The 144,179-nt window shown below is 37.5% G+C and overlaps 5 protein-coding genes across 5 annotated transcripts; all 5 read left to right on the forward strand.

The window, feature by feature from the left end:
* The first annotated feature begins 7,645 nt into the window (after positions 1 to 7,645).
* On the forward strand, positions 7,646 to 13,020 carry LOC139738560 (toll-like receptor 5). Its single transcript, XM_071649181.1, has 2 exons — positions 7,646 to 7,927; positions 12,157 to 13,020. The coding sequence occupies exons 1-2, from the start codon at positions 7,646 to 7,648 to the stop codon at positions 13,018 to 13,020; spliced, it is 1,146 nt and encodes a 381-aa protein (XP_071505282.1).
* A 4,362-nt stretch (positions 13,021 to 17,382) lies between these two features.
* LOC139738538 (toll-like receptor 12) lies at positions 17,383 to 33,316 on the forward strand. The gene is made up of 2 exons (XM_071649159.1): positions 17,383 to 17,540; positions 32,554 to 33,316. The coding sequence occupies exons 1-2, from the start codon at positions 17,383 to 17,385 to the stop codon at positions 33,314 to 33,316; spliced, it is 921 nt and encodes a 306-aa protein (XP_071505260.1).
* A 19,221-nt stretch (positions 33,317 to 52,537) lies between these two features.
* On the forward strand, positions 52,538 to 95,212 carry LOC139738539 (toll-like receptor 13). Its single transcript, XM_071649161.1, has 2 exons — positions 52,538 to 52,701; positions 94,636 to 95,212. Exons 1-2 carry the CDS (start codon positions 52,538 to 52,540, stop codon positions 95,210 to 95,212), a joined length of 741 nt encoding a protein of 246 aa, XP_071505262.1.
* Positions 95,213 to 124,751: 29,539 nt separating this feature from the next.
* Positions 124,752 to 126,419, forward strand: LOC139738540 (toll-like receptor 13). Its single transcript, XM_071649162.1, has 2 exons — positions 124,752 to 124,811; positions 125,721 to 126,419. The coding sequence occupies exons 1-2, from the start codon at positions 124,752 to 124,754 to the stop codon at positions 126,417 to 126,419; spliced, it is 759 nt and encodes a 252-aa protein (XP_071505263.1).
* Positions 126,420 to 140,968: 14,549 nt separating this feature from the next.
* LOC139738541 (uncharacterized) lies at positions 140,969 to 143,201 on the forward strand. The gene is made up of 2 exons (XM_071649163.1): positions 140,969 to 141,783; positions 142,624 to 143,201. Exons 1-2 carry the CDS (start codon positions 141,000 to 141,002, stop codon positions 143,199 to 143,201), a joined length of 1,362 nt encoding a protein of 453 aa, XP_071505264.1. The 5' UTR covers positions 140,969 to 140,999.
* Positions 143,202 to 144,179: the final 978 nt, after the last annotated feature.

Genomic DNA, 144,179 nt, shown 5'->3' on the forward strand with positions numbered 1-144,179 from the left:
TAACAACCCGTTTAGTAGTTTGAGGACAGATAAAACGATGAGATAATAGGTTAATTCAACTGAAACAGTCTTTCAAGTTTGTTTACTTCTTATAACTCGTCAATGTAATGCGATTACTGTCTTTGAATGTTTTGTGTAGCGTACATATATATGAATATAATTATTCCTTATACATGTAAATGTAATACTACGTTGTATGTTACTGATGTGTGTTTGCGTTTTGAATATTGAGTGTGCGCATGGACTGTTCCATAAATGGAAGCCGCGTTGTGCATATAAGGCATTGATTTCATCTTTTAACTTGTGTTTGATAATGGAACCGACGCAATAAAAATTGTAAGTACTGAATTTGATTTTCCTTTTTTCACGTGAGTTTTAAAGTTTATCGTTGAAATCTTGTACTATAGGTGCCTATAAACGAAATAAGCGGAGCACGACACAATGTGATACTGTACTGAATGTTGAACCCGATGTGCTATTCATATAAAATTCTGTATGAAAGCAAAAATAAAAGTCTAGTTAACTTTCATTGATCGCAGGCCATTATGTTCTTATAAGTGTAGTTAATGGTATACAACTGATTTTTTTTTTGTTCCCATTAAACTTGAAACGTGGCAGCAAACTGACACTGCTCGCCACCTAGTGTTAACCATTGCTTTCATTATAGTATATTGTAGTGGGTTTAGAACGCTTGAACATTAAAAAAAGAATGTCAGAACACATGTTCCTTTGTGAATTCAGGTTAAGACTTTCCTGTACTTTTTCTAAGTTAAATGCATTAGAATACAACACATTCTGATTGAGGGACGTTTCACAGTTTTTATAGGAAACCAGTATGTATACCGTCATTATGTATATATATTATATTTCATTTGTGGTGCACAATGTTCTTCTCGTATGTGATGCTAAGTCTTTGTGCGTTCATATTTTGTCATCTTGTCAAATTATTATATCAAATAGTGTTGTCGATATGAACATGTATAAAGTCTACATAAAGTTATTTGCTATAACCACTTGGTTCTTATACACCACGTTATTTATTACCCATCCGTGTCTGTCGTTGGGTAAAGTGTGTGTTTGTTTGCTTCGAGTGAGCGCGCGCGCATGTGTGTATGTTTTCTTCTTTGTGTTTTGTTTTCGACGTGCAGTTGTACTCAAAAGTCTGAGGCTGACGCACTAAGGGTTAATAATTGGTCTGTATTTTGTTGTGTGTTTGTTTTCAATTGTGAAATACAATTATTGTATGCAGCCTATCATCACCATATACTGTACTAAATGCATGAAGATTGTGAGCATAAAATGAGGTTACTCCATTCTCCGTTCTACGTTAAGTTGAGATATTTGCGATTTAATCTGCCTCAAAAAAGGTTAAAAAACTGTGGTTTTCTCAATCATAGATTCAAGAATATTCATCGCAATGTCATAGCGTTTATACCATTTTCAATCAAACTATAAGAGCTTGCTTCCGAAAGGCGCTAAATCCATTGAAAATGGATTAAGCGCCTTATGAAAGCAAGCTCTTCATATATATATATATATATATATATATATATATATATATAATTTGTATGAATACTCCTTACATGTGTGACACATTAACACTTTTCGTCACCTCGTGTCTAGCAATGAACTCGTGCTAGATGTTGGGATAGCCGTGAAATACTAGTAGATTATACACACACAACACATTATGTGTCTGCATTTATGTATGTATATATTGTAACATAAATACAAATATGTATATGTTTATTATATATATATATATATATATATATATATATGTATATGTATATGTTTATTATATATATATATATACATATATGTATATATATATATATGTATATATATACATATATATATATACATATATATATATATATATATATATATATATATATATATACAGTGTATATATATATATATGAAGACTACAGTTTGTTCGCAAAAACCGATAAGTCCATTTTTGATGATTTTGAAGTACGGTCTCTGTCATAAAGTACAAAATAATACCTTTTAAATGATATATTGGTCACTACAAATAAAGGCACATTTTTGAAGTTATGTTCAAAAGAAGCAAAAATTGTTTTATTATTCTCTTTACTTTTCTTGACCTTTCAATCGCAAATATCTCCATTTGGCAAATATGGACTTATCGGTTTTTGCGAACAAACTCTTCATATATATATATATATATATATATATATATATATATACACTGAGACTTTTCATCGCCTACTGCTTATCGTTCCCACCATCCATCTCATGATTTAGGGACAGTCAATCTTTGAAAAAACAAAAGAACGAATATTCAAACTCTCTTCTGTTGTGATTTCTGATCTTGAGCTACCTGTATTTTGTGTATGTGTAAGCGTGCAGCACGAGAAATAAATGCTTCAGTGAAATTGGGTATCTCATTGGCTGGAGACTAGATGGTGACCTGGTGGCGACTCGTGTCTCCGTGGTTGTACAAAAAGCCTCCTCAACGTCTCCGTGTCTCGTGACGTAATAGCTGGGTTTCCGGGGAGTAACTAAAAACTTAAATGTGTTCAAGTTTTTGGAGACCAACTTCCAGTTTATTGCAGGTCTCGAAGAGTTCTGGCGACGCACGTCATGGAGACTTATAAAATCTTCAACTGGGGAGACGCCTCCACAATGTCTCCATGACTACACAGCACTGTATTGCGGCGACGTCTCCACGACGCTGCTTGGCTAGAAACCACGTGACTGACCGCGAGCTACCAATGAGTTGCCTTCACTCCTGTACGGGGCGCCAAGTGTTGCATAGTCTATTTCGTTAGGAAATCAGTCATTTCGTCGACAAAATTTTCATTTTATTTCAAAATAAAGTCATTTGTTACGGAAGAAAGAAAGGGCTTCTTTATCAAATATAGTCATTTCGTCAAAAAATTGGTCATTTCATAATGAAATGAACATTTCGTCTACGAAACGACTATATTTCGTAACGAAATAGACCATGCGACACTTTGCGCCCCATGCTCCTGGTCCAAGTCAAGCTAGCATCTCGGTCAATATCTTCATCACTGACCCTGCTACTGCTGCTTCTCCGTGTAATGCCTTGTAAAAGACCTCATCATCTTGTCTTGCCAGTGACACACCTCATTATTCAGAGTGGTCCTGTCCCTTCACCAGGTTGCTCAAGGTCTGTGGACTCAAGGGCAAGAAGCGGGAAGGTGAAATAGTTGCAGCAGCTTCAGCACAGTTTGTGGATGCTAAGGCAGCAATTGAAGCTTGAGAAAATGGGGAAAAAAGGGCTCCATCGGCGAGATGACGAAATAACAATACCTGCACTGGCTGTCACCGTGTCTACCGACGACCCCCTTTTTTTTTTCTTTCTTTTTTTTTAGTCGATCGAGCCACCCGAATCGTCGCGATTGGGTTGCGGCAGTCGCAGCGAGGTTTCCGCCCATGAGATAGGGCTCTTTCCCCTTCTCGTTCTTTTACGAGATATTCTTCCTTTTTGTAGCTTGGTTGTTTGTTTACATGACTTTTTTTTTCTTTTTGTATTTCTTTTAAAGGACTATGTCGCACTCAAATACAGTGACGCAGGTGGTGATAATGCCTGTTTCCATTATTTGTGATTCTGGCTTTATTGCAAGTATGCGCGTCTATATCTGAGATCATTTTCATGAGAAGTAAATGAGCATCTGATTATCTGTTTCATGTATTTCCCCAATAGATGCTCCTTATTACAGAAAAAAAAATCAAATAGTTACATAACCAAATTCGCTGAGGTTATATTAAAGTCTGACTGGCATTCACCATCACTTAGAATTTGGGAATAACAATAAATTATTATGTATATATATATATATATATATATATATACATATATATATATGTGTGTATATATATACATATATACATACATATATACATATATATATATATATTTATATGTATATATATATATATATATATATATATATAGTGGTATTATTATCCGCGTGTTGGAATAAGAGCATGAAGACGATGAAGACAAACAAGTTGACATAATGCATTAGATTCCAACTTCATTTATTTGTAAACCAAATTTTCGACCCTTGCACGGATCTTCCTCACGGTAACAGTCACAAAGAATGTCTACGAAGAATATCTCGTTGTTATATATATATATATATATATATATATATATATATATATATATATATATATTTATTTATTTATTTATTTATTTATTTATTTATCTTTATATGGGACATGGAAAATAGGAAGTAGCGACAAATGGAGGAGAAGGAAGTGACTGAAAAGAAAAAGAGTCCACGCAGAATTACACAGTCAACACATAAGCGACACACAGTATATGAGTATTATGGTCAGTGCCTTTGTAGAGGTACTTTGCACAAGAATTTCTCGAATTGATATCTTGATATCAATAACTATCTTCACCTTGATATCTTATGACTTTGATACCTCACAGGGCATTGTGTTTGGTTTCTGTCCTCATGATATCACAGCTATTGAAAAGTGATCAATGTCGTTGCTTTCAATGCGACCCTGATTGTGAAAAACAATGCGAACCAATCGCAAGAAAGGAGGTGCCTTCTGGTAATGGAGAGGAGTCAAATTGCCGCGAGAGTGTAGAGAGCTTAAGTTCCCATCATCACCCTGAAAGGATGAAATGTCAATTGCAAGTTGACAGAGCCGGTTGTGGAAGAGTTAATACACTGGTGATGTTTGTACCGATCCAGGGCTACAGAAGTGAAATATAAAAGTGCGAAGAATGTCAAAAGGTTCATTTCGTGCAGCCTTTGTCTTTCAGAATCCATCGGCAAAGAGAATTCTTCATTTTTTTTTTTTATATTCAGCGGGACAGAAGGTAGGCATTCTTTGTGACTTGTACAGGTGTCGTAGTTAAACCCCAACCACTCGCTCACAGGTAAACTATGGGAAAAGATGCCTCGCTCTAAGAATTTTGTATAACTTACGTTCATAGTGGAAACAGATAGGTTCTATAAGTCCTCCTGGAATTCAGTATGGAAATACATTTTCCTATTATACGAGCTAATACAGGGCTTAACATTATTGATGACTCAGTGGCCCGACGGCACTTACATTTGGTACCGGGATACCAAATTTATCTTTTGAGGGCTCGATTGGAAAACTGAGAGTCAAAATGAATTGTTGTTTTAGGTTTTGTGTCGTGTGCACTCCAAAAAATTGTTTTCAATTCTTGTTTTCTTTTTTTTTTGGGGGGGGGTGGTATGATTTGTCAGTTTACATATCATTTTCACAAACTGTGTGAAGTTGTTAATATCAACTTATGAAATGTGGAGGTTGGTTTTCTTTTTTCATTCTCCTAAAAGTTGGAACACTTTCGACATGTATTTTTCAAAACAAAAGACCACTCTGCACAGGTTTGATCTAATAATACCGTGATTTTCTATTAACTTCATAATTGTCGAGATATTCTTTTTGCTGATGAACTTTCCTGAGGATCGGTGATCGATTTAAATTTGCAAGGCACTACCATGTCATCATATGGTTGGCACAAAATACTGAATTTTTGAACATTTTCAAATCTACAATTTGCTAGATCCTCTTACAGTCCTTTTTGGCTTTATATTACTCTATTCATCACAATGATATTGCATACTCCATTATGTGTTATCGTTCTATGAGGCCACTATTGTTTTACAAGTAAATAAGCCTGGTCCAAACTAGCTATAAACAAAGTAAAGGCATCAAATTCAAGTAAAATATCGGGTTGGCTGCATCACACATTTTTCTCTCTTTGATAATGATTAACAATCTTAACTCGGCTACCTGGCTGGTGTCTCAAATGCACTAGCACTACAATCTGTATTTCTATGAGAAGAGTCGTGCTGGAAGTGTGTGAAGATACAGGTGTTTTATTGGTCCATTAAGCAACAAAATTAGACAGCTATTGTATGTAAAAGTGTTTGTTCTAAAATAAGGTTGCCTTTTACATCAAATCATCGCCCTTATTACATTACAAAATGCAGCAGCAGTGTTGTAAGGGTTCCCTTACTGTCACTAATTGTTTCAACATGTGTTATCATGTAAGTGTATTACATGTGTATAAAAGGAATGACACGAATGTATAGTCCTATGCATAATATGTTTAAAATATCATTCTTTTCCTATAGTAGATAAATTTCTAAATACTTTTTAAAAACAATTTGGAAAGATGGAAATAACTGTAACATTACTGTGTGAAAGACAGTAACAATGAATAACAAAAAAATATCATCCTGCATTTTTTTAACATTGATGTTCACAGGTAAAATTTGAAGAAAAAAAAATCCTATGTCGTCGCATCTGATTCCATTGAAAGTTTTATTTATCTAGATGTTAGTCCTAGAAGACAATTTGAACAGTGAGAGCCATTAATCTGTTGTTTGTAAAGGGATATGACATACATTGTAGAGAGAACTTCATCAAAGGTAACGTTATTTTTATAACATCTGTAAACATTCACAAAAACAAACCATGCGCACATATACAGTCCCAACTTTAGGTTAAAGTTTACTTTGAGTGATTGGGTAGGAATCAAGTAGGCAGGATGATAAAAATATATATATTTTTTTTAAATGTAATTAACCCTGCACAGAAATGATTATTTTTGTCCTCAGATTTATAGGCTCAAATGATTTGACGAAACAGTAGGTATAATTGTCAACCCACTGTGTAGGTTGTGTCGGGGAGAGGGTTGACGGTTATCTTTTGCATCACTTATTATTCAAGTTGTTGAGGTACTAGGTAAGGCTCACTTCTTACGGTATATTGACCACAACATTATTACATGATTAAGCACCGTTTTCAGTTTTCCATGTCTTACATGTAATGTCACCTCATAACTAAAATTACAGCAGTACTGCACACATTTTACACGCTGTAAAAGTTTAATCGATTGATGTGGTTCTTCTCCTTCCCATATCATTTTTCTACACATTGTTTCAGGCAGAGTTGCGAAGGGGAGGTTGCATAGAGGCGTGAACAATATTCCTTTCCAACGTTACATCATCAGCAACAATGTCACCACCAACCAAAGGATTCACAATGAATTCTATATTTCTAGCAGGATTCCTTCCAGTTCTCCTTTTCTGCCCATGTAACCCTGCGTTTACGAATCAAGAATCGCGGTCATTGACCAGAGAGTTTTCCAGACGTTCATCCAATTATTCCTGCACGTTCTGGCACGAAGGTGAATGTGTTTGAAGCTCCTTGGTTTGAGGCAAGGTGTAGCAAACGCGGCCTTCGGGAAGTTCCGTCTTATCTACCGCCAGATTTAACGAGTCTCGACCTGAGCCTGAACAAATTCGAAGTACTCTCCAATAAGTCTTTCGTTGAAGTGCCTGCAGTAATGAGACTGAAGCTGTTGAAAAACCAGATAAAGCATATCACGAAGGGAGCTTTTTATCCACTTCGAAGCCTCGAACAGCTAACCCTGGGTTTCAACCATCTCATCAACCTTGATGCAGGGACATTTTCAATGAATTCAAATCTCTTTTTTCTTGATTTTGCTCATAATAAGTTCAAGACGATTCCCCTTACAGCACTAAACCGACTCCAATCATCGTTAAAGGTAAACTTCAATGGCAATGCTGGAAGCCAATTTCGCTTCATAGGATGTCTAACTAGGATAAACATATTCTACCTCGGGATGAATAACATCACAAGCATTAGCATAAATGACTTTACACCGTTATCTACTGCAAACATCTCCCGACTAGCGCTACATGAAAACAATATTACAGACATTCCATTTGGTGCATTTCAGTGTTTGAAGGGAGTAAGAAGGTTGGATCTTGACAGAAATAATCTAGAAAATTTGACGTTCAATTCATTTCTTGGCATGGATTCATTGGAATATCTGAATGTACAAGGCAGCAAGATTGTCCGAATAAGCGGCTTCCAACTCAACACCACTCTCCAAGTTCCTCCCGTATCAATCTTATTTCTGGCAGGGAACAGATTGTCATCTTTACAGGGGCGTCACCAGCTTTTTTTCAAGGGGGGGGGGTGCGTTTTGACCCTAATGTAACGAGATCTTTTTTTTTTTTTTTGGACAGACATTTGGAATATAGGAAGCTCTCAATCCCTAGACTTTTACTGTTTTTGAGGGGAAACCAAGCGGGGAAAGGGCACCGTCGTAGCTAGAATTTCATCTTGGGGGGGGGGGGGAAGGCGTTAGTATGCGAGGGAGCGAGCAAGGGGGGAAAGGGTGTTGAAGTGCCTGTTGTCCCCCCCCCCCCCCCCCCCCCGTGAGAACTTTTTGCATTTTGATGTTGTAAATGGTGCAATTTGATGCACGCTTTTTGCGTGTATTTATCGACTTGAAACAGTCCCACTTGTTTAAGGTAGCAGTACATTTTGATGGAATTTGTTGTTGAACAATGTGGCTATAAACTTTGTAATTTCAATAAACTTCTTGTATTGATTCTTACACTAATGTCATGAACGCGACCGAGCCCGAGCAAGCGGAGAGCGCGAGGGGGGATTTGATGCATGTTTTGTTTGTTTTATCGACTTGAAACAGTCCCACTTGTTTAAAGTAAAGCCGTATATTTTGATGTAGATTATTATCGAATAATTTGCCTGTAAAATAGTATCATCCAAATAAATTTCCTGTTTTAATATTTACACTGAATATCATGAACGCGGCCAAGCAAGAGCGAGAGGAGTGAGCGAGGGGGTAGGATGTGGGAAGGAGTGTCCCCCTCCCACGGTGAGCACTTTTTGCATTTTGATGTTGTAAATGGTGCAATTTGATGCAGGTATTTTGCGTGTTTTATCGACTTGAAACAGTCCCACTTGTTTATTGGTATCAGTACATTTTGAAGTAAATTGTTATTGAACAATTTGCCTATAAATGGTATAATTCAAATAAACTTCTAGTAATAATTCTTACACTGATGTCATGAACGCGACCATGAAGCCCGATCAAGCGGAACGAGCAAGTGGGGAGGCTGTGGGAGGGGGTTGTCCCCCTATAAATGGATTATGGAATGACGGTATGAAACGACAAATTACTAGCAGCAATATCGGGAGAATGGCTTAACGATTACATGTGAGCGAGCGGAGCGAGCGAGCTTTAAAATTCTGACATTTTACAGTCCCAAAACTGCCGTTTGTTACCATATTTTTTTTGCTTTGGAAATTAAGGGGGGAGCACCGGGCGCAACTGCTGGCAATTACTGGCAGCAACATCAGGTGAATGGCATAACGATTAAATGCGAGTATAAGCGAAGAGAGCGAGCTTGACAATTTTGACATTTTACAGTCAAAAAACTACCATTTGGAGCTATATTTTTTCGCTTTGGAAATAAAGGGGGAGGGCGCACCCGGCGCAACTGCCGGCAATTACTGGCAGCAACATCAGGAGAAAGGCATAACAATTAAATGCGAGCGAGCGGAGCGAGCGAGCTTGAATATTTTGACATTTTACAGTAAAAAAAAACCCCTGCCGTTTGTTGCTATATTTTTTCGCTTTGGAATTTAAGGGGGGCGCATCAGGCGTAACACCTTTCAATTACTGGCAGCAATATCAGGAGAGCATAACGATTACATGCGAGCGAGCGGAGCGAGCGAGCTTGAAAATTTTACATTTTACAGTCCAAAAGCTGCCGTTCTTAGCCATATTTTTTTCGCTTTGGAAATCAAGGGAGGGGGGCGCACCGGGCGGAACTGCTGGCAATTACTGGCAGCAACATCAGGTGAATTGCATAACGATTAAATGCGAGCGAGAGAAGAGAGCGAGCGTGAAAATGTTACATTTTTCAGTCCAAAAGCTGCCGTTCTTAGCCATATTTTTTTGCTTTGGAAATCAAAGGGGGGCGCAAGGGGCGGAACTGCTGGCAATTACTGGCAGCAACATCAGGTGAATTGCATAACGATTAAATGCGACCGAGCTTGAAAATTTTACATTTTACCAAGGAGCTTCAATGAAGCTCCTTGATTTTACAGTCCGAAAACTGCCGTTCTTAGCCATATTTTTTCGCTTTGGAAATTAAGGGGGGGGGGTGGAGCGCATGCCACCGGGCGCAACTGCTGGCAATTACTGGCAGCAACATCAGTTGAATTGCATAACGATTCAATGCGAGCGAGCGAAGAGAGCGAGCTTGAAAATTTTGACATTTTACAGTAGAAAAACTGACGTTTGTAGCTATATTTTTTCGCTTTGGAAATTAAGGGGGGGGGGGGCTCACCGGGCGCAACTGTAGACAATTACTGGCAGTAACATCAGGGGAATTGCATAAAGATTAAATGCGAGCGAACTTGAAAATTTTGACCGTTTACAGTCCCAAAACTGCGTTTGAAGCTATATCTTTTTTTGCTTTCGAAATGAAGGGGGGAGGGGGCGCACCGGACGCAACTGCTGGCAATTACTGGCAGCAATATCAGGGGGATTTAAATGCGAGCGAGCGGAGCGAGCGAGCTTGAAAATTGTGACATTTTACAGTCCAAAAACTGCCATTTGTAGCTATATTTTTTTTTGCAGTAAGGTGGGGGGCGCACCGGGTGGAACTGCCGGCAATTACTGGCAGCAACTTCAGGAGAATGGCATTACGCCTAAATGCCAGCGAGCGGAGCGAGCGAGCTTGAAAATTTTGACATTTTACAGTCCAAAAACTGCCGTTTGTAGCTATACTTTTTCGCTTTGGAAATTAAGAGGGGGCGGGGGGGGGGGGGACGCCCGGTGCGCCCCTCCCCCTCTGATCCGCCACTGGTAGTCAAGGGTGTCGGTTTATGTTCATGACTGCGGGAGGTATGACCAGCGAGGTGGCGTCGAAGTGACCAAGCATGGGAAGGATGTCCAAAATCTATCTAAATAGTAAACACTGTATAGATTACTCTTGTACTAGTACACATGTATAAAATCAGTGCTGCCAGAACCAGGGGTGCGAATTGTTTTTGCCTACGATTTTTTTTTTTTTTTTTTTTTTGGTGTTGTTTTTGTCCCCATGCAAAATATTTTTAAAAAATAGATAAAAAATAATAATCATTTAGGGTCCGGCGTTGAGGTCGCCCGCAGACTGAAGTTGTTTTTTTTTTTTTTTTGGTTTTTTTTTTTTTTTTTTTTTTTTTTTTTTTGGTCTGAAGGGAGGTGCGTTCGCACCCAACGCACCCCCCCCCCCCCCCCCTGGTGACGCCCATGTCTTTATCAGGAGTGTTCAAAGGTTTCAATGTTTTAGAGTCATTATATCTCAAATCATGCAAAATAAGACAATTACAAAATCGCACATTTCAGGGTTTATGGTCCCTAAAAATACTGGACCTCGGCAAGAATTTCCTGACAACAATCGCGGAACCGGTGCTGCGACATGTTCCAAATCTGCAGAAGCTGGCATTACACAACAACAAGATTTCTCTCTTGGACTTTCAGCTTTCAGCGAAGCTCCAACATTTAACTTTCCTACATAGATTTGTCTTCGAATCAAATCGAGCATATTCCTCCGGAATTTTTTCGTGTTGGCCACCTAAGGACCTTAAACATGTCAAAAAATCACATTTTTTCTTTGGCAGGCAGTCCTTTTTCTTTTCTGTCCAACATGACATATCTAAGACTCACCTCAAACCCAATTCGCAAAATGCCCTCCACGGCTTTTTACGGTCTGGACAACCTAGACCACTTACATTGTATATCTGAATGATCTTGGATTCTTAGAACAATTGACATCCCCCTTCAAACATCTTCAACGATTATCATCCCTTGATCTATCGAATAACAAATTTGGAATAGGAATCACATCATTTGATGGACTGAACTTTCTTCGCACACTAGATTTGAGGTCTGCCGCCCTCACCCCAGACAAACTGGTTATAAGTGTTGGTCCAGTACTAGCTACTCTTTCACATCTTGAAGTACTTCGCTTAGATCAAAACCCGCTTGGCATTTTGTTACCCGATACATTCGATGGCCTCTTCCAGTTGAGAGAATTACACCTTAGAAATTGTCGAATTCCAGTTGTTCCCATGCAATTACTTGCCAATTTATCTTCTCTGGTGAAGTTATACCTAGATAAGAACAATATCATTTCAATCAGTTGTGATCACTTCCGGTATTTAACTTCTCTGCGCTACTTGAATTTGGGTACAAATAAACTGAGTGGAAACCTAAATAAGGATATCTTCAGGCAAAACAACCAATTGTACATGGTCTCCTTAACTAAGAATGCTCTCACAGGCATAGAAGAAAACACTTTTCTGCCAATGAAATATTTAGATATATCCAAGAATCAGCTTGCGTGCACTTGCAACCTTTCTTGGTTTAGAAGTTTCCTTAGCCAAGGCGATGTGACGCTGTCAAACCCCGAGACCACTGTTTGCTCACCGCAATCTATCTCACAATTCGTCGGGAAATCCATTTTAGAATTTGACTCTGAAATTGTCTGTGGGCCGAACCTGACAGTTTACATCTCTGCAAGTGCTGTGATTATAATGTGCATAGTAGGTTCACTTCTAGTCTGGCGAAACCGATGGTGGCTGAATTACAAGTGCTTTCATCTGAGGCTTCTTATCATTGGATACTACGAGTTGGAGGACGCACGCGAGCGTCAGGATTACCGTTACGACCTCAACATTATTTTCCCCGATGAAGACGAAGGTTGGGTACATGAACAGTTTCTGGCAGCTGTCCAGGAGCATCTTCCAGACTTCCTTCGCAACAGGATCGTGTGCGGCGACGACGATTTGCCCCTGGGAGGTATGCGCTTTGATGCCATTGATCGGGTCATTGAGAACAGCTTTAAGAATCTGGTGATCGTCAGCAACGCCTCTGTCAACGATGCCAACTACCTGATGACGCTCCAAATGGCTGTGGCGCACATGAATGCCGTCCAACTAGAAAATGTCGTCATGGTTTTTCGAGAGGGCATTCCAGACAATCAACTACCCTATCTGATAAGACTGTTTCTCAGCAAGAATAAACCCTACTTCCAATGGAACGAAGAAAGATACCAGCAAATGCTTTTCTGGGAAGAACTGACAAAAACGTTGACGAGAAACAAGAAAATGAATGGCATTTTGCCTCTCTGACAGGCCAAAATCTAGCCAGAGAGAAATTTGGTCACAGAACACTATGACATAGATTAATCATTGCTTCGCAGCTGATGTTTTACAATGTTTCCCATGCCCTTGGATCTGATCTTGCAGTCTAAAAAAATTATATGAATAATGTCCGCTGTTACTGACAGTTGTTTACAGTTTTGAAGGAGAAATTATACCTTACCAAATAATACGTTACCTCAATGTCAAAAGAGAATACATTGTATTACGCTTTATACTACTTTATAAGAGTGTACGTAGATCATCATTATCTCATGGTATCTTCATTCTATCTCTTTCTCTGCGCTGATTTCCACGAGGATATCATTTCTTTAATACTTTCATCAGCGGATGCTAAACTTCTTTTAGATGAAATGGTTGAACAGGAGTGTTTACCCAAAGTAAGTGAACATTTTTTTTTTCACTTGGCAGATTAGAAGACATTTGATATCAAAACTCTTTTAAAGAGGTCTGAGAAAGTTTGCACTGTACGGACACACGAAAATACTGCAGAACATCTACAAACATCAAATCTCTTCTCAGAAATACCGTGTACGTTCCTTTGTTAAAAAGAAAAAAATGCGTTTGCTCTACTAAATTCAAGAACCTGATGACCTTAGAGAGTAATAAGGTGTATCTGCTTAGATCTAACATCTTGGGAAGAGAAAAGAAAATTATTCAGATAATGGCTATCCGGCAATATTTGACGCATATCTTAATGGGTGTTCTTCTGTTCTTGGTCAGATATTTGACCTCGTCTGAAACTGATGGTGAAAAACGATATCTTTGTGGGGTTTTTTGTCATTGATGAGCTGCGTTATATTAACGCAATAAAACTTCATTAATTAACTGTCATCTATCTCATTATATGCGCTGATTATATAAGCAAATTAAATGATTTTAAGCAAATGATTATCATGCCGTCACTATTGTGATCTCTGGTATCAGAATTATCATCACCGTAATAATGACTGTATTTTGGGCAGACAACTGGAATTGTCAAACTTTGACGCAAGAAAATAGTGGATGCCTCCGTCTCTTCCGATAAACGAGAAATGGTGAAGGATCCACCGTAATGCATTTATGTGCTATCTTTTATATATAAAACACAGATTAAAACATGGATAACACACAGTAATGATTTACTGCAAAACAAATAAACCAATTCACAATATGTAAATACCATAAACATAGAAAATACAATGTTAGCGAATTATTCATGTAAACTAAAGGATGCAATCTGACGGTACATAATATGATGTTCAATTTGACAAGATAATGCTGTTTGCGTTTGTTACATACTCAAAAAGCTGCATCACTTCGGTGATCCCTCGCATTTATCCCCAAGTTGAATTATCCTTCGGGTTTATGCCAGGTTCAAGTGTGTACGTGTGTGTCACACACAAACACACTGCTATACCTTCTGACCATTCGAGCAGTGAGAATTTAGGGTTTCTGGGACGAACACTGAACTAGGGCTTTCTATAGCTCAGTCGGTAGAGCACCGGGCTAGCATCCGGAGGTCTCGGGTTCGAATCCCGATGGAATCCCATTTTCTTGCTCAATTTTCCACTGATAAATAATAATCATTTCTGGTCAGTTTTTCTGTTTGCGTTTGTTACATACTCAAAAAGCTGCATCACTTCGGTGATCCCTCGTATTTATCCCCAAGTTGAATTATCCTTCGGGTTTATGCCAGGTTCAAATGTGTACGTGTGTGTCATACACAAACACACTGCTATAGCTTCTGACCTTTCGAGCATTGAGAATTTAGGGTTTCTGGGACGAACACTGAACTAGGGCTTTCTATAGCTCAGTCGGTAGAGCACCGGGCTAGCATCCGGAGGTCTCGGGTTCGAATCCCGATGGAATCCCATTTACTTTGCTCAATTTTCCACTAATAAAAAGTAGATATCGGTAGAAATTGATAAAATTGATACCCTTAAAACTAATAGTTTGTGCAGAGGAAGCCAAACAGGATAAAGAAAACTTTTGACATAGCCAGCAGAGAGAAACGTGGAAGGATATATCATAGAGGTCAATACAAAAAAAAAAACGTTCATGCCTGGAGATGAGAAAAGTGGTGTCAAAGAAAAAAAAGAAGCTGACTACACCGACACTAAAAGGCTGCAGCCATGGAATCATGTGTCTCAAAGTAACATGGATATTATACCTGCAGCTGTGTGGATAGATGTGTATATTGTCATAAACCTGCATTTGTGGATATTATACCTGCGGCTGTTTGGATAGATGTGTATATTGTCGTAAACATACATTTGTGGATATGGCCTGTTCGGACCACGTTGAAAAGAAAACAGGGATCTAGACTGGGACAATGCTGTTTGAGGTGAGGCAAGAATAAAGTTTTTGTTGCTTTAGGTTTGATATTATTATTGGTGGTGATTTATTTCGTTGTCAGATTGTGTGACATATGTTTGTTTGTTTTGTTGTTGTTGTTGTTTTTTGTGTGTGTCATATGTTGTTGTGCCACCAGTATTTCCCTAGTTTCCGTAATAATTGGGGGCTTGTCCGGGAACTGGACATTCAAGACATGTTGTGTTTGGATGTTGAATTTCGTCGACGGATTCGTCGTTGCGGAGAAGTTGGCTAATAGTCCAAGCTACGCATTTTGATGCGGTGAGTAGATTGTAGTCCCGTTTGTGGTCACTGGTATGCTTGATAATCGTTTGGTGGGGCGTTTGGTGTAATAGTAATTTGCCTCCGTTTTAAGGGTAAGGTGAAAACTTTATGACCTGGAGTTGGTTGTATGCATCTTTTCTGCAAAATTGTTGCAGGTGACGTTTTGTGACTAAGTCTATTTGTTTGGTCTCCCGGATCGACCCAATCGTGTTCGTTGTAATTGCTTTTCGTTTGTTTTGACGTTCGATTTGGTGGTGTGCATTTTGTACGGTCGTATTTACTTACGTAGTCATAGCATTACACAGTAGTTCACCGATTTTGATGTTGAAGAATTCCTTTAGTCAGGATTTGACAGTGACCGGATTGAAAAGGCTGATCAAGGCCAATTTGAGGACTGCAGCTAGTAGGCTAGGAGTAGATTTGACTGGCAAGACAAAAATATTTGATGCTGTAGTAAAGCATGAAAAGTTACGAACTGTGCCTACTGTTGTACTTTCAAGAGAAATCAGAACCAAGTGGTTTTGTAAAAGTGTCACGTTGAGTGTATGGAAGGAGTCAGAGTGTAGCAACCCAAACCCAGTGCATGAAGATGATGATGAGATTGATGAGAGGTACAAGAATCTTGTGTGTTGTGGTGTTTCTTGTACCTTATTGAGTTGAAGATTCAGCTTGTGTCTGGATCGGCGACAGTTGGTGTTAATGACAATTTGCCGATGACAGGTATCTCTCTTTTGTTGGGAAATTATTTGCCTGGTGGTAAGGTAGTGCCATCACTAGCTGTGTGTTCTAAACCTGGCAGGGATTTAGTCCCAGAAACCTCGGAGGAGGAAATCCCAGGTATTGTTCCATCGTGCACAGTGACAAGGGCACAGGGGATGACAGAGAAAGCGACCATGAAAGGAGACGATGCAGCTGAAGTCACTTTGAGCGATGCATTTTCGCCGAGATGAGTGAGAGTATGGATGAACCTGTTCATTCGGGTGCTGTTCGTTATTCCGAAGGTTCGCTATTCCGAAGGTTCGTTATTCCGAAGGTTCGTTTATAATCCGAAACACACACATTCCCTATACCTAGAGGTTCGTTAATCCGAAAATGAAAAAGGGTTCGCTAATCCGAACATTTGTGGCGTTATTCCGAAGGTTCGTTATTCCAAAGATTTGTTAATCCGAAAATGAAATTCGGAATAACGAACCTTCGGAATAACGAATCTTAGGACTGAAGAGCCTTTGGAATAACGAACCTTCGGAATAACGAGCTGTAACCGTTCATGCAGGGCCAATTTTCAGTCAGTCTGCTCTGATTGAAGCACATGGAGAACATGCAGGTGGTAAAAGCATGAATGACTCATCTTGTGTTGCTGCAGTCCATGTACAGGATGTACCAAGTGATGCAAAAGAGTATATACCTCAAGTTGATTTGAAGTCAGGAATGATTCCCAGGGTAGACAATTCCAAAGGGATGTGTAATTCAGAGATATTGCTTGATCCATTGCCAGAGTCATAGATAGGTCGAGGTCGTGTGTTTCCATGTAGTGCCAGAGTTCAGGCAATTATCCAAATCGTGTATTTCCCCTCCCCCCCCCCCCCCCCACTCCTGCAAGAAAAAGTTTCTCCGATTTCTTCGAATGTGCGGTTTTTACCTCTCAAGAAGGTGATCAAATTTGATTGGTCAGGAGCCTGTGAGACATCATTCAACAAATTGAAAGCAGTGCTGATGTCGGATCCAGTGCCGGAGGCGCCAAACTTTGAGACACCTTTTCAGCTCGCCGTGGATGCCAGCGATATAGGGGTTGGAGCTGTACTCTTACAAACGGACAAATCTGGTCTCCTGAAACCTGTCAGCTACTTCTCCAAGAAGTTGAACAGACATCGGTAAAGATATTCTACCATGAAGAAGGAGTGCTTTGGTCTGGTGTTAGCAGTTCAGCATTTCGAAGTGTACCTGAACAACTCGTGTGAAGTAACTGTATATACAGACCAAAACTCGTCCACATTTCTCGAGCGATTTCGCAGTAAGAACCAGAGACTCTTTCGATGAAGTCTATTTCTGCAGCCATATGGACTGAAAGTGATTCACATCAAAGGAAAGGACAACCTACAAGTTGTGATTGCTACTTTCTGCTTGTTCTTAAATGATATGTAAATTCAAATGCACAGGGCACTGAGAATATCTCAATTCTAATGTTTGCTTGATGATGTGACAATCAAATCCTTAAAGATTATCTTGAATCAGAGACTTACCTGATCGCTGCATTTTTCGCGTGCACGTTACGAGTTCGACACCCACGAATCATACAGCCCACGAGTCATACAGCCCATGAGTCATACAACGCACGAGTTTACAGCCCATGAGTTCGACACTAGCAAACAAGGCACACGTGTTGAAATGTCGATCTCGTGGGCTGTCTGTACCTAGTGTTGAACTCATGGACTGTATGACTCATGGACCTTTATTCATTGTCAAGCTCGTGGGCTGTAGGACTCGTGGGTATCGGTCTCGTCGGATGACCCCACGAGTTAAAGTCGTTTTTTAATTGAAAACTCCTTGCTCAGCTTTATAATTTCGGGAAATTACATTCGACTGACGTGGTTCTTGCACAATTAGGCCTATATGATCAAGTATCAAATGTCTTAGCTGACCGAAAGCATGTTATTGATATTTTCATGGACTTAAGATAGGCATTTGATACTTTTGACAATTCAATTTTATTATCAAAGCTACATTTTATGGTATAAGAGGAACTGCTCTGAAACTGATCGCAAGTTCTCTTAGTGATCGAAAGCAATTTACATGTTTTGATTTCTGTAATTCGGAAACATTGTTCAAATGTGGCGTACCATAAGGGTCAATTCTTTGGCCAATATGTGACCCGCTACAACAAAAAGGTCCTAAAGTCGCGCACGGTCGAAGCCGTAAAAATCGAGTTTAAAGTCAGAGCATTAAAATTGGTCAAAACTTACGATTTTCTGATTTTGACATATTATTGGAGTCTAACATGTCTTCTATCATCTGTCAAAATTTTGAAGCAAAATGATCAAAGGAAAGACCAAAAAATAGCGTTTTTCTGAGCCATGTTTCTTTGGCGTTCCAATGAAGCAGAAACTGGTTTGAAAATTTGGATTGAGCGCCACCGATAGGTTCCGCCCCTAACAACGACCAGAGTGATCTCATTGGTCAGTTTGCTGCTTGCTGTTAACCGAAGCGTGAAGCTCGCACACTGCCCAGTCGACTGGTGCGTGCGGGTGGGGTGCGCTATGCTCTGCCACTTCTCACATCCTGGTCACTGATTGGTTGGTGAGGAGACCGTCGACGCTGATGTGCTTGAATGAACTCTTCGGGGGTTGCTAGGGCTTACCTTCTATTGTCCAGAGGTGAAAACTAACTTGCGTGTCCCTTGATCGCGATTGCCTCGAAAGGAAGACTTTTAGGGCGCTTTTCTCGAAACAGTGATTTCCAGACGTCTAGACATGCTCTCTTTTAAACATCGATATCTCCGCAGCCGATTATTTTTATAAACTGTGTAATATATCAATTTAAAGCAGAAAGATTAGGGAATTATATCATGCAATTTTCAAATAATCGACCTCGCCCGACTTTAGGATCATTTTGTTGTAGCGGGTCACATATTGTCTTTGCTTTATGTTAATGATTTACCTATTAAAATGCATCAAGCTTATTACAATGTACAATACGTAATTTTTGCTGATAACACCAATATATTTCTCTCAAACTCAAATTTTCAATGTCTCATTAGATCTTTATAAATGAATTACCAAAATTGTCACGGTGGTTTAAAAGTAATATCTTATCTTTGAACTTTCAAAAAGTAAAGTATATATATATATATTACAGATCCAAGGAAACTGATTTGTAGTGGTAGTGAGTGTATTTTGAATATAGATGGTATTCCTCTTGAGAGGACAGCATCCACTAAATTCTTTCGCATCAAGATTAATGAAACTCTCAGTTGGAATGATCTTGTGAAATATATTTCATCTCCTCTTGCTTGTAATGCCGGAATATTATGTAAACTCAAACATTGTTTATCTTTGGGTATTTTAATTATCTTTATAATGCACTCATCCTACCACACATTTCTTATTGTCATATGATATGGCCAAACTCGGTATCTGCCAGCAATACCATATTAAAATTGCAAAAGTAAGCTATTCGTATGTGTGAAAATGCTGGTTATAATGATCACACATATCCCCTTTTCTTCGGTTTCTGTTTACCTTTGGGAGCAATGATTAAAAAAATTTTTTCAAGATGTCACATTAAAACTTGATGCATTTGTTTAGGTCTGTTGTGTCACAAAACATCCTACCATATAAAATTTTGCAATAAAGCCTAAGATATAAGGAGATATCAGTATTTTTCCTCATTAAACCATAACTATAGACGATTTAGCTTAGAAACATCTTTAGTAACTATTGTTCATATTTTGTGTATCTAACAATACTTAACATCGATTATACGGATTCAAATTTTTACAGTGGTTGTTTCTATCCCTAACTGACATTTTAGAACCATTTTAAAGCACTAATGCTGGGTTTTTGTTTCTTCTACAAATGATAAATTATGCCTTTAAAGGTAAACGATATTCACACTTTACAAAATGCACTTTAATGTTCCGCTTTGATACCGAGTTATTACCTCCTTCATTTATCGATATGTTCCAGTTTAACTCAGAAATCCATTCCAGTCCGACAAGGCATGCAACGGATGTACACTTGAATAACCCCACAACAATCTAAGCACACAAATCCGTACGACATATTTATGCTTGCCCAGAAATTGGAATAAATTTGCACTTGAGTAACGTAACATCAAGTCTATTTATTCATTTAAAACAGCAGCAAAGAAAATAATGATCTCACTGTACCAGTGATACTTCAGGTAGAAACCCTAAACGACTCATGCTTTATTCATTGTTGTATCTATCATGTTTATTTCTCTCTGGGTATTTGCACTAGCGGATTCACCTGCAGTATACTATGTTCACCTGATCCACTTGGATTTATTCCTTCTCTGTTGTTCATTATTCATGTCATGTCAGGCAAAAATCATGGTCCTCTATAACGTCATGCCGTGAAAGGGCACATGAAATGTTATGCTTCGTTAACGATTGCTTTTTTTTTCTTCCTCTCCTCTCTCTCTCTGTCATTCAATGTGACTTCAATGTGACTATTCCATGACAAAAGAAACATTTATGTGATTACATCCCTGTAACTTATAAATATAATTATAAGCATGTATGTATGTGCCCAGGTAAGAGAAGTATGTTGAGTTAATCTGGCAAGACTAGTATCGGGGTGTTTTGTCATCCCCTCCCCCTCCTTTCTTCTTCTTCTGCTTCTTCTTTTATTTTCTTTCTCTCTCTCTCTCTCTCTCTCCAACCCTTATTCCATGAGGATCATATCGGGCCCTTTTGTTTTTCTTCATTGTAATGGTATTCGTTGTAGGTTGCCCAAAGGCCAAGCTCTGTGCTTATTCTTGGCAATTATTCTGTATGCAAATTAAGACGTAATTCATGTAATCATATTGCAGATGTGTTGAATAATTGATGAAAATGATGATAATTGTTGAAATTATTTATACTACTGTTATTTTGTACTATGTTAATGAAATTGCAGAAAATTGATTTATTTGAAAGTAGTATACAGACAATAAATCAAATCAAATCAAATCAAATAATTCATTTCTCCTACAGCACATTGATTACTGTTCTTACAATGCAAATGTGCAATTAGCAATGATTTAACCAAAATTTTAGTTGTCAAGAGAATATTGCTAAAACACAATATCTCATTTTCAATTTAAGGTTTTAACTGGAAGTTCATGAAGTGATGCTATTTATATATATATATCGTTTTCATTGTTATTATGTTTTTGCTTTTGCTTTAACATTCAATTTGAATGTGCTTTTTTGATGCGTTGTGGTTGTTACGATATTTATACCCACAGGTTTGTATCACTTGAGTTCCCACTTTGTACTCTCGTGTTGTACGAATACAGGCTTCTTTCTAAAATCAAGCCCTTGGGATCTGATGATATTACCCTGTTTTTTAATAAAGCGCAATGAATAAATAAACAGATGTTTACCTTTTTTCATTATGGAATTGGTGCTCTCTTTTTAATCTTGTTTTAAACTTATTCATTTCAAATTGTATTTTGTAAACTTGTGTGCATGGCCTTCCTGAAAAGCGGCTTTTTAACTGCTCGGAGACTTTTACCGTGTTGAAATAGATGAAATCCAATTCAATCTAATCCACTCATAATCTAAGATAATATGCTAAATCCCACAACTGACACATTAAATAACATGCACATAAACTCGTATACAGATTTATATACATGCAAATTTAAGGATGTGAAAGTACAATGTAACAGCGAGAGTGAAGTATTTGATATAGAATTGTTTCAACGCATAATCACGTTCATAAACATAGTGAAGTAGTTGATATGATATTATTTCAAAGCACTACCACGTTGATAAACATTGATAAACAACGGACACACGGTACATAGGCATGTGATCGATACTGTATTTGAAACAATACTTTGCACACATGAAACTCGCTGGTTGCCATCTCAGTAGGTCTATTCAATTCAGAATGGTCATTGATGGTATTGTTTTGTCCCTTTGGATGCGTGAGAACCAATAAGGTTTATGAAACCGCAACTAATATTGTAAAGAAGTGACGTCCTTCTCATAGCGACCCAGATTTTTAAAAAAAAAATGATACAAGTGAAAGCATTGTCATCGGGGACCAACAAATACATCATATGCACTTCAGAATTCAGTAGCAAAGGGAATTGCTTCTTCAAGATTCTACATTCAGGGAGATGCAAAGGTAGGAATTTCTTATGACTTGTATAGATGTAGTAGATAAACTCAAAGTGCCTTGTGGAAATATCATGAGAAAAGATATTTAACACACAGGCTCTCTTTCAACACAGATTAACTCTGGGATATATGCCGTAATATTCTACAACGTCCCATGGAAGACCTGCGTACAAATACCTTGTGGGTTAGATAGCTTGTGTCGGTATAATTCTGGCATTATGTTTTCTTCATTCTGTTGTAAGTTGCGCCATGACCTAGGAGTCTTTAATGGTACTGGGTAAGGGCTTTGGTTTTGCCGGATAAAAGATACGCTAAAGTTTGTTTGTTTTTTCGGGAGGGGGGTGCTTCTTGGAGAAGGACTGTCTTTTTCCTGGAAGGAGGGCGAAGGCAGCGAGCGTGCCAGCCGAGAGAGATAGTTTCTGGAGTACCAGGTACTGAAATTTGGTAAATATTCAATGCACGTGACTACAAAGAAGGGAGATTGTCTTACGAATGATGTTGCTCTGATCAATTTTTGAATAGATGATATTACCCTGTTTTTTAATAAAGCGCAATGAATAAATAAACAGATGTTTACCTTTTTTCATTATGGAATTGGTGCTCTCTTTTTAATCTTGTTTTAAACTTATTCATTTCAAATTGTATTTTGTAAACTTGTGTGCATGGCCTTCCTGAAAAGCGGCTTTTTAACTGCTCGGAGACTTTTACCGTGTTGAAATAGATGAAATCCAATTCAATCTAATCCACTCATAATCTAAGATAATATGCTAAATCCCACAACTGACACATTAAATAACATGCACATAAACTCGTATACAGATTTATATACATGCAAATTTAAGGATGTGAAAGTACAATGTAACAGCGAGAGTGAAGTATTTGATATAGAATTGTTTCAACGCATAATCACGTTCATAAACATAGTGAAGTAGTTGATATGATATTATTTCAAAGCACTACCACGTTGATAAACATTGATAAACAACGGACACACGGTACATAGGCATGTGATCGATACTGTATTTGAAACAATACTTTGCACACATGAAACTCGCTGGTTGCCATCTCAGTAGGTCTATTCAATTCAGAATGGTCATTGATGGTATTGTTTTGTCCCTTTGGATGCGTGAGAACCAATAAGGTTTATGAAACCGCAACTAATATTGTAAAGAAGTGACGTCCTTCTCATAGCGACCCAGATTTTTTAAAAAAAAATGATACAAGTGAAAGCATTGTCATCGGGGACCAACAAATACATCATATGCACTTCAGAATTCAGTAGCAAAGGGAATTGCTTCTTCAAGATTCTACATTCAGGGATATGCAAAGGTAGGAATTTCTTATGACTTGTATAGATGTAGTAGATAAACTCAAAGTGCCTTGTGGAAATATCATGAGAAAAGATATTTAACACACAGGCTCTCTTTCAACACAGATTAACTCTGGGATATATGCCGTAATATTCTACAACGTCCCATGGAAGACCTGCGTACAAATACCTTGTGGGTTAGATAGCTTGTGTCGGTATAATTCTGGCATTATGTTTTCTTCATTCTGTTGTAAGTTGCGCCATGACCTAGGAGTCTTTAATGGTACTGGGTAAGGGCTTTGGTTTTGCCGGATAAAAGATACGCTAAAGTTTGTTTGTTTTTTCGGGAGGGGGGTGCTTCTTGGAGAAGGACTGTCTTTTTCCTGGAAGGAGGGCGAAGGCAGCGAGCGTGCCAGCCGAGAGAGATAGTTTCTGGAGTACCAGGTACTGAAATTTGGTAAATATTCAATGCACGTGACTACACAGAAGGGAGATTGTCTTACGAATGATGTTGCTCTGATCAATTTGATTTCCTTTAACGTTTTATATTTGAGGTTGTAGTGTCAAAATCATAAGAAAGAAAAATACATCTTTCGATTTCACGTTGGCACGCAGCAAACCTATTTGGGCAATAGCAATATTTTCTTTGCACTTCTTGTAATCTAGCGAGGTCTATAGTGGGGAATGCTAATGCGGCATTCTTGTTTCTGTCTCTTTTTTATATCATTTTTTTAATGCTTTGTTGTAGGTACATCAAAGAAGGGAAGAGTGGCAAAACACTTCAACAGTTCATCTTCAACTTGTTATCACGTATAAACATTTTGAAATGAAGTCAAGACAGGCTGAAGGGCTCGGTCGAGGAAAATATACTATGATTTCTATAAGTCTACTGGGACTCTTGGTCAGTTTTCTCCCTCGCCAATGTAGCTCGACGATTGCGCGTCGAGAAGAATTCCACATATTAACTGAAGAATCCGATCGCCTTTCATCTAGTTATCCCTGCACGTTCTTCCACGAGGGTCCAAACTTTGTAGCCAGGTGTAGCCGTCATGGCCTTCGGGAAGTCCCATCTCATCTACCGGCAGAAATAACAGTTCTTGCCCTGAATCAGAACAAAATCGAATTCCTGTCAAACAGGTCACTCGTTGATGTACCAGCCGTAAAGACACTGAAATTATGGGGAAACCAGCTGAAGTATATCATGAAAGAAGCTCTTTATCCACTTGCAAGCCTAGAAGAACTATTTCTCGGTTACAATCGTCTCAGAGGGCTAAGTGCAGACACGTTTTCTATGAATCCGAATCTCCGGTTTCTTGATCTTTCACGCAATAATTTCTTGGTGATTCCCCTCAAAGCATTGAACCAGCTCAGCTCTATGCCGAACGTGAACTTTGATGCAAATTGTAAGAGCCACTTTCACTTCGCAGGACGTCTTCTTACAAGCATCAACAAGTTATACCTTACAGGGAAAAACATCACACGAATCTTTGAAAACGAATTTACCCCATTAGCAGTGGCAAACATCTCCTTGCTAAAACTATCGAAAAGTAACATCTCGTATATTCCGTATTGCGCATTTCACCGCTTAAAGCATATAAGAGGACTGGAACTTGATCGAAATAGTTTGGTAAACTTGTCGTTCAATTCGTTTCTTGGAATGGATAGTCTGGAACATTTGAACCTAGTTTTCAATAAGATAGTCCGTATCCAGGGCTTCCAAATAAACGTGACAAATTCCACTTTACATTTTCCTCCCCTAATTAGTTTGAATCTCTCAACAAACAAAATATCGTCCTTGTCAGAACGCCTATTTCAAGGTTTGGACCTATTAACGTCATTGCGCCTCAGGTCATGTAGGCTAAGAAGTTTACAAAATCACACATTTGAGGGCCTATGGTCCCTGGAAATACTAGACCTGGCTAGAAATTCATTGATTTCTATCGCTGAACCGGTGCTGCAGCATGTACCAAGACTGCAGAAGCTCATACTGTCTGACAACAAAATTTCTCTCTTGGATTTTCAGCTTTCTACGAAGCTCCAACATCTTATCTCGCTTAATTTGTCTGCGAATCGAATTGCTGAGATTCCTAAGAATTTCTTTCGGATTGCATCGCTAAAAACATTAGATCTGTCAAAAAATCGTATATTTTCTGTAGCATCTGGTCCATTTTCTTCCCTGTCCAATTTGACATATTTAATACTCAAGTCAAACCCGATTTCAAAGATGTTCTACGGCGGTTTTACCGGCTTGGATAATTTAGAAAGCTTGGACCTACAACATGTAGGATTCTTAGAACAATTGACAGTCCCCTTCAAGTATCTTCATAGGTTGTCATTCCTTGATTTATCTCATAATAGCTTTGGAATAGCAACAGCGTCATTCAGCGGGCTGACTTCACTTCGTAAACTAAATTTAAACTATGCCGACCTCACCCGAAACAAATTGGTAATAAATACAGGTCCAGTGCTTGCTGCATTGTCTCATCTTGAAGTACTTTTGTTGGGAAGAAACCCTCTCGGAACTCTATTTCCTAATACATTCGAAGGTCTATTCCATCTAAGGCAGTTACATCTTACACAATGTGGAATTACTAGCCTTTCCGGGAAATTATTTGCCAATTTATCATCGCTAGAGCAGTTACACCTCGACAAGAACAATATCCTTTCTGTTACTTTCGATCATTTCCGGTATTTAACTTCTCTGCGCTACTTGTATTTGGGAACAAACCGACTGAGCGGAAACCTACCAAAGGACATATTCAGGAAAAACACAAACTTGTACTTGGTTTCCTCATATCAAAACGGTTTCACTGGCATAGAAGAAAATACGTTCCTCCCAATGAAATTATTATGTTATGTTATTATGTTATGCTACCAATGTCTATCTGTGATAGAAGTGAAGTCCTTCTCACCTGTCCTCATGTTTTAGTGCTTGGCAATCCATACTTTTTGTCCCCATACGTCTTTGAATTTCTCTCATGTGATACAACCAGTCCATAGATAAAAGGTCTTTAACCTACATGTATGCGGTGATTTTGTCTTATATCTTTTGTGTTTATACATTCTACCAACTATACCACCAAGCTATGATATCAGCTGCTCTCAATTCTTGCGATTACTTCTATCACTTGTCAAGCACGCATTTCATTTACAATTGAGATTATGTCCCGCAAAACCTGACTGAACTAGCTGAAAAATGTATCTGGAATTATCATTGTATTTCACATATCCACACTGCTTGGTCTTAGGCTATGACTATCAGAATGAGTTTGGTTCCCGAGTTCACGCAACTCAAGGGTATGTCGTTTTACTCGATGTTAAACGATTTGATGTGATTTCCGTCAATCCTTTTGGCGAGTCACTTGATACTATAGATCGGAAATTATTTTTGCTACTCATTGATCCACGGAAAATATGCATGTTTATACGAATGTGGTTTATCATATTGTGCATGTTTAATAAGATTACTCAATCTTTTAACCGCATAAGATTAGTTGTTATTGTTTTCTTTTGTGGTTACCCACGCGTATTCTGGCCATGTAAAACTAAGTGATCCTGAGTAATTTAATCCCTAATATGCCTTTTGGCCGTTATTTTCAGCCCCTTAATCTGTCCCATATTGTTTTTTTTTCTTACACCTTATTCCGTCTTCTACATTTTCTTTCTTACAATTTATGTACAATACGTATGAAATTCAAGGGCTCCTTAACCCAGTGGAGAGAGGAGCTCCCTCTTCCCTGATTCTCTGTTATACATACCATTCTAGTTGCCAATACGTAAAATGTAAATAATCAGTGAATTTTTAAATTGGCAACACTTGTGTCGGGTAGAGACATCCTCTGCTATTCATAAGAATCACTTATTTTTCGTTAAATTCTGTTTCTTTACCGAAATATCCATATGTACATGCATAAACTCTGATTTCGAAAATCGCTTACATCAAAGCTCATTTCGACAGTTTCGTGGATCTAATGAGATAGCCATGGCCGATTCCTCCTCCTTCTTTACATGGTATTTTTGGGGGTTTTCCTTTTATTGAATGTTAAATATTCAGTGTATTTCACTTTACACTGAAATACAAGATAGTGTACTAATGTGTTATATTCTTCCCTTTACATTTTGTAACCGTATGATAATTGGAGGCGACCCTATAGGGTACAATGGGAATCATCCTGTACCAACGTCTCCTATATGTATATTATTGAGTCGGCAATGGCATATTCACTCTTGTAAACATAAGTTATGTATGTTTGTTAATTGTTCCAGCCGAAGGGACGTTCTCCGACCCACCACATGCCTCACAAACAGGGTCCCCATTCAGCCCATAACATATACATGTACGTTTTCATTTATGACCAAAAATATCAAGTTTTGTTGTTGTTGTTCTTGTTTTTTTTTTTTTAACTATTGAAACTAGATCAAAGTATTCTATGCATGCCTCTGTCACGCCTCACCGAGGTTTCCATGATTACCGGTGGCCTGCATGAGGTTGCCCCGAATGCAGAATTCTGTTTATTGTTATAATGTGTTGTTGTACGTCGGGTTGACTGGGTGACTTGTTGCGGAGGGTGGAGGGGGGGGGGGTGATCCATGGGTTCATTGACTTGACGTCGATGCTAGACCATAGTGTACTTACATTGATTTCTCATTGCAATTTTGATTTAAGTTTCAAACTTTATTCTTAAAATCTCTAAAGATTCTCTCTCTTCCTCTCTCTCTCTCTCTCTCTCTCTCTCCCTCTCTCTTTACCAACCGCGGGTTTTGCCGGTATTCAGTGGTAAAATTTACGAGAAACTTTGCTGTTCATGTCACTCTCATTACCGAAATCGTGATATTGTTCTCAGTTCAGTTATAAAGTTTACGTTTATTTTCTAAAGTTAATGTTAGAACCGATAAATTCAGAGCTGGTTTATTGCCGTTTTGATTCTATGTTGCTCTGCGTAAGGCAGATAGTTACGGTCGATTATTACTCTTCAATACTTTTTTTTTTCTTTCTTGTGTTTTTGTGTGTCTATGCTCTGCAGTCCTGCAGATCATGTCAGTAATTTTGTTTCAGTCACTCCTCCTAATGGTCAGTTACAGCACGTCACGCACCGATGCACCTCATCGTATACATCCCGTGTATACGGTGTGCACTGCACTTCCCGTTGCACCATACTTCATGATAGGCCATTACTGCGTAATGTCACTCATTGTAAATGGATTTTGATTTTGGAATAGATGACCAACAGCTAGTCAACCACACAAGCCAGTATTTCACTATCAATGAATTCAACAGTCAGTTTTTTTTCAATAAGGCAAATCAGATTTGTGCTAATTTCAGTTTAATTCACCTTAATTCAAGAAGTTTAACTAAAAATTTCGATACGTTTGAATTATTTTTAAGTTCCCTCAATGATTTTCCATTCTCCGTTATAGGAGTCACCGAAACATGGTTGCACACCAATTCCCCGGACCTATTTGGCATTGAAAATTATAATTTTATTCGTAATGACAGAAAACATGGCATAGGAGGTGGGGTTGCCATGTACGTTAATAATCATATTAGATTTAAAATTCGAACTGATTTGGGTATTCAGGGAGCAGAAAGTTTATTTATTGAAATCTTAAATGATAATGAGAAAAATATTATAGTTGGTACTATTTACCGTCCTCCACAAAATGACGTTCAATCTTTTATTGACAACTTCGACCAATGTGCTAACGAAATTTTTGGAGAAAGAAAATCCATTTTTTTGATGGGAGATTACAATATAGATTTATTACAACCTACCCATTTCCATGACATATTACTTTCCAACTCACTGCATCCCCACATCAATAAACCTACCAGAATAAATAACACCACCAACAGTAAAACATTAATAGATAATATACTGTCTAATGTTATAACTGAAACCTGTATCAACGGTATCCTTTATTCAGATATATCTGATCATTTACCGATTTTTATGATTAATGATAAATCTGTAATAACTCCAATACGTCGCCAACCCAAACAATATTTGAAAATGTATCGAAATGAAACGCCACAAAATATTGAGTCATTGAATCAAGATTTATTCGAAGAACAATGGAATGACGTCTTTGAACTCCAAGATGTTAATTCTTCCTACGAAATTTTTTTACAAAAACTATTAGATTATTATGATAAACATATTCCTTTAACTCCCAAAGTAAATGGAAGGAAAAGAGCCCGGCAACCGTGGATTACTCAAGGTCTTATACATTCCATTTTTACTCGAAACCGTCTTTATAAAATATCTCTGAGGAAACCTACTCCTGAAAACGTGAAAAGGTATAAAACATATAGAAATAGATTAACTTCTTTGATTCGAGTTTCACGTAAATCATATATTTCAAATAAACTCGAATCTAATAAGGATGATAAAAATGCTCTTTGGCGGATTGTTAATGAAATACTCAAAAAGAAACCTACGGAATGTCCTGATAGCATTACCCATAATGATAAAGTTATTATTAATTCTGATCAAATTGCAAATATTTTTAACAATTTTTTTGTTAATGTTGGTCCTTCTTTAGCTGCATCTATTCCCATAAATGATATCAAAAATTATAAAGATTACTTACCTGAAAGTAATCAAAACTCATTGTTTTTTACTCCAATAAATGAATCAGAAATTATTGATATTGTTCGATCTCTGAAATGTAGTAATTCCTGTGGGCCTGACAAATTAAGGGTGAATTTTTTGAAAAAAATAATCTACCCCTTAGCAGCCCCTCTCACCCATATATTTAATTTATCCTTACTTAACGGTGAGTTTCCAGACTCTTTTAAAATCGCCAAAGTTATCCCCATTTATAAAAGAGAAGATCCATCACTGGTGAAAAATTATAGACCCATCTCATTGTTACCTGCAATATCGAAAATTTTAGAAAAATTAGTTTATAAGCGTCTCTCCTCGTTTATGATTGAAAATGAAATATTAAATGTGAATCAGTTTGGTTTTAGGAAAGGATTTTCTACCGATTATGCTATAATTAAATCTGTTGATAATATTATTGATGCGCTTATTAAAAAGGAGCACATAATTGGAGTTTTTATGGATCTTAGTAAAGCATTCGACACTATTGATCATGACATTTTATTTGAAAAATTACATAATTATGGTGTGAGAGGGATTACTTTGTCATGGTTTAGAAGTTATCTAAGTCATCGAAAACAATATGTTGCATTTAAATCCAGTCATTCGTTCCATTTGAACGTGTCATGTGGTGTCCCTCAGGGATCTATCCTCGGGCCTCTACTTTTTTTGATTTATATTAATGATATCATTAATTCCTCTCCTCGTTTAAACTTCATTTTATTTGCAGACGACACCAATGTTTTTTATTCCCACAAGGATATTGTAACATTGGTGGATACATTTAACATGGAATTAAGTAATATTTCGAAATGGTTTAGAAGTAATAAGCTTTCATTGAATATTGATAAAACATGTTTTATACATTTTCATACGCTTCAATCTCAACCCACCCTTCCTCAAAGTATTTCTATTGATGATATAAACATTGCTGAGAAACATTCAACCAAGTTCCTAGGAGTGACCCTAGATAACAATCTAACTTGGAATACTCATGTCCAGAATATTATAACAGCAATATCTAAGGCAACTGGTGTGTTAAGGAGAATAAAATACTTAATTAATGATCAAACTTTAATGATGTTATACAACACTTTATTTCTACCATATGTAATGTACTGTAATATTGTATGGGGCAACTGTAGCAAAACCAAATTGAACACAATTTTTCTTCTTCAGAAAAAGGCTCTTCGTATATGCACACATTCAAATTTTTTGGCTCACACTGATCCCATATTTTATCGCCTAAAAACCCTAAAGGCCCATGATATACATTCATATTTAACTGCTATATTTATGTACAAACACATTCGAAATTTATTACCATTTTTTCATAATGCCCTAGTTACTAATGATCATATTCACTCATACCCTACCCGTTGTTCCCATGATTTTCATTTAAGTAATCCAAAGCTTTTACTTGCTCAAAAGTCGATTAGACATCACGGTCCGGATACATGGAACACTCTTCCCGAAGAGTTGAAACAGTGTGCCTCCTTGTTTTCATTCAAAGCAAACTTAAAGAAGCATATTTTATCACAGTATACTTCAAATACGAATTAAGCCCGAATAATTTATATGACTTATGTTGGTCTCCCGATAGTAGCAACATCGTAAGTCATTCCCTCTTCCAGCAAACCAATTTTATCATTCCAAATCCCAGCCTATCTGCCCCTGTGCACTCTCAAGCACTCGCACGCACATTCACCACCTTCACACATCAGAGTTTATTTTCCCCTGCTATCCTCGCAGCAGAATTTGTATTGTTTACCAATTTACCTACCTACCTTTTCCTCGGGCCGGCCATCTTTTCAAGCAATGCTTACAATGGCGGCCCTCTGCATTATCATTTCCTAAATATAATATTGTTATTGTAATCCCAGCTGCATAGACATGCATACTGTAATATCATTAATTTCCTTTTATATCATTGTTTATGCAAGTCAAACGACTCTGTTTCAAATATACTTTGTATATTTCCCATGTTCACGATTATTCAGTTTATGTACAATGTATATTGATTTGCAGAAAATAAAGTATCTATCAAACAAACAAACAAACAAATATTTTGATATATCTCAGAATCACCTTTTGTGCACTTGCAATCTTTCTTGGTTTAGAAGTTTTCTTAGCCGAGGAAATCTGACACTGAAAAACGCTCGGACCACTGTTTGCTCACCTCAATCTCTATCAGAATTTGTGGGGAAATCAATTTTAGAATTTTACCCTGATAAGGTTTGTGGACCAAACCTGTCTATTTACATTTCTTCAAGTACACTGATCCTTTTGTTTATTGCTGGATCATTTCTGGCTTGGCGAAACCGATGGTGGTTGAATTACAAGTGTTTTCATTTGAAGCTCCTTATCATTGGATACTACGAGTTGGAGGACGCACGTGAGCGTCAGGATTACCGTTACGACCTCAACATTATTTTCCCAATTGAAGACGAGGATTGGGTACTTGAAGAATTTCTGGTAGCTGTCCAGGAGCATCTTCCTGACTTCCTTCGCCACAGGATCGTGTGCGGCGACGACGATTTGCCCCTGGGAGGTATGCGCTTTGACGCCATCGATCGGGTCATTGAGAACAGCTTTAAGAATCTGGTGATCGTCAGCAACACCTCCGTCAATGATGCTAACTACCTGATGACGCTCCAAATGGCTGTGGCGCACATGAATGACGTCCAACTAGAAAACGTCGTCATGGTTTTTCGAGAGGACATTCCCGGCAATCAGCTGCCCTATCTGGTAAGACTGTTCCTCAGCAAGAATAAACCCTACTTCCAATGGAGCGAGGAAAGATACCAGCAAATGCTTTTCTGGGAAGGACTTACAAAAACGTTAACGAGAAACAAGAAAATGAATGGCCTTTTACCTCTCTGATTGGCCTATAGCTAGACAGTTTAATCAGTAACTCGGGGATGGTATGGAATGCTTGATCTTACAATTTAGGAATTTGGCAGAGTATTCGGGTGCACGTCAAGAGATCGACACTCACGCGTATTACAGTCAAAGATTCGTATATAGCCCTTGAGTCCTACAGCCAACAAGTTATACAGTTCACAAGTCATGCAGCCCATGAGTTTGACATTATACACACAAGGCCCACGACACATTAAGCACTGTGTTTGTAGTAACGAACCTGTGGGCTGTTTTTGCCTAGTGTTGAATTCGTGGGCTGTATGACTCATGGACCGTTTTTTTTTTTTTTTTTTTTGTGCGTCCAACGATGAACTTGAGGGCTGTATGACTCGTGAGTGTTGGTCTCTTTGGATAACCTCGGAAGAAATTACTTTATCAATTTATTTCAGCGAAATAACTTACACAATGACACTTACTGATTTTTTTTTTTCGTACTTGAAATTTTTGCGAATTTCGCGCACAGACAAGACGCACGCAAAACGTCTTCGTGATATAATGAATGCAAGTGGCAATTGAGAAAAAAAGGCCGCTAATATTTTGGTCTCACAGTATTCCCCATGTGATATTTTGTGTATAATCAAATTATATCTTTGGGTTGAGCATTGTAGAGAAAAAATATCCACCATGATTAAATGTTCCACTTTTTGCCAAAGTTAAAGCTTAAGAAATGTCTTCCAAATATACCGCGGATTTAAAACTTGTCAAGATATGTGAACTAAAATCATGTAGATATTACAATATAACAAAATGATTATCATTACAGTAGGTTTCCTGGCATATATCTAAGACTTCCTTCCTTTGAGGCAAGAAAAGTAAAATATTTGATGCCTTTGGAGCATGCATGCATGAGGTGGGCATCCAAGCCCCTATTATATACCTGTGATTATGTCAACTTATTCATGTACTTGGCAAGAACTAAAAAAATACAAGTTGAGAACGTAACAGATGAGGTATAAGGCATGAAACCACCTTTTCCAGCAAATACATATATATATATATATATATATATATATATATATGAAGGGTTTGTTTGCAAAAACCGATAAGTCCATTTTTGAAGATTTTGAAGTACGATCTCTGTCATAAAGTTCAAAATAATGCCTTTTAAATGATATATTGGTCACTACATATAATGGTATATTTTTAAAGTTATGGTTAAAAGAAGCAAAAATTTTCTTATTAGTCTCTTTATTTTTCTTGACCTTTAATCGCAAATATCTCCATTTGACAAATATGGACTTATCGGTTTTTGCAAACAAACTCTTCATATATATATATATATATATATATATATATATACACGTAGGCATAAACAAATGGAAATAAGTGAATATGCAAATGAATGATATTATAGAAATAAATGTTTATCATTTATGTATCTTACTATCAGATAGAATGTAAGGGTGATGCAAAATAATTGCATCCTAGGTTCTCCACACACACATAAGTATTTTGGAATTTTACTCCGGGCAATATATGCATTCGTGTATTTGTAATATGTCAGCAAGTTTAAAGGGGGCCATAGATGTATAAATCAATTTATGCTCACACGCAATGTAAAAAGAGATTTTGATTTTTGTCCCTTTAATTATTGTTCCACAGTCCACATTTTAAAACTTAAAAGCATTATAAAATTGAACAAAAATGAGGAATTTACATAGGAGCATTTCTTGTCGTGCATAAACTCAGACAAGCTGATTGGAAATGAATTTTTACCTAAAATTTACAGTTTGAAGCATGGCAAATTATGAAAATGGATAACACATACGTTAAGAATAATTTTTATGAGAGAAGAAAAATGGACGTCGCTTACTTTGAAATACGAAAGGGTGACGTGGTCACGCGAGAAAGCTAGACATAAACAGCAAAGCAGAGCTAAGTCTAGACCCTATTATGTGCATACAAAGCCCAGCAAGAATTAGAAAAATCGCCACATATCATGCATATAGAAAAATGATTTTGAGTTTATGCTTAAATGAATTAGGAGAGGTGGTTAGATTAATTCTCTGTTCACACCATTTATGTGGAAGTTATTCTTTCTGTGCAAATACAGTTCGTAGGATAGTGATTTATATATTTCACTATTCTTAATGAACAGCTATAGAATCATACCAGGGACATTATTTATTTTAGTGATACATAATTCAACCTAGATGATTCAATGGTGAGATATTGCAAATTTTGTACCTGTACTATTCTACTGGAAAAAAATAAAGCGTTGGTGTCCAAGAAATGTTGCAAAATGTATTATTTGGTTTTCTCTTTGTTGTATCAAAAACATAGATTTCAGCCTTATTTTACACCAAATTCCCCATGCCAGAAACTCGTAACCTATTGCAGGCAAAGAGAATGTGGAATAAAATGTGTGCAAATTGTGCGTGGAAAAGTGCTTTTTAACTTGTACACAACACCTACCTTTCTAGAATAGTTTACGCAGAAAGTCAACATGAACTTTGTTGACTCGTAGCCGACATAATTATACAGACCAAGAAATCATACGGATTCAACTTGGATTCAAATCCACACCGTTCTTTAGAACATCAATTGTATACGAAAAATCATTGATTTTTCTAAAGGCTAATTTCAAGGTCCTGTTTACCTTTGGGAGAAATGACTTAAACAATTTTCAAGATATGACATTTAATGCATATATGTCGGTCTGTCGTACCACAAAACATCCTATCATATAAATTTGCGCAATAACGCCTGAAATATAAGGAGATATCTGTATTTTTCTCAATAAACGGTATCTGTTTAGTCTGGGAACATTTTTATCATAACCATTGTTCACATTTTGTATTTTTAGCAACACTTGAGATCGATTTTACCCTATGCAAATTTATACGGTGGTTGTTTCTATCCGTAACTCACATTTCAGAAGTATTTAAAAGCACTAACGCTGGGTTTTTGTTTCATCTGCAAATGGTAAATTATGCCTTAAATAATGACAAGTAATTCATTTGCCATTATCCACTTTAACACAATTTTTAATTCGGCATTGATTGTATCACAAGAACTTGCAGGTTTCGATTAGAGTAGAATATGCATAATCAGAGGTATCATCAACAATGATCGAGAAGCTATAGTGTACCCATCAACCCAGGTCATGATGCCAGTTGTATATGATATCTATCTATTCTATTTTATTTCATATTCATGTCTTCGTAGGGTGAGCATAACCCAAAGAGAAGCAACATCGAAGGAATAGCTAATCAGAAAATTAACCAATACATGCCGCTGACATTCAGGAAATGCAAATATGTGTTAAGATACTACACATAGTACAATACTACACAGAAGAACACAAGCTTTTTGTATACATGAATACCTATTACCTTCTTTGGTAGTCATTCGCAGCAATGTGCTGTGTTTTCCAAATGTAATCTTATATTAAAACAGTAAATAAAGGTTTATTTTATGTGTCCAAAATAAGTAAACAAATACAGCAAATAAAAAAGGTCATCTTTAAGTCATTTTTTTAAGTTTCTGACAAATGGATAATTGCAATTTCGACCAAAAAGTTAAATTCAATACTACATTGAAGGGGAGCGTTAGCGAATGATCCTGAGCTGGACAGTTCACATGCAGAATGCAAATCTAGGCATGTAGATATAATTCACTCGTCTTGAGATTTGAATCAAGTTTGCCATGGTTAAGAAGTGCTGGATGTTCCTGAAAGTTCGACGTCTATTGAATACGAAAGGAAGAAGGCGGAACAGGAGCAGGAACAGGAGAGGAGAAGCATGGTAAATGGGTTAAGAGTGGCTTGTTGGTCCAGGACATGCCCGATAAAATACCTTTCGTCTCTAAACGATTCTTTTCAATAGAAAAGTTCCGAATTGACTCAAACGGAAGCAAATTAAGGTATATGGTACTGAAGATGTCAAGTAATACAAATACAATCATGCAACTGCAATATATCTCAAGCGGTCAACTTTCACCACGAAGATTGTAACAGCCATAATGTCAATTTACTTCATGTTTTATTTTCTTTTAAAATCCAAAGTTCATAAGTAGGATTCATTGTCAAACACAGCTTCACATAATGTGCTGGTCAAAGGATCTCTTTTGACACAGGTTCGTTGCTTGGACTTATTATGTTGGTCTATGTCAGAGATCCTTTCGCAATTCAATTAAGAAATACCTCAAATATCGATTGCATTGCCAATCAAATTATGTTATCCCATGCCCTTTTTCTAGAATGCTAAGTTACTAAAGTCAGAAGATCTTCTTGAATCAAAAATAGACGAAGATTCTAGAAGTTGTACATGCAGGGATATTAATATCCCATTTACCACATAAAAATATTATTAGATTTTATGCCTATGCAACACTGTTTTCTTAAATCAGGGTGAATTCAAGTCTCAACCAATCCTTTTTTCAACTGATCCTTTTCAGATCACACTTTCAACGTATACCCTCTAGAAAATTGTCTTTATTTCTTTTTCACTGTTACAGTGCAAAATTTCAATGTATTTTTTTTCTCTTTGCATAAAATTTAACCCATTAAACTTGTAGTTTTTTCCTAAAAGTTAATGTAGTGGGGGAGGTGAGGTCCTCTCGGGGGATTATTGCGGGGTGTGGGTGTATGTGTGTTGAACTGGATGATTTACTAGAAGTGTGATGGGGTGCTAGGTGTGTGAGTACGCCCTACTGGTTCTGTTGCGGGGTTCTTATGGCAATCCAGTGGGTAAGGGGCGAACACGAGGCACCATGAAAGATGACCGAGTGGGAGACGGATCTGCCTGTATAAAGTAATGGGAGAGGTCTTTATTAATACGATTGTACGTACGCAATGATAATATCATTACGAACAAACATCTTTGTCCAACACAAATACATGCCTTGAAATGCACTTGAAACACACTAACTCTCGGAACACTGTAGTGTACGATATCACGAAATCCGTACATGTTTAACACCAAAACCATCTTAGTCATAATAACACACAAATACCAAGTGAGTTATCATCCTTTAAGCCATGTAAATCCACAGGAGAGTATCAATAATAGTATCATAACTAGTGAAAGCATCTGCCGTCATCAGCTGTATGTGTCATAAAGTTAACTCTCTCTTTCTCTCTGTTGTTTCACTAATCATGACTTTTCAAAACCATTTATAATGCATTAAACAGACTGTAAATGGCTGAATACAAATGTTGTATTGTGGAACCATCTGATACATTGTAAATGTGTTACAACAATATCTGCTTTTTGAAACTTATACATTTTGTATGTTACAACACTGTAATGCCTATTCACATAGAAGGCTCACTCTACGAAATAAAATCATACTCTCCACACTTCATGACAAGCAGCCAGTGTCATGTCCACTCTGTTAATGTAATGTCAGACCCCATATACATGTAGTAGGATAAAGGCTTTTTACATCTGTGACTACCAGTCCTTGCATATAAAATATACAAAACATATCTCATTCATCATTATTTGTGAAAAGAATAATACCTGTTTTGTTTTAGAATCCAACAAAGATCTGACTCAAACTATGCTATTTTGGTTGAATGTCAATAATAATAAAAACACATGAGACAGCAGTTCTCTCTTCAGTAATTCCAAATTGCTGAACAGTTTTGCCCAAACGTAAATGCATCTATTATTAGCACTTTCACATAACCTTTCTTTAACCACATTTTGCTCTTTAATAAAAGTCACGCGATATCATACAGACAAATCCTCTCTTCAACCAACCATTCCTAACACATAAAAGTCACTTCGTCACAATCAAATCAACTATTGCTTAAAACAATTACAATCACACATCTGATCCATATAGGTTCTACTACATCAAATCTGGAATGTCAGCAAGGTAGGACGGCGGTATGATAATGCTGAAAAATTACATTATACCAAACTACTGCGGATCATGCAACTTTAGATCACAGGGTATACCAACTATAAAAAACACATGCAAATCTACACAATGTCTCAGCCTGACAAACCTTAAATGATGGTAACGGCAGTGCATTACACCTGTATTCTTAACTCCACCCTTGTGTGTGCCCAAACTATTATGATCGATACTCAGATAGCTACTTAACTCTCTTACTAGACAGCACATTTACAAAATACCCTGGTCCCTCCTATTAATACAGAATCTTACTCTATTAGGGGAAGCAAAAGGAATAATATTCCCTCTTACAACTTCAGTGGTATTACATTATAAACCCACAACATTGCTCTTACACTGTACTGTACATCTCTGAAAACCCACAAAATTATAGGGCCTACACGTACCTGCACTGTACATCTCTGACTCTATCTTTAGACTCTTCCACGTTACCAAAATCATATTACATAGTTGCATAATTAAACAATAGTCAATAAAAACCATCCATTTTTCCTATCACACTAAGCATTCTTTCTTTACTCATAGCACACTGACTCACTACGCTTATCCAACGTATCTTGAATTGACCGTGTACTCCAACCCCACTTAGGCCTACAGTCTTTACGTACTGCAGTATATCATACGCACAAGCCTACGACCGCAGTGACTCAATGCGCCTATACACAACACACATATCCGCAGGCTAATTCACACACATTACGACTGTGGCACTGACGTGCGTACTATACATACTAGGTGTTGCATCAAGCCAAATGTAAACCGTACTCCTAACACCAAATTATCCATCTTTAGAATAACATTATACAATCTAACAATAACACTTCCAAACCTGAAATATGTATGTATAATATGACAAAATGGATACTGCATGACATTGTGCCATAAACTGGTATTTCATGAAAAATGACGGAGTTCCACATAACGGACGCACTCACCTGTATAAAGTAATGGGAGAGGTGCCCCAACAAAATTGACAGAGGCCCTCTATAGTTCAATGACAGCATATTGTGATCCATCACATTAAAAACATTTTTGACATTTTTAGGTAACATCAGGAAACAAGAGACTTATGTGATCTGATGTGTAATACAATGATGTTAGGTTCAATAAAAATCCATTCCCCAATAATGATATATTTGTCAGGATATTTTGTTCACGAACTTTTGTAGCAGATGCGTAAATACATGAATAGGAAATCTGGAAAAAAAACATGCAAAATTTACAATATCTATCACTTCTATTTTCCTAGCTCATTCCCCTTTCTGTTATATATTTTGTGTTCTCCATTTGTTACAGCCAACTTTAACATGTTATGGAATTGCCATATAAAAATGACAATATCACATGATCCAAAACGCTACGCACAAAGTAAACTCATTCTACTGGTCTGATTAAGCAATGTGCCAGTTGGCAGTCTCTGTCATGATAGCGATTATTTATCGACAATCTCAAACTGGAAAGCTTGTTGCTTGAAGGTACAAGTGTTTGTTTTATCAAGCGAGAAAAGTGGTGTACCTTCTGCACACAACGTCATGCCTATGTGTCATGAAATATACTGAGATTTCTTTCAATCACAATCAGGGCCCTGTTTTATGAAGAGATATAATCGATTATATAGTTGATTTCTGTGGTAAGTCTATGGCAGCCTGTGTGGTAAGGAAATTTATAATCGATTATATCTCTTGATAAAACAGGACCCAGATCTTTGAAAGTGCCTCTATGCCGTACAAATAAGTCACGTATACATCAAATGATATCAATATCTAACCTCGCTTTCAAGAGTACTTTCATGAATGGGAATAGAATCAACTAGACATTATGATCCAAATTTTATCAAAATCGCACATAAATTGTATTGTTTGGGGATTAAGTAGGCTTTTATAATATGCTAAGTTATTACTCAGCTCTTCATGAATTAGAATCTAAGGCAATGTTTTCAGATGGCTGCATATAAAATTCCGTGCAGTGATGTCATAATTGATTCCGAATTTTACCAATCCAGATTTAACCCATAGAAGCAAAGTTGAACATGGAGTGCTGTTACATTTTAATTGATAGAATAATGCGAAGCTTCATGCAAGAAGCTTCATCCAAATAGAGCATTGAATAATTGTCCCGGCCTCAAACATACTAGATAGTAATTTGAAAAACAGTACATTTGTCAACCATGACGGGATATTTTTTTGATGCATGTAGACATAAAAAGAAATCAAAAGTCAATTGCAATTCCACCTCGTGTTCAAATTTACTGAGATTACGGGTGGGGGTGAAGTTGACCGAACAAACAGGACAATGAATTTCACAGAAAATGAGAAAGACTGGGAGTTTATGCATTCGCAAGTTCTTTAGGAAACTGTCATATCACACTAAAAAACGATCTGCGTTGAAATCTTGGCTATATTGTGCTTCGAAAGGGGTGGCAGTTATTTCTTTACATTGAATAACATTGGTTGCTTTAATACGTACCAATCAATGATGAGATTTTACGCAGTATAAACCAAAACATTGTTTCCACAATAGAGAATATCACATGAACAATTTCAACCAGAAAATAGTTTCAAAACAAAGTTTTGATAGTTTGATTTTTTTCTTACAGCTGATAGGCCTATGACTTCAATAATACACATATTGCTATATGTAGCAATGATAAGATCTTCAAAAGACCGAAAGCTTGAATAAACGACATACGTTGATCACTAGCTACGTCCGCGAATGCTCTTATCTTCTCGCACTATATACATATCTATAATTATATATATATATATATATATATATATATATATATATATCATATTTCTATACATATATATCTATATAGGCCTATTACATGTATACTAGCAGCACCCGTGGAAATCCACGGGTCAGATGGCTTTTATTTTCTAGTCTTTGTATTTGATTTTCCACATTTTTATGGATGAAGTAAAACACACATTTTCTCATTCCTTCATAAAATTGTGCTCCTCTCGTCTACCCACCACTTAACTACAGAATTTGAGTTTGGAGGGGTTAGCAGCATCCATTGAAGATATTTCCCTCACCTCCCCGCTCACACACACACACACACAGAGACAAGTTCGGGGAGAAACTACTGAAAACGCTTTGATATATCAACATTCCGAGAAAATTCTGCCAAAAGATTCTTCCCGTCGAAATGAGATTTTTACTTTGAAATTACTCTCACCCATCCCCGCGCATGTGCATCCATCGTATTACAGGCACCTGCGGAAATCCACGGCTCTCAGGGCCTCGTACAGTATGTTTTTTTTTTTTTTTTCCAGTCATATTTCTTACCCTACGCATTAGAATAGAAAAAAAAATCAAATATTTTTGCCTTCGTTTGCTTTCACCTTTTTGCTTGTTTTTTCCACCCAACTTTGTGTGATGGATCATAGATCCACCCATGTATATGTGCTTCAGATTGTTTATTATCATTATTATCAATCTCTCTATATTGTGATTTTTATCATTATCACTTTTATTGTTATTATATGTTGTTATCAACATTTGGGGGGGAGGGAGATCATAGTCATTAGATTCTTGGACGCATTAATATAAGGAAGAAAAACGGGGAAGGAAAAAAGTTAATTCGTCACGGATTGTGAATATCTGTTTTATTTCATTTATGTAAAAGGCACTCTTCACTTGATGAGAGGTTCAAATAGCTTTTGACACATTTGTTTTTAAACACTAAAAAAATCCATCCGTTACATATAGTGCCTCTTCCGCTCAGGAGGCTTTTTATCATGCATGGGGGGGGGGGGGCCGAGTAGAGCCATTTAGGTTTTTGGACATTGTAATATATGTATACGTATAATTGTATATATATATATATATATATATATATATATATATATGGGTGAAAACGTTGAACGATGTACAATTGGGCAAATCAGGGGTCAAAATTAAAACATGTGACTCATTGATATAGATACATCTCAGTGAAATGTCATTATTGTCAGCTTTCTTGTAAACCCAATTATACTGGGATATCTCCAAGGGTGTTGTTTTTATTCAAGGTTAAATAGAACTGTGACATAATGGCGAACGTCTCTGACTAAAATAAACATCGTTTTAGTGAAAATTCAAATGAAGGGTGAAAAAACATTCAAATGAAGATAGTTTAATCTTGTTCATACTTTCGAAGACTGTGTTAATTTGTTCCTAAAATATTGTTTGCCTCCTGTGAAGTTTACAAAAGCTAATACACATGGAAGTTAAAGACAAAGTGGAGTTTTTGTCATTTAAGCAGAGATTTTCATATTCTTATCTTCACTTTCATCTCATTTGAACAAAACATGTAGCAGGGGTCTCATTTGTTTAAATGTTAATGTTCAGTAGATACTAATAATGAATTAGTGCATTTCGTTTGATCAAATCACCATAAAAGCCCTATACAGACGCTGGAAGTAAGCCATGTTTTGATCAGAGACGTTCTGGTTTCACTCATAGACGTTCCTCAGACATAGGCAATACAAATGATGTCCTTTGATCCCTATTTAAGAGTTTTGTGAGCAAACAACATTTTCCTTTATTAAACACATGTCTTTTAATCTTTTGTCAACAATTCAGAATGGTAATTTCACCTTGAATTATTTTTCATACTAATTGATTATAACTACGAATCTCCAAATTGTAAGAGGAATTTCGATTTCTGCACCAAAAATCAACAACAAGCCTGTTCTTGATATATCATTCAGATCTTACAACACCTTTTAATGACAGACAACAAAATTACCTGAAAAATTTGCAATTTCAACTACTTTACCTAATTACTCATTTATATCAGAGACATTTGCTTTTCCATCAGGGACGTTTCGGCTGTAAGTTATCACTAAAATTAAACATCAAACTCCCTATTTTAAAAGATGCTCGCAACTGGACATTCCACATTCATTGAGAAATCATTTACCTAGGCCTAAATGTCGAGAATTGTTTTTGTTTATGATGACCACTACTTTGCATTTTACCTTCAGGTGTATATGCAGGTGTGCCCACACGCTATTAATTTTGTATATGTTTGCTTTCAATTGTAGTCCAAATCTATAACAAAGGTAAACACAAATTTATTGATACTAATTTAATTTGACCCCTTAGTCTAAAATATAATTGTATGAGTATAAGCCAGTTTGTATTTTCATTAGGGACCTTACCTGGGCCACTGTTATGATGTCGTCTCAGAAAGCTGTAATTAACCTTTGCTTATCCTAGAAGCATCAAATTTCGCTACGCTTTTTTTGATACTATGGCAGATATAAATTGTAAACAATGTAATGCACTTGCCACAACACCAAACTCAAAAGAATATCGACAGTATGGTATAGCAACTGTTTGTTGACGAAAAGTGAACTGAAAACCTCTTTCAAGAGGTTGACAATGATAACATAACGATATCACATTTTATCTGTCACATCGTTAGGGGATTATTAATCCTTCTTCCTTCAACTCAAAGGCGATGCATTATAGTGTTCATAGTGGAAACTAGGTAAGGGACATTCTTAATAGACGTTTTCTTGTTTCATCACAGACGTTAGTATTTTTCCTTTTCTCCTGTATTTGGCTTACAAACCTCAAAAATATCACTAGAATATTTCACCTTACTTCCAAAGGAAAAAGCTTCATTCAAGGGGAAATTCAGCCCAAATGTATAAATTTATTCGCTGATAAGAAAGAAAATCATACGGGCTCCACAAAAATGAGAAGGTTGTGACATTTTGAAGTTTCGCTAGTTCTTCAGTAAACAGTTTTTGAATGGTCATTATGAATCTGCAAATGGCAAAATGAGCATGTCATCCCCTCACAACTTGCCATAACATTTGAACATAATATTTTGAAATTTCCAGTTTTTCATTCAAACATAATTATGCCCCAGGCTTAAATCCGGGTATATATGTAACTGAACACTATTCCGAAGGTATATAATCGACCACGAATAGCATTATGTTTCAGATTTCAATGCCAGAAACATTAAATTTTCGTTATTTTTTGTACACGATCAATGGAAAATGGAGAGGTTATGACATGGTTAGCTCACTCATTTGCATATTCTTATCCACTGTACAAAAACCTTATTGCAGAAATTGGCAAAAATTCAAAAAGGCAGTTAAGTAAGGGTGCAATTAAACATAATTAAGGGTTCAAGTGTGTCCTGCCATTGTTTCAAATTGGGTGCAAATTATTTGAACCTTTACTTCTTAGCGTATAAGCCTCAAATTTCACAGGCTCAAAAGCAAACGTAGTGACATGCATTAAAAACGGAGTCGGCATTATAACATTGAACTGAATTTCTCCTTCATTTGGTATTCAATGTCCTCAATCAGTGCATAGTATCGACTGTGTCGCTTGCGACACCTGAAACCGGGGTTGGGAAAGTCATTATTGTGTAAACAGATGGCACCTCCAATCAGATATCCGTCCGGTCTTGCCAGTACCACGGCCGTGGTCTGGAACTTGTAGGCTCCATGAACATGACTGAGACTAAAGATCCTAAACAGGATATTCGGAGTGTTTACAATCCATCCGGTCTTCCCATCTTGCTGTAAGAAAAAAAAAATAGAGTAAAAATGATATTAAAGTTAACTTACCATGCACTGGAGCAATGTACGCACAAAATGAACGTCTCTGATCAAAATTATAAAATCAACATTGTTTCTAGATTGCGCAAATTACCTAGAACAATGTATGTATACGAGGGCCATCTAGTGTGGAATAATGAAAGATCGATTCCCAATTGTAGTAGTTGAAATTATGTAAAACGTCCCGTATAACGTCTCTGATGTAAACATCTTTGCTTATCAGTATTTAATGGGTTTGATTTTTACAAGACATTAGCATTATATTTGGATTGAGGAACCTATGTGCTATGTCATCCCCTCACTACTTGCCATAACATTTGAACATAATATTTTGAAATTTCCAGTTTTTCATTCAAACATAATTATGCCCCAGGCTTAAATCCGGGTATATATGTAACTGAACACTATTCCGAAGGTATATAATCGACCACGAATAGCATTATGTTTCAGATTTCAATGCCAGAAACATTAAATTTTCGTTATTTTTTGTACACGATCAATGGAAAATGGAGAGGTTATGACATGGTTACCTCACTCATTTGCATATTCTTATCCACTGTACAAAAACCTTATTTGCAGAAATTGGCAAAAATTCAAAAAGGCAGTTAAGTAAGGGTGCAATTAAACATAATTAAGGGTTCAAGTGTGTCCTGCCATTGTTTCAAATTGGGTGCAAATTATTTGAACCTTTACTTCTTAGCGTATAAGCCTCAAATTTCACAGGCTCAAAAGCAAACGTAGTGACGTGCATTAAAAACGGAGTCGGCATTATAACATTGAACTGAATTTCTCCTTCATTTGGTATTCAATGTCCTCAATCAGTGCATAGTATCGACTGTGTCGCTTGCGACACCTGAAACCGGGGTTGGGAAAGTCATTATTGTGTAAACAGATGGCACCTCCAATCAGATATCCGTCCGGTCTTGCCAGTACCACGGCCGTGGTCTGGAACTTGTAGGCTCCATGAACATGACTGAGACTAAAGATCCTAAACAGGATATTCGGAGTGTTTACAATCCATCCGGTCTTCCCATCTTGCTGTAAGAAAAAAAAAATAGAGTAAAAATGATATTAAAGTTAACTTACCATGCACTGGAGCAATGTACGCACAAAATGAACGTCTCTGATCAAAATTATAAAATCAACATTGTTTCTAGATTGCGCAAATTACCTAGAACAATGTATGTATACGAGGGCCATCTACTGTGGAATAATGAAAGATCGATTCCCAATTGTAGTAGTTGAAAATATGTAAAACGTCCCGTATAACGTCTCTGACGTAAACATCTTTGCTTATCAGTATTTAATGGGTTTGATTTTTACAAGACATTAGCATTAAAGTGTATATTTGGATTGAGGAACCTATGTGCTATGTCATCCCCTCACTACTTGCCATAACATTTGAACATAATATTTTGAAATTTCCAGTTTTTCATTCAAACATAATTATGCCCCAGGCTTAAATCCGGGTATATATGTAACTGAACACTATTCCGAAGGTATATAATCGACCACGAATAGCATTATGTTTCAGATTTCAATGCCAGAAACATTAAATTTTCGTTATTTTTTGTACACGATCAATGGAAAATGGAGAGGTTATGACATGGTTAGCTCACTCATTTGCATATTCTTATCCACTGTACAAAAACCTTATTTGCAGAAATTGGCAAAAATTCAAAAAGGCAGTTAAGTAAGGGTGCAATTAAACATAATTAAGGGTTCAAGTGTGTCCTGCCATTGTTTCAAATTGGGTGCAAATTATTTGAACCTTTACTTCTTAGCGTATAAGCCTCAAATTTCACAGGCTCAAAAGCAAACGTAGTGACGTGCATTAAAAACGGAGTCGGCATTATAACATTGAACTGAATTTCTCCTTCATTTGGTATTCAATGTCCTCAATCAGTGCATAGTATCGACTGTGTCGCTTGCGACACCTGAAACCGGGGTTGGGAAAGTCATTATTGTGTAAACAGATGGCACCTCCAATCAGATATCCGTCCGGTCTTGCCAGTACCACGGCCGTGGTCTGGAACTTGTAGGCTCCATGAACATGACTGAGACTAAAGATCCTAAACAGGATATTCGGAGTGTTTACAATCCATCCGGTCTTCCCATCTTGCTGTAAGAAAAAAAAAATAGAGTAAAAATGATATTAAAGTTAACTTACCATGCACTGGAGCAATGTACGCACAAAATGAACGTCTCTGATCAAAATTATAAAATCAACATTGTTTCTAGATTGCGCAAATTACCTAGAACAATGTATGTATACGAGGACCATCTACTGTGGAATAATGAAAGATCGACTCCCAATTGTAGTAGTTGAAAATATGTAAAACGTCCCGTATAACGTCTCTGACGTAAACATCTTTGCTTATCAGTACTTAATGGGTTTGATTTTTACAAGATATTAGCATTATATTTGGATTGAGGAACCTATGTGCTTCAAACGTAGGCACCAATTCGCCATGATGGGTCATTAATATTGGTTTGAGAACAGATCTTATTTGTTCAGAGAACGTCCCTGACCTAATCCTGTTTTTCTTACATTTCTGCTTCTCTCACAAAAAAATATGTAATTCAAAGTGACTATTACATTATAATTATAGACTACTGACCTATTACTAGTCATAAAACACAGTTTCTGTCTAGGCAATGTGTTTAAACTTGCTCAATCAACAGAAAACCTTAAATTTGAAACTCTTCTACATATTTTCAACATCTTTCAGGAAGCTTCATTTTTGTTAATATTATAACACGCCCGTGTAAACTTTGTTCTTCTTGTTCCTATAATACTAACCGCACCCATCCAGACCTAATTTTACTTTAATGTTCTCATAATTTGTAGAATGGATGTCTTTATTTCATGAAACAGTAATTATCAGAGACGTTTTTCATTTTGCTCAGAGACGTGCGGTCTTTGATCTTCATGTAGAATCTTACATATTTACTGTCCATCCTTCTTTAATTTATTTATAATCCAAAGGTTAAAATACATAATTTCACAGATGATACTAATTGGCAAATCTACGGAATGATAACTGTTATAAATCGACACAAACACCAGGAAAGTTTTTGTTATTACTCACATTTTCAGGATTTGTGGGCATTTCCGTTGTTGAATTATGCCGACTCGATTCCAAGATGGCGCGTCAGTGCGTACTATAAGCGCGCGAATAAAGTATCATGCAGTGTGTACGTGTCAGATGAGGGAATATCCCTTTAGAGATTTTCAATCAGAGACATTCGCTTTGATCAGAGACGTTTGCCAATTTGGATTTTCAACCAGAACTCATTTTTATGGACAGTATGTTGCTCTTGTTGCCAATCATCATAATCGCCTGGCTCACACTGACGTACTGATCACCAGTTTTTATCTCAAGCATAATCAACTTTCATTAATGACACCATTAACCAATCGAACATCTCTGATGGTTATTCAGTATAATTTGCTTTAATGAGCCACCACACGATTACTTTGTACAGCTCACTCACAAATTTTGATGGAATGGTAGTATGGATAATACGCTAAATAAATATGGCCTTACATGTTTTCATATTCATCCTGGAGTTTTTGCGTCAAGGAAAAGATAATTCATTCAGAGACGTTCTTTTTCAGACATGAGTGAATTCAAAAGTTCCTGATAAGATGAATAATAAACACGTTCATGGCAGAAGTACTTGATTAAATAGTTGGAGCATGTGGGCTTACTCACAAGAAAAAACAAAGCTGTAGAATTGGATAAGAACAAAAATTGCGACGTCTGATTCTGGGATTTTTTCATAAAATATGTATTTTTGTCAATTTGTTCAGCTTTAAGGCATTATTTTTTAAGGAAATGCGGTAACAACAATACAAAGTGTATATTTTCTGAAAGGCACAACCCTCCCCTACCAAATGATACATAAAACTATGAAAAACACCCACAGGTGACAATTTTACAAGGGTTTGAATATCGCAAAGCCCGAAAATGGCCAATTGTACATCGTTCAACGTTTTCATCCATATATATATATATATATATATATTTATATATATATATATATATATATATATATATATATATATATATATTGCTTGATTGTAGGGCTGAATCATGGAGGGATTGTAAATATCTTTCTTTTTCATCAGGTAAAGGTTGCTCTACTCTTGAATAAAAGGGTTTTCTTTAAACAATCCTGTGCAAAACTGCTTCACTGCAATCACATATACATTGTACGTGATCTTGTGCCGAGTAGGCATACGTCATTAAATTCTAGTGTTTGTTGATGTTGTTGTTGTGCTTTTCCCATGAAAAGTACACTCGCTATAATTCCACTGCTCAGTTCAACCAATACAAAGACAGAAATTGAGGGAGATAGTGAGAAAGTGATCGAGAGCTATGGATAGGCAAATTTCCGGAGAGCGTTATTTTCTTGGAATTTATTGTAACGTTTCAAGGCACATTCCTTCATCTCGTCACATTGCATTTACACAACCGATGTATACAGTAGCTCTATCCCCCACCCCTTTTTTTCCAAGTCTGTTTTTAGGAGCGTACTGTGTAGTCCAAGCAAGCGAGTCATCGAGTCAACTCTCGCGAGTGTCATAACATGTAGAACAGACAAAACACGTGAATGGCCAACACAGCAATTTACTATGCCCGTCACTTTGAGCTAATTCTGACATTACATTATCCTAAATTTAGTGAGGCAGCCTCTGGATTTGTTGAAGTTCGATATGATTCCGACATTTGGATCCGTCATGCATGCACAAATTTATAGGATTATCGCGACATTCTGGCCGGCTGCCCTAAAGCCCCGGTCACACAGCACTCCACGTCCAAATCACATACAAAAAGTTATGAAAATCTGGTGGACGTGGTCGTAAGTGGTAATTTTTTGGTCAATTTTGGTTTGGCCGTGGTTTGTACGGGGTATGGCCGTTGGCGGCTGTTCCATTGCTGAAGCACTGCCTAAGCACGGCTAACCACGTCCAGCCATGTGTGTGTACGCGGAAAAATCTATTTGCCAGCGATAAGCCGCTAAACACGCTATTTCCCGTGATACCAACGCGTAACACGTGTCAGATGACCGTGCTCCTGCCCGTGACAGATCGCTAAACTTTCGCGTCTTTACCGCGTCTCCCCAAGTTTTAAGCACTGCCGGAACACGGATTATCACGTGTGTTTCACGTGTGTTGCACGTCTTTACCACGTGTGCCGCCCGTGGTTGTCCGCGGAATAAAATTTTGGGCAGTTGAAAACTTTTTGTCGCGTCCGACGCCGTTCAGATTTTCCCCCGCGTCCTGCAACGTCTATAAATCGACCGTAGATCGTCTTATAAACTCGACATCAACGCGATCAACATCGTCTGCTTCACGGGAGACCACTTTATGACGTGTTTTGGCCGTGATTAAGCCGTAAAGCGCTGTGCCTGTGTGACCGGGGTTTAAGCTGCTCATTCTGCAGCATGAATGGACTCGTGTGTTATATGCATTGATTTGATACAGCGCAGCGGCGCATGCAATCCCTGATATAGAAGGGCAACGACTGACGCGAACATCAGGGATGTCAAGTTCAAAAACAAAATATGAGTGAGATTGTCATGACTCGGCATCTCGGCATGCGAATGTGCGCACGAGCGAGGATGTGGGAGGGGTTTTTCCCCCCTGTGGCCTCCCACGGTAGGGAGCTTTTTCAATTTTTAGCTCTTAATGGTGCGATCAGGTGCATACTTAAGTGACTATTTTTTTACTTATTTTGAAAGACAAAAGGGAAATATACCTTCATTTTCAACTATCACTTTAATCTTTTGAGCTATGCTCATTATTATAGGCCCAAGTTGCAGACTTGGCCCGATGCGTGAGAAAAATGGGTGTCATGCGTGAGATCGTGAGATTGCCCCTAAATGCTTGAGTCTCACGCAGAATGCGTGAGACTTGGTAGCTCTGGAACATGTCCAAGTAAAGTAGACATTTAGTCATCCTAAACAGTCTGAGTACAATGACACCCGATTTGAGAGCAAACTCAATGACTTACCCGAGCTGCACAGGACCTTGCACTTGTGCTAAAATACGATAAAATACAGCAACCGCAGCTTTCATTTGGGCCTTATCATGGCGAAATAGGCAAGCACCCGTGAATACAATCATCATGAACCCTACCGCGCCACGCTCTCTTTGAGCAATCAGCTGGGCGCTCGTGTGTGTATTATGTGTGCATTGTAGTGTACTGTGTGTCGATGTCCACATAAGATGATAGAGCGTTCGCGGCACCCTATTATCTGCTGTATCCCATTGTCTCTGCTGGCGAATAACTGGGTGATGTACTAAGCAGGAGTCCAGCGCAATCGCTGCATGTTGTTGTTTGTTCTTTGTTTTTTTGTGCCGCTCTCGACGTCGACACGGAGGAGGAGCGCGGCCGAAACCCGGCCGACCGAATAGAAGAGACCCCCCTACTGCCGACGGCACCGGTCTGGGGGGACCGGAGCCGACGGCTTCGGAGGAGATAGCTCTACAAAAAAAACAGCTCTCTCTATTACTTATAAAAGATATATATACATACACGTAATAGTTCATTGACATGTATTCACTTCAATTCAGCATAGATCTACAACTATCTTTTTTATCAACAGCAACATTTTCAGGCTGACCTGTTAAAGGGACGTTTTGTATAGACGCCAACAACCCATTGTCTACGGCTTGTATTACATAATCCGCAAAGACGTCACGAGGTGCCCGGGCGCGAGAACCTTCACCATGAATTCCCTATTTCTGGCAAGGATAATCGCAATCCTTCTCCCCTGCGCCTGTAGCCCTGCGTCTGTGAGTCAAGACTCCCGCTCATTGACCAGAGAATCCGCCAGTCATCCATCCAATTATCCCTGCACGTTCTGGCACGAAGGCCAGCAGTTTGTGGCAAGGTGTGGCAATCGCTGCCTTCGGGAAGTTCCGTCTTATCTACCACCAGATGTAACGATTCTTGATCTGACTCTCAACAAACTAGAAGCCCTTACCAATACGTCATTCCTTGATTTACATGCAGTAACGAAATTATAATTGTTGAGAAACCGGCTGAAGCATATTATAAAGGAAACTTTTTATCCACTTCAAAGCCTCGAACAGATAATGTTGGGTTACAACAATCTCATCAACCTAGATGCAGACATGTTTTCAATGAATCCGAACCTCTTTTTTGTCGTTTTTTCACATAATAATCTCGCCTCAACCCCCCTTACATTACTGAACCAGCTTCCCTCCACTTCAAAGGTGAGCTTCGACGCAAATTCAGGGAACCAATTTTACCTCACAGGACGTCTCCTTACGAGGATCTATAAATTTTACCTCGCGGGGAATAACATCAAAAGAATTAGCGTAGGTGACTTTACACCGTTAACAAACATCTACCGACTTAAGATGTATAAAAACATAACACATATTCCGTATGGCGTGTTTCAGCGTTTGAAGCATGTAGTTGGTCTTGAACTGGACAGAAACAACATAGAAAACTTGACGTTAGATTCATTTCTTGGCATGGATTCACTGGAGTATCTGAACCTTCAAAGCAGCAAGATATTGTCCGGATCCGCGGTTTCCGATTCAACACCTCTCTCCAAGTTCCTCCCTTAGTAAACAGAATATCGTCTCTATCATCAGGAGTGTTTTATAGATTCAGTATTTCATTGTCACTACATCTTAGATCATGTAGAATAAGAAGTTTACAAAATCGCACATTTGAAGGTTTACAGTCCCTACAAATACTGGACCTGGGCGGGACTTTCCTGAATACTATCGCGGAACCAGCGCTGCAACATGTTCCAAATCTGCAGAAGCTGGTATTGTCCAACAATAAGCTTTTTCGGTTGGACTTTCAACTTTCGGCAAAGCTCGAACATTTGACCTTGTTAGATTTATCATTGAATCAAATTGAGCAGATTCCTCGAAGTTTTTTTCGGGTTTGCCACCCAAGGACCTTAGACATGTAAAGAAATCACATATTTTCGTTATCATCCGCTCCATTTTCCTTTCTGTCGAACTTGACCTATCTCATGTTAACGTCAAACCCCATTAGCCAAATACTCTCCAACGCTTTTAAAGGCTTGGACAATCTGGAACGCTTAGATTTGAATTATCTGGGATTTCGCACTGGTTCAATGGCCCCATTTAAATATCTTAAGAGGTTGTCATTTCTTGATCTTTCCCATAACAGATTTGGAATAGGAGGTCAGTCATTTGACGGGCTAACCTTACTTCAGAAACTGAACTTAAACGACTGTGAGCTCACTGGATACAAACTGGTAATAAATACTGGTCCAGTACTGGCTATATTGTCCCATCTCGAAGTACTTCACTTGGACAGAAACCCCCTCAGCACTCTATATCCAGGTACTTTCGATGGTCTCTTCAGGTTGACAGAATTGCATCTAACAAACTGCGGACTCACTAGCTTTCCCGAGCAATTATTCGCCAATATATCGTCTCTCGAGAAGTTATTCCTTGATAAGAACAATATCATTTCTGTTACTTTTGAACACTTTCAGTATTTAACTTCTCTGCGCTATTTGCACTTGGGTACAAATAAATTGAGCGGAAACGTTAATAAGAATTTGTTCAGGCAAAACAAGAAATTCTTCATGGGCTCTTTATATCAAAATGCTTTCACAGGCCTAGAAGAAAACACCTTTCTTCCAATGAAATATTTTGATATTTCTCAGAATCATCTTTCCTGTACTTGCAAACTTTCTTGGTTTAGAAAATTCCTTGGTCAAGGCAATCAGACCTTATCAAACCCCGAGACAAGTGTTTGTTCCCTGCGATTTGTCTCTGAATTCGTTGGAAAATCAATTTTGGAATTTAACCCTGATCTGGCGTGTGGGCCAAACCTGACCGTTTACATTTCTGCAAGTGTGCTGATCTTATTTTTCATTACTAGATCAGTTCCGGCTTGGCGAAACCGATGGTGGCTGAAATACAAGTGCTTTCATTTGAAGCTTCTTATTATTGGATACTATGAGTTAGAGGACGCACACGAGCACCAGGATTTCCGTTACGACCAAAATATTATCTACCCGGATGAAGATGATAGTTGGGGGCCTAAGGGCTCAAAATGGGTTGTTTGGTTCAGATTCTTCCAAAAGCACCAAATTTGGCTCATAGGCCCCTTGTACCATACTCTTTCGATTTTTGATGGGCGCCAAGACCAAAAACCCTTGGGGCCGCCATATTGGTGAAATCCAATATGGCCGCCATCTGGGTTAAAGGTCAACTGCAGTTATACATTGAAAAGGTTGATTAATGTTATGAATCCCATGTATAAGATTTTACGGGGTTAGAAAATGTGACTCTAAATATCATTTCTGCAATTCAAGGTCACTATCATCTCTCAAGGTCACTTTCAAGGTCAAATAAGGGTCAAATCAGGCATTTTGGGCATTTTTCGAAATGGCGTCTGTGAGCATTCAACTGCAATTCACTGGTACCCCTATTTTGTCCCATTTGTCATCTCTTCCATACTCCTTCAAGGTCAATTAGGGCCAAGAGCGGTTCCATCCCCCTACATATCAATAATGATTATGACAAATAAATGAAAAATATTATATTAAAGATATATATATACACATATATATATTATATATATATATTGACATCTTTGAGCACAGAAACGGGCTTCCATCGGTTTCGTTTTCTTTTCTCATTTTCTTTGCTCAAAGTTTTTACTATTTATCAATTGTTTCTAGTCAGTTTTTCCTTTCTTTGTTTCAATATATACATATATATACATGCTTAAATACGGCCGCCATCCTATTCCAAGGTGCCGAATCAGGATGTAACGGCAAAGAGGTTAATAAACACGCCTAATCTTATTTTGTCTTCGTTTTTCCTTCTGACGAGATAGCTGGATAGCTGAAGCCCGTATGCAACTGGCTGGTCAGTTGTATGTACTTGGGGTGGACCACTTTACCGGTTTATGCCTCTTGAGTTTTCAGATAACGGAATGCCGATTCGGGATCTTTTCATGTGTATGGGTTTGTGATTCTTTCACATAAGGGACTTCCACTTTTTATATCCAAGTGATGAGGTGCAAAGTGTTGTGCCTCTACTAGAGGGGACGGTAACGAATGACAACTCACACCATTGCTCAGCTAGACTTGAGATAAGTGGGATTCGAACCCGCGCCGGAACACACGTCTTTAGACCGCAAGCCATACGCTACCGACTGAGCCACCTCGTCACCTTTCATGGTCAATTATATAACTTTCCAGCTGGCAAGCGATATGATTCTCCTCCTGCTGAAATTGGTGTATGCCTGCTCTCTCTTGACAAGACAGCGTCTGCTTATTCAGTGAAGGAAGCAATGGCCGAAGCTTCCAGGGAATCGAATTTCTCAATCCAGGTCAGACCAGTATTCTAGGGGCACTTAACTAAATTCGATCATTAAAGTCCTTTAATGACAGTATCTTATCAGAGTAGGTGAAGACAATTCAGCTGAAGGTTTTTTCTTATCTTTTTTATTCTCTTTTTATCAAACGAAACCGTTTCTTTACTGAAAGCGCAAATGACTAGGGAAACTGAACACCTATTGATGTTGTATGGGATACTGATCCTGAAGAAAATAATCTTAACGTTTTTGCGTCGCAACACTGTGCAGTCCTCTGACAAGAGATGGTGATGGCACCACTCAAATCTCAAATTATGATTGGAAGAGCGTAGCGGCTTCCTAAAATTTAAGATTGAAAAATAAAGAACTGCCCTCATTTATCAGCGCACAGATATCCAAAAATAAATGGGACGGACAACTCATCCTGAGCACCTGATTCGAGACGGAAATATCCAACAGGGAATGTGACGTCACTATGATGTCATTATATGAAATCACATTTTCATTCATATCTCATTAATGGAATGGAATTTCTCAATGAAATATACGTCTCATATAGTTCAAGTTAAAGGGACTGTACAGTACTGGTTGACATGGTTGAGGTAGGGATTCATGTTTTGAACATTCCTAAGTAAGATAATGAAAAGCCTCTTATGAAATATGAAAGAGCATGTAATTTTAAGAAGGATTCAACGTGTATTTGATGAAAATTGGTTTTCAAATGGCTGAGATATCCAAAAAAGTGCTAATAATAAAAGGCGACATGCCACAACTTTATTAGGATCTCTTTGTTTCACCTTGTTTTTGGATATCTCAGCCATTTCAAAACCGATTTTCATCGAATAAACTTTTGATGCCCCTTAGAACTGCATTTCCCCTTACATCTCATAGAGTGGTTTCTCAATATCTCGCAAAATGTTAAAAGCTAAATCTACACCTCGACCAGAACTGTACACACCCTTTAAGCTCTTTAATTCTACTCATATTCTCAAAATTCATCTCTACGCTTAAAACGTACGCGTACGCGCATGTTGAAATGTTGACATGCTCCAATCAAGCTCAAAATATTTTTGCACACATTTTAACAGATCATTTGAAGCATTTTTCAAAAAATTGAAAAAAAAATGGACGGAGGCGTACGCGCGCGCGCACATACGCACGCACAGCTCACATGCAATAGAAATTTCCCGTTTTTTAACACGGATCGAATGTCTGAAATGTCAAGAAATAATTCTACCAAGTTTCAAGTCAATCCGACTCAATAAGACGTCATACGGGCCCGTCAAATTTGAAAATCCGCGCGCGCGTCAATGGCGATAATACAGTGCAACTATGCCAAAAAAACGCCAATTTTAAAGCCGATCTTATTCGTTCCCCCATTTTTTTTTACATATTCTGAAAGCTGATGAGTTGTTTGGGTTGACGATGCCGGAAAAAATCATGAAAAGATATCAAACTTCTTAATAAAATACAAAAATTCAAATTCAAAATGACGTCATCAAATTTCAAGTTCACTCGAGCGTATCTCACGTATCCTTTGTCGATTTTCACCCAGATTTCAGTATGTTAATTGTAGCTTATTAACTGCTCTTACATAAATGTGTTATTTTACTTTGATTGGATGACGGCATCACCTCGCAAAAATGGATTGAAAGTAACCTTGTCAAATTTGACCAGTTTACGTGCTATCTCTATTGAAGTGCAGTTTTTCTGGAAATGAAAATTGATATGACTATCTTTTTCGAGCCCTAGCTCACTTATCCTCGAGTGAATTTCTCCCAGATTTTAATATGTTGTAGCTGAGACTTTGGTCTATCGTCAATATACCCTTTATTTTTTCTTACGACGTCGGGATCACGTCCAAAAACTTGGTTAAAATTGGCACTTGGCTTTGATGTAGCGTCATTTTGCTTAATACACAGAGCCTATGGGGGATGAAATAGCTCAGTGGATAGCGCATCCGACTTTTAATCTATAGGTCCCAGGTTCGAGGCTCACCCCTGCTTTTTGCTGTTAAAAAAAAAAAACACCTTTTTTTTTTCTTTTTCTTTAGTTAGTCTTATTCTCCCTCCCTAACTTTATCTTTTTCTGATTTTTTTATGCTTCTCCTTCAAATTTCTATACAATACCTTAACTTTTTCTTTATTTTTCTTTCTTTCTTCCACTTTCTGTGCAATAGATCAACAACAATGGCTATCAACCCCATATTTTGCACATGTTTAGTTCATGTCACGAACATCTTTTCATAAGATAACAATTACTTCCTCCGACACCATCTTGGGTAGGTAAATGAGGGTCAAAAGTCAAAAGTGTTTAATCCTGTATCTTGGTAAATACACGTCCTACATTTACCTTTCCCACATTTTGCACACGTAAAGAACATGTTGCAAGAATCTTTTCTTATGCTTCTCCTTCAAATTTCTATAAAATAACATAATTTTTTTCTTTATTTTTCTTTCTTTCTACTACTTTCTGTGCAAAAGATGAACAACAACAATAGCTATCAATCCCATATTTTGCACATGTTTAGTACATGTCACGTACATTATTTCATAAAATAACAACTACTTGATCGGACACCATCTTGGGTATGTAAATTAGGGTCAAAGGTCATAAATGTTTCATCCTGTATCTTGGTGAATACATGTCCTATCTTTCCCATATTTTGCACACGCAAAGACTATGTTACAAGAATCATTTCATAAAATAATCACTTTTTGCTCAGATGCCATCTTGGCTGTGTAAAGTGGGGTCAAAGGTCAAATATACTTCATTCTGTAATCTCATTAGTGTATATGGTATCACCGTCATATTTTGCACACACATGGACCTCGATAGATGGATCATTTTGTTAAATAACGACGCTTTGGTCGGACGCCATTTTGGCTGTGCAAATGAGGTATTATCTCTATGGGAGTACATTTTTTCTGGAAATGAAAAATGACATGACTGTCTTTATCGGGCACTAGCTAATTTTCCCTTCAGTAAATTTCTCCCAAATTTTAATATGTTGTAGATGGAACTTTGGGCTATCGTTCATGTGATTGATATTTTTATTGGAAGTCGGGATTACGTCCAAAGACCTGGTTGAAATTCACGCTTAGCTTCAATGTCGGGAGATATGTCTTTCTTTGCAATAGCTCAAGAAAAACACGCCCTTTCACCCCCACATTTTGCACATGTTTAGTCCATGTCAAGTTCATCTTTTCATGAAATAACAACTAATTCATCAGACACTGTCTTTTCTAGTGAAATTAGGGTCAAAGGTCATAACATTTATTTCCGAATATATAGGATCACCTAATATGTCAGTGTTGACAAAGTCCAAGTCTAGTTCGTACTTGAAATTTTCGCGAATTTCGCGAAGAGCCAAGTTCGCGAACGTCATGATATATTGAATGCAAGTGGCAATGAAGAAAAAAAAACATGCCGCTAATATTTTTGGTCTTTCAGTATTCCCTGTGCGATCTTTTGTGTATATATCTTTGGGTAGAGCATTGAAGAAAAAAAAAATATCCACCATGATAATTTGATATTCTTTGATAAATGTTCCACTTTTTGCAAATGTTAAAGCTGAAGAAGTGTCTTCCAAAAATACCGCGGATTTAAAATTGTCATAAGTGAACGAGAATAATGGAGATTAATAATATAAAGGACTTCCCTACTTTTACGCAAAAAAAGTAAACTGGTTGATGCCTTTGGAGCATGACTTTGGAGCATGCATTAGATGGGCTTCCAAGCCCCTATAATATACATGTGATTATGTCAACTTATTCATGTACTTTGCACGAATTAAAGAAATTACTAGTTGAGAACGTAACATATGAGGGATAACGCATGAAACTCACCTTTTCCGGCAAATATATATATGTATATATATATATAAACAGATGTAAAGAATATATAAATGAATGATTTTGTGGAAATAAATGTACATCATTTATGTTTCTTAATATCAGATAGAATGTAAGGGTGATGCAAATTAATTGCAGTCTAGGTTCTCCACACACACATAAGTATTTTCGAAGTATACTCCGGGCAATATATATATTAGGTTTGTGTATTTGTATTTAATGTCAGCAAGTTTAAAGGGGGGTCATGGACATATTGTTTCTCTTTATTTTGGTCCTACGTTGCATCCGTGCTCCTCATCTTTACACTCTGTTCAGAATTTGGGACCTACGCTCAACAAGCTCGCTTTTAAGTAGGTTCCGTCATATTTCTTTAGCGTTATACATAGAACCAAACGTACGATGATTGACCACTATATGTTTTATATTCTTACATTAATTTACTGTACATCCAAGCCGGATATTATGATTCACTATGTTTTTATTATATTTGCTGTACATTCCTTCATTGAGAAGTATGAAAATAAATTGAAATTGAAATTGAAATATAAATCAACTTAAGCTTACACGCAATGTAAAAAGAGATAAAACAGATTTTGATTTTTGTCTTTGCTAAGTATTGTTCCACAGTCCACATTTTAAAAAATAAAAGCAGTATAAAACTTAACAAAGATAAGGAATTTACATAGGAGCATTTCTTGTGGTGCATGAACTCAGACAAGCTGATTTGAAATGAATTTTACCTGAAATTACAGTCTTGAAGCATGACAAATTATGAAAATGGAAAACACATACGCCAAGAATATGACAGGAGAAAAAATGTTTAAATGGACGTCGCTTACGTTGAGATACAAAAGGGTGACATGGTCACGTGAGCAAGCTATGCATAAACAATAAAAGCAAAGCCAGGTCTAGGCCCTATATGTACATAGAAAACCAAGCAAGAATTAACGCCTAGGCAAATCGCCACATATCATGCATATAGAAAAATGAATTCAAGTTTATGCTTAAATGAATTAGAAGAAGTGATTGGATTATTTCTCTGTCCACGCCATTAGAAAAAAAAAAAGTTGTTGATGTGGAAATTATTCCTTCATAGCAGATACAGTCCGGACAGAAGAAAGACGAAAATTCGTAGGATAATGATAAATATATTTCACTATTCTTAATCGAACAGCCATAGAATCATACCAGGGACATTACCTTTGTTTTACTGATACATAATTAAGCGTAAATGATCCAATAGTGAAATATAGCAAATTTTGAATCTTTACTATTCTACTATTTTCCTGGAAAAACAAAATAAAGCGATGATGTCCAAGAAATGTTGAAAAATTCATTATCCGCATTACCGGGTGAGTTGGCTCAGTAGGTAGCGCGGTTGCCTCCGACCCTAGCATTCGGGTTCGAGCCCGAGTCTGGACTGACCAATGTTGTGTGTAATCATACTGTCCCCTCTAGCTATATAGAGGCACAGCACTCTGTCCCTCGGATAGGATATAAAATGGAGGTCCCGTGTATGATCGAGTCACGACTCATGCACGTAAAAGATCCCGCTTCATGCATTCATCGCAAAGAGAAGGGTGTTTAACCCGGTGAAGTGGTCCCGCCTCACAGGCAACTGGACCCCATGGAAGACCCGATTAGCATAGTTGAAAATGGGCTATCCAGCCATCTTCTCAGATGGAAATAAACAAACAAACAAACAAACAAACACTTTGTTGTATCAGAAACATAGAATTCAACGTTATTTTACACTAAATTCCCCATGCCAGAAACTCGTAACCTACAGTAGGCAAAGAGAGGGTGGGATAAGCTGCATGTAAATTGTGCGTGGAAAGTACTGCTTAACTGCATGGTACACAACACCTACATTTCAAGAATAGTTTACGCAGAAACTCACCATGAACTTTGTGAACTCATAGCCGACATAATTATAGGGACCAAAAAATTTTGCGCATTAAACCTGCATCCAAATCCACACATTTTACAAATGAGTTACCCTTTGTAGCATTAATTGCATACGAAAAAACCATTAATTTTACTAAAGACTAATTTAAGGACAAGTCATTAATTAGCCACTATCCACTTGAACACAATTTTTTTTTCATTCGGCGTTGATTGTATGCACAAGAACTTGAAGGTTTCGATTAGAGTAGAATATGCATCATCAGAGGTATCATTAACAACGATCGAGAAGCTATAGTGTACCCATCAACCCAGGTCGTGATGCCAGTTGTATATGGTATCTATCTACTCTTATCAATTTCATATTCATGTCTTCGTAGGGCAAGCATAAACCAAAGAATAGGAACATCAAAAAAATAGTTAATCAGAAAATTAACCAATACATGCCGCTGGCATTCAGGAAATGCAAATATGCGTTAAGATACTTTACATAGTAGATTATTACACAAAAGAAGAACACACACTTTTTGCATACATGAATACCTATTACATTCTTTGGTAGTTATTCACAGTAATGTGCTGTGTTTTCCAAATGTAATCTTATATTAGAACCAGTAGATAAAGGTGTATTTTATGTGTCCAATAAGAATTAGATACATGCACACAGAAAAGGTCATCTTCAAGTCATCATTTAGTTTCTGACAAATGGATAATTGCAATTTCGACCAAATTTTGACATATCCTTGCGAACATAGAATATCGTGAATTTCACATTCAAGTTAAATTACATACTACATTGAAGGGGAGAGCTAGCAAATGATCCTGAGCTGGACAGTTCACATGCATAATGCAAATGTAGGCATGTAGACATAATTCGCTCGTCTTGAGATTCGAGTCAAGCTTGCAATATATAAGAAGTGATGGATGTTCCTGGAAGTTCGACGTCTATTGAATACGAAAGGAAGAGGCGACATGTACATTGTAAGTAACAGGAGAGGAGATGCATGGTAAATGGGAATTGTTCGTTCACGACATGCCCGATAAAATAGGCCTACCTTTTGCCTCAAAAAATTCTTCCCGATAGAAAAGTTCTGAATTGACTCAAATGAGAGCAAATTAGGTATATGATACAGATGTTAGCAATACAATTACATGCAAATGAAATATATTTCCAGCGGTCGACTTTCACCACATTTCCCCAGATTATGACAGTCATAATGTCATTCATTCCAACGAGGATTCTGTATGAACCAGGCCGTAATTTTTACCTTATGATGCCAGACACCGTCACAGAACATTGCAAATCAAAATATAGTAAGCGTGCGACTTGTGATCATGCAATGTACCTTAAAGCGAAGCAGCGAGATTCAAGTGGCATTGAGTGGAGGTGCTCCGTAAAGTGACATATTATACTACATTATATCTCGGTATCTAATGCTTTACCGTATTATTACTGTCAGTGGCTCACTGGGTAATATACAGCTTGTTACAGGATAATATACAGGGCATTGTTCTTCTCGTAAGGTAACTGCAGCATACAACTAGATGTAGAATCGTGTTATATATATATATATATATATATATATAGTGCATGAGACTGAATGCACTATAACAATATAAGCACCGACAAATTCTGAATTTGCCCCGAAGGCCAGTTATATTCAATGAGGCCGCAGGCCGAATTGAATATAATTGCCTGAGGGCAAATTCAGAATTTGGAGGTGCTTGGTACTTGTTATAGTGCAATAAGATGTCATGCACTATGTGTTATATAAAATAGCATACATACCCAGGCAAGATAAATTGAAAGAATACGAAAGCCTAGATCATTTTAGACTCTACACGTGTCTAGACAAGCAATAATACCAGTTTCTTTGAACCTGTGTCGACAAAATCCTGAAGATCCAGGTCTACGTTGTTATATCTAAAGTTTTCTAGGCCCTACGATAGGTTAGGTCTAACGGTTAGGGGCCCTGGCCTAACGATACTACTTAGATCTACGTCACTTACGAGCGACAGCAGAGTTAACCTGGCCCTATCGGTCTACCATGGATCTAACAGTAACACGTTAGACGCCCTACTTAGGCCCTACTGCACTGTGGGTCCAGGACCAGGACTAGATGATGTTTTGTAGGATTAGGGATCTACTGGATTTTAACACAAGGCTCGTGCCAGGCATCATTGAAGTCACCATTGCTGCACATGTGGATTCCGAGAGTGTGTTGTAAATGTCATAGTAAAAGTTCATAGCGTAGCGTGATCAAAGAGCGCTTAGCGTATACTGTACACACGCTGCCCATTTCCACGGCGCACGTCCGCGTAGAATGTACGGAGAAAGCGGCACACTTGAAATCTTGGGTTGACTTGCTCAATATCCGTCGGATTGATTCCTTTCTCAGAACAGTAGTCCAAAATTCGTAGGGCGTATTTGATGGGATCCTTTGTGTCCTTATTGTCTAAGATACTGTTTATATAGATCAGTCTCTCTAAAAGTAGCGAACCTGTTCATTTCAGCTTCCATGTTTAAATCTACCGCTAAAAGTACAGTCTAGTTCCACACAGATAAGTTGCTGGCATAGCCAGCGAGAATTGAGAATAACGATAATATCGAGCAAAGCGTAGAGGTTGTGGCGCAATCGCGTCGATAAGGTGCAGGATTCAGTACTCGATGATTGAAATGAGGGAGCAAAAACCGATATCAAATCGATAGTGGATTATCGTTGGCAATCGTTATATTTTGCGTGCACTATAACTTTTGTCATGCACTGCCGGCCTGTATCATAAGTATGTATGCTATTTTATATATATATGTATATTATATATATAGTGCATGAGGCTGAATGCACTATAACAATATAAGCACCGACAAATTATGATTAGGATAATTTATGAAGCTATTATTTTGCAAAATCTAAATATTTCTTTTTTCTTTAAATGTTTTGATAGATTGGAAATTTTGAAATAATATGTTATATTGATTTCATAAAGTAATTTTTTGTTGAATAACATTTCTACGCTGTTTTATATGGTTCAGTTTATTCTGAGTATCTGCTAATTTTGAAACCAATCATTGTCTCTTTGATTAAAAGTTATCTAATAGAACAGGAAAAAAAAATCCACTGTAGAAGAGTGAATTGATTTCACATCACGAGTTGTAATATTGACCCATGAACAGTGACTCTGGGTCCAGTTTACAGTTACAGTGCGGTTTCAATAGGTGATAACTTGTTTTGCTGGTTTTAAGCAGCAGTCACAAAGGCACATATAATCAAGATCCATTTCCTTTCTATGTATCCAACTACTTGAAAGATATATAAAGAATTTGTTATTTTTGTCGGTATTGCCCTTTTGCGCACCAAAAATTGGAAGATTCTCAGAATATACGACTGACTGCTCCAATCCCTGGTATCTGTATAAATATTGATTCGTAATGAATGAACGTCTGACAGTTTTTCAGTACTCTGTTTCAACTTTAACATCTGCATACATAACACATTCAACCTAATCTGATATAGAGTAATGAATAAAATTGAAAATGTGTTTTTGAATATTCTATGTATTTTGATCTTAATCTTGGCCAAAGGTTAATGACGTTGGGTCCACCAAGTTTTGGCAGGATCATCTAATCTACAAGGTTGTTGATTTATATTCTACTTTATTCTGGCCCACGGTCAATGACTAGCTCAACCAGATTTTGCAGGTACATTCAACTCAAGAAGTTATCTGCTGTTATTATTTAATTTCATCAGACGCAAATTTGTTTGTCTTTCCGCATAATACACGAAACCGCTTGCCATTGCATACGGCAAAGTTTCATTTTTCTTACGTAACCCCCTCTAAATGACAGAGTATTGAGACAACTCGGATTTTCACAGTATGCACTGCCCATTGTGTCTGTCCCTATTTCGTATCAATCAGTATACTTCCATTACAATTAAGTTCATCCAGGCTCAGATTGTCAAGACGTTTGGACGAGAGTGTTTTAGTGTTCTATTCCATCCTGGTATTTACAAACATCCTATTAGCCAAATATTGAATGACAAAGTAATGTGAACACGTCAGGTGTTATATTATATTTTGTCCTAGCCTACGGTTAATGACTCTTGGTCTTCCAGATTTTTACTGGAGAATTCAGCTCAGTGATGTTGTTTAATGCCACATAGCAACATTCCGACCCTAAGGCGACAACTTGATCGTCATTCCACATTATATACGAAGTTATGTGTATAGCCAGGTTCTGTTCCACTTCTTTTATGTGTCCCTCTATTAAGAGAGTGCAATGAAACAACTAATGCCTTTACAACGTATGAAGACAAGATGTTTGAAACTTAGATACAGTATGCATCACCTAGAATGTTCAGTGTTCCGTTTCATCTTTGGTATTTGGTAAACATCTATTTAGACAAATTGCATTTAATCTGACAGAATTTTTTTTCACTGAACGACAAGATGCTGTGTGTTCTTCTATTATTAGCCCACGATTAATGGACTGGCTCGACCAGGCTTTGCAGGTACATTCAACTCAGAAAGTCATCTACTTCTATTATTTCGATTCATCAGATAAAAACTCGATTATCATTCCCCATTATACACGAAACCGCCTGCCAATACATGCGGCAAGGTTTCATTCTTCTCATGAGCCCTTCTAAATGACAAAGTATTGAGACAATTCGGGTTTTCACAGTATGCACCTCCCATTGTGGCTGTCCCTATTTCGTATCAATCATTATAATTCCATTACAATTAAGTTTATCCATGCAGGCTCAGATTGTCAAAAGAGTGTCTTAGTGTTCTATACACGAAACCGCCTGCCGATACATGCGGCAAGGTTTTATTCTTCTCATGAGCCCTTCTAAATGACAAAGTATTGAGACAATTCGAGTTTTCACAGTATGCACCTCCCATTGTGGCTGTCCCTATTTCGTATCAATCATTATAATTCCATTACAATTAAGTTCATCCATGCAAGCTCAGATTGTCAAGAGAGTGTCTTAGTGTTCTATTCCATCTTGGTATTTACAAACATCCATTTAGCTAAATGTTGAACCACAAAGTAATGTGAACATGTCAGGTGTTATATTATCTTTTTTCTGGCCCGCGGTTAATGACTCTCGGTCCTCCACGTTTTCCAGGAGAATTCAACTCAGTACGTTGTTTAATGCCAACTAGCAACATTCCGATCCTAAGGCGACAACTCGATCGTCATTCCACATTATATACGATGTTATGTGTAGCCAGGTTCCATTCCACTTCTTTTATGTGTCCCTCTAAAGAGAGTGTAATGAAACAACTAGTGCCTTTACAACGTGTGAAGACAAGATGTTTAAGACTTGGATACAGTATGCATCAGTTAGAATGTTCAGTGTTCTGTTCCATCTATGGTATTAGGTAAACATCTATTTAGATAAACTGAATTTAATCTGAGAGATTTTTTTTTTCACTGACCGACAAGATACTGTGTGTACTTCTATTATTGGCCCACGGTCAATGACTGGCTCGACCAGGTTTTGCATTCAACTAACTAAGTCATCTATACTGCTATTATTTCAATTCATCAGACAAGAACTCGTTTGTCATTCCCATTTTGCACAAAACCGCCCGCCAGTGCATGCGGCATGGTTTCATTGTTCTCGTGAGCCCCTCTAAATGACAAAGTATTGAGACAACTCGGATTTTCACAGTATGCACTGCCCATTGTGGCTGTCCCTATTTCGTATCAATCATTATAATTCCATTACAATTAAGTTTATCCAGGCTCAGATTGTCAAGACATTTGAACGAGAGTGTCTTACTATTCTATTCCATCCTGGTAGACCTATTCACAAACATCCATTTAGCCAAATGTTGAACCACAAAGTAATGCGAACATGTCAGGTGTTATATTATTTTCCAGCCTACGGTTAATGACTCTTGGTCTTCCGGGTTTTCCTGGAGAATTCAACTCAGTACGTTGTTCAATGCCACATAGCAATATTCCAATCCTGAGGCGACAACTCGATCGTCATTCCACATTATATACGAATATACATCTGTATGTGCAGCCAGGTTCTGTTCCATTTCTTTTTTTGTGTGTGTGACCCTCTATTAAAAGAGGGTAATGAAACAACTAGCACTTTCACAGTGTTTAAAGACAGCATGTTTCTGCATGAATATGTCAGTGCGTTTATTTTATCCCTGGTGCTGCAAACACCGATTTGGTTTAACTGCCATAAATTTGATTTTTTTTTGAAAGATAATAAAAAATATGCACGGGAATTTTAGTCCAGTACGACGACCCTTGTCCAATGACTTTAAGCCCACCAAGTTTCTCTAAGTTCATTAACCGTATTAAGTTGTATACTGTTAGCTCCTTTGGTTTCGTAATAGCTCACAATAATTTCAGTACTTCACACAAGGCTATTTACTGCTAAATTCCATTTTTTTTGTACCTCTCCAGAGCTGAGATTGTTATACCAGCTGGATTTTTTTTTTTTAAATTTTGGTCAATACACCAATGTCACTGCTCCTGTCATCTTCTTGCTCAATCACTCTGGGTTCAATGAGACTCGTATGTATCGGGATTCTCTTCGCAATCACTTTGGTTTTTTTTTTCTCGTAAATATATAAAAAGTGATTATTTAGATAATATTTGCTGTATATAATTACCCATTTTGGTACCCCTGGCAGACTGCCAAATACTGTTGTAGGTTTTTCTTTTACCCATTAATTCTTCCCGCATATTCCAGACATTGTATATTTTTCTAGTTCTGTATACGGTGACTCTAGTTTCAAGTAAATAATTTAGACGCTTCACTCTTTATCACATACACTCAAGATGAATGCACACGCACGCACGCTCAGCGCACATGCACACACAGACACCTGCACTTGCACTCAAACCTCTTCCCACAACCCTTCAATTTCTACTCATACCCCCACACCGACAATGATCCCTCATGGTATGATCTTTGATGATCAAAGTTTGAATGACTCCGAAAGTACTTATTACACAACTGCCGAGTTTAATGCACTCATAAAACAAAATAAATTTCAATCATTTTTGGATTTGTTTAGTCTTCTTCACATCAATGCCAAAAGTTTAAATAAGAATTTTGATTCCATAGAATCATTTCTTTCCTCTTTACAAAATTTTCAATTTAGTATAATTGGCATATCAGAAACTTGGCTTAATACAAATTCACCACCAATGTTTAATTTAGAGCATTATCGAATGTATCGTTCTGATCGTTACTTAGGCAAGGGAGGTGGGGTTGCTTTCTACATTAGAAATAACATTGATATAAAAGTCAGGCATGACTTACATATCGAGGGTACGGAAGATATTTTTGTTGAAATTGTGAACAGTAAAGCAAAAAATATAATAATAGGTAATATATACAGGTCCCCAAGAAATAACATTGATTGTTTTCTAGAAAGTTTTGATCAAATTCTGAGTATTATTTCTCAGGAAAAGAAAGACACTTTTATAATGGGAGATTTTAATATTGATCTTTTAAATAATTCTGATAATCATACAATGCAGTTGCTAAGTTTATTAGCAACTTTCTCATTTCAACCACATATCAACAACCCAACAAGAATTTCTAGTACATCAAAAACTCTTATTGATAATATATTTTCAAATGTAATAAACACAGAATTTACAAATGGTATATTTTATTATGATATATCCGATCATTTACCTGTTTTTACCATCAACAATAGTTCTTTGAAAATAAAACAATATTTTGAAAATAAAAAATCTCAAATGTATTATAAGGAAACAGAAAGTAATATAAATTCTTTGATATTTGATTTAGCGCAGGAAGAATGGGACGATGTATTTGATGAAAGCAATGCTGATACTGCTTATGAAAAATTTATCAGCAGATTATTGTATTATTATCAGAGAAATATTCCTTTGGTTAAACGGAAACCTTTAAAGAAAAATAGACAACCCTGGATTACCAAAGGTATTATGCGGTCTATATCAACCCGTAATAAGTTATATAAGCAAGCAATAAAGAATCAAAGAAATAACTCATTTATGAAATACCGGAAATATAGAAATCAATTAACATCAGTAATAAGATTGTCCCGAAAATTGTATTATTCAACTAATATAGAAAAAAATAAGGATAATCTTTTTTCATTGTGGAAAACTGTCAATGCTCTTATGGGAAAGACGGTAAAAGAAACTACCAACTCTATCATCATTGACAATGAGGAAATTACTGATTTTACCACAATTGCCAATTCATTTAATGATTATTTTATAAATATTGGTCCTAGTTTAGCATCTAATATGAATTCATGTAATACACATTTTACTGATTATTTACCCAATCCTTGTGAAAATTCATTATTTCTCACGCCTACCAATGACCATGAAATAATCAATATTGTTCAGAATCTGAAAACAACTAAATCGAGTGGGCATGATGGTCTTAGTGTTCATTTATTGAAACAAATAATCTTTTACATTGCAAGCCCTCTAACTCACGTATTTAATATGTCTCTTTCAACAGGCATTTTTCCGAACTCATTCAAACTTGCAAAAGTTATTCCCATTCATAAAAAAGATGACTTTAAATTAATGAGTAATTATAGACCAATTTCATTATTACCAAGTATATCCAAAGTTCTTGAAAAAATTGTGTATAAAAGGTTATATCAGTTTTTACAAACCAATAATTTATTGATACCCAATCAATTTGGATTTAGAAGTGGATATTCTACTGACTATGCAATCGCTCACATGTATGATAAAATGATTGAAGCTTTTGCTGATAAAAAGCATGTTATAGGTATATACATGGATTTGTCGAAAGCATTCGACACCATCGACCATGAAGTATTGATACATAAACTTAATACGTATGGTATACGAGGTCACGCTCTGCTCTGGTTTATAAATTATTTGCAAAACCGTCAACAGTATGTTAGTTTTCAGTCTTATGAATCACACAAACTTGATATTAAATGTGGGGTACCTCAAGGCTCCATTTTAGGGCCTCTGTTGTTTAACATTTATATAAATGATATTATAGGTTCTTCTCCATCTTTGAATTTTATACTTTTTGCTGATGATACATCCATTATTACATCAGATTATGATATAGGGACACTTGTTAATCGTTTGAACACTGAATTATTGAATATATTGAATTGGTTTAAATCAAACAAGTTATCTTTGAATGTTAATAAGACAAATTTCGTTTATTTTAGAAAACCCTACTCACAGGATCTTAATGTCAACATATCAATTGATGGGTTTTCTCTTTGCGAGAAACAGGTTATTAGATTTTTAGGCATTACAATCGATTCTCATTTAACATGGAACGAACATATATCCTGTTTACAAAGGACCCTATCAAGAAATATTGGTGTACTCTGGAAGTTGAAAGATCTTTTATCAGAACGATCCCTGATTATTTTATATAATTCTTTAATTTTGCCTCATATATTGTATTCAAATATTGTATGGGGAAATTGTAGTATTACTAAACTGAATTCATTGTATTTACTCCAAAAGCGTGCTATTCGTATTATTACTAATTCCACATATTTATCTCATACAGATCCTTTATTTCATCGTTTGCATACTTTGAAGCTTCAGGACATCCACATTTTACAAACAGGTATATTTATGTACAAGTATGCAACAAATCAACTTCCCTCTTTATTTCATAATATTTTTCACTTAAATTCGAATATACACACATATCCAACTCGCCGTTCGACAGATTTTCACCTTGTAAACCCCAAAACTGTTTTAGCTCAGAAATCAATTAGACATTACGGTCCCGATGTCTGGAATAACCTACCTGATCAATTAAAGCAGTGTACTTCACTGTTTTCCTTTAAAGCTCATTTAAAAAAGTATTTATTATTGAAATATGTCTCCAGTTAGTAGTTTTTGATCAATGTACTTTTTCTTCTTTTTTTCTGAATTCTCAGTAAGCCCTGATCCATGCAAAGTGTTTTTTTTTTCATTCCCTCCCGTTCCTTTCCTTTCTTTGATAATGATATTGCATACATTCATTAAAGCGTATACCTTACCCCCAAAATAGGCATGCTACAGCCTTTATTCTCTCTTGCACTGTCACCTGCACACACGACGCACTGTCACTCGCACACACCTACACTTTTATTGTCTACTATACCATGCAGCAGTCAATGGTGCTGCGTGCTGTTTTTTTTTTCTTGTTCTAAAGCGCCAAGTCACTATTTTTCTTTTCTGTTTTTTTTTCTGTAGCAAAATGTGTTTTGTGTATTAAGATTAAGAGTTTTATGAGTACATATATAATTGGTGTTGTATTACATTGGTATCACATATTCAGATAGGGCCTCATCCACGTCAAGCTCTGCTTATGATGACGGTCCCCTGTATTGATTTCTCCTTTGTTATTAGATACAGTAAGCCTTAATATGTTATTTTGATTCATAATTATGCCACTTCAGACTGAATGTTGTTACGCAAATGATTTTTTTTTTGTATTGATTTGTATGTATCTGTATCATTTTGTTTTCATTTGCAATTGTATTTGGAGAAAGAAAATGCAGAAATAAACCAAACAAACAAATTCTGAATTTGCCCTGAAGGCCAGTTATATTCAATGAGGCCGCAGGCCGAATTGAATATAATTGCCTGAGGGCAAATTCAGAATTTGGAGGTGCTTGGTACTTGTTATAGTGCAATAAGATGTCATGCACTATGTGATATATAAAATAGCATACATACCCAGGCAAGATAAGCCTAGATCATTTCTAACAGTTGCACGTGTCTACACAAGCAATAATACCAGTTTCTTTGAACCTGTGTAGACAAAATCCTGAAGATCCAAATTCAACTATAGAGTCTAGGGTCTACGTGGTTATATCTAACGTTTTCTAGGCCCTACGATAGGTTAGGTCTAGGGCCCTAGGGGTCCTGGCCTAACGTTTTTATACTAGATCTACGTACACTGTACTGTACGTCACTTACGAGCGACAGAGCTAGTTAACACAGGCCTACAATAGGTCAACTAACAGTAACACGTTAGACGCCCTACTTACTGCACTGTGGGTCCAGGACCAGGACTAGATGATGTTTTGTAGGATTAGGGATCTACTGGATTTAAACACAAGGCTCGTGCCAGGCCCCATTGCTGCACATGCGGATTCCGAGAGTGTGTTGTGAATGTCGTAGTAAAGTTCATAGCGTAGCGTGATCAAAGAGCGCTTAGCGTATACTGTAGGCACCTACACACCACACGCTGCCCATTTTCACGGCGCACTTCGACGTAGAATGTACGGAGAAAGCGGCACAAATCTTGGGTTGACTTGCTCAGTAATATCCGTCGGATTGATTCCTTTTTCAGAACAGTAGGAGTCCAAAATTCGTAGGGCGTATTTGATGGCATCCTTTGTGTCCTTATTGTCTAAGATACTGGTTATATAGATCAGTCTCTCTAAAAGTAGCGAACCTGTTCATTTCAGCTTCCATGTTTAAATCTACCGCTGAAAGTCTAGTCCCATCACACAGATAAGTTGCTGGCATAGCCAGCCTGCGAGAATTGAGAATAACGATAATATCGAGCAAAATATATCGCGGTTGTGGCGCAATCGCGTTGATAAGGTGCGGGATTCAAGTACTCGATGATTAAAATGAGGGAGCAAAAACCGACATCAAATCGATAGTGGGTTATCGTTTGCAATCGTTATATTTTGCGTGCACTATAACTTTTGTCGTGCACTGCCGGCCTGTATCATAAGTATGTATGCTATTATATATATATCATACAGATATTGACTGGTACGGGGTGGAATATAACATTCTTTGGACCGCCAGGGAGTTATATTTTCCCAAGGGATTATATTTTCCCGAAGCGCGCAGCGCTGAGGGAAAATATGATTAGATGGCCTTGCCCTTGATTGTGCTTTACAGAAGAGCCTAACCTATAGCCTAACCATGCATACGCTCGTTAGCCCGACCAGACGCTGTGTGCGCGCTGTCGCGATTTTGTAGTTGTTGTACAGCGGCAACTGGACTGTGTAGTGTAGTTGCTAGGCTCATGAATGTCCTCTAAAGACAGTAGGCCCTACTAACGTTAACGTTAGGCTCAAGTCAAGTAACGACGCTTTAGGGCCCTATAGTTAATTAGGCTCAGGTCCAAAAGATCAGCAGAAGTTTTAGGGTCTACTCACAAAACAAATCTAACTTTAGGCCTTAAACGTTTATGGCCTACTGGGCAACTTTTGTCATTTGACATTTGTTTCTACAGGTAGGCCCTAACATTAGAACCTATGTCTACATTCTAATTATGTTTGTTAAATGTTATAGGGCCTACTAGATAGACTCTATTCTAACGTTCGTCGTTAGTCCTAACGGGTTTCTAACGGTTTACGTTAGAGAGTTCTGTAGTAGTAGCGCCCCCTAGCGGTTTCACCCTAACCCCCCTGTCTACAGGGCCGGGGAGGTATAAAAGGGATTGCCTGTGTACGCGCATCCCTCAGTTGTGACCTGGAACCTGATTGAAAGACATACTGACTGAGCTACAAGACAAGTTACAGTTGCAACTCACCAGTAGTGCCGGTAAGTACTACCGTTACTACAACAGTTCTAACGTAAGAATATACACGGTCTAACTTTATTTGTCGTTTAAATGTTAGCGTCTAAAACTCTAGACACTAAGTCTAACGTTAGAGTTAGTGTCTAAACTCAAACTGTTGTGTTAGAAGGGCCTACATCACATGCGTCCAAATTGGCTCCCCAGTCCAGTGCATCATCTTTTTCTTGGCCTAACGTTATAGGCCCTACCCTGTGATTTTCAATCAATTTGTCTTATGCCAGGACCGGTATAATATAGACGTAGGCCTACCTTCTGTCATCAGGAATCTGCAGCAATTTCAAAATCAGTCTTTTTTCCCCTCTGTTGTAGAGATAAACATTGTAGAAACACAGTGATTTGCAAAAACCAGTCTGCTCGGTGTCGTAATTTTAACAGTTAGTCCTCCACTTGTGGTTTGTTCGATGTAACGTTAGGCCTGGATCTAACGTTAGTCTAACTCTCCTGGCATTTACGTCAATACAAAGATGCATGAATTGCCCTCGTTCTAAGAGCTGAACTGAACAAAATGTCTCTAGACTACAACTCGCTTGTTTTAGGTCATGTTTAGTGGAGTTAGAATCCTTATCCTCCAAAATCTTAGCTTCCCGAATTCCATCCAGGCAGGCCTAGTAGCGCATGACGCTACGCTGCGCCGCGCCGATGCCGTCTACTTGAGTACTATACTCTCTCACGTATCGTGTGTGTATGTGTGTGTGTGTGTGTGGTGGGGGGGGGGGGCTGAGTGGGAACAGATTATATCGATCCAGACTGCAGTTATCGATAGTTAATCGTTTGCTCCTCCCAGTTGCCGACGTGGTCCCACACCCTTATATTGGTGTAATTGTTTGTTTTTCAACCGTAAGAGGGTGACACACATGGAAAAATATATTCAGTTGACCAGTTGGTCAATATAACGAGCTGGGAAAATATAACATTTGCGATCCTCGCAAACAGCATCACGTGATGAGCTCTCGACCAGTCACATACCAGAAACTGTCTAAGCCATCTATATAGGGCCTATATATGAAGAGTTTGTTCGCAAAAACCGATAAGTCCATTTTTGAAGATTTTGAAGTACGGTGTTTGTCATAAAGTACAAAATAATACCTTTTAAATGATATATTTGTCACTACATACAAAGGTACCTTTTTGAACTTATGGTCAAAAGAAGTAAAATTTTCTTATTATTCTCTTTATTTGTCTTGACTTTTCATCGCAAATATCTCCATTTGGCAAATATGGACTTATCGTTTTTTGCGAACAAACTCTTCATGTATATATATATATATATATATAATGGATGCCACTGTCAAGAAAGATTTAAACAAACCTCTGCATGATCTGGAGAGGGGCAGTGGGAGCCATAGGAATGCGAATTGTTCAGTTCTTCCGCAGTGTTTTTCCTTTAAATGACCGTGCAGTTTAGCTTTTCTCAAGGCTAGTGCCTGGGTGATACCGTATGGTTGACTACAACGCACCCCCGTTATAACGAACAATGTTATAGCGAAATTTCGGATACAGTAAAGTATAACTTAGGGCCCAAAATTATCAAAACGATAACTTTATACACTCTGTCTGTTTGGGTATAACGAAATTTCGATCTAACGAAAGAAACCTGCTGGTTCCGAGGACTTCGTTATAACGGGAGGGGCCTTTATTCAAACTTGGGTTGAGCCACATGGGATCGACATTACTAAGTAATCGCCCATTTTCTGGTGTAAGTACATCCTTTGAGAAGACCACTTCTCCGGGTACAGCAAACTGTTCTTTGCGGTGAATGGGTGAAACAGGATCTTTTACGTGCATGGCTTTGATCCTCTCAGGCACATGACCTCCATTTTACGTCCTATCCGAGGGACAGAGTATTTTTGTCTCTTTCTAGAAGGGACGGCATGAATACAGGCAATATTGTTCATCTTCACTCAGTGTGACAGAACCCGAGATATTTGATTGCAAGACAGACCCCAACCGACCGAAGTATACATCTCAATGCTTTCCCATTCATTGACTTACAAGTCAGCGATGACGATTCCAATCAGCGACATTGACGGAGCAAAACGATCTCGTGAAACTCTTTTCACGGTGCTGTGTCTTTCGCCGAGATACCCATCATTTAACCATGATGAAATTTTATGAGAAAACTCTTTTCGCTTCCATTACAAAATAACCAGCCAATACAATAGATTCGATATAATTCCTGTATTTGTCATTCCTTTCAATTGTAAATACCAAGTAAGAATTTATCTCATATCCGCATATGGGAATCTACACCCTACAAGCAATGTAGATTCCTCATATTTCACATGTTTGATTGCTTATATGCTGTATTTCATAATTCACCCATGCATTTTTTGTTTGGTTATGTTTATGGTTTATTTGTTGAAACGTGGACCATGGAATGATAAAAACAAACAAAACGAAACAAAGGATTAATACACTAATAAAAGACGAATACGATTCGTATGCTCTACCACATGAACTTTTAGAGCCTTCAGAGAAATTTCCAACTAAGCCTAAACAAAGCATATTATGAGCATTATAATGTATGGAAACACAAAGTTAGGGAAATTCAGACCATTCATTGTGGAGTTCTCGACTGCCTACCTCTGCGGAACACATCAAGTTATAGTGAACACACGCTGTCACGCCCAAGTGCGAAATGCGCCCTTGTTAGGTGATCCGAGTATCCTCTCGGATCACCTTTTGATCTGTACTGATTCTTTGTTTAGGTGATCCGAGTATCCTCTCGGATCACCTTCTGTATCTGTACGGATTCTTTGTTGGTGGTTCTTCTTTATTTCTGGACAAAATTTGTGTATCGATTAGCTCAGAAAGTGTTCTTCCTATCAATTTCAAACTTATACCATATATGTATCATGTCCCAAAGACGACGGGTCTAATAAAATCATAGTGATCAGTCGACCGTGACGTCACTATGACGTCATTATATGAAAACACATTCTCAATCATATCTCATCAGTGGAATGGAATTTTTCAATAAAATTTACGTCACATACATTTCAAGTTATGCGCATTTTATTCATATTCTCAAAATTCATATTTTCTCTAAAAACGTGCGCGTACGCGCGCGTTGAAATATTTGTATGCTCAAATCGAGCTCAAATTTTTTTTGCACACGTTTCAGACCATTTGGAACATTTTTTGAAAAATTGAAAAAATTTGACGGACGCGTACGCGCGCGCACATATACGCACGCACAGCTCATATGCAATAATAATTTCCCGTTTTTTCACACTTATCGGCTGCCTAAAATGTCAAGGAATATTTCTACCAAGTTTCAAGTCAATCCGACTCAATATGACGTCATACGGGCCCGTCAAAGTTGAAATTCCGCGCGCGCGTCAATGGCGATATACAATGCAACAATGCCAAAAAACTGCCAATTTTAAATCCGATTTTACTCGTCAGGATGGACGGTGACCCCCCATTTTCTTTACATATTCTGAAAGCTGATGTGTTGTAAATATCATTTCAAAGGTTGACAATGCTGGAAAAATGATTAAAAGATATAAAATTTCTTAATAAAATAAAAAAAGTAAATTTTCAAAATGACGTCAACAAATTGCAAGTTCACTCGAGCGTATCTCACTTATCCTTCGCCAATTTTCACCTAAATTTCAATATGTTGTAGCTTATGAAATGGTCTTTCATAAATATGTAACACAATTTTAATTGGATGACAGCATGATCTCGTAAAAATGGATTGAAAGTAACCTTGTCGAATTTGACCAGTTTACGTGTTATCTCTATGGGAGTGCAGTTGTTCTGGAAATGAAAATTGACATGACTATCTTTATCGAGCACTAGCTCCCTTATGCTTCAGTGAATTTCTCCTAGAATTTAATATGTTGTAGCTGAGACTTTGGGCTATCGTAATGTGCCTTTCGTTTTTTCATACCATGTCGGGATCACATCAATAAACTTGGTTGAAATTAAAGCTTATCTTCGATGTATTGAGATATTCCTTTCTTTTTGCAACTTTCTTTGCAATAACTCAAGAAAAACATACTCTATCTGCCCAATATTTCGCACATGTTTAGTTCATGTCACGTACATTATTTCATAAAATAACAACTACTTGATCAGACACCATCTTGGGTATGTAAATTAGGGTCAAAGGTCATAAATGTTTTATCTTGTATCTTGGTGAATACATGTCCTATCATTCCCATATTTTGCACACGCAAAGACCATGTTACAAGAATTATTTAACAAATTAACCATTTTTTGCTCAGATGTCATCTTGTCTGTTGTGCAAAGTGGGGTCAGAGGTCATATGAACTTCTTTCTTCATCTTCGTTATGACGTGTTATCTCTATGGGAGGGAATTTTTCTAGATGTGAAAATTGATATGATTGTCTTTATGGAGAACTAGCTCACTTACCCTTCGATGAATTTCTCCCAGATTTTAATATGTTGTAGCTGAGACTTTGCGCTATCGTAAGTGTGCCCTTTCTTTTTCATACGGTGTCGGAATCACGTCAAAAAACGTGGTTGAACTTAAAGCTTATCTTCGATGTATTGGGATATTTCCTTCTTTCTGCAACTTTCTTTGCAATAACTCAAGAAAAACATACCCTGTCACCCCCATATTTTGCACATGTTTATTTCATGTCACGTACATTATTTCATAAAATAACAACTACTTGATCGGACACCATCTTGGGTATGTAAAGTAGGGTCAAAGGTCATAAATGTTTCATCCTGTATCTTGGTGAATACATGTCCTATCTTTCCCATATTTTGCACATGTATAGACGATGTCGCCAGAATCATTTCACGAAATAACTACTTTTTACTCAGATGCCAACTTGGGAGTGTAAAGGTGGGTCAAAGGTCATACGTATTTGTTGCTGTATCTTCGTTATCTAATGTGTACAGAATTTGGTACCAGAGATGGCAGATATGACTCCCTTTTCTAAATGAGAATCCAAACATCACACGGCCAATGACTCTAAACACAGATGAAACCTGTATGGTCATGCGTATTGCGATCAGGACTCGAATCATTGATTAAAAAAAAATCGGATCACCTTAATTTTTCAGTGATGACAAATTACAATCTCTAGTTAGGTGATCCGAGTATCCTCTCGGATCACCTATTGTATCTGTATTCTTCTTTATTTCTTTCTCCTCAAATCTTGTGCAGCGGTTAACTCAAAAAGTCCCCTACCTATCACTTTCAAACTTATACCATATATGTATCATGTCTTAAGGACGACAGATCTAGTGTATCAATGTGATCAGTTAACCGTGACGTCATTATGACGTCATTATCTGAAATCACGTTTGCATCAATATCTCATTAATGGAACGGAATTTTTGAATGAAATTAATATATCATATAGTTCAAGTCAAGGTCTATTGATATATTTCATAAAATTTAGTCACATTCATAGTAAACGAGCGAGTACGCGCGAGTTGAAATTTAAACATGCTCTAATCAACCTCAAAATTGTTTTGCACACGTTTCAGGTCATTTACAGTATTTCAAAAATAATCGACGGACGCGTACGCGCGCGCACATATACGCACGCACAGCTCATATGCAATAGAAATTTCCCGTATTATCGCACGGATCGAATGTCTGAAATGCCAAGGAATATTTCTACCAAGTTTCAAGTCGATCTAACTCAATATGACGTCATACGGGCCAATCAAAGTTGAAATTCTGCGCGCGCGTCAATGGCGATATACAGTGCAACTATGCCAAAAAACCGCCAATTTTAAATCCGATTTTACTCGTCAGAATGGACGGTGACCCCCCATTTTCTTTACATATTTTGAAAGTTGATTAGTTGTACATGTCATTTCAGGGGTGGCAATGCTGGCAAAATGATTAAAAGATATCAAATTTCTTAATAAGGTAAAAAAAGCAAATTTTCAAAATAACGTCATCAAATTTCAAGTTCACTCGAGCGTATCTCATTTTTCCTTCGTCGATTGTCACCCAGATTTCACTATGTTGTAGCTTATTTAATGTTCTTTCAAACGTAAATTTACAAAAGTTTGATTGGATGTCGGCATCACCTCGTAAAAATTGATTGAACGTAATCTTGTCAAATTTGACCAGTTTCCGTGTTATCTCTATGGGAGTGCAGTTTTTCTGGAAATGAAAATTCACATGATTTTCTTTCGTCCAAAAACTTGGTTGAAATTAAAGCTCATCTTTGATGTATTTCCATATTCCTTTCTTTTTGCAACTTTCTTTGCAATAACTCAAGAAAAACAAGCTCTATCAGCCCTATATTTTGCACATGTATAGTTCATGTCACGTACATTATTTCATAAAATAACAACTACTTGATCGGACACCATCTTGGGTATGTAAATTAGGGTCAAAGGTCATAAATGTTTTATTCTGTATCTTGGTGAATACATGTCCTATCTTGACCGTATTTTGCACACGTAAAAACCATGTTACAAGGATCATTTCACAAAATAACCACTTTTTGCTGAGATGTCATCTTGTCTGTGCAGATCGGGGTCAAAGGTCATATGTACTTCTTTCTGTATCTTCGTTATGACGTGTTATCTCTATGGGAGTGAATTTTACTAGATGTGAAAGTTGACATGATTGTCTTTATCGAGCACTAGCTCACTTACCCTTCGGTGAATTTCTACCAGATTTTAATGTATTGTAGCTGAGACTTTGCGCTATCGTAACGTGCCCTTCGTTTTTTCATACGATGTCGGAATTACTTTAAAAATCTTGGTTGAAATTAAAGCTTATCTTCGATGTATTCAGATATTTCTTTCTTTCTGCAACTTTCTTTGCAATAACTCAAGAAAAACACCCCCTATCACCCCCATATTTTGCACATGTTTAGTTCATGTCACGTACATTATTTTATGAAATAACAACTAGTTGATTGGACAATATCTTGGGTATGTAAATAAGGGTCAAAGGTCATAAATGTTGCATTTTGTATCTTGATGAATACCTGTCCTATCTTTGCCATATTTTGCACACGTATATAGACGATGTCGCAAGAATCATTTCACAAAATAACCCCTTTTTCCTCAGATGCCATCTTGGGAGTGTAAAGGTGGGTCAAAGGTCATATGTATTCGTTGCTGTATCTTCGTTATTCAGTGTATACAGAATTTGGTACCAAACATGGCAGATATGACCCCCTTTTCTAAATGAGAATCCAGACATCACACGGCCAATGTCTCTAAACACAGATGAAACTTGTACGGTCATGCCTATTGCGATCAGGACTCGAACCATTGATAAAAAAAAATCGGATCACCTTAATTTGTCAGTGATGACAAATTACAATCTCTAGTTAGGTGATCCGAGTATCCTCTCGGATCACCTTCTGTATCTGTACGGATTCTTTGTTGGTGGTTCTTCTTTCTTTATTTCTGGACAAAATTTGTGTATCGATTAGCTCAGAAAGTGTTCTTCCTATCAATTTCAAACTTATACCATATATGTATCATGTCCCAAAGACGACGGGTCTAATAAAATCATAGTGATCAGTCGACCGTGACGTCACTATGACGTCATTATATGAAAACACATTCTCAATCATATCTCATCAATGGAATGGAATTTTTCATTGAAATTTACGTCACATATATTTTAAGTTATGCGCATTCTACTCATATTCTCAAAATTCATATTTTCTCTTAAAACGCGCGCGTACGCGCGCGTTGAAATATTTGTATGCTCAAATCGAGCTCAAATTTTTTTTGCACACGTTTCAGACCATTTGGAGCATTTTTTGAAAAATTGAAAAAATTTGACGGATGCGTACGCGCGCGCATATATTCGCACACACAGCTCATATGCAATAGAAGTTTCCCGTTTTTTTACTTTTATCGGATGCCTAAAATGTCAAGGAATATTTCTACCAAGTTTCAAGTCAATCCGATTCAATATGACGTCATACGGGCCCGTCAAAGTTGAAATTCCGCGCACGCGTCAACGATGCCAAAAAAACGCCAATTTTAAATCCGATTTTACTCGTCAGGATGGACGGTAACCCCCCGTTTTCTTTATATATTCTGAAAGCTGATGAGTTGTACATGTTATTTCATGGGTTGGCGATGCTAGAAAAATGATTAAAAGATATCAAATTTCTTAATAAAGTAAAAAAAGTAAATTTTCAAAATGACGTCATCAAATTTCAAGTTCACTCGAGCGTATCTCACTTATCCTTTGCCAATTTACATCCAGATTTCAGTATCTTTTAGCTTATTAAATGATCTTTCATTAATATAATTACAAAATTTTGATTGGATGACGGCATAACCTCGCAAAAATGGATTGAAAGTAATATTGTCAAATTTGACCAGTTTACGTGTTATCTCTATGGGAGAGCAGTTTTTCTGGCAGTGAAAATTGACATGACTCTCTTTTTCGAGCACTAGCTCACTTATGCTTCGGTGAATTTCTCCCAGATTTTAGTATGTTGTAGCTGAGACGTTGGGCTATCGTCATTGTGCCCTCCATTTTTTCATACAATGTCGGCATCACGTCGAAAAACTTGGTTGAAAATGGCACGAGGCTTCGATGCAGCGTCATTTTGCTTAATACACAGGGCCTATGGAAAATGAAATAGGTCATTGCGTAGCGCATCCGACTCGTAATCCTAAGGTCCCTGGTTCGAGGCTCACCCCTGCCAATTTTTTTTACTTTTTTTTAACACTTTTTTTCTTCTTTTTCTTTAGTTAATCTTAATCTCCCTTTCTTTACTTTATCTTTTTCTGATTTTCTTATGCTTCTCCTTCAAATTTCTATAAAATAACATAATTTTTTTCTTTATTTTTCTTTCTTTCTACTACTTTCTGTGCAATAGATGAACAACAACAATAGCTATCAATCCCATATTTTGCACATGTTTAGTACATGTCACGTACATTATTTCATAAAATAACAACTACTTGATCGGACACCATCTTGGGTATGTAAATTAGGGTCAAAGGTCATAAATGTTTCATCCTGTATCTTGGTGAATACATGTCCTATCTTTCCCATATTTTGCACACGCAAAGACTATGTTACAAGAATCATTTCATAAAATAATCACTTTTTGCTTAGACGCCATCTTGGGTGTGCAAAGTGGGGTCAAAGGTCAAATATACTTCATTCTGTATTTCCGTGAGTGTATACGGAATTCGGTACCAAAGATGGCAGGTCTGACTCCCTTTTCTAAATGAGAATGCAAACATCACACGGCCAATGTCCCGTCAACACAGATGAAACCTGTATGGCCATGAATATTTGGATCAGGACTCAAATCATTGATTTTCGAAGAGATCGGATCACCTTATTTGTCAGTGTTGACAAATTCCGGTTCTAGTTAGGTGATCCGAGTATCCTTCGGATCACCTTCTGTATCTGTACTGATTCTTTGTTATTTCTCCGCAAAAGTTGTGCAGAGGTTAGCTCAGAAAGTGCATTGCCTCTCAATGTCAAACTTATACCATTGAGGTATCATGTCGCAAAGACGACAGCGCAAGTAAAATCATAGTGATCAGTCGACCGTGACGTCACTATGACGTCATTATATGAAAACACATTTTCATGCATATCTCATTAATGGAATGGAATATTTCAATGAAATTTACGTCACATATATTTCAAGTCAAGCGGATTCTACTCATATTCTCAAAATTCATATTTATCTCAAAACGCGCGCGTACGCGCGCGTTGAAATATTTGTATGCTCAAATCGAGCTCAAATTTTTTTTGCACACGTTTCAGACCATTTGGAGCATTTTTTGAAAAATTGAAAAAATTGGACGGACGCGTACGCGCGCGCACATATTCGCACGCACAGCTAATATGAAATAGAAATTTTCAATTTTTTCACACGGATCGGATGTCTGAAATGTCAAGGAATATTTCTACCAAGTTTCAAGTCGATCCGATTCAATATGACGTCATACGGGCCCGTCAAATTCAAAATTCCGCGCGTGCGTCAATGGGGATACACAGTGCAACTATGCCAAAAAACCGCCAATTTTAAATCGGATTTTACTCGTCAGGATGGACGGTGACCCCCCCATTTTCTTTACATATTCTGAAAGCTGATGAGTTGTACATGTCATTTCATGGGCTGGCTATGCTGACAAAATGATTAAAAGATATCGAATTTCTTAATAAAGTAAAAAAAGTAAATTTTCAAAATGACGTCATCAAATTTCAAGTTCACTCGAGTGTATCTCACTTATCCATTGCCAATTTTCATCCAAATTTCAATATGTTTAAGCTTATGAAATGCTCTTTCATAAATGTGATTACACAATTTTGATTAGATAACGACATCACCTCGAAAAAACGGATTGAAGGTAACCTTGTCAAATTTGACCAGTTTACGTGTAATCTCTATGGGAGTGCAATTTTTATGGAAATGAAAATTGACATGACCATCTTTATCGAGCACTAGCTCACTTATGCTTCGGTGAATTTCTCTAAGATTTTAATATGTTGTAGCTGAGACGTAGCACTATCGTAATGTACCCTTAATTTTTTCATACGTTGTCGAGATCACGTGAAAAAACTTGGTTGAAATTAAAGTTTATCTTCGATGTATTGAAATATTTCTTTCTTTTTGCAACTTTATGTGCAATAACTCAAGAAAAACATACCCTATCTCCACCATATTTTGCACATGTTTAGTTCATGTCAAGAACATTATTTCATAAAATAACAACTACTTGATCAGACGCCATCTTGGGTATGTAAATTAGGGTCAAAGGTCATAGATGTTTCATCCTGTATCTTGGTGAATACATGTCTTATCTTCCCCATATTTTGCACACGTAAAGACCATGTTACAAGGATCATTTCATAAAATAATCACTTTTTGCCCTGATGCCATCTTGTCTGTGCAATGTGGGGTCAAAGGTCATATGTACTTCTTTTTCTATCTTCGCTATGACGTTATCTCTATGGGAGGGAATTTTTTAGATGTGAAAATTGACATGACTCTCTTTATCAAGCACTATCTTACTTACGCTTCTGTGAATTTCTCTCAGATTTTAATATGTTGTAGCTGAGACTTTGCAGTATCAGGACTCGAATCATTGATTAAAAAAAAATCGGATCACCTTAATTTGTCAGTGATGACAAATTACAATCTCTAGTTTTCTTCTTCTTCTTTCTTTATTTCTGGACAAAATTTGTGTATCGGTTAGCTCAGAAAGTCTTCTTCCTATCAATGTCAAAATCATACCATATATGTATCGTGTCCCAAAGACGACCCATCAAGTAAAATCATTGTGATCAGTCGACCGTGACGTCACTATGACGTCATTATATGAAAACACATTCTCATTCATATCTCATTAATGGAATGGAATTATTCAATGAAATTTACGTCACATATTTCAAGTCAAGCGCATTCTACTCATATTCTCAAAATTCATATTTATCCTTAGAGCGTGCGCGTACGCGCGCGTTGAAATATTTGTGTGCTCAAATCGAGCTCAAATTTTTTTGCATACGTTTCAGATGATTTGGAGCATTTTTTGAAAAATTGAAAAAATTGGACGGACGCGTACGTGCGCGCACATATACGCACGCACAGCTCTTATGCAATAGAAATTACCCGTTTTTTCACTCTTATCGGATGCCTGAAATGTCAAGGAATATTTCTACCAAGTTTCAAGTCAATCCGATTCAATATGACGTCATACGGGCCCGTCAAAGTTGAAATTCCGCGCGCGCGTCAATGGCGATATACAGTGCAACTATGCCAAAAAACCGCCAATTTTAAATCCGATTTTACTCGTCAGAATGGACGGTGACCCCCCATTTTCGTTACATATTCTAAAAGCTGATGAGTTGTAAATATCATTTCATGGGTTGGCGATGCTGGAAAAGTGATTAAAAGATATCAAATTTCTTAATAAAATAAAAGAAGTAAATTTTCAAAATGACGTCATGAAATTTCAAGTTCACTCGAGCGTATCTCACTTATCCTTTGCCAATTTTTACCTAAATTTCAGAATGTTGTAGCTTATTAAATGCTCTTTCATTAATATGATAACAACATTTTGATTAGATGACGGCATCACCTCGTAAAAATGGATTGAAAGTAATCTTGTCAAATTTGACCAGTTTACGTGTTATCTCTTTGGAAGTGCAGTTCTTCTGGAAATGAAAATTGACATGACTATCTTTTTCGAGCACTAGCTCACCTATGCTTCCGTGAATTTCTCTAAGATTGTAATATGTTGTAGCTGAGACTTTGGGCTATCGCTATTGTGCCCTTCATTTTTTCATACGGTATCGCGATCACGTCCAAAAACTTGGTTGAAATCAAAGCCTATCTTCGATGTATTTTCATATTTCTTTCTTTTTCCAACTTTCTTTGCAATAACTCAAGAAAAACATACCCTATCACCACCGTATTTCGCACATGTTTATTTCATGTCACGTACATTATTTCATAAGATAACAACTACTTTATCAGACGCCATCTTGGGTATGTAAATTAGGGTCAAAGGTCATAAATGTTTCATCCTGTATCTTGGTGAATACATGTCGTATCTTTCCCATATTTTGCACACGTAAAAACCGTGTTACAAGGATCATTTCATAAAATAACCATTTTTTGCTCAGATGCCATCTTATCTGTGCAGATCGGGGTCAAAGGTCATATGTACTTCTTTCTTTATCTTCGTTATGACGTGTTATCTCTATGGGAGGGAATTTTTCTAGATGTGAAAATTGACATGATTGTCTTTATTGAGCACTAGCTCACTTACCCTTTGGTGAATTTCTCCCAGATTTTAATATGTTGTAGCTGAGACTTTGGGCTATCGTACGTGTTCCCTTTGTTTTTCATACGGTGTCGGGAACACGTCCAAAAACGTGGTTGACATTAAAGGTTATCTTCGATGCATTTTCATATTTCTTTCTTTTTCCAATTTTCTTTGCAATAACTCAAGAAAAATAGCCCCTATCACTCCCATATTTTGCACATGTTTAGTTAATGTTACGTACATTATTTCATAAAATAACAACTACTTGATCAGACACCACCTTGGGTATGTAAATTAGGGTCAAAGGTCATAAATGTTTCATCCTGTATCTTGGTGAATACATGTCTTATCTTTCCCATATTTTGCACACGCAAAGACCATGTTACAAGAATCATTTCACAAAACAACCACTTTTTGCTGAGATGCCATCTTGGCTGTGCAAAGTGGGCTCAATGCTCAAATATACTTCATTCTGTATCTTCGTTATAGTGTGAACGGAATTTGGTACCACAGATGGCAGACCTGACTCCCTTTTCAAAATCAGTATCCAAACATCACACAGCCAATATCCCTAAACACAGATAAAACCTGTATAGTCATGCCTATATTGGGATCAAAACTCAAATCATTGATTTTCAAAAGATCGGATCACCTAATTTGTCAGTCTTGACAAATTCCGGGTCTAGTTAGTTTAGGGTTTCTTTACTACAAGTATAAAGTTCAACCATGGATTAGATTTAAAACTCAACGTGATGTAAGGCGTTCGCCACCTTTACTTCATGTTATCTCCTTTTTTATCCAAAGTTAACAACTAGGAGTCATCATCAAGTAACCCTGCATGTATAGTGCTTGGTAACAAAGTCTTAGATGGAGGCTATGTGTGCGTGATGGCTGTCAGGCATTTTATTATAATGGAGTATCTTCCTTCTGTCAGATGAGTGCAGTTCAGTTATAACAAATGCAGTGATACAGGCTTTGAGCTCTGTATCATTCGCATCAGTCGCACTTTCAAGTACTGTTAAATCCGAGACTTTCGTTTACAGTGGTCTCGAAAGTGTGGGGTCATCCTTTGCCAATGATATAAGCATGGTTTCAGATAGCACTATACGCGTCTTTAAACCTTCCACCCAAGTTGTCCTCCAAAAAAAAAGATGTTTTCGAGAATACACTTTAATGAAAGAAGATTATTGCAGAATGGGGTCTGTTAGTTTGTGGGGAGAAAAAGTAGCTCGTAGAGATCATACATTAACTGCAGGTTAAAAGTAATATGACTACTTGGTTTTGAATGTTCTCTGCAAGATAAATGCATTTTCGTGTGTGTGTGTGTGTGTGTGTGTGTGTGTACATTCAAACATTCATGATAAGGATGGGACATGACAGTTTAACTGGAAGGAGGTAATTGTTATCAAATTGTTCGAATGCATACTGATAATGATAATAATACAGGAAATCGTGATGCCGCCGACCGCACTCTGTCCGAGTGTTCAAAGGGTACGCTTCTGAAACAGAACAAACAAAAAACAGATAAAGAAACAAAGAGAGAAATAAAAATTAGGTTATTTATGATATTAATCATAATGCCAAATTAAATAGGTTTGTATTAATTGCTGTGTTAAAGGAGACTTTCGGATGATTTTCAGACTTTTACATTTGAACAAGCATTAATTAGTTAAACTGAGTTCAGAGTTACAGAATTAATAGAGATTTGGATGAAGAATAAGAATGTTTTCAAAATTTATAACAAATTGCAATGAACAAGGATGGTGACATGGCAGCCTCACCATAAGAATGCATGAGTTGGAGCTCGAAGAAGCAGAACAAAAGAGGAAGGTATGCATAGTTCATACACAGGTGAACTTGGCAACCGGTATTGTAATGGGATTACACCCCTACATTTCTGAAATATGTGAGCCTGTATGTCATCATCATTGTTCAGCGTAAGGTTCTTCAAAGTATTGGATTCTCTGCTCCAGAACTACAATAAATTCTACAAATCTATACATGGAGCTGTTAATGTATGTACTACATGATGTGAAATTATGAAAATCGTCTGGAATGCCCCTTTAAAATAATCAACTGACAAGAAAGTATTAGCATGGAAATTGGGCTAGCTTGTTCCAGAGAGGGATCCCAAATGATTTCTGCAGTCAGGAGTACAGTGTTACAAGTTCGAAGTGATCTTATTATACTCTTGACATACACTTTTGAGCACACGTGAATTAACAACGAAAAACAAGGGGTGACGGTTTCATTGGTAGAGTGACATGAATACAGGGATGATCTTGTATTTGTTTTATTATATTATTATGATATCATTATTATTATCATCATCATCATCATCATCAACGTTGCTATTATTATCATTATCATTATCATTACTATGATTGTTATTATCATCATCATCATTATTGCGTAAGGGCATAATAATTCTACTTTCAGAGTTTTGGATCTTTCCCCGTTGTGACAGCTGCCAGATGCCAGTGAGGTAAACCAAACGGGTGCACGTCACGAGACCGACACCCACGAGTCATACAGCTCACAAGTCATACAGCCCGTGAGTTATACAGCTCACGAGTCATACAGCCCTTTAGTTCGACACTAAGCTAACAAGGCCCACGAGACCGACACATCAAGCCCCGTGTTGTATCTGTCGAACTCATGGGCTTTATTTGCCTAGTGTCGAACCCATGGGCTGTATGACTCGTGAGCTGTATTACTCATGGACCTGTTTTTTTCGTGTCGAAGTCGTGGGCTGTATGACTCGTGAGTGTCGGTCTAGTTGGATGACCCCAACCAAACCTATTAACCGAAACTAAGGGAGTTTGGTCAATGATGTATGTAAAACAATACTAAATGCCAATGACAGCTTTATGACATTAGAGTAATCCAGAGTGATTGATGTTATTTCATATTCGATGCTAATGTGCTCGGGAGAACCAATTAGAATTCAAGCACAACCGATAAGATTGTGACGTCCGGTACCCCATAGGAATTGATTTGTCGCTAGTATAGGTCACAAGATTAACTGACAATCGTCAGTGTGATTAAAAAAAAACCAATGTCTACGGCAAGTTGAAAGAGATGATCGTGCATGACAGAGACTGGCGTTGGCATTATTTGAGGAGTCATACTTTATCTATCGACGTTCACAGAGGTAAACTGTGTTTAATGAGATTTCATTTCTGCCAGCAGGTGTAGCTTTGAATCCAGTAGCAAAGGGAACTGCCTCTTCAAAAATGTATTCAGCGATACACCAGGAGTAAAGGTAGGAATGCGTTGAGAGATGTTAAGGTGTCTTAAATAGACTCCACATACAGGTGGATAAGTCTAGTGAAAGGATTTTTTTTTCTTTGAGGAGGGGGTAAAGAATCTTTTTTTGACCCTGGTTAATTGCTGGGAATATATTGATTTATAGGTACTGGGAAAAAAAGCATTTAAAAAACACCAGAGAAGTTGAGCATATTTTCTTGTCATTCGTTCATTATCGACAAACCTTTTTGTCTCGTTTTTGTAGCATGCTAAATCGTAAGTCTGTAAATCAGAAATCAGAAAACCACAGCGTAGGTCTATCTAATGCCCTGTTAACAATATAATATCTTATTTTATGCATACGGATATATATATACATATATATATATTATATATATATATTTTCCCTATATATGTATGTGTTATACATATATATATATATATTTATATATATATTTTACAAGGTGATTTGAATTTCACAAGTCTATTTGAAGACGCTTTAATGTGTCCACTACAGAAAATTATGTTCCTTTCTTTTCAACAAAATGTAATGCTCAGTTTCTTGTTGTTTTTTGTTTGGTTTGTTTTGTTGTAGTCGTTGTGTGAAGGTGTAGGCATGAAAACTCGTGAAAATTGCGGGTGGTTTTTTTTTTTTTCAAAAGGTGAAACACTTTCAACATCTGTTTTTAAAGTAATCAAGAAAGTGATGGTATCTCGTTTGATAATTTGAAATTACCTTATATCAGCTAAAACACTTATCCCAGTACCCAGTAATGCCATAATTGTCAGGATAGTCATTCACGTACTCTCAGTAGATTCGTGATCACCTTTACAATGGGAGGTCCGTTGCGCAAACAACTCCTTTTTATTGACATATGTCGTTGCTGCTAATTCAGCAGTTTTGAAAAAAAAAACGTGAAAATTTACATCTATTACATTGATTTTCCTTGATCCTCTTTCCCTTCTTAGTTTACATTTGTCTATTTTTTTCGGCAAACTTGAACATGATGTGGAATTGCTCTGTATGATAAGGTCACTTTAGTTGATTCTGCACATGGACATGATCCAAAAACGCTACCTACAGGGTAAACTCGTTCTACTGGGTTAAGCTAGTACATGCACTTTTAACCTTTACTAGTCCCAGGCCTACTTTAGCTCCTGCAGTTTGTTTGTTTTTTCCGAGGCCAGTTGGATCGAATACGATTCCCTTTTATTTCATTTTTGGGAGACGTTGCGGCACACCTGAGAGAGCTTCGCGGTCCAGCACTGGTTAAGCAATGTTTGAAGCTGGCTGCATCTGAACAAAAAAAAAAAGATGTCCATAGCGATTTTAAACTGGAAAGCTTGATAATATCCCTGAACACCATCTTGTAATGAATGTTTGAAGATACAGGTATTTCAAAAACAACCTGATCTCTGAAAGTGCCTCTATTAGTAAAGCGTACATAAGTCACATGTACATCAAATGCCATTCTACCTCGTGTTCAAGAGTACTTTCATCAATGGGGACAGAATCAACTGGAGTAAAATTATACAATTGATATTGTCAAAATTGCACGAAAAGATGACCAAATTTGGAGATTCATTCGTTTACACATTTAAAGGAGTCATGTCATTCCATCACTACCGACAAAAAGCTCTTTAATCTTTTGTGTTTAGGAGGGGAAGGGGGACGGTGGTTGTGCTTCGGTCATCTTTTGAAGTACTAATAATGACATTTATTGATTTCAATTTAGCATATTACCATCCTGTTTTCCATTGTAATACTATTACATGTCTTCGTTTATCATAATGAGGGCTGAAGTATGGTATAGTGACAATGCTACTCTTCCTCTTTCGTATTGTTCAGGCAAAGCAGCGAAGGGGAGGTTGCTGAAAGGCGTCAACAATTTGTTACCTCTGTCTCAAATTGGGCGATCTGCAACAACGTCACGAATTCGGTCGACAAGCTGCTTTCACAATGCCTTTTATATTTCTGATAAGATTCTTCGCAATCATCCTCCCCTGCACTTGTATCCCTGACTTTGGGAGTCGAAAATCCGGCGAATCCTTCAGTCTTTCATCCGATTATCCTTGCACGTTCTGGCATGAAGGGCGACAGTTTGTGGCAAGGTGTGGCAAACGCGGCTTTCGGGAAGTACCATCTTATCTACCACCAGACATAACAAATCTCGACCTGAGTCTGAATGAAATAGAAATCCTCTCCAATAAATCATTCGTTGATGTGCCTGCACTCACCATACTAAACCTGTTGAGAAACCCGGTAAAGCACATCATGAAGGAAGCTTTTCATCCACTTCGAAGTCTCGAGCAGCTAATCCTGGGTTACAATCATCTCATCAACCTGGATGCAGACATGTTTTCCATGAATCCAAATCTATATTTTATTGATTTTGGACATAATCATTTCGCGTCGATCCCCCTTCAAGCATTAAATCAGCTACGCTCCTCACCGAGAATCAACTTTGATGCAAATTCCGGGGGCCAGTTTCGCTTTACAGGACGTCTTCTTACGAAGATCAATAAGTTTTACCTCGCAAAGAATAACATAAGAAAAATAAGCGTAAATGACTTTGCACCATTAACAAGGGCAAACATATACCGACTTAAAATGTCTAGAAACAACATCGCATACATTCCATTTGGCGTGTTTCAGCGTTTGAAGTATGTAATGGGTCTAGAACTGGACCGAAACAACATAGAAAACTTAACGTTTGATTCATTTCTTGGGATGGATTCACTGCAACATCTGAACCTAGAAGGCAGCAAAATTGTCAGAATCCGCGGTTTCCGATTCAACACCACTCTCCACATTCCCCCCTTGGTAAACCTATCTCTCTCAACGAACTTAATATCTTCTCTATCAGAAGGAGCTTTTGGTGGACTGAATGTTTTATCATTATTGCATCTCAGATCATGCAGGATAAGAAGTTTAAAAAATCACACATTTGAGGGTCTACCATCTCTACAAATACTGGACCTATCCAAGAATTTCCTGACAACTATCGCGGAACCGGTGCTGCAACATGTTCCAAATCTTCAAAAGCTGCTATTGTCCGACAATAAGCTCTTTCGCTTGGACTTTCAGCTGTTTACAAGGCTCCAACATTTGACCTTCCTAGATTTATCAATTAATCGAATTGAGCATATTCCACGAAGTTTTTTTCAAGATAGCCACCTGCGGACCTTGGACATGTCAAACAATCATATATTTTCTTTAAAGAACGGTCCGTTCTCTTTTCTGTCTGACTTGACATATCTCATATTAACATCAAACCCGATTCGTGAAATGACCTCTACCGCTTTTAAAGGCTTGAGTAATCTAGAAAGCTTAGATTTGAATTACCTCGGATACCGAACAGGTTCATTAGCCCCGTTTAAATATCTGAACAAGTTGTTATGGCTCGATTTATCGCATAACAGCCTTGGAATGGGAAGCTCGCTATTCAATGGGCTGACTATACTCCGCACGCTAAATTTGCGCTCCGGCAACATTGTCGCGGACAAGCTAGTGATAAATGATGTTTCAGTATTTGTTGCTCTGTCTTCTCTTGAGTCACTTTTCTTAGAAAGAAACCCGCTCGGCTCTCTGAACCCTAATACCTTCGATGGTCTCTTCAAGTTAAGACAATTGTTTCTTTCAAATTGTGAAATTGTGACCATTCCAAAACAATTGTTTGCTAATTTGACGTCCCTAGAGAAGTTGCTCCTTGACAAAAACAATATCTTTTCTGTTACTTCAGATCACCTTCAGTATTTAACGTCCCTGCGCTTCTTGAGCTTGAGTACAAACAAATTGAGTGGAAACCTTAAAAAGGATCTATTCAGACAAAATAGCAAATTGTATAGGGTTTCCTTAGACGAAAATGCTCTCACTGGAATAGAAGAAAACACTTTCCTTCCAATGAAATATCTTGATATATCTCAGAATCACCTTTCGTGCACTTGCAACCTTTCTTGGTTTAGAAGCTTCCTTGACCATGGTAATATGACCCTGTTAAAGCCGGAAAAGACAATTTGCTCCCCGCAATCTATTTCGCAATATGTTAGAAAATCGATCTTAGAATTTCAACCTAATTATGTTTGTGGGCCAAACCTAACTCTTTACATAGCTACAAGTGCACTGATTGTCTTTTGCATTCTTGGGTCAAGTCTGGCCTGGCGAAACAGATGGTGGCTTAATTACAAGTGTTTCCACTTAAAGCTCCTTGTCGTTGGATACTACGAGTTGGAGGACGCACGCGAGCATCAGGATTACCGATACGACCTCAACATTATTTTCCCTGATGAAGACGAGGGTTGGGCAATTGAGGAGTTTCTGGTAGCTGTCCAGGAGCATCTTCCAGACTTCCTTCGCAACAGGATCGTGTGCGGCGACGACGATTTGCCCTTGGGCAGTACGCGCTATGACGCCATCGATCGGGTCATTGAGAATAGCTTCAAAAACCTCGTGATCGTCAGCAACGCGTCTGTCAACGATGCCATCTTCCTGATGACGCTCCAAATGGCTGTGGCGCACATGAACGACGTCCAACTAGAAAACATAGTCATGGTTTTTCGGGAGGACATTCCGGACAACCAGCTTCCCTATCTGGTAAGACTGTTCCTTAGCAAGAATAAGCCTTACTTTCAGTGGAGCGAAGAAAGATATCAGCAAATGCTTTTCTGGGAAGGACTCGCAAAAACGCTGTCGAGAAACAAGAAAATGAATGGCCTTTTACCTCTCTGATTGACCTATGATTAGACTGAGAGAAACACAGTCAAATGACCGGAAGACACATATTAATTAGTGGCTCGGTAGTGTCTAGGAATGCTTGATCTTACCGTAGCGTAATAAATGTACATAACTCTAAGTTCCCGCGTTTATATTTTTATACATGTCACATTGTGGATTTAAAAATAGTGTAAATACATCATGATCACTTAATTCCTAAATGAACGCTACATTTTTTTTCAACATCGAGCTGAACATATTTCTTCAAGGAAACCACTGATGTAGAACTTTTCATATGTTAACGAGTATGTAAATATTGCGGTATAACGGTTTTATGTAGGTCTTCGAAACGTTAAGCACTAGAAACACACTGAAAGACTTAAAATGAATTCCCCTTTCAGCCGCATGTTATAAAACAGCATTGTTAGAAGACAATGTCTGTTCCATTGAGAGCCCCATTATAACATGAGCAAGAAGAGCTAATCCTGTAATGGAAAAGGGACCACGACTTGCTCTACTATGTGCAGGCAGTCGGGTACCACAATAGGTCCAGAAAGGGCGGTGAGTTGGCTCAGTCGGTAGCGCGTCTGCCTCACGATCACGCGGCCCGGGTTCGAACCCGAGTCTGGACTGAGCAATGTTGTGTGTAAACATACCGTCCCCTCTAGCAAGAGGCAAAACACTCTGTCCCTCGGATAGGACATAAAATGGAGGTCCCGTGTATGAGAGAGTCACAGCTCATGCACGTAAAAGATCCCGCTTCATTCATTCATCGCAAAGAGCAGGGTGTCTAACCCGGTGAAGTGGTCCTACCCCACATCCAACTGGACCCCATGGAAGACCAGCTTAGTGTAGCTGAATATGGGCTATCCAGCCATCTTCACAGATGGAAAATGAACAACAACAACAACAACAACAACAAAGGAGAATCTGTGGGTCGGAGGGGCCTCCAAGCTGGATTAATCTCGTAGGACTGCTATCATGGTTGATCTGCAGAGCAGAAACCCTAGAAAGAATAAGAATAACAAACCTTTAAAAGCTCATGAACAAACAAAAAGTAAAATAAAGCTAGCCTGACCAATTCCTGGAGGAAAAGGCAGACAGGCATCTCCTTGGACACGCGACAAGTTCTGGGTGCGAAAGAATACGCAAGTTGCATATTCCTCGACCATGCGCGCATGCGCGGAAATTGGTCGAAAGGCAAATTGCTGTGACAACCAAAGTGGTTGCAGAGTGGGCAGTGAAGAGATCGCGTACGGAATAAGGTAGCGATTAACTCGCGGCGATCTGGTGCAATCTCGAGATGGCTATTAAGAGATCGCAAGTGCAGGTCGCACTGTGGGCATTCGGCTGAACTCTATAAACTTGATAACTTATTTATGGCTTTAAAGAGTTGTAATGTCTGTCTGAAAATACATTTGACACAATAATATGGGAAAGGAAATACTTTTCAGACCTGTCTGTCAATGATGGTTTCCATCGACATTTGATAAACAACCGCATAGTCGTTGATGGTCAGATGAATAGTCTCATCCAAAACTTGAAGGAAAGGAAAGGAAAATAGAAATCGTTGATTTCAAAATAACGACACACATAACGTAAATAGGCGCGTGATAATCATCTTTTTTCTAGTACGCACTGTGTAAATACGTGAAATCTCAAATTTTAACAAAATGACGGAATGACGGAGATGCAAAAGAAGTAAGAAAATGTGTCATAAGAGAATAATTCATACTACCTAACTGTACAATCTGACAGTCCATGGTGTTTTAAGCAAAAGCTTAAATGGTAATGAGGGGAACAGAACAAACTTAAGAATGTATGAAAATTAATAAAAGCCACTAATGTAAGAAAGCACAATCATTTGCAGTCTCATCTTGAAGATACATGCCTCATATTTTATAGGGTGGAAATGCAAAGAGCACCGAATGTACCAACAAATAAAGTGAAAATATTCACACATAAACATATATGACATACAGTCAGACCATTAAGTTATGTTACTCCCGCACGCACTGCGCACGGGGCTGCTTCGTGCGGCTGCGTGCGGTTTCGCACGGGTGCGTGCGGCTCCGTGCCATTTCGTACGGCCTCGTGCGGGTGCGTGCGCTTCTGTACGCCCCCGAGCGACCCCGTGCGACCTCGTGCGCCTCCGTGCGGCTGCGTGCCACCGTCGAGTGCGGACCATCTGGCACGCTACCGTGCGAGGTGTTGGCACGGTACCGTGCGTGGTGTTGGCACACTACTGTGCGAGTCCGTGCGAATCCAGAATCCTGCTAGTCCCGAATCGGGACTCTTATCTTTTTTTCACTCTCTCATACGCCCTCATTGGCGGTAGCGCAAAGTCTTCTCGATCGCGACAGTCCACGCATCGCGTGAGTCCACTAATTGCTGCCCCCGAAAAAAAAGAAAAAGAAAAAAGATCTACACTTGGTCTCTCCTTATACTACACGCCCTCAACGACGGTATTTCCGTGTGCAATATTGCTAATACCATACACACCATAATAGTACACACCGTATACGAAGGCAGTCCAGGCAGTGGACTAGCATCCTGCGTGCGAATCCATTGGAGGCCGTGCGTGCATGCATTGTAAATAATAATATCCCCTTTGTAAGTGTGTGCCCATGACTATGTGTGCGCCTGCGTGTCCATGTCTGTGGATCCGTGCCCATGCCTGTGTGCCTGCAAGCGATCGCGAGAAGACGATACGATGTACACACTGTACAATGTTTAATGAAAGCCCTTACAAGTGTGTGCAACTGCGTATTACATGTAAACACTCATGCCTGTCCAAAAATGGACGATTTCTACATTGCAGAGATCACTGCCAATCTTTCTAAGAATATAGAGTACCATCACCGTGTGTACATGTATCTCTCCTTGCAAAGAAATTAGAAAAATTGTGTGGTTGTATGTGTGTCTTTATCACTCGATAACTTGAACAGTGTAGAAATAATTATGGTAATAATGACAACAACAACAACAACAACTGAGAAAAGCTATTGTATAATTACATTAAGGGAACCATTTGTTGATGATGATGATGATGTTGATGATCACTCAAAAGGTAATAATAAATGTACATTGTAGATGTTCCATATTGTTACATTATCAGTATGGTGTATTAGTATTTATACTATTTTTGCCTCTCTTTAAAAGAAAAGACACACACACACACACACATTCTTTGTCCTTTCTGATATTCCCCCCAAACCTTGAAATATATGTAGAGCTTACACATTGTCGTAAGCAGGAGATAAAAAAAACAAAAACATCGTCGCTGCAGGATAGGTCGGTATACAGTTTCCGTCTCGATAGGTTTGTAATCTTGGCAATATATATATATATATATATATATATATATATATATAGATTAATAAATATAAACATATATATATATATATATATACATAGATTAATAAATATAAACATACATATATATGTATATATATATATATTTATATATACATATACATAAATATATAAAGATATTGATTGAATCGTTTCCTTAATCAAGAAAATGTTTTACATTACACCACCGGTCTAGTTATCCCAAGGTTTCTTTGAAAATGCTGCAAGCATCAAAATATCAAACATCGTAATTTTTATATACAATTTCCCGTGATTGCTAAGGTTATGAGAGAAAGAGATAGAAAAGAACAAAAAACCTCTGCCATATGTCTTGTTTCTCGCTTTATTGCAGCGTATGTCATTGTCGAAGTACAAATGCTATGATAAATGTTGGTAACAACCACATGAGAACTTGCACATTCGATTCCCAACAACCATTAAATCATTGGGGTCCGTAAAAAAGGTTACATAATACATACGAAGCACCTCATTATAATGTATTCGATGGACCGGTGCAGAAAAAACTGGCTGTCTCAAATCGGCCTTTGAACATCTCTATTATGCTCATAATCCCCGACTTTTCAGATGGCGGCTACGAGCGCGTCCAGGGATGTTTTTGTATCAACATTCTGACTATTCATGGAGGTACAATGTAACCTGATACTCTGGCCACCTGGTCTATTCAAAGTATTCTTGCGTAATACACGCGCGTAATTATGTTAGGCTGTGTTTCACCATGATGAATATATAGGACCCCATAGTAGCAATATCGGCTCTTGCGTTGTATGAATGCTATACAGGGATCCTCCATTTGGTTCGTTCGCCAAGTAGATTCTTTTGACGATCTTATAAGCAGGCTGTCATTCATAAGTATGACAGAAAAAAAAAACAACTTCAAGCAACATCGAAGTTGAGTGTCGCGAACTAATCTTCCATTTGAGTTGGTTTCTCGGTTTTGTTTCAACAATTTTATAATGTTGACAAAAGCCTGATGGGATGTTCAATATTCAAATAAATCATTGCACCTTTCTCGCAATCTTTGACAACTAATGATGACTAAACCTGTGAAATCCACGATTTATTTATTTATTTATCTATTTTTTTTTTGTATAGATACGTTTTCTTTTTGAATTTATCCATCATGACTGCCTCCAGATTTCGACCATAATTATATGACTTAGGATTCCATGGGATCAATAAAGGAGATCAACGAGCGCATTTGTAGGTTTCCTGTTTAATGTTGCAAAGTTTATGTGCAATCACGATTCACTTACAACCCTATATATACCGTAATGTCGGGATGAGATATTGTTCACTACACATCAAGTGAGATTAAATCTTACACAGTGATAAAATGATACATATGATAAAAGCCATCAGCAAACGGGATAGATTATTGTTTTGTCTATGTGTGTGTGTGTGTGTGTGTGGCTTGTGTGTGTGAGAGAGAGAGAGAGAGAGAGACATGAGAAAGGGAGGAGAATATATTCACTTACAACTATATAATTTTATAAAACACATGTTCAAGTCAGTTGACGGAACATTTATAAGCTCTTCCGGTCTGCGTATGAAACATCGGAGTCTATGCGATAAGAAGAAAGATTGAGAGATAGAGAGAGAAAAATAAAATAGGCTGGTCTTCTAAATTTTGTTCGATGAATGGTAATCTGAACACACTTTTGCAAACGAAATGAAATATTATACACGGCTAGGTTTGCCTATAATCTGTGTTATGGTGATATCTTATTAGATTATACATAATAATACGGGCAAAGTATCTTAGATAAGTGATCGCCACCATCGATGAGGATATTCAATCTAGACGACTAATTGAAGATGATGAGAATGAAGAAGATATAGTGGATAGCTGGAAAGGAAAGTAATGTGATGCAATGAAATAAAAATGAAGGAGCGCGAATCGAGGCAAATGTATTACAAAGGAAGAGAAAATGGCATATTCGAGTGTTCAAAATGGTTTAACATTATGCGAAGATTTCATAGTCATTTTTTCTGTGTGTGTGTGTGTACGTTTGTTTTCTAATTTTACAGTTATGTAATTCAAACTCGTCGACAAAATAAAAGAAAAAAAGATAGCGCCATGAATATGTTCATAATTCAATCTCAGTTTCCTCTCACTATCACTTCAAAAAACGTATTCAAATTAGAATGCCCATAGACAATTCAAATTCGTCTCCATGTTAGAGAGCGTCTTTTCGAACAGGGTCGCAGGTGACCATTCCCGAATTCGACGCAGAAGTTCATTCAATTTAGCAACAACAACAAAAAAAAAAAAAGGCTGGCCATCGCGTATACTCCAGCAGCTGTAGAAGAAGCCGACATGATCATAGAAGTATGACAAGCACAAGCCACACAGGCTTGAAGGCCTAAAATTATTACATCACTTGAGAAAATAAGGAAAAGGCAATATTTTTGTTGAAATAAACAACATTTCTCCTGACATTCTTCAATTTCTCATAACAGACGGCTAATTTTGCTGAATTGTTCTTCTCTTATGTCATGAGTGTAAATCAATATTTGTTTTATTGTTTGTACAGTGCCAGTCATCCCCCGATAAAAGACAAGAAAGAAATGAAGAACTAATCTCATTCAATAAGCATAATGTATAAAGGAAATGAGCATTTGCTGCAATCGTTTATGAATATGAAAATGCTGCAATGTGCATGAGTTCGCGAAGTCTAATGGAATGAAAAAATGTAGTCCTACCTAAATGCATATATATCGTGTTATATATATATATATATATATATATATATATATGTTACACACATATTGCCTACGCTGGCACGATAAGTGAATAAACCACTTCAATAGGGTTCGGTGTAAAAATGGCAGAGGTAAAAATGGCAGGGGTAAAAATGGCAGAGGTAAAAATGGCAGAGGTAAAAATGGCAGAGGTAAAAATGGCAGGGGTAAAAATGGAAGGGGTAAAAATGGCAGAGGTAAAAATGGCAGAGGTAAAAATGGCAGAGGTAAAAATGGCAGAGGTAAAAACGGCAGAGATAAAAATGGCAGAGGTAAAAATGGCAGCGGTAAAAATGGCAGAGGTAGATAATTATGTGGTAAAAATGTCAGAGGTAAAGTTGTCAGTGGTCAAAATGTCAGTGGTCAAAATGCTAGAGATAAAAAATGCCATTGATAAAAATTCAGTCGTTGAAATGCAAGAGGACGAGGTAAAAGTGACAGAGATTTTTTTTTTCTTCATGTTTCTGACACCTTTCTCGCAATACGCGCTTTTCGTGCCTTCTCCTGAAATAAAGCACGGGGGAGACCGGGGAGAAATGGGACACGGGGAGAAATATGGGACACTCATAACTTGAAAAATGCTCGGCCAGTCAACAATCCAATTATATCAGTAAAAAGATGAGCCTCGGTACACCTGAAAATGGACATATTAACCACTATACAGCTCTACATGTATCTTGTCAGTAAAATATCAAACTTACTTTAGATCTGGTAGGTCCTATACTATGTTAATAAGTATTTCAAAAAGTGTGCAAACTTCTGAAAATAAAATTGCTTGATAACAGACATGCAGGTATGAAAAATTGGTTACAGCTCGTTATTCCGAAGGTTCGTAATTCCGAAGGCTCTTTATTCCTAAGATTCGTTATTCCGAAGGTTCATTGTTCCGAATTTCATTTTCGAATTAACCAATCTTCGGAATAACGAACCTTTGGAATAACGCCACAAATTTTCGGATTAACAAACCCTTTTTCATTTTCGGATTAACGAACCTCTAGGTATAGGGAATTTGCGTGTTTCGGATTAACGACCCTTCGGAATAACGAACCTTCGGAGTAGCAAACCTTCGGAATAACGAACAGCACCCGAAAAATGGTTAGGGATCTTTTACTGTTTCTGTTACCACTGGGAGAAATTTAAAAGGGCAGTGTTACATTTCTCCCCGCGGCACATGTAAAGAGAGTCTTGCAGAGCTTCAGCGATCCCTGTGTAAATTGAATCGCGATCATAATATGGTAGTCAAAGGCGGTGATTTCAATCTACCTGAATGGGATTGGATTGGATTTTCTTACTGTTGTTGTATAACGAGGGAACAACGTCATTTTCGGTGGCTGAATCTACCAATCTTTAGCAACACACCATGTTGATAACATAATGGAATCTGACTTTGGAGCAACAGCTAAGTTTGAAAGGCATCAAACATTTACATTTTTTTTCGCCTGCGGATTCGTTCAACAATGATTGAAAGAAACCCCATGGCAAACTATCAGTTTTTACTCTCACTAGAACAGTTTATTGCTAAAGTTCGTCTCCAGTTTTAATAGGCATAAGTTCGTAAAGTGACCACAAAGTGTTCATTAAACTTCGAGATATTTGTTTTTGCGCCATGTGATACTTGAACAATGTAATAAAATGTTTTGCAAGAGCTTATACTTATGTCTGCCGATACATCTGCTGTAGTTTGTTTTTTGCGTTTTGTATTTTTACTTCTACATTATGTCGTGATCAGGCCTTGTGAGATAAATAGGCTCCTACGAAACCTGAATGTGAGAAAATGATGTTGGACAGGTGTAAAATTAGCGGTTTGCTTCGACTATGTCTCCTTCACTTCTTTACACTAAACAGTTCAAAAAATGAAAAGTAATGACAATATACTAGCCTGGACGTGAGCGGAATTCGTTTGTGTAAGTGTGTATGTGAGAGTATGTATCTGCGTATATGTTTATACCAAAAGTGGGTTCGTGTGTGTGTGTGTGTGAGTGTGATAACTTCATTGGGCGAAACAACGTAGGATTATATTGTTTAAGGGCTTTGCAGCATTGTTGGAACCCCCTTATATTGATGAATAATAATAATAATGATAATAATAATAATAATAATAATAATAATAATATTACTGAATAATAAAAATAATTTACCATAGGCCTACTAGGCTCTTAGCTGGTTTATTATTTCTCTGCACACAGACAGATTACGCCACTGCACTTGAATCAAACTCAGAATAATGAGAGTGCTCTAATCTTTTTAAAACATAATTAAATCAATATTCTTCAAATCTGCAATTTGGATTTGTTAATTCGATAAATACAGTTTGCTCTGACTAGGATATCATTCAAGACCTCTTCATACGTTTATATCTGACGAAATCGCTCTCATTACTTCTGACATTTTACTTCTGCCATTTTTACCTCCGCCATTTCTACCCCTGCCATTTTTACCCCTGTCATTTTTACCTCTGCCATTTTTACCCCTGCCATTTTTACCCCTGCCATTTTTACCCCTGCCATTTTTACCTCTGCCATTTTTACCTCTGCCATTTTTACCTCTGCCATTTTTACCTCTGCCATTTTTACCTCTGCCATTTTTACCCCTGCCATTTTTACCTCTGCCATTTTTACCTCTGCCCATTTTACCTGGCACCTTCAATAGCAGCATGAAAACATTTGATTTCATCGATACACATGAGATAAGACAAGAACACTTCATGCTTTTATTGCCCGAAATACCTTGCTCCTAAACAAAGTGTTCAATTGAAGCGATGGGTTATCACAGGTCCATTTCTCGCAAAATTGAATCACCCTTCGCAAATTTGGAGCGCTTTCTACGAAGGCAAATGCATTCTATGGACCGGTGCAGAAAAAAGAGACCGTCTGTAATCGGCCTTTGAACTTCTCTATTATGCTCATAATCCCCGACTTTTCTACGAGCGCGTCCAGGAATGTCTTTATATCAACATCCTGTCTATTCAATGAGGTACAATGTAACCTGATACTCTGGCCACCTGGTCTATTCAAAGTATTCTTGCGTAAAACATTCGCATATGTTAGGCTATGTTTCACCATGGGTGCGTTTATCAACTCCTTTTCTCGGCAGAAACAGGTTATCCAAACAGCTTTCAAGGAATTTTTACGAGTTGATAAACGCAAAGCTGTTTTGATAGCCCTTTAGGAAAGCCTTTTACGAAAGGGTGCGTTTATCAGCTCTCCTTTCTCGGCAGAAACAGGTTATCCAAACAGCTTTCAAGGAATTTTCACGAGTTGATAAACGCAAAGCTGTTTTGAAAGCCCTTTAGGAAAGCCTTTTCCGAAAGCCCGAAATTTGTGACGATCCAAACAGGTTTCCTAAACAGGTAATCAGAAACCTGTTTGTAAAAGCCTTTCGAAGTTGATAAACGCAAAGCTGTTTTGAAAGCCCTTTAGGTCGCCCTATACTGCGGTTGCGCAACCATGCGTTTCCAGTTTCTGAAAAGACGCGCGCCACGTAAAGTGCACACGAGTACGTGTACACAGGTGTATACATACAGATGTGTGTAATGCACGCATATGCTTGGAACAAGGAGGTGTTTCTCTCACCAACAAGGTTTGAGAAATAAAGTAACAACAGTCTCATTCCCTTTGATCCCATGTCTCATGCCGCTACTCAGAAATATTTGACGTATGTGCTAAACTGGAGCTGCCTCACAGACAGGAAGACAATTGATTCATGTGGCATTGTATCGTGACTCCTCACTCTCAAAGGAAGATATGTCTTTATGATGGTAATTACTTTTCGCCGTCCCTTCTTAGAAAACAAGCGGCACATTAATAGTACAGGCAGTCAGGGCTTTGGAAAGGGCTCTCGAAAGGGCTATGGAAAGGGCTATGGAATGGGCTATCGAAAGTTGATAAACGCAGCCGACGAAAACAAGCGGCACATCAATAGTACAGGGAGTAGACAGGGCTTTCGAAAGGGCTATGGAAAGGGCTTTCGAAAGGGCTATGGAAAGGGCTATCTAAAGGGCTATCGAAAGGGCTTTCGAAAGTCGTTTAAACTGGGGAAAGTTGATAAACGCAGCCTATGATGAATAAATAGGACCCCATAAAGGCAATGACCATCGGCTCTTGCGTTGCATGAATGTTATACAGAATATCCTCTATTTGGTTTGTTGGCCAAGTAGATTATTTGAACGATCTTTAAATGACATAATCAGACTGTCATTCATAAGTATGAGAGAAAGGAAAAAAAAAACTTCAAACAACATCGAAGTTGAGTTTCGCAGACCAATCTTTCATTTGAGTTTATTTCTCGGTTTTGTTTCAGCAATTATCCCTTTCATAATGTTGACAAGAGCCTGATGGGATTTTCAATATTCAAATAAATCATTGCATCTTTCTTGCTTTCTTTGACAACTTATAATTACTAAATCTGAAAAATCCATGCTATTGCGGTACCTGCCATCCACACAGAAGTTTCTTTTTTTTTTGTATAAGAAGTTTGCTTTCTGGAATTATCCATTATGTCTGCCTACAGATATGACTTAAGGTTTCCATGGGATAAATAAAAGAGATCAACGAGCACATTTGTGATTCAACAGTAGGGAGTTAAATGCTGCCAACTGTATGTACAATGTTATAATTGACTTAAAACTCTACTGCCAAGAAGTACTGCTCATTACGAATCACATGAAATAAGATTTCACATAGTGATAAGACAGAAGTTATTTGTTATAATATAATTATGATGAAAACTCATCACTAACCGGAAAGACTATTGTTTTGTGGAATTTGTATATTTGATAGAACATTTATGAGGTCTTCCGGTCTTCAGGCGAAACACTGGAATCTATGCGATAAGAAGAAAGATTGAAAGGGAGAGAAAGAGAGAGGGAGAAAAATAGGTTGGTCTTCTAAATGTTGTTTGAAGAATGTATATATATTATATATATATATATATATATATATACATATATATATAATACAGGCAAAGTGATCTTCACTAATGATACTATTCAATCAAAGAATTGGATAACTGGAAAGAGAGGGAGAGAGATCAAAGAGGGTGTGGGGGGGGGGGAGAAATATGATGGTCTTCTAAATTCTTTTTGATGGATGGTAATCCGATCACACTTTAGCAATCGAAATGTAATGTTACATCCGGTCAGGTTTGCCTATCTATGTTATGGCAATATCTTTTTAGATTGTATATACGGGCAAAATATCTGTATACGTTTGTAGGCGGGAATGAAGTGGATAGCTGGAAAGGAAAGTGATGAAATGCAATGAGAAAGAATAAAGGAGCACTAATCGAAGGAAATGTATCATAAAAGAAAAGTAATGGAAACTTGATTATAAATGATGGCACATTATGCAAAGATTTTGAAGCCGTTTTTCTGTATGTTTTTCTTTCACTTTCATAGTTAAGTAATTCATAATCGCCAACAAAAAGTAGCTTCCTGAAGATGGCCATTCAGGTTTGTTTTCCCTTCGCTATATGCTATCCCTTCAAATGTAGCATGAACACACTTCAATTTATAGTCCATGTATGGGCCAAGACCCGAAAAATGGGTTGTTGGTACCACCTGAGGTGGCAAAACCTTTTTGGTGTCAGTTTGTTTGTCGGGCAGAGATATGCTTATCAAGCTATGATAGCATTTCTAAATGAGTAGCTTAGTCATTAAAAAATGATTTTTTTTAAAAAACCAATTTGGTCTCGTTTTTATATCCCTATACTTCTGAATCGAAACTAACCGCTATACAAAGGAGAGCACTGTCTTCCGTATGTCCACAGGTGTTCTGTTGTAAACGCGATGCGCTTAGTCTTTATTCAAGGCAGCGAAGGGAATATCCAAAGGGTTATGATGTCCACAGTTGTCACGCGGTGGGCCTTAGTCTTTATCTGGACCAATGTACCGTTATCATATCTGAAGTTCCTCATAAAAGGGATTATCTATACTATCTTTATACTACCCTCCAAACAAAATAAATCAATTTTAAACAAAAATCACTCTGTTTATTTACAATATTATTCATTATAATGTATTGTAGTGTACCGGTACATTGTTTTTGCATTATCCTTTTTTGTTGGATGAAAATAAAGCGACATCGGCGTGGTGATAGCGTTTTCACACGAGCGTTTTTGCCGGAAAATGATAAATAATTGCAAAATACGATAAAATTCAAGAGGAATCTTTTTTTTTTTTGGTTGTTGTTGTTGTTTTTAGATAAAAGGATATACACTGTATCATAAGCTTTGGATATTCCCTTCGCCGTCTAGAATAAAGACTAAGCGCACCGCGTTTACAACAGAATACCTGTAAACATACCATAGAGCTGCATTTTACAGCTCTACGGAACATACAGAAAACAGTACTCCTGTGCTTATTTTTAAGGATGTGCCTCTCTTAATGATTGCGATTGATGTTCAACTATTTCTTTCACGCAAGCTTGAACGGGAAGAAGCTAAAATTCAGGCAAGGAGACGAGTTTTCTTCCATGAGATACAATCATTAAGACATACATCTATTCCCGAAAGTTGTGTGATTGCTTATGTGCTAAAGAATTGTGTCCATTACATGAATCAGGCACTATACAAAACGGTTGAAATCTACTGAAAGTCGAACTTCGTTTTTTTTTTTCATTTCCATTTAAAGCGGGGATAGACTAGAAATTTGTTTGTCTATACTGACAGGAGACATTACATTTTTCCAGTACATGTTCCGCATTTAAACAGTTACCATATTTTCGTGGTCAGAATCAGATAATGGACAAATGATATATTATAAAAATGAAAATACAAAACTGCGAAAACGCCATATGTACAAACATTATGAACTTCAATGAATTAAACTTACTTGTGATATTCTGCATAAAAAACAAGCACGCCGATTAAATAATTTAATAGAATTAATAGAACACACAGTAATATCATGCATGGCAGATCAAATCAAGTTCAATTGGTAAGAAAGCTACATGAAGTTAAAAAGTTGACTTTTCGTTTCTCTTTCAATTCATGAAGACAGAATTACATTGTATATCTAATGAAGAGGATTGTCTCTGTTGCGAACGATCGCTATATATAGCACACTTAGTCTTCTGCGCAAATCCTAATCCCTAAATACTTTAATTTTTGCTTGATAATGTAATAACCCTGCTTATAACTTTATAAAGGACTCGCAAATTCAAAGTTTCAAAACGTATACTAAAACATTCTATTGCACACGGTGTATTTCAAAAAACATATTGAATGCGTTGTGTGTTAGCATGTTAATAGCATCAATCTGCCTTTTATTTTCCGTAAGTAAAGCGCACAGAAACGTAACCAAACGTTACCAAATACAGTGAAATGCATTGTACGGCGTGGTACTATCATTAGAAGTATGTCCCATTCCTTTTTAGTTTTATTTGCTAGAAGCAGTCGTCAAACCATGCGTCATTTTCGTAGCGACATCACTTAGGAATTAGAATGTAAGATAATCGGTACTCATTTATTTTGCGCTACTGACATAGCATTTGCATTTTCCAACTTTTATTGACATGAAGTATTATGTTACAGTAGTATATGGTTACGATTACGAATGTTGGTTATGAATTCAAAAGACTGGTTTATTAATCGAACTATAAAGGTAATAGCTGTTTTGAAAGTAGTTCGATGCAAATTCAAAACGCAATCGAAATCATCGTCATAGGGGGAACTGATAGCTCTAGAAAACTTGTTTAGGCTAGTAAAGATTGCCGTATGCAATCTTCGTAGAAAGTTTTGACTTAGGCCATCTTTCGAGTATTTTGAGAAATTATATAAAGAAAATTATTTGTTTTGATTATGTCAAGAATTAGTTTGAACTATGAGAACAAAAAGGCGCGGTTACCCAAACAATGTCGTAGTTCGAAAAGACATGATGGGTAAAGTGAATTCATGACTTGACTAATCCTTACTGAATTGATGATCACTTCTGTAAACCATCAGTTATGTCTTGTAGATGATACCTCTGTAATCGTAGTCAAAATTCTTTTGAGCGATGAGACGAAAACCAACAAACAAAATGCCGTGTATCATCGCTCGAGATTCCAACATTTGGCGTCACCCAACCAACAATAAGTGACGAATCAAATGGAATATTATGTTGTGGGATAGCAGACTGTGTTACGATTTTTAAATGTTTCGAGCAGTTGTTTAAAAAAAAAGAGAAAATGAGGCAAAGTTCAAAAAATTAGAAAAAGGCACGTAAATGCCGGCGATCATGTTTGATAATCAAAGTAAGAGATTACAATCGGCCGTGCGGATGTATATGATTGCCTTATTTACATGTCTGATTTCTGTAAACTATGTTATATTTAAATTTAAGTTCCCTTCCCTCCTTGATAAAAGCTGTGTTGGATTTTCGCTACAGGCATTTATTAGGAAACGCTGTAAAAACGACAACAAATGCCTACTATACATCAAGAGATGACCTATATACATACATGTAACACAAAAAATTGTATACGTTCTGATATAATGCAACTGCTTGTTTGTAATAGTTAGTTAGTTTGTTTGTTTGTTTTGAATTACCATGGTCTTTGTTGGGGGAAAGATGAAGAAAAGTAGTAGAGTGTATCACTCTCAAATCCGGATGATTGCGATAAGTGTGTATCCCCGCCCTTTCTATACAGGTAAACGATTTAAGCTTGGTATGCTATTATAAAAGCCTGCATGTGTCACGCAGAAGAACTGATTCCGCGATCACTTTTAACCTTTCATAAAATTCACGTTTTAAGATAGTAACGACAGCTTGTAGGAGATAGAGTAACTTAGCGTCCCTGACTGTGGTTCTGAAGACAAAAGGGGACTGAAAAATTCTTTTACAAATTAGCAGACATAATGCCGATCCTCCAACACTGTTGCACCATTCCGTCACTGATTCTGCTATCAATGGCGAAGAAAGAATACCGGTTGCGTGTTTATCCACCCCTTGATAGCAGGAAGTTTACCATTCATTGTTTAAGGCTTCATTGATGCGGGGTTTACTCGGATACAAGGCGTGAACAGTGTCGTCTGAGTTCTTTCATTCGAAATTCCTCAGAATACGCAATTCAATGGGCAATTAGCGCTGCTACTTCGCAAAGCTGTTAGCCAAATTCTTTGCAGACTTGACCTCTCACATGTCAGCTACACGCAATACACGACAAACAGCTATCATTACAAACATTCTGATTAAAAAACAAAACAAAATGAAGAAGCACACTTTTGAGTAGCGACACAGCTTTCTGTCCCTTTCTCAGATAGGTCCTACCTCTAAAAAATACACAGATGACAAGAGTCAGAATATCCTCAAAAGGGAACACGACCTACATTGTATTTGGGCATTGATAATGTTTATCTTCCGATTTCTCTCCATGCCGTCACGGCCCAAACCATCATAAGAAATAGGGCAATAAGTTTTATGAACCAGGGAAACAATAGTACGCATTACATAGATTTGGCGAATTATCACACGAATTGTCGACTTTATAAACGAGAATACATGTAATGGACAACTTATAGGCCCTACTATATCTCCAGAGATGAAATTTAAACAGCAAGTCACATACCAGGGAAAGAAAGTTATGATTATTTGAATGAATTCATTAATGAGGCCAATTAATAACCGTTGTAAAAGTACACACTCGCATAAAGAGGTTTCAAGTTCGATTATTATGATCATTGTATTAGCTCATAGATAAAGTCGTTGGAATTATGCGTGATCGTTCGTTGGAATTATTTTTTTCAGCGCGATTTGTGCGTCACATCAATCACCACTTCATGAAATGGAGGGCATGTATCAAACGAAACTCGCTAGTCATGCAATCGATAGCCTTGGTCAGCTCACTATTATTGCGTAATTCTAAAGCCCTCGCCGCTTGGCCGCCGACGCCGCCGCGCGCACCATGCTTTGTTTTGTCTTCAATGGGGTCAAGAGCAATGCCTCATTAGCATACACCCTAGAAACGGAGGTGGAGTCTCAATCGGGCAAGAACAATAGGTGCGAAACACAACGCAAAGGCGAGCGTTCGAAAAAAATGTAACTGAAAAAATTGTCTCAGAAAAACTGTGATTTGGGACACTTGTACTCATTTTTACACGCTGAAATGTTCTGTACAAACAGATAAAACATCAAGGAATCAAAATCCGTATAAAAAAATTTCGACCCGAGCACTGCTTCCCCTTCATTTGCGGCTCATTACGGGAAAACTCCCCTTGCGACTTATGACTCTTTTGTCGGAGCGCCACACACGTGATGCTCTCCGTCGGAATGAGTCAAAAGTCGCAAAAAATGAGATCGTAGTTATGCCTATATGTGAATTCTACAGACTCTAAGCTTTACACTGATATGTAATACAACTCATTTGGACATCCCTATGGATCATAGAAACGAATATTAACTACGCTTATGATGTCAGTCCATTTTCTAAATAACGGAGAAAATCGCTCTCAAAGTTCGGGCTATGTTCAAGCTAACAACCTGTTTCTTTCACGGGACGAAACAATACAACAGTCCTGCTTAGCGACGACGTTTCCGCTCAATCGCACGCACGATACCGTATACGACGATAGCTTGGATGTGTAAGATAATGACCCAATCGCAGGACAGGTCTATCATTAACTATTCTAACCAATACGGCAGCCCGAATGTAAACTGAAGTGCGTTTGTGTCCGTGCCGCTGCCGCCGCATGAATGAGTCGGTAAGCGTTGTGTGTCGGCTGCGGTGACTTAGTTGCCGCAAGTTTTTAACTCACAAACAATAGGAAACAGTAGAAAGAAAGAAAGGCACGCAATGCGTATTACAACAAGCGTCCTTTAGCGAGGGCCTTGACCGCTTCCATTCTCCTCCCATGTTGTTGTCAATGGAAACTAAAGGAGATGCGTTTAGCAAGTACCAATACCTATAGTCCATGGGCCAAGAGCCGAAAAATGGGTTGTTGGTACCACTCGAGGTGGCAAAACCTTTTTGGTGTCAGTGTGTTTGTCGGACATAGATACGCTTATCAAGCTATGATAGCATTTCCAAATGAGTAGCTTAGTCATGATAAATGAATTTTTAACCAATTTGGTCTCGTTTTTATATCCCTATACTTCTGAATCGAAACTAACCGCTATACAAAGAAGAGCACTGCCTTCTGTATGTCCACAGGTGTTATGTTGTAAACGCGGTGCGCTTAGTCTTTATTCAAGGCAGCGAAGGGAATATCCAAAGGGTTATGGTGTCCACAGCTGTCACGCGGTGCGCTTAGTCTTTATCTAGAACAATGTACCTTTATCATATCTAAAGTTCCTAATAAAAGAGATTATCTATACTGTTTTTATACCACCCTCTCAACAAATACATCAGTTATAAACAAAAATCACTCTGTTCACGTACATCATTATTAATAACAATGTATTGTAGTGTACCGGTACATTGTTTTTGCATAATCTTTCATTGTTGAATGGAAATAAAGCGACATTGGCATGGTATTAGCGTTTTCACCGTAGCGTTTTCAGCGGAAAATGATAAATAATTGAAAAATACGCTAAAATTCACGAGAAATTGCTTTGTTGTTGTTGTTGTTTTTAGATAAAAGGATATACACTGTATTATAAGCTTTGGATATTCCCTTCGCCGTCTTGAATATTAGACTAAGCGCCGTGGATATCATAACCCTTGGATATTCCCTTCGCTGCCTTGAATAAAGACTAAGCGCACCGCGTTTACAACAGAACACCTGTGAACATACAGAAGACAGTGCTCTTCTTTGTATAGCGGTTGGTCTCGATTCAGAAGTAGAGGGATATAACAACGAGACCAAATTGGTTTAAAATTCATTTACTATGACTAAGCTACTCATTTGGAAATGCTATCATAGCTTGATAGGCATATTGCCCGACAAACAAAATGACACCAAAAAGGTATTGCCACCTCAGATGGTACCAATATCTGGCCTGGCCCATGGACTAATAGAGTGAATAGAACCTGAGAACCCATTGTAGGCGGGGATTCAAAAGACAGCATCAGTAGAGAAAGTTAATGAAGTTAATTAACGATAGTCGTCTTTTCAGATCGTGTTCTTTGCGTGTACTAAAAACCCTCTAATAATGCACATGGTCGTAATGTTGCAGAGCATCAACGACTGTTTTCGTGCCTGCTCTGCTGCAGCTGTATACAGCCGTAACATTCTGAATTCCCGCTATATTAGGCACATTTCCCTTATAGGCGTTGCGTCCACATTATTTATCGCTTTTATCGCGCTTGCCAAAGCTGTACATAATTCATACTATACGTATCAGAAGCAAATGTTGATGTATAGGCTTGACAGCTTCATGTTGTTTTTTTTTAATTATGATTGTATCATATTAATTTAAAATTATAGTGCTTCTTATTCTCGGTCACTTTTGTGATACCATAGCATATAAAGAACCATTAACTTGTAGCTTAAACCTATTGTTATTTTCATTTTTTTATTTTTTTTTTTTACAGAACACCACATTTACAGTTGCAATCTTTCTGCATTTGAGAAGTTGAGTATAGACCGATAGTCATATTTACAATTATATTCGGAATTAATACTTTAAAGGCCTTCGTCGTTTCGTTTTGTATTCACAAATCTTATACTGAAATAAGTGATTGCTTGATTACTTTCGGGTAAAGGAACCACCGGAAAAGGAACGCATTTATCTGTTTATTTTTCTTTTCTTAACGAACCTAAGCTAATAGCGAACCATATAAATTGAGTGATCTATGAACCTTCAGAATAATCAATAACCCCCCCCCCCCAACAAAAGGAAGCATTTCATTGTCATACGTTGTCAATAGTGATAACAGGCCAGTTTTTATTTCGTAGTGCGTCTCAGTACTCCTGTGTTTATTTTTAAGGATGTGGCTTCTCTTTATGATTGCGATTGATGTTCAACTATTTCTTTCCCGCAAGCTTGAAAAAGAAGAAGCTAAAATTCAGGCAAGGAGACGAGTTTTCTTCCATAAGATACAATCATTAAGACATACATTTTTATTCCCAAAAGTTGTGTGATTGCTTATGCGCTAAAGAATTTTGCCCATTACATGTATCAGGCACTAAACAAAACGGTTGAAATCTGCTGAAAATTGAACTTCGTTTTCTTTCTTTTTTTGTGTGTAATTTCATTTCCATTTCAAGCGGGGATAGACGACTAGAATAATTAGTTTGTCTATACTGGTGGGAGACATTAGTGTTCCAGTACATACTCCGCATTTAAACAGTTGTCATATTTTCGTAGTCATAATCAGATAATGGACACGTGATATATTATAAAAATGAAAATACAAAACAACGAACACGTCATATGTACAAACATTATTAGCTTCAATGAATTATACTTACCTGAAATATTCTGCATAAAAAAAAAACACGCGTGCCAATTAAACAATATCAAATTAAACAATATCATAGAATTAATAGAACACACAGCGATATCATACACGGCAGATCAAATCAAGTTCAGTTGGTGAGAAAGCTAATTGAAGTTATAAAGTTGACTTATTTACGTTTTCCTTTCTATTTATGAAAACAGAATTACATTGTATATCTATTGAAGCGGATTGTCTCTGTTGCAAACTATTGCCAAAGATAGCATTGTTAATCTTCTGAGCAAATCCGAATCCTTAAAGTACTGTAATTTTTGCTTGATAATGTAATAACCCATATAACTTTATAAAGGACTCGCAAATTTAAATTTTCAAACCGAATACTAAAACATTACATTGTACACGGTCTATTTCAAAAAATCATTTGAATGCGTTGTGTTAGCATTTAATAGCATCAATCTGCCTTTATTTTCCGTACGTAAAGCGCACAAAAACGTAACCGACATTACCAAATACAGTGGAATGCCTTGTACGGCTAGATATTATCATTAGAAGTATATCCCATTCCTTTTCCTTTTCTTTGCTTGAAGCAGTAGTCAAACCATGTGTCATTTTCGAAGCGACATCACTTGGGAATTAGAATGTATGAAGATGATCGTTACTCGTGTATTTCGCGCTATCATTATAGCATTTGCATTTTCCAACTGTTATTGACAGTATTTTGTTACTGTATGCTTACGATTACGAATGTCGGTTATCAATTCAAAAGACTAGTTCATCAATCGAACAATAAAGGTAATAGTTGTGTCGAAAGTAGTTCGGTACAAGTTCAAAACGCAATCGAAGTCATCGTCACAGGGTGAACTAATAGCTCCAAAAAACTTGTTTAGGCCGTAAAGATTGCCGTATGCAATCTTTGTAGAAAGTTTTGACTGAGGCCATCTTTTGAGTATTTTGAGAAATTATATGAAGATTTTTTTTTTAAATTATGTAAAGAATTAGTTTGATTTTGACTATGAGAAAAAAAAAGGCGCGGTTACCTCAATCATGTCGTAGTTCGATTAGGCATGATGGGTAAAGTGAATTCATGACTTGTTGAGAGAGAGAGAGAAGAGAGAGAGAGAGAGAGAGGCCAAGCAAGAGGCAATAGGCTACTTGTACATAATGCCCACCGACAGACACAAGCACAGTATATCATACCTAGTAGACGCTTATAATTGACCATGTCAGTTACGCTGGGGTCGCTCATAACACACAAAGAGCCTCCATGGAACACGTCAATTTCTATATGTGGAACAGTACAATATTTTCGCGATTTCGTGCAGAGTAAAGGAATGATATCCTTATGATTTCAGCTGGCGCGCGCTGCTGACCCATCTAATCATCACGTTACACCTTAGGTATCATCTTATAGCTGGATAATAATTTTCCTTTTACATGGTATGCGTTCGTTAGTGCCCTACAATGAAAAAGAAGTCTCTTAGGGGAATTTTAGACGGGTATGTGAACCCATTATTTCCGGGACATCGGTAATGAATTAGCCATGCCCGAAGTCGATGACCTTTCATGTCGCTCTTGGAAAATGTAAACAATATTGCATTCAGGTTTTAACCTTAACCTGTCAAATTTTAAAAAAAAAAAAATCATATGAAAACGTAATTCCGTGATCATGATCTGCGGGGTCAACTCGAGGTCACCCGTGTGACAACTTGGATATTCCAGACGGGGTTTTTCGGCTTGCCGACTGACTGGCAATGCGCAACCAAGGGTTTGAAGCTCCTTGGCGCAAGTAACAAGCCTTGTATTGTCGGGAATCGTCTCATTTCACGCTTGCGCTGAAACTGTCGGCCGGGGAATGGCCCATGGACTCGCACACGGTATACACCTGATGTGTAAGCACTGCGGGAACCAGGGAGGTGAGATGGGATCATGCGGGAACCAAGCACTGGCGGCACGGGGCCGTGCGAAATCGCACCCCAAAGCCGCACGGGTCCGTGCGCCCGACCCGCACGGGACCGTGCGCCAGACCCGCCCGGATCCGTGCGACAGCGTGCGAGGGAGTATGGATCCGCACGGGGGCGTGCAGATCCGCACGGAGGTGCACGACTATGCACGGGCGCGTACAGGGGCGCACGGAGCCATACGCTCCCGTGCGAGATCGCACGAACCTGCACGCAGCCGCACGAAGCGGCCCCGTGCGCAGTGCGTGCGGGAGTAACATAACATAATGGTCTGACTGTATATTAAAAATGTTAATCTCTTATTTTCTTTTCCGTTTTTTTTTTTTTAACCAAGCATACCAGAGGAAAGGTAGATTGGCCTCTTCGTCCCACAGGTAGTCATGATGATGATCATCATGATTTTCCATCACTAAATGCGATTGAGGATAGGGTATTATAAGTTAGCAAATATCAAGGAGACCCCAAATACCTCCATCATGCGATTAAGGCCCGTTAATTTCCCTTTGTTAATTCAGAAAAAATGACTTAATGAAACGTTTGGATATGTGTGATCTTTGTTTCCAAGAAGGGCTCAGAGAGGTCTACGTTTTTAGGGCCATTTATATTACAGGCACAGGGGACGATGGTATTACTTCAAATGGTTCCTATTGAGCTATGAAAAAAATTAAACTAGATTTAAACAAAATGAAGTTACTTCAAGCGAAATCCATAAGAATATGAAAACTCTACTGAAATAATGTGGTGATTTTTAGGGGACAGAGGTGTTTCGTATGCTACATCATCGACAGTGAAAAAAACAACACAAAACAAACAGACCCAATTTTAAAGCCATGTTGTGTACATATCAATAGGAGAGTTGTAAGATGATAACATAACCACCTCTTCCAATGCGCATGTGTCGTTGCTAGTGATACCACCAATATGCTGAAAACGTTAAACAATTTTCAAGTTATAGATTATTCTTATGTATGAAATATTATATAATTCGCTGCAAATTTTAGCAGGTAGATTTAGATGTTCTATCCTTTATGTCTTTTGTTCGAATGAAACAAAAAAGAATGAATATAAATAGCTGAGAAAACATAGCTGAGAAAAGGGGTAAATTGGGCTCTCAATCTAAAAAATGGACACTTTCATTTATATAATTGTTTGATTCCTCTTCCCCTACGTACATGTACCACAGTGATTAATCAGTAAAGGAAAGTTATTTTAATTCTAATTTTGTGCAGACATGGGTAATATGCAGTGGAGCTCCACCTAGGCAGAGTCGTTTTAGTGTTTTTGGAGTGAAGGATGGGGCATTTGCCCTTGTTATTATGTTAGAGAGATTGGTGGGGAGCTTACCTTAGTCGACAAATCTGTATTTGATTCTTTTTTCTTTCAAAAGTGGCACCGGGCCGTTATCTCAAATTATTGCGAATGCTTCTCCCTGTTATTGTGTAATTTCAATACATGTAATTATTATTTTATAGAACGTAATAATATTTATTTCCATGGCTCTTGTTATGGCGGGACTCCACTGTATATGCAGGGAGACATTTTCGTTGTGTTGTGTTGTATTGTATTGTATTGTATTGTATTGTATTGTATTGTATTGTATTGTATTATGTTGTCTTGGTTGTGTGTTCATTTATGCTCCATCGAGCATCATACTTTCACAGGTATGGTATGTACTTTGTTTCATGGCATATGTTATAGTTTTCAATAAAAACAAAAATACAAAAAAAAAAATCCAGTTATAGATTCCCATACCCAACTGTGATAAAAATGTTCCGATAGTGGTCCTATACCAATCTATATGTTTCTTATCTTGCTCCGTTGCTTTTTAACGAAACCTGTTACATGATTCCACTTTAAATGCCCAAATGAGGATGTTCGAAATCATTCAAAAAAATGTCAAAACATTTTTTACGTGCATTTCGAATGTTTCACTAGCATGATTTCTATATATTTTTTTAGTAAATCAATGTTAGAAAACAAAAATGAATGTTCATTTTCATTTGGTGATAATGACTTTCGTGTTTACGTCAAGTTGACGTATATGATGTTGCTATCACTGTCATTGTTAGAATAAGATAAAAAAAGTCTTGCTGTTCTTTGAATATTTCATACAAAATTGCGATACTGTACAGTCCACCTCTTTACTCTATAACCATTCCCTATTAAGTTATTAGATATGCCTATTACACTTGAAGTGTATGAAATGAACTGATTAAAAGTTTATACATCAGTATGAGTTGCTGACTCGTCTTTGTATTCGTTTCCCAGCAAAAATAAGGTACGTATGGTAATAGATGATGTCATATGAAATACACACTCACTAATATAATCAGAAAATATAAAGATTGTATGCTTTATCTTACACTTGGGAATTATTGAAAAGTGTGGCTGATTATGGGCTATCCAGCCGTTATCTTTCTATGATCCTACATTCTATTCTTTTTGTATATCGATGATGTGTCACACTATTCATTTGCTATACCTGTATGTATGTTTCATTTTATGCATGATGTATCATTTTCCTTGTACCTTATGTTGTCTTTTATATCTGTATGTATGTTCATGACGGAAATAAAACAAGCAAACAAACAAACTTGAGAGTTTTAAGTAATTGCAAAAGGGCTGTAATGTTCATTGTTTTCCAGTTATGATAATTGGCTAGTAAAGTGGTAGATTGACAGATGTGACGTTGTGTTGGTATACTCTTCAGTGTTGACATCAGATTTGTGTGTGTGTGTGTGTGTGTGTGTGTGTGTGTGTGTGTGAATGCAAAAGTTGATCCGTGCTTTGAAGTTTACACAAATGATTACAATAACATACATTTCACTGTTTTTCTTCGACTACTCTGTGAACATGACCGTATTTTCATAACAAGTTTCGTAATGTGCTTGCATAGAAATTAAAGGAAATGATTTCATAAACTCTTCAAATTCACAAACGATATGGTGACAAGGACAAGCTGTATATATATATATATATATATATATATATATATATATATATATACATGAAGTACAGTGTAAAGACGAAAGGGAAGTACATGTAATTGCAACTAAACTGATTCAACCCATAATCACATCTTTCCGATACACAACGGACATAATGTGCATACGGGTATGTTGTTGATATAGCATTTCAAACATTATTCTGCATATGATACTCGTGAGTTGTTTTCTAAATGTCCACACCATCGTCTTTATGACATTGCATCAATTGAAAATTATTTGTGCTATCGCTTTCGATGTGCTCCGGCCCTGGTTGTGAAAAATAATGAATTTCAACAGCATCTAGAGGAAATTGACGTCCAGTACAACAAAGGAGTTGATTATATGCTCCTTGCTCACTCTAACATTACCATACCGTATCGTCGGTGCGATGGGACATAATATTAACGGCATGTCGAAAGAACTGATCATTGGGGAGCTATGAAGAGACTAGCGTTATAGCTGACCATGCTTCATCGAGCCAGGTTTACAGAGGTGTATGATAAAAGTGAAAGGAATATCATATTTCACTGAAATCAGCTCCTATATCTTGGAATCCGGTATCATGGGAACAACCTCTTCAAAGCTTCAATACTCAGCGTGAAACCAGAAGGTAATTGCCCTTTGAGACTTGTCAAAAATGTAGTAAATGTTAAGTCGTCCTCCCCATTTGATAAATTTAAGACAGGATGTACGTCTCTCGGAGAAAAAAAAACAGTTTTGGCATAGTATCATGATGGGAAATAAATATTTGTGGGTAGATTTCCTATAGAGACACAGTATAGAAATACCCAAGTTATTACCTAGATTGCACTTTTCTCATGGTATAATTTAAACACTTTTTTCCATGTTTGGGGTATGATTATTGCTTCAGGTGGCCTTTGTATCAGGAATGTATCAGCTCAATTGATGTTATTTTTTTTATTTCATGTGCGTGTGTGTGTGTGTGTACGTAAGATTTACGTACATAATGCCTGCATATTCATAAATTTCATAAATCTTTAGAACTAGATTTTCAAAAAATCTACATAATCTACAGTACTTAATCTACATACACCCCAGAAAAATATTTTTCCACCTTATATACAATATTTTAGATTAATTATTTCCTTATTGCTTACCATGTGAATATATGTGTACTCCATCATAAAACTCTTGAAAAAAAGATTTTAATTTTTTGTCCACAGTTGTAACATTTTCGGCATTTGAAAAATCCTTTGTGATCCTTTTTATGATACATTTACTTTATTTAAACTGAAATGCTTTCAACACTAAACGTCGTTATTGGCCGAATGTTTCGTGAAGATTGAAGACTTAAGATTCGTGATTGGGCAAATGGGAGCTGTTAAGGTCATGACACCTAATTCCAGTACATGGATGATATAGATGAAAAGAGTTTCTTTGAAACATGTGTAAAGTTACAATTCATTAACTGTGGATATGCTTTGGCCATTACCTGTTTCTTGATTTGACATTTGTCTATTTGTTACACAACCTTAAAGGGAACACAAACCCGAAAGAGCAATGTGGATAGAGTGAAAGTGGCAACATTAAAAGAACAGCATCAGTTAAAGTTTGAGGAAAATCGGACATTATCGATGCAAAAGTTATGAATTCTTAAAGCTTGGTGTTGGAACCGCTGGATGAGGAGACTACTAGAGGTTTTTACATAAAACGTATGAGTGGACAACAATATAAAGAAAATAATAAAGAAAATTCCACTAAAATCACTTTTCTAGCATAATGAAAGAGCACTTGACTAATCGCTTTCAGAGAGCAGGGAGATTATTGCTACACTTAACGTATGTCAGTATCAAGTTGACGGAATGTGTAATTTTCATGAAAAATTAATTTTTGTGGAATTCTCTTCATACTATGTATTTTCTTCATATTGTTGTCCACTCATCCGTCATAACCTCTAGAAGTCTCCTCATCCAGCGGTTCCGACACCAAAAATTGAAAAAAAAAAACTTTTAACATGACGCGGAATTGCTCTATGATCATTTTCAGTGATTCTAATAGAGAAAGCATACGAGCTGTATACCCACTCGCTTGAACTGATGGGTTATGTGACTGTATCTGAAGTCAACCATTTAATTTATTACAAGAGTTCAACTTGATAGCTTGTCAATGAAGAACAGTTTTGTTAGAAGTGTTTGAAGATGCAAGCATGTGCTTCAACTATGATATGGAAGCAAAGCAAATATTTGCTACATCGACGTAAATAAGCACTGACTTGATCAGTGTTTTAGTAGTAGCCATGATAAAATATCATGGGCGTACATACTCGAGCAGGATTCGAACCTACGACCTCCTGATCACCGGACAGGCGTCATCTCCACTAGACCACCGAGCTTTCGCCCGACAGCAAGTGTTGGTTCTAATCCTTATAGCATGCAGCGGGTACTGCTTTGTTATTCAAATTCAACAAATTCTTCCGTCGAGATGTTTTCATTGCAACTGATTGACAAATTGCCCTACATCGACGTAAATAAGCACTGACTTGATCAGTGTTTTAGTAGTAGCCATGATAAAATATCATGGGCGTACATACTCGAGCAGGATTCGAACCTACGACCTCCTGATCACCGGACAGGCGTCATCTCCACTAGACCACCGAGCTTTCGCCCGACAGCAAGTGTTGGTTCTAATCCTTATAGCATGCAGCGGGTACTGCTTTGTTATTCAAAGTCAACAAATTCTTCCGTCGAGCGAGAGCTCGGTGGTCTAGTGGAGATGACGCCTGTCCGGTGATCAGGAGGTCGTAGGTTCGAATCCTGCTTGAGTATGTACGCCCATGATATTTTATCATGGCTACTACTAAAACACTGATCAAGTCAGTGCTTATTTACGTCGATGTAGGGCAATTTGTCAATCAGTTGCAATGAAAACATCTCAACGGAAGAATTTGTTGAATTTGGAAAAGCAAATATTTGTTCTACACAAGACGAATTGGCATTTTACCAGTCTGGTTGTGAGGATCCCCCCTCCCCCGGCCCGCTAAATTTGTTCCAAACAAGTATATTCATATGATGAATATAGGGGTCCATTTGTCGATCTTTTTGAATGTCAATTTTTATACATTAGTGTGTGTGTGTGTGTGTGTGTGTGTGTGTGTGTGTGTGTGTGTGTTTCTAACAATTTTTACTAGGTCACTCTGCTGTCAGGATTTCACGTAAAAAAGGAATAAAAATACAGCCACGCATAATACAAGTATCTAAATATTCCGTACTGTAGTGTCATGATTGACAGAACTTATTTCCTGTGCAACTTGTGTCAAATTGCTTTGTAAATTTTTCTCATATTTCAAGCCAACCTCAACATTGTATACTATAGAATTTACATTCTAAAATCATAGGTAAAAATAGTGTGACAGATACACATTCAAGACAATGTTCTTTATCAAAATAGGACATTTATTCCGTCATCTTAGTTTCATAGATACTGAATAATACATCCTCTTTTTTTTCAACCACATGTTCATTGAAAGTGCCTGTCAACATAGAAATCAGCTGTACGAAGCAATCGATTCCACCTCGCTTTAAGTTTTTTCTGTGATCACTAAGGTTAATATAAAGTTGAAAAATTACCGAAATTTCATCATGATCGAAAAACTGAGAAGAAGTTTTTGTAATTATAAATTCCATGTTTTTCCACGCTTTTTGGAGAGAGTCAAAGTTCAACTGCAAGTTCAAGCTTATTTTTCACCGTTCCAACATAATCACTAAATATGCGCATAATGAATACCACATAATATGAGCAAAGCATTTACATTTTCCATGTTTTTGTACCAAAATATTTTGAATTCAGTATGACATACAACCATCTTGTTATTCTAGTAGTAACATTTTTCTGTGCACTAATGTACCTTAATCTATCATGATTCTGGAGGGTTAAAGTTTGCGGAAAAGATGTTGTTTTCTCTTCTTTCCAATGTCATCTTTTATTCTTTATTGCGTTGTTTCAGGCGGAGTAGCGAAAATAACGTTACGAAAAAAAAGGCGTCAACGATTCGTTGTCTCGTATTACACGATCCGCAACAACATAACGACACGCCACAGGCCTCGGTCAACAAGTCGTCGTCATGGTTTTCATATTTCTTGCGGGATTCATCGCAATTCTTCTCCCCTGCCTCTGTAACCCGGCGAGTCAGGGATCCCTTGCATTCATCCAGGCATCCCTGCACGGTTCGGTCCGAAGGCCAGAAGTTAGTGGCAAGGTGCGGTAATCGCGGCCTTCGGGAAGTTCCATCTTATCTACCGCCGGACATAACAATTCTTGATCTGACTCTAAACAAATTTGAAATCCTCTCCAATAAGTCATTCGTTGATGTGACTGCAGTAACAACATTGAAACTCTTAAGAAACGAGCTAAAACATATCGCGAAGGAAGCTTTTTATCCCCTTCGGCGCCTAGAAGAACTAATCCTAGGTTACAATCATCTCATCCACATGGATGCATACATATTTTCGATGAATCCGAATATTCATTTTATTGATTTTTCCCATAACAATTTCTCTACAATTCCCCTCAGCGCACTAAACCAGCTCCGCTCTAAGCCAAACTTGAGCTTTAATGCAAATTGCAGGAATCAATTTCGCTTCACGGGACGTCTTCTTACAACGATCAACAAATTTTACCTAACGAGGAATAACATCACAAGAATTAATGTCAATGACTTTACGCCGCTTACAAAAGCAAATATTTCCCTACTTAAAATGTCTAAAAACATCACTCATGTTCCGTACGGCGCATTTCGGCGTTTGAAGAATGTAAGGGGGCTGGAACTTGACAGTAATAATATAAAAAATGTCACGTTCAATTCATTTCTTGGGATGGATTCACTGGAATATCTGCATGTACTTTGCGGCACGATTGTCCGCATCCGCGGCTTCCAAATCAACAGCACTCTCCAAATTCCTCCTCTCGTAAACCTATCTATCTCTGGGAACAGAGTATCGTTTCTTTCAGAAGGATTGTTTAATGGATTGAATGGATTACTGTCATTAAGCCTTAGATCATGTAGGATAAGAAGTTTACAAAATCGTTCATTTGAGGGCCTTGGATTGCTGCAAACACTGGACCTATTTAAAGCCAGAATTTCTTGACAACTATCGCAGAACCAGTGCTGCAACATGTTCCAAATCTACATAACCTGGTATTGTCCGAAAATAACTTCATGTACTTGGATTTTCAGCTTTCTGCGAAACTCCAAGTTCTGACTTTGTTGAATTTATCAGCGAATAGAATTGAGGAGATTCCTATATAAAAAGTTTCTTTCGAGTTGCGTCTCTGACAAAATTAGACCTATCCAAAAATCGTATATTTTCTTTGAATTCCGGTGAATTTTCATTTCTGTCCAACTTGAAATGTCTCATCCTAAGGTCAAATCCTATTCGCACAATGTTGTATAGCGGTTTCACCGGCTTGGAAAATTTAGAAAGCTTATATCTAAGAAGTCTAGGACTCCTAGAACAATTAGCAGTCCCCTTCAAATATCTTCAACGGTTGTCATTCCTTGATTTATCCTATAACAACTTTGCAATAGGAAGCACATCATTTGACGGACTGAACTCACTTAATTCGCAAACTCGATTTGAGCTCTGCTGCCATGACCCGAGACAAACTGGTTATAAATACTGGTCCAGTACTGGCTTCACTATCTTACCTTGAGATACTTTTCTTAAAAAGAAACCCGCTCGGCACTCTGTTTCCAAATACATTCGACGGTCTCTTCCGTTTGAGGCAACTACATCTTACAAAATGTGGAATTACAAGCCTTCCCACGCAATTGTTCGCCAATTTGTCATCTCTAGAAAAGTTATATCTTGATAAGAACAATATCGTTTCTGTTACTTTTGATCACTTCCGGTATTCAAAATCTCTGCGTTTCTTGCATTTGAGTACAAATAAACTCAGTGGAATCCTTCCAAAGGACCTCTTCAGGCAAAATGAGAAATTGTTCATGGTCTCTTTATATCAAAACGCTTTCAATGGCGTAGAAGACGACACCTTCCTTCCGATGAAATATTTTGACATATCTCAGAATCAACTTTCGTGCACTTGCAACCTCGCTTGGTTTAGAGGTTTCCTTAGTCAAGGTAGTCTGACATTGGAAAATCCCCGGACCACTGTTTGCTCAGCTCAGTCTATCTCAAAATTTGTGGGAAAATCAGTTTTAGAATTTTACCCTGACGACGTCTGTGGACCAAACCTGACCGTTTACATTTCTGCAAGTGTGCTGATCATATTTTTCATTACTGGCTCAGTTTTGGCTTGGAGAAACCGATGGTGGCTGAACTACAAGTGTTTTCATTTGAGGCTTCTTATCATTGGATACTACGAGTTGGTGGACGCACGCGAGCACCAGGATTACCGTTACGATCTCAATATTATCTACCCGGAAGACGATGACAACTGGGTACTTGAGGAGTTTCTGGATGCTGTCCAGGAGCATCTTCCAGACTTCCTTCGCGACAGGATCGTGTGCGGCGACGACGATTTGCCCCTGGGGGGTACGCGCTATGACGCCATCAATAGTGTTATTGAGAATAGCTTCAAGAACCTTGTAATCGTTAGCAATGCATCCATCAACGATGCCAACTACCTAATGACACTCCAAATGGCCGTGGCGCACATGAACGACGTCCAACTAGAAAGCGTCGTCATGGTCTTTCGCGAGGACATTCCGGACAACCGGCTTCCCTATCTGGTACGACTGTTCCTTAGTAAGAATAAGCCCTACTTCCAATGGATGGAAGAAAGATACCAGCAAATGCTCTTCTGGGAAGGACTTGCAAAAACATTGGCGAGAAACAAGAAAATGAATGGCCTTTTACCTCTCTGATGGACCAATGCCTGAGTTATTAAAAAAACAAACATCAAATGACGTGTCGATACTGATGAATCAGTAGTTTGTTGATGTTATAGTAGGGAAATATGGGGTAAGTTAAGCCTTTTTTTTTTTTTGCTTTTAGCACGTTTTGACTGAAAGTATTGATAATTTTGCAATAAAAAGTATTTTGCTGCTTGTTAAATTACTAATACACATTTTTAGATAGTTATTACTCACTAACTGTCACTCAAAAATTCAGTATGACCTTTGAAAAAATAGAGGTCAAATGGCTCAACTTGCCCCATTTAAGGGGGAAGTTGATCTACCCTCTGGGGTAAGTTGTGTCACACGGGGTAAGTTGATCACTGACCCAGGTAAAGATGACTCAAGTACAAAACCATTATTTCACTTCCAAGTTTTTAATGTTGTAAAGTGCAACAACAGCAAAAAAAATTACATGTATTCACAATAGGCTAATACACGTACTTATTGTCAGTTGTGAGCACAACAAAGTCACTGCGGCCATCCTCTCAAAGCAAAAAAAAAAAATATATATATATATATATATATATATATATATGTATATATATAAACTTTGTAAAATAGAAGAAAAGTCATCAAATCTACGTACTTGTCAGAGTTTCAGGTCCTATTAAACAAATTGTGGGCCACTTACCGGGGTATCAAAAACCTCAGCAAAGCTAGTGTCCTTTTCCAGCTACAGCTGTATGAAAGATAATATCCTTGTGGAATATGTGTTCATGGTTATCAATAAAGCTGGCAAGGTTTTAGGTAACAGTAAAGCAAAAAATATACCAGAAATTATTTCGACATATTGCCCTATATAAACATAAGTGAAGTACAGGCCATTGTCTTGTTTGAAGCAAAACATTTAACTATAAATTTGACAAAATAATCATTGTGTGTAACCATAAAAAATTGATATCTGAACAAATTCAGATTGATATTCATATGGTTATACGACGGTTATACAATGCACTCTTGTTGCGAAAAACTCCTCGGCCGTGGCAAAGTTACATTCGTTATATCAAATTGATAATCCAGAAAAAAAAAAGCAGAAAAGACAGAAAAATCCAAAAAAGAATGAGTGTTTGGGCCAAGAAAATCATTTTTTTATATCAGATCTTGTTACGCAATGTTTTTTTCAAAAACGAGAGAGATTTGTTTATTATAATGAGAGTAATCTGTCTTGGTTATACTAAGTACCCTACAGGTCACAGAGATCATAAACTCTATAATATAGGCAGCATAGTCCCCTCAATTCAACTTCCTTTTTTTTTTCAAGCCACAATATATTTCTTTTCAAATAGAGTTACTGATATCAGTGACACTAAATTCATTGGCAGCACTCCGCACACTCTGTCCGCAAGCAAAAGCATTTGCTGCTCTCTCCATTACATCACGAGGAAAATGTATTCGCGTTGTCTTTTGCTTGTAGTTTTTCATGTGCTTCTGAAAGACAAAAATCAATTATGAAATATTAAAACTTCGATGATATGAATCCACGAGAAGTGAAAAAAAATGTAGGGTAAAAGGGGGAAAAGTATCAAAAGGTGGGAATGCCAGTGCATTGGGGCCCTTTGGTTTAAGTTGAAATATCAAAGCTTTTCATCAGGATTAAAATGAAAACGAAAAGGCATATCTCCTTGTCAGTTTGCTATCACTAGCTGCTGTGTGCCAAACATAGTTATGGGGAACTTAAACTTCATTTAAACTTAATTTCAGAATTGCTTTTCTTAAATAGGTCTTTTAACCACAAAGGCATGTGAATTGCTTCATAATGTATGTGGCAAGTTTGGTCAGACCCAATGGGGCAAATTCAGCCATGGCTGACCTTTCCCCTGTTTGACTTTTATGAGAAATCTTGCATGAATACACAAATCATTTATATCAATTGTGTAAAAGCTTTGGCAAGAAAAAAGACAAGGACAAGGACTACCAATTGTCTTCTTATATCCACATTATCTCTATGATGCATAAGGAAAAAGAGGGCACTTTATACCTGGTTTACACGTTTTTACTTTTATTGCTGAAAATCACATTTTCCCCTCTGACCCACTAGCTTGTGTTTCAATCTAGAAAGTAAAATGGCTGGGTGAGGGGTTATGATACAGGCCATCAATAGATGGCACCAGTTCAATGTCTGACTTTATTGGCCTAGGGACGGTGGCTCAACTTACTCCTATGCTAAAATTACCCCGCCTTCCCCTATGCTTAATCTTACAATCTGATCTCACATCAGTCTGGAAATTTAGTAGAGCCATGAATAGAACTCTTTAAAAGTGGTGAATTAGAGAATACAAGAAGTATCTACAATATCAAAAGACACATTGCGTCTCGGCATTTATTACACTACATAATCCTACCTAGCTTATCATATCGCACAAGTTTATGAGGAGCTCTTGTGGTTCAGTAGATAAGACCAGGTATTATCAATCATGAGGTCCCTGATTCGATTCCCCTGACTGCAGCGGCTGTGCCCTGAGGCAATTTCATCATCAAGTCGTCGGCTTACTGCATGGTTGCTTATCCATATGCACTAGATTCTTCCTTTTTTTTTTCAATTCAATCATAGTTTATTTCCAATCATCGAAAATCAAAAAACATAGTACAAAGTATACATGTGATGAAATATTGTTCAAACGTTTGCATAAGATTCATGTAATATACACGTATATACGAGACATATTATAGAACAACATATAACATGTACAATATTTAGGAAAACACTGTATAAATACTTCGTGGGCGAGCGGAAAATAAATTCGATTATGGAAAATAGTGATCCACTAAAAAGCATAGCTTGTCGGACGTGGATCGCTGTCAGGAGAGAAATTTATATTTGATTTTGCCAGTGAAGTGAAATCGAATTTGTTTGAATTTGTAAAGGTTTAGAGCTTTAAAGTTGTCCTAGAAAGCCACTAGGTCAAACTGCAAGAGACTGACTGTCTGGAAATTTACATTAAATGAGACAAAGTAAAAGTAAAAGAATAAACTGGCATAGCAACAGCATGTCTAGATCAGTCAAAGTCGGACAGGGCAGTCACATGAAATGAGACAAAGCAGAAGTTAAAGAAATAGCATGGCAACAGCATGCCTGGTTTGTAGTATCATGTATTAATTCAGACTATAGAAATTGAGTGAATAGAGGTGTTATGTAATAGCTCCCATCCAGGTGGTGGCTAGGAATGTTCTCTAGCTCAGTCGAGACTCAGCTATGTCAGTGTCATTAGGATGTTGGTTGTAATTTTTTGTGCACAAGTTCATGAGTAAAGATGTTATGTAATAGCAGTCTAGACGATGGCTACGATAACACATATTGTGTAGAGTTTCAATAGGGCTATATTTAAGCATGATGATTGGATGATTTCTTTAGTGTAGGAAAGGCATGAAAAAGCAAGTGTATCGGAGTGTAAGGGGCTTTAGTGTAAACATCTATGGTTAGGGAAGCTAATAAAAAGCTGAGTAATGTAGAGGATCGGGGAGAAACACTTTAATCAGACATCCAGCATAGATCTCCGCTTAGGCAGCAGTCGTTTTTCTGGGGGTTTACTACGTCGGTGAGATGCGAGCTCCAGCTGCCGATAAAACTGAACTCGGACAATCATTATCCGAACTTTGGAACGGAGCTCAATCTCCATTTGCCTGCTCGTCGTCGCTTGAGCTCGGGCATCGCAGGTCAAGGCAGGAGTCTGCGCGGTAGCAGGGACTAGTGAAGGCCGAGGAGCTGAGAGGACCGCCGATAGGGTAGCGTCTAGCTGAGTGGCCAAATCAAGGGATGCTTCCAAGAGACAAGCCAAGCGACTGTGCCGAGGTCGACGACGAGTGTATCCGGCATCGATGACGACTGAGCCAAGCTGAGGGGATCACCAGTTCAGGTCATCCAAGATAACTTAAGTTATGTATTTGTGATTTGTTTCATATTACATTTTATGCTCAATGTATTGTTATGAACGAGAAAGCTGCAAAGATTTGAAAGATCAAACTCGAACATAACTGTATACGAACAGTTTGAATTTCCATTATTTTGGTGTCAGAGTAGCAGAGAGAAAAAAAAAGTCACTCACGTGACAATTTGGAGGTCCCACCGAGATTTGAACTCGGATCGCGAGATTCAGAGTCTCGAGTGCTAACCATTACACTTCTCTGGGACAATCTATCAGAAATTGCTCTTGCAAAATCAAATCTTCTAGATCCTTTCTAGTATCCCCGATCTCAGCCTCTTCCACCCAATGATCAAAATACCCCTTCATTCGAGTAGCAAACAATTTTTGGGCGCTCAAACTTCATTGGCTTGGCTGATCTGAAACTCCGCCTATACCCCTCTTCAGTGAGATGATAATATGACATCAACTCATGCTTCACTGTAGCATAACTCTGGCGATCATCAGCACTCATCCGATTCACAACATCTAACGCTTTGCCTGTTAGATTGGAAATCAGATACAACACCCACATGTCTACCGGGATATTCTGACTTTTCATCAACATTTCGAACTTTGTGACATAAGCATCAAACCTATCATGTGCGTCATCAAATCGACCTACTTTCAGCTTTAAGCCAGCTAACTGGGGCCTACCAACATTCGCTGTTCCTTCCTCTATACGCAACTGTGCTAATCTTATTTCATGTTCGCGCGCCTTTTCTAGAGCTTCGCGTTCACGATCAGCTCTAAGCTCTGCTTCAATTGCCTGGCATCGCTCTGAAACAAAGCTACTCAATTCACCACCACTAAGGCCCATTTCTCTGCCTAATGAAGAGAACTCTCTGATTTGCTCAACACTAGCCATACTGACTATGTAACTTCCAAACTAAGCAAACGTGTAGTCGCACAAAACAACAGCTGACTAGCACCTAGCTATCAAAGTCCGACAAAAGTACTACCTTGCAGCCAGCGTATACTTATCAACAATTTGTATCTCCGAACGAGCGTACAATTGCAAATGACAAACAGCTGAAATTCACTCAACAAGTATTCCACATACCAAACCGCTAGTACCTTGTCAAAAGCGTACTGGAATGCAGGCAATGTGAAATGACACGAGTTCACTCAACAAACATTCCACATACCAAGCATGCCCTGCCAATAAGCATACTAAAGCTGTATCTCCCAATGAGCATACAATTGATTTGGGACTGTACAAACCCAATACAATCTACCAAACATGCCTATACCAGGCAACACCAAGGGCGTAACCTTGCAATAAAATAACACTCCGCACAGATTCATTCATGCATGCAAACCCCGAATCTATCACACTGCCTCTAACCGGCAATACCAAGGGCGTAACCTTGAAAAAGGAGTAACACTCCTTTGAGATCCACACTGACCACAAACCACTCACGTACCTCCAAACAAAGAAGTCGACAAACAAGCGAATCATGAGGTGGAGTATGTGCCTACAAGAGTATAGGTTTCGCCTGGTGTCCATAAAGGGGTCTGAAAATAGGGCTGCTGACCTCATGAGTAGACTACTGTAACTGTTTATATTGTTGTTGTTGGTAATGGTCCTTGCTTTTCCATTATAGGTTAACGAGGTGTAACTCAAAGAAAGAGAAGAACATAATGATGAAACACATATTTGTTGAGTTGTCATGAATAAAATAATGCGCATGTTTAAACTTCAAATGCTACAAAAGCCTTTCTCTCTCTCTTATTTCTCTTACAGGATCAGCGAATCGCGATTATAATGTAGATGTAAAGGGATTAAGAGTAGGGAATAATGCTTAAGGCTTGGTTAAATTTCACAGTATATGTATTCAAGTATACATGAGGTATTAGAACACTAGGCGTACTAAGAGGTAGCAGGTGTTAACCAGGTAGCAGGATTATATTTTAGTAGATTTTCATCCAGACAAACAGGTAAATAGCAATTATATTATTTTGTTGTAAGATTTGTGCAACATGGAAGTATAGGGAAATGAAAGCCAAAGTACAGACAAACATATTAGGATATCTGAGCAGGAATATGTGATAGTAGAGATATTATTGCTGAAAGGTATCATTATTAGAGGCAATGAAGATTTTGTGTATACATGTTTGATGGTTCTATTTTAGTTATAGAAGACTTAAAGCTTATGCATTTGAAGATGATGTATTAAGAAAGCTATAAGGCCTTTATTAGGAATACCAACAAAGTAAAAGTTGGTTGTTAAAAGGCTTGGGAGATGATTATGAATTGTTTCTTTTCAGAACAAGGATAGCAGAAGGGAAAAGGATAATGATGCATATATGCTGTTGATATTGATGTCTATCAGTCTCTCTTTTGAACACATGCATATTGACATACACTGTGAATAATATGTTGGTTGATTGAATAGCAGGTCTCATAAATTTCTTGTAGGATATAATTTTGATATCCCAATTATATCTTAAGGTGGGGGATATTGTCAGGAGAGAAATTTATATTTGATTTTGCCAGTGAAGTGAAATCGAATTTGTTTGAATTTGTAAAGGTTTAGAGCTTTAAAGTTGTCCTAGAAAGCCACTAGGTCAAACTGCAAGAGACTGACTGTCTGGAAATTTACATTAAATGAGACAAAGTAAAAGTAAAAGAATAAACTGGCATAGCAACAGCATGTCCAGATCAGTCAAATTCAGACAGGGCAGTCACCTGAAGTGAGACAAAGCAGAAGTTAAAGAAATAGCATGGCAACAGCATGCCTGGTTTGTAGTATCATGTATTAATTCAGACTATAGAAATTGAGTGAATAGAGGTGTTATGTAATAGCTCCCATCCAGGTGGTGGCTAGGAATGTTCTCTAGCTCAGTCGAGACTCAGCTATGTCAGTGTCATTAGGATGTTGGTTGTAATTTTTTGTGCACAAGTTCATGAGTAAAGATATTATGTAATAGCAGTCTAGACGATGGCTACGATAACACATATTGTGTAGAGTTTCAATAGGGCTATATTTAAGCATGATGATTGGATGATTTCTTTAGTGTAGGAAAGGCATGAAAAAGCAAGTGTATCGGAGTGTAAGGGGCTTTAGTGTAAACATCTATGGTTAGGGAAGGTAATAAAAAGCTGAGTAATGTAGAGGATCGGGGAGAAACACTTTAATCAGACATCCAGCATGGATCTCCGCTTAGGCAGCAGTCGTTTTTCTGGGGGTTTACTACGTCGGTGAGATGCGAGCTCCAGCTGCCGATAAAACTGAACTCGGACAATCATTATCCGAACTTTGGAACGGAGCTCAATCTCCATTTGCCTGCTCATCGTCGCTTGAGCTCGGGCATCGCAGGTCAAGGCAGGAGTCTGCGCGGTAGCAGGGACTAGTGAAGGCCGAGGAGCTGAGAGGACCGCCGATAGGGTAGCGTCTAGCTGAGTGGCCAAATCAAGGGATGCTTCCAAGAGACAAGCCAAGCGACTGTGCCGAGGTCGACGACGAGTGTATCCGGCATCGATGACGACTTAGCCAAGCTGAGGGGATCACCAGTTCAGGTCATCCAAGATAACTTAAGTTATGTATTTGTGATTTGTTTCATATTATATTTTATGCTCAATGTATTGTTATGAACGAGAAAGCTGCAAAGATTTGAAAGATCAAACTCGAACATAACTGTATACGAACAGTTTGAATTTCCATTATTTTGGTGTCAGAGTAGCAGAGAGAAAAAAAAAGTCACTCACGTGACAATCGCTAGACAAATAATGAGTAAATTATATGCTATTCTATAACAATATACATGTAATTATTTTGAGATACACCGGTTAGGAAAAAATATAGAATACCAATGCTAGTGCCCGGACACTGCTCACTGAACCACGTGTACCGGGAAAATATGACAAGGACAACACGTTCGTACACACATTCGATTACCCACACGTATACACTGTAAGACGCGAGACAGTACCGAGAGGAGAGAAGACGGTAACAATACAAGTCTACGAAGAACAAGAGACAGGAAAGGAAGAGGAGAGAAGAAAGAAGAGAAGTCTGCACACAGAACACGCCAAGTGCTGCGACATCAGGACAAGTGAAGGCTCAAGCATGAATCAAAACAATTTAAATTATCTAAGATTATAAGTAGAAAGTAAATATTTTCTGAGTTTGTATTTAAATGTAACAAATTTGGGGGAATCTTTTAAACTATTATCTAAATTATTCCAAAGTCTGGGTCCGGTATAAAGAAATGTATTTTGGGCATGTGCGGTTCTCATTAATGGAAGATGAAATTCGTCGGATCGTCGCATGGGATAGTTATGAACATGACTATTTCGATGAAATGAATCATGGAATATTTTAGGTAAAAAGTTACTGTTGTAATTAAACATAAACTGGCCAAGTTGAAACACATACAAATCATTTACTTTTAATATTTTATGGTCAGAAAACAAAGCATCTGTATGTTCTCGGGTATGTAAATTAAAAACAATTCTAAGCGCTTTCTTTTGCAGTAAAAGAAGTTTATCAAGTAACATCTGACATGTATTACCGCAAGCAAGAATCCCGTAGTTTAAATAAGGTAGTATCAAACTAGAATAAAGAGTTAATAATGCAGATGAAGGAAGATAATATTTTAATCTATTCATTACGCCAATGTTACGTGATAAAATTGTACATATGTTATCAATATGATTCCTCCATGAAAGCTTGTTATCGACGCAAACACCAAGAAATTTAAAGGAAGAAACTTCTTCTAAGGGAGTAGTATCAAATGTTATATTGCCTGGGAGGCTATTTAAAGAATTACTAAAAAGCATAACTTTTGTTTTTTGAATATTTAGTGACAATTTATTTGCGTATATCCATTGTATAACCTTTTTCAGTTCTTCATTGACTGTTCTTATTAAAATGTTTGGGTCAGGGTGAGAAAAAAAAGGTTAGAGTCATCCGCGAATAATATGAATGATAGTTTCTCCGAGGAACTATGAAAATCATTAATATGAATAATGAATAACAATGGGCCTAATAAACTCCCTTGTGGAACACCAGATGCAATTGTTTTACTTTGAGAGTCAAAGCCGTTGACATGTACAAATTGGGATCTTTCTGATAGGTAACTCGTGAACCACTCCAAGGCCTTTCCACGTATTCCATAATGAGACAGTTTGGCGAGAAGTATTCCGTGGTTAATCGTGTCAAAGGCCTTGGAGAAGTCCAAAAAGATACCTATTGTGTGTGAAAGTGTGTCGAGTGCGTGTGTGACTTTGTCGATGAGGGCAAGTAGTGCGTGTGTTGTGCTGTGATTTTCCCTGAATCCAAATTGAAAGTTTGAGAATATGTCGCAGGTTTTAAGAAAACGTACTGTCCTGATATAAACTGTTCTTTCAAAAATCTTAGAAATAGAAGATGATAGAGATATGGGTCTATAGTTATTGACATCATCCTTCTCCCCTTTCTTGTAAATAGGAATTACTTTCGCAATTTTCATGCTATTTGGCACATGGCCAGTTGTAAGCGATGAATTGATAATGTTATACTAAGGGATCCACTATTTGAGGAATTATGTTTTTTATCAAATAGTTGTCAATTCCGTCATGGCCAGGACTTTTTCCTTCTTTCAAATTAGCAACAATCTTTATTATTTCTTCTTTATATGTTGGGTCAAAAAATATAGTTTTGGAGTTAGGTGTATCTAAAAAATCATTAAAAGATTTACTAGAAAGAGGAATATTTTGAGAAAAATTTTTCCCAATTGAAGAGAAAAAGTCATTGAAAATTTCCGCCATGCCAGCGGGAGTGTTGCTGGAGGCATTGCCCCACCGAATTTCAGAAATATTAGATGAATTGTTAGATGTATTCATAGCATTCTTTAATATTTTCCATGTGTTTTTAATATCATTTTTGTATTTGCTTATCTGATTCACATAAAACATTTTCTTCTCTGTACGTAATAATTTGGTGAAGCATAATGATGAAGCCTTGATATGCTATACTTTATTTTGCTACAATGTCGACAGTATTTTTTTTTTCACAATTACGGGCCAAACGCTACTTCCCGTTTGATTGAGTTGAGTTTGATATTTGGGTGCGAAGTCAAGTTCTTTTGAGCTTCGAGAGCTTGGAGACTTGCGTTTGATGTTACTGGGACACAGAGTACTAATATTTTTTTACCAGTCAATTTTTTTTTCCAGAGGGTGTACTTTTATTTCAGTTTCAGATGGCTAGAAAAGGCAATCTATATTGAGTTATATTTTGCTCTAAACTTAGGGTTTAGTCTTTTAAATCTGCCCTTAACTGAAAATCGATATATATGTATATATATATATATATATATATATGGTGACTTCTTGGTGCAATTATTGTGATACGGGGTTGAATACTAATTAAATGTGCTTGAATAAAACTCAACATTTCCGTTCATGCTAAAGCTGAACAAGAGCCTTTCACGGAACTACGGGCAGACGGGTGTAAAACTTGACCCATTTGTTCTAGCAGAGTGTTAAAGACCACATCGCAACACTGAATAACTTTTAAAACCTATGGTCGGTTGAGAACCAGAAAACTCAATATCCTGTAAATTATGTTGTAAATTTTAAATCATTTTCACTTTCAGTAAAATGTGAAAAATTAAAACCACAACGGCGCTATTTTACACTATATTGGGAACAATGTTTATAAATTTACCCACTTTGATTAAACAAACTTTTTATTTCATGAAAATTGATAGTTTGTTTTATTTTAATACCCTAAAATCTCAGAACGCGAGGGCAGTCTTCTGGTTCTCAACTCAAGATCTGTAAATGTTTAAAAATGCACTTACAATCTAAACTTAACTAATTCATAGCTTTAAAGAGTTGCACTGTGTCAACCTATATCGAACACAACATGATGGGAACAGGAGATCATTCAAACCTGTAGGGGAATTATGGTTATCCACCAAGATTTGATCAACAAACTCGTAGTGGTTGTGTTGAGATTCATGGACTTTTATAAACTCAAAGAAAATTCAAAGTTTATAACTTTTTTTCTTTGTCACTATTTAGAAAATAAATTGAATACCATTCGACACTAGACACACGAGAGTCATTTAATTGTCGTTAAGCCGCTTTGTAAATACGTGATATTGCGATCCATATGTAGAGTGATAATATTAGTTTATCAACATTGTATCATTAGTATACTGTTGTGATCAGTGTAGACATGATTTATACTTTCAGAACTATTTTCAGCATTACCATGATTATTATTTTCTTACGGCAGATGACTGAGAATTTCCTAGTTTGACGCCAACGAAATGTTGGATACCTTCGTTTATTTTGATAACAGTTAACCCTAACCCTAACCCTAACCCTAACCCTAACCCTAGCCACCTTAATACATTGACTTATGTAATTACCTATTCAGTTACCTATTTAGTTAGTCATTTTTGGACAATTGACACTATCTTTACAAGTGCAGGTTTGAAACAGGTGATGAATAATGCATGACAACTCAGTTGCAAAACAAGTAAATCCAATTTTCAATAATTGACTTTCAATTAAAAAGGAAACAAGTGATTTATGCAAACTCGTGGATACAGTTTTGAGACAGTTATTATGTACACATTATGTATGTATGTATGTATGTATGTATATGTTTGTATGTATTTTTATTTCCATTATTCAATCAGTGCTATTTCAACGGGGTAGCCAGGTACTGTTCTTCCTGGGGACCCTATCTATATTTCGATGTATATAATTATCATGTATGTATATTGGCATACTCGGTATAAAAGAGGGACTATAATCAATATGACTTTTTCTACCTGCTGATGAGTAAGATACAGCGTTGGCAAAAATAGGTTGGATAAGGGCACACAGTTGACAAGGAGTAATAAAGAGCTGTCAATATCTATTTGAATCATATTCCTTATTACATTAGTTTTGTAAATAGAATTAATAGTTACGATAGGGTGTTTGCACACTGTAGACCAGTTCCGTATATATACAGCACTGGTGTAGAATATAGGCATCCAAGAATGACAAATTTGAGGTCAAAGTCGAAGATGTCATCGCCATGAAAGTTTCCAAAGAAACTTCAATAGTTTGAAATCATCCCCTCTTCTAATTTGTACCTCTGGTTGGTGCTAATGTAATCGCTCCTGTAAAAAAAAAAAAAAAAAAAAAAAAGGAAAAAGAAACCGACACACTGTCTTACTACATGTACTTTCAATGTTTTACTCTGACATGGTTAGAATATTAGAATAATTCAAATGGTTTGGAAATTTATTTTTTTCGCAATTCTTATAGGTTTCGGGCAGAGTGTCAAGTTAACAGATACGACGTGGTGCTGCGTGGTGAGATTGTTCGGTGATTCCATGAGTAGTATTGTTATAAAGGCACACTTTTTAATTGCATGCTTTGAAGATTACACAGACATTACAACGATGTTCATTTCACATTTATTAAGCCGTTTCCAGACAAGTTTTGAAATGTTCTTACATGGACTGCACATTAATAAATCAGAAAACATTTAGACTTCACTGAAAGCATCATATGAATAAAATGAATTTTAAATTTATCATTATGTAAATGTATGTATGCAATATGTGTGTGCGTGTGCAATTCAAAGAAATAAATCATACAGTAAAGTTTGATGATGAGAGAGAACATATGCAAATATATATATATATATATATATATATATATATATATATATATATATATTATATATATATATATATATATATATATTATATATATATATATATATATATATATATTCAATGCATCGTCGCTCAACAAACACATTAAATACCTAGACGTGTAATCAATACCGTATTTCGAACAGTATTGTGCACATAGAAATTTACGAGGTTATATCTCAGTGTATATTCTGTTGTTTTTTGTGACGATAAAGCCATTCAAATTGATTTCAGTTTTTGCTCTCGATACAACCCTCCTTGAGAGTGCCAATGAGGAAACGGAAGTGACGTCCTGTATCCCAAATGAGCCCATTTGCCGCTATGCTTCACTCTAGTGCGTTGCTAATGTCAGTGTGATAGTACACAATGTCCAAGTAAAGTTGACGGATCTGGCCGTTGGATAGTTAATAGATTGGTGTTATAAGAGTGTCACCAAATTTCAGGTTTGCAGTACGTGTATCAAAGAGTCCAGCAGCAAAGGGGACAGCCTCCTCAAATATTTTATATTCAGCGATACACCAGAAGGTAGGGTTTCTTTTTTGATTTGTAGCTTAACTGTGTAAATGAACTTCACCTTTTCGGTAAAATTGTATGTGGCATTCTGAAAGAGAAATATGCAGTACTTTATAGAAAAATTAATTGGATTGTGTCGTTTATGCTGTTCTATAAATGCGATAGTTTTCCAACATTATGTTGTGGGCCTATGGTGCGTCATGAGTAAGGGGTCCTTCACGAATCAATATGCATTCGACTCTGTTAGATAATAATATTCAAGTCTTCGCGATGTATGCAAACAGCGATCACCTTGTCATTTAAATTTTGTGGAGGGCTTTTCGGTTGTACAATGCTGGGAGATAAGTTAAAAACGTTTTTACAGTTTGTCACGGTACTTTTTGTTACTTTCAACTCCTTTTTAATAATTTTTCTCAAAGATCATAATCATCTATATTAAAAAAAAAGTAACGTGTATATTCATTATGTTGATTATGTGCAATAGATTAATCACCGTGCGTCATGGCGAAAAAAAAACGAAGTCCTCTTATTGAACCTGATCCGAAATATTTTGATTTTCCAAGGTGTAATATGATTATATAATATGATAGCAGAAGTACAAAGATTAAAGCAAGAATTTATTCTGGCATCAGTTGAATTCGATTAAGTATTGAGAAAACTAATTTCATATTTAAACCATCAGTATATCAAAAGGAAACCTACAATGAACAACTCTGAAGGCATTTTTCCTATCCGTCTCTTCGTCAATTTTGCGCTTTGTTCTATATAGGTACGGCAAAAGGAGAGAAAGTGCATAAACGAAGACCAAGACAATATCGAAAATTTGTTGCCACGGTTTAAGAAATCTGGAAGAAAACTACGACGCAACAAAGGACTAAGGCGACAAGATTTTGTTATGACTACCATGTTTCTAGCAGCGTTCCTTCTCAGTCTTCTCCCTTGCTTCTGCAACCCAGCGTTTGCGCGTCATGAATCCCGTTCATTGACCGAAGAATCCTCAAGGCATTCATCACGAGCAGCTTGTCACTTTTGGCACAAAAGTCAGGAGTTTATAGCTTCGTGCGCCAATCGCAACCTTCAAAAAGTCCCGTCTTACCTACCGGCAGAAATAACGATCCTCGACTTGACCCTGAACAAAATCAAATTCCTGTCAAATGATTCGTTCGTTGATGTACGGGCTGTGAAGACAATGAAATTGTTGAAAAACCAACTGAAGTTTATTATGAAGGAAGCTTTTTATCCACTCCGGCGCCTAGAAGAGCTTTTTCTGGGGTACAATCTTCTCAGAGGACTGAATGCAAACTCATTTTCAAGGAATTCGAATCTGCATTTTCTGGATATCTCACATAATGATTTCTCTGCGATTTCCCTCTCACCACTAAACCAGCTACGCTCTCACCCGAACGTGAACTTGGGTGGAAATTGTAAGGGCAAATTTCGCTTCAAAGGAAATCTTCTTTCAAGTATCAACAGATTCTACCATATGAGTAATAACATCACAAGGATAGAGGCAAATGACTTTACACCGTTATCAAGAGCAAATATCTCCCTGCTAAAGCTATCTAAAAACAACATCACATATATTCCACCTGGCGCTTTTCAGCATTTAAAGCATGTAATACGGCTGGACATTGACCAAAATAATCTTATGAACTTGTCGTTCAATTCATTTCGTGGTATGGATTCTCTTGAATATCTGAATATAGTACTTAGTAAGATTGTTCGAATTCAAGGCTTCCAAATGAACACGACGAATGTCACTCTACACATTCCTTCTTTGGTAAGTTTGAATCTCTCAATGAATAGAATATCGTCCCTGTCAGAAGGAGTGTTTCAAGGTTTAGATGTGTTGCATGTGTTACGCCTGCGATCATGTAGGATAAGAAGCTTACAGAATCGCACATTTGAGGGTCTACGGTCTCTGGAAATATTAGATCTCGGTATAAATTTGCTGACTTCTATCCAAGAACCGGTGCTGCAACATGTTCCAAATCTGCGGAAGTTGGTATTATTCAACAATAAGATTTCTCAGCTAGACTTCAAGTTTTCTGCAAAGCTCCAACATCTGACCTTGCTTAATTTATCAGCGAATCAAATTATAGAGATTCCCAGGAATTTTTTCAGGGTTAAGTCACTAATGACATTAGATATGTCAAAAAATCGTTTATTTTCTTTAGAGTCCGGTCCATTCTACCATCTTTCCAACTTGACAAAACTCATACTTAAGTCAAATCCGATCCGCACTATGTTTTCTAGCGGTTTGGCAGGCTTGAACAATCTAGAAAGCCTAGACTTAAAAAATCTAGGGTTCCTAACAGAATTAGGAGCTCCCTTCAAATATCTTAAAAGGTTGTCATTACTAGATTTATCCTATAACAGTTTTGGAATTGGACGCGCGTCTTTTGAAGGAATGACCTCACTTCGCAAACTAGATTTGAGCTCTGACGCTCTTACCCGAGAAAAATTAGTTATAAACGCTGGTCCTGTACTCGCTGCATTGTCTTATCTTGAGGTACTTTTCTTAGAAAGAAACCCGCTCGGCAGTATTTTTTCCAATACATTCAATGGCCTAAACCAGCTGAAAGAGTTACATCTCACAAAATGTGGAATTGCGAGCCTTCCCAATAATATATTTGCCAATTTATCGTCTCTTGAGAAGTTATACCTCGATAAGAACAATATCCTTTCCGTTACGTTTGACCACCTCAAATATCTAACTTCTCTACGCTACTTACATTTGGGTACAAATAAATTAAGTGGAAATTTAAATAAGGACATCTTCAAGCAAAACACGAAATTGTACATGGTCTCTTTATATCAAAATGCCTTCACTGGCATAGAAGACAACACTTTCCTTCCGATGAAATATTTCGATATATCTAAGAATCATCTTTCCTGCACTTGCAACCTTTCTTGGTTTAGAAGTTTCCTTAGTCAAGGCAATCTATCATTGGCGAACCCCGAGACTACTCTTTGCTCTCCCCAGTCCATCTCGCAATTTGTGGGAAAGTCAATCTTAGAATTTTTTCCAGATAAGGTCTGTGGGCCAAACCTAACTGTTTACATTTCTGCAAGTGCGCTGGCCTTATCGTGCATTGCTGGCTCAGTTCTGGCTTGGCGGAACCGATGGTGGCTGAATTACAAGTGCTTTCACTTGAGGCTCCTTGTCGTTGGATACTACGAGTTGGAGGACGCACGCGACCATCAGGATTACCGTTACGACCTCAACATTATTTTCCCTGACGAAGACGAAGCGTGGGTACTTGGAGAGTTTCTGGTAGCTGTCCAGGAGCATCTTCCCGATTTCCTTCGCAACAGGATTGTGTGCGGTGACGACGATTTGCCTCTGGGCAGTGCGCGCCTTGACGCCATCGATCGGGTCATTGAGAACACCTTTAAGAACCTGGTGGTCGTCAGCAACGCCTCCGTGAACGATGCAAACTTCTTGATGACGCTCCAAATGGCCGTTTCCCACATGAACGCCGTCCAAATAGAAAACGTTGTTATGGTTTTTCGAGGGGATATTCCAGACGACCATCTGCCATACCTGGTAAAACTCTTCCTCAGCAAGAATAAACCCTACTTCAAATGGACGGAAGAAGGGTACCAGCAAATGATTTTCTGGGAAGGATTGGCAAAAGTGTTGACAAGAAACAAGAAAATGAATGGCGTTTTACCTCTCTAACTGGCCAATTGGTTACCAATCCATTTGATACTTTATGGAATTATTGAGAGATTTAAAATTCATTTAGTTTTAATTCGTGATAACTTATGAGTAGGGTACTCAGTTGACAGATATGGAGTGGTGGTAGCACCATTAAGTGTTTCCATTAGTATCAGTGTTTAAGATGATATTCAAATGTTTTGGTGATGCTTTGAAGATTAACGATATACAGGCTTGTCAGGACTGGTTCCGAAATGCACATGGTATTTGAACTGCAAGAAGTGCATGAACACAGTGATGAAAGGAAAATTTAAACTTCACAGTGAGCATAATAGGAGTAAGATAACTTAAATAATTTCCTCAAAAGAAGTTTGGAATCCGAGCTTGATCGATTATCTCTTTCATCTGGAAAAAATAATTAATGTATGCTTGGTACCATCAGATTATCTCATTTTATTTAAGATGACATCCTTGTTATTATACATACTTGTTATCACGTTGTCGGCAAAAGGGCAGTATCCTAAAAATATGGAATAAGATCTAAAATGAAAAGTTGCAAAATGAACACCACGTTGGTCATAAAGAGTGTTTGTATGGAGTAATTTTTTTTTTTGTCAGATTGTCTGCCATGAATGCCAATTTTAATAGACAATCGGCACTTGGTTCGTCCACTCATACGGAGCACTGATCATGTCATTTAAGTCGATGAACATTGATGAAATCAAACATCCCTCTGACAATAAAGATGAAAATCTATGCAAATCAAGCCCCTGCCACATCGTTTCTTAATGACTTTTTTGTATTAATGTGAAGTTTCTTCGATATTAAATGGTTTTAGTCCTGGTTTTTTTAATGCCGATACATTTTTGTTTGTTTGTTTGTTTGTTTGTTTCCTTGTGCACACGCTTGTTTGAATCCCTGTTTATTTCGATGTTAGAATGTATAACGCCCAAAAAAACATTGGGGGAAACTCACCCATCAACGATTGAAAAAGAAAAT

Source organism: Diadema antillarum, unplaced genomic scaffold (genome assembly GCF_040938485.1).
Source record: "Diadema antillarum isolate AM-2024a unplaced genomic scaffold, OU_Dant_1.0 seq00000754_RagTag, whole genome shotgun sequence".
In the NCBI taxonomy this organism is placed as follows: domain Eukaryota; kingdom Metazoa; phylum Echinodermata; class Echinoidea; order Diadematoida; family Diadematidae; genus Diadema; species Diadema antillarum.

What these genes read in the sequence shown, in the direction of transcription:
- LOC139738560 (XM_071649181.1), top strand. Translation starts at nt 7,646, where the DNA reads ATGAATAACATCACAAGCATTAGCATAAATGACTTTACACCGTTATCT. An exon ending in CCACTCTCCAAGTTCCTCCC is followed by an intron (nt 7,928 to 12,156) that starts GTATCAATCTTA and finishes TCCTTAACTAAG; the next exon opens with AATGCTCTCACAGGCATAGA.
- LOC139738538 (XM_071649159.1), top strand. Translation starts at nt 17,383, where the DNA reads ATGTCGGATCCAGTGCCGGAGGCGCCAAACTTTGAGACACCTTTTCAG. An exon ending in AAGAAGTTGAACAGACATCG is followed by an intron (nt 17,541 to 32,553) that starts GTAAAGATATTC and finishes TTCTTGGTTTAG; the next exon opens with AAGTTTTCTTAGCCGAGGAA.
- LOC139738539 (XM_071649161.1), top strand. Translation starts at nt 52,538, where the DNA reads ATGAATTCCCTATTTCTGGCAAGGATAATCGCAATCCTTCTCCCCTGC. An exon ending in GGCCAGCAGTTTGTGGCAAG is followed by an intron (nt 52,702 to 94,635) that starts GTGTGGCAATCG and finishes TCTTGGGTCAAG; the next exon opens with TCTGGCCTGGCGAAACAGAT.
- LOC139738540 (XM_071649162.1), top strand. Translation starts at nt 124,752, where the DNA reads ATGTACTTGGATTTTCAGCTTTCTGCGAAACTCCAAGTTCTGACTTTG. An exon ending in TGACTTTGTTGAATTTATCA is followed by an intron (nt 124,812 to 125,720) that starts GCGAATAGAATT and finishes TGCTCAGCTCAG; the next exon opens with TCTATCTCAAAATTTGTGGG.
- LOC139738541 (XM_071649163.1), top strand. Translation starts at nt 141,000, where the DNA reads ATGAGTAATAACATCACAAGGATAGAGGCAAATGACTTTACACCGTTA. An exon ending in GTTTTCTAGCGGTTTGGCAG is followed by an intron (nt 141,784 to 142,623) that starts GCTTGAACAATC and finishes TTGCTGGCTCAG; the next exon opens with TTCTGGCTTGGCGGAACCGA.